At 37.8% G+C, this 144,179-nt stretch overlaps 2 protein-coding genes across 6 annotated transcripts in view; both read right to left on the bottom strand.

The window, feature by feature from the left end:
* The window catches only part of lamb1 (laminin subunit beta 1), a 40,145-nt gene extending 280 nt beyond the window's left edge, over positions 1-39,865 (bottom strand). The window contains exons 1-34 of the mRNA XM_002933094.4: positions 39,764-39,865; positions 39,586-39,674; positions 35,328-35,503; positions 34,682-34,817; positions 33,920-33,993; positions 33,093-33,281; positions 32,935-32,998; positions 32,048-32,250; positions 31,431-31,551; positions 30,487-30,675; positions 29,996-30,175; positions 29,806-29,918; positions 29,026-29,105; positions 28,481-28,616; positions 28,151-28,309; positions 27,646-27,773; positions 27,424-27,544; positions 26,510-26,714; positions 26,181-26,324; positions 25,562-25,793; positions 24,949-25,112; positions 23,321-23,545; positions 21,322-21,539; positions 20,690-20,786; positions 9,206-9,575; positions 8,868-9,043; positions 7,798-8,039; positions 5,539-5,742; positions 4,623-4,767; positions 3,750-3,957; positions 2,714-2,855; positions 2,298-2,474; positions 1,575-1,734; positions 1-272 (exon numbers count right to left, since the gene is read on the bottom strand). The exon at positions 1-272 is cut by the window's left edge and continues 280 nt beyond it. Of these exons, the coding sequence (XP_002933140.2) occupies positions 136-272; positions 1,575-1,734; positions 2,298-2,474; positions 2,714-2,855; positions 3,750-3,957; positions 4,623-4,767; positions 5,539-5,742; positions 7,798-8,039; positions 8,868-9,043; positions 9,206-9,575; positions 20,690-20,786; positions 21,322-21,539; positions 23,321-23,545; positions 24,949-25,112; positions 25,562-25,793; positions 26,181-26,324; positions 26,510-26,714; positions 27,424-27,544; positions 27,646-27,773; positions 28,151-28,309; positions 28,481-28,616; positions 29,026-29,105; positions 29,806-29,918; positions 29,996-30,175; positions 30,487-30,675; positions 31,431-31,551; positions 32,048-32,250; positions 32,935-32,998; positions 33,093-33,281; positions 33,920-33,993; positions 34,682-34,817; positions 35,328-35,503; positions 39,586-39,619 (5,349 nt within the window). The 5' untranslated portion in view covers positions 39,620-39,674; positions 39,764-39,865 and the 3' untranslated portion in view covers positions 1-135. The remainder of the gene's footprint in view (positions 273-1,574; positions 1,735-2,297; positions 2,475-2,713; positions 2,856-3,749; positions 3,958-4,622; positions 4,768-5,538; positions 5,743-7,797; positions 8,040-8,867; positions 9,044-9,205; positions 9,576-20,689; positions 20,787-21,321; positions 21,540-23,320; positions 23,546-24,948; positions 25,113-25,561; positions 25,794-26,180; positions 26,325-26,509; positions 26,715-27,423; positions 27,545-27,645; positions 27,774-28,150; positions 28,310-28,480; positions 28,617-29,025; positions 29,106-29,805; positions 29,919-29,995; positions 30,176-30,486; positions 30,676-31,430; positions 31,552-32,047; positions 32,251-32,934; positions 32,999-33,092; positions 33,282-33,919; positions 33,994-34,681; positions 34,818-35,327; positions 35,504-39,585; positions 39,675-39,763) is intronic.
* Positions 39,866-53,148: 13,283 nt separating this feature from the next.
* On the bottom strand, positions 53,149-126,071 carry lamb4 (laminin subunit beta 4). Of its 5 annotated transcripts, none has more exons than XM_031899007.1 (36): positions 126,006-126,069; positions 117,539-117,577; positions 116,630-116,784; positions 115,009-115,144; positions 114,413-114,486; positions 112,745-112,933; positions 109,983-110,046; positions 107,107-107,321; positions 105,050-105,170; positions 104,241-104,429; positions 101,712-101,891; positions 100,448-100,557; positions 99,774-99,853; positions 97,256-97,406; positions 96,031-96,162; positions 95,748-95,933; positions 90,457-90,578; positions 86,792-86,906; positions 86,104-86,281; positions 85,750-85,893; positions 85,352-85,583; positions 82,644-82,801; positions 81,672-81,896; positions 78,858-79,084; positions 78,044-78,140; positions 77,258-77,633; positions 74,171-74,334; positions 67,997-68,211; positions 66,071-66,274; positions 64,488-64,632; positions 60,510-60,581; positions 60,045-60,243; positions 59,563-59,701; positions 57,163-57,339; positions 54,808-54,961; positions 53,149-53,311 (listed from the first exon to the last, which is right to left on the bottom strand). In XM_031899007.1, exons 1-36 carry the CDS (start codon positions 126,052-126,054, stop codon positions 53,178-53,180), a joined length of 5,547 nt encoding a protein of 1,848 aa, XP_031754867.1. In that variant the 5' UTR covers positions 126,055-126,069; the 3' UTR covers positions 53,149-53,177. The 5 variants fall into 5 exon arrangements, with proteins under 5 accessions (XP_031754867.1, XP_031754868.1, XP_031754869.1 ...); XM_031899008.1 differs by lacking the exon at positions 126,006-126,069 and adding an exon at positions 121,127-121,150; XM_031899009.1 differs by lacking the exon at positions 60,510-60,581.
* Between the last annotated feature and the right edge of the window lie 18,108 nt (positions 126,072-144,179).

Genomic DNA, 144,179 nt, shown 5'->3' with positions numbered 1-144,179 from the left:
TGAAAGTATTGCAGTAACAATAGATGGTAGGCCATATTTTATTTAGGAAAAGTTGCCACAAAGGTTCTTCATTTGAGATTTACTTTTAAGCCAATAAATAACATTTGGTCCTGACTGTATGCTTGCTGCATCTTTTTAGAAGCATGTGCTATACACTGCTGCTTTCTGGCTGATGGCTTGAAGAAGAGCTCGGACTGTTTCTTCCAGTTGCACTAGCTGTTTTGCTTTTTCTTCTAGAATCCTTTCGTTACCTTCATATGTCTTTTCTAAATCTGAAAACAGGCAAACACTGTTAGCACTTACACATATACAAAATCAAAATTATGCTTGTCAGATAATATAGATATAAACATTCAGCTGTCTGGACCCAGGGCATTGTGTATAAAGAATATATTATCTAACCTGTAGTTGCAGCGGTGTGATAAATAGCCTCTGGAATTATATAGAAATGTGATCTCTTACTAGAGCAGCGGTTCTCAACCTCTGGGTCGGGACTCATTTGGAGGTCGAACGACTCTTTCACAGGGGCCACCTAAGACCATCGGAAAAAACATATTTCCGATGGTCTTAGGAATTATTTTATGGTTGGGGGTCACCACAACATGAGGAACTGTGTTAAAGGATCGTGGCATTAGGAAGGTTGAGAACCACTGTACTAGAGAGTTCCACATGGGTTGGATGTTACTCCCAGTGGCCTCAAAGCAGGTGCTTAATTTTGAATTTCTGACTTGGAGGCAAGTTTTGGTTACATAAAAAAACAAGGTGTACTACCAAAGAAAACCTTGTGTATGCTGCTAGTCCACATAGGGACTACAAAATAGCCAATCATAGCCCCTATTTGGCACCACCAAATATTTACTTTTTTTCACACTTTTTACATTGAAATATGGCTCCCAGGTAAAGACGTTTGGGGGAGCCCTGGCCCAGATGAATAAAAATTGTATGAACAAGGCCTCATGAAATTATGTTATACTTGTCCAAGATACTACAAAGTGGTTTCTGAAAGGTATCGCCACCATAATACTGAAAGTTACATTTCAATGACTCCTCTCCCAATTATAATAAAATCGGGGGCTCTTCTAGAAAATTCAACTAGAAGGGTATTGTGTGCAATTTGTAATTGGAACAACCCACACTTCCATTTGTCCCAGTTGTTCACACCTTAGCTTAGATTGAGATATTATCATGCAAATTAATAAGGCTCTGCATTGTTGGCAGAAGGGATGACATACAGCCAATAATGATGCACTATACCTACATTTACATTTTTAAGGTTACACCATGGTAAAATTGCTTTGGCTAGCAACGTGTCTTTCTGGTAGTGTAACTAAACCTGAGGGACACCTGGTAGGGTTAAGTAGCTAAGTATAATTAGGATCAATTTGTAGATATATTTAAATGTGCACAGAATGATGTAATAGCGTTGCCTTCTTTTTCAAGGTTAGTTAAGTGGAAAAGCTATGAGCAATGATTTCTGTGTATATAAAATGTATATACAGGCAAAAACCTTAAACTTTATAATAAATTACATTTGGTTCCATTTTATTTTAGGTTTTTGATCCAGGTACACCTACCTTTGATTGTGTCTAGTTTTTTGTTTGCTTGTTCTAGCAACCCTTTGGCTTCCTTCTGTAGTTCTTGAGCTTTCCTTCTGGCTTCTTCAGAATCTTCTGCTTTCTTTGCTATCAAATCTTCAACTGTCTTATATTTATTGGTAAGTTCGCCATCAAGAACCTGCAAAATTGAAGTATTTCATCAACAGAGGGAGTTTAGATTTTAGGTTAGAAAAACAATATTTGTTTATTCTGAAACTTTGGATATGAAGACAGGTTTTGTGTGGTGACATGTTCTTTAAGGTTATGTTCAGGTTTTTGGTCAGTAGGGGGCAGTGCACTATAGGGAATGCCCTGTAGAAAGGCAGAAATTTTTCTGAGAGGATACAATGGGGTTGGAGATAACAAAGGCCTCTTTTGCTGAGGTATACAAGGGTGGAAAATGAGGCCAAGGGTCTAGCATTAAATAGTTATAACTAATATGTATATAACCGCTGTACTGGTTAAGCCTCAGTTAACACCATATATCATTACTTGCTTTGCTGAGAACATTTGATGCATTATTTTACAATTTGTCTAAAAAAAAAATTAGCAAGAAAACTGACATTTTGGCTTAAAGTTCTGTAACGAAAAGATTAGCAGTGTAAACCTAGTTTATTACCAATTTTATATGTATAAAATTAAGGCTATATGAGATAAGCCATAAAAGGACAGACTTTTTAAACACACCAATGCAGTACTTACCTTTTTAGCTCCATTAGCATTTGCTTTCACTTCATGTACCGATTTTTCAACCTGATTTGCTGTCTGAGAGTTGGCAGCTGACTTTTTCATTAGATCGTCGATGTTGTTTTCTAGTTGAACGAGCCGTTTCGTGGCGTTATTTAAAGTCTCTTCAGACACAGCTGCTTCAGATTCAATCTATAAAAGATTCCATAAATATATTGCATATCCATAATTAGTGTGATTACACTTACATATTTTTAAATGTTTAAATTATAAAAAAAAAATCAATAAAAATAGAAAACCAGCTGATATGTTAATAAGAATAGGCCATTCTGTAACATACTAAAAGTTACCCAAAAGTTGAACTATCCTAGTGGTAAAAATAGCTGTAAAACTCATTTATTTATGAGCTTTGTTATACATTGTAAACTTACAGATGTGAGCAGATCATTGGTCCCTTTGATATCATCATCTGCTCTCTTAATGGCTTTTTCAGCAGCACTTTGAGCTTTGCCTGCTTCCATTAAAGCTTCCTTCACAGCATCAACTGTTGCTTTAATATCTGCAGCGCTTTTGCTGAAATCACAAAAATATTTTGAGGTAAAATGTTATGTTATTGTTCATTTAGTTATACCTACTAAACCAAAAGAGGAAGCAAAACAGACCAAAGCACATATTACCTCTCAAAAGTGGTTTTATAGTTTCTAACAATCTCCCAGCATGAAATATTTTATTTAGAAATATTCAACTCATTGTTGGTTTTGAGAGGGTTAACACCTTTCTAGGCTGCCACTGCATTTGTATGGTTTTTTTTTATCCTACTGTTTTCTTATTAAAGATTCCAGACCTAAATGCTGAATGTGCACACATGGGTCAATCCACAAGAATTACAGTCATTCGGAATGCAAAACATTCATTCTAGTGTCGAGATTTCATAAAAAGTGTTGTTTCTAATATTACCAATCTTTTTGAATAGTTCTTGATCACTCAAAATGATTGCACAATGTACCACAAACAGGGGTGAAAAAAATTAATGAACTTGCCCAAAGTATGTCGACAAGTGCACCCATATTTTAGGTTTGAATTTATGTGGAGGAACTCTGTAATAAAAGATGCAAAGTTTGCTACTGGTCTAGAAACCAATTAGCAGGTAGCATTTAATGATAACCTGTTTAAAAGCAAACATTAGTTGGTTGCTATGGACCAATTTTGTGCCTTTTATTACATTTGGGGGTATGTCTTTTTTACTACCACAACGAAAGATCTTGATTTACAGTTACTTTGCAGTGTATCCAACAGTTGTATCAGCAGTTGCCAATTCTAAACCCTATTTTATTAGCACGAATAAGCAGTAAGACCTTTACTGGCGCATTTACAATTTGGGGGAACACAAATTATATATTTATATATTATTCTGTTCACCATACAAAACGTGGCCTCTTTTACTGGCTAACAGAAAATGGAAAATACCTTGATTCTTTGGCTTCATCTAGGAGAGCCTCTGCTCTTGCAATATCCCCTGCACTCTGCTTGAGGATAGTGTCCACGCCAGAAAGGCTTTCTACCCGTTCGCGGATTTCTTCAGTCAATTTCTGTAGCTGTTCAGGGGTAGTGGGCATGTCCATTTTTAGTACTTCACTAGCAACTGCTTCGATACTATCCAGATCAGCGCCATCTTCTATAGAAATATAAATAAGCAAAGGAAGTAGTACTCACAAATGTTTGCTTAACTGCCACTATTTGTCCCAGAATCTTTTACGTTTTGCTGGATTTATAAGCGAAACCCATATTGAGAGACTTTGCACGATACTTAAAAACCTGTCTAATAAAATGTATTCTTTGTATATACTGTTGGGTTAGCTATTATCTTGAAATAGTTTTGTCATTACTTCTAACCTGATAGGAGGGCAGTAATAACAATTCTAAAGATAAAGGACAAATGTGTGAAATTAACAGTACATGTCTCTCCCTCTTGTTCCTTTTAAGTTATGCATATGCGGTCACAGCAAATGTTTATAACAAACAGTAGTGTTGACAACATTATTCATAAAATCACATTAGTTTAAAAATTGCAAATAAATTGTAAGCTCTACAATTAGCATGTATAAATTAGAACTTGCTTGGAGTTCTTCCAAACATTGCATTTCAATTTTGCTAATAGCAGGATGGCAGCTTGTGTCCTAATGCTGAATTGAGCATAAAAAATGAACTAAAATGCTTTGTGTATACATGCCTTTTAAGCATTAAGTTTTTACTTCATGAAATTGGTAGCTGCAATAAATATACAACTATTTAAGTTCCAAGAAAAGGAAACAAACCAGTTGGAATGTCTATTATACTCACGCATTAAAAACTCCCTTATCTGTTTGATGAGATTTCTTAAGTCTTCATTGCTTTGATTAACTTTTTCCTTGGTGGCATTTGCTTTGGTTAGGACATCCTGAGCACTTTGCTTAGCTTCTTCTGCCCTTAATTTTGACTCTGCCACCTAGAGGGAAAAGACAGTATTACATTTTGCATGTATTCCTCTTTGGACTGTGAGCATTACTACTGTAATTTGCTTCATTTTAACAACGCTCCAAATCAGGCGATTTAAATATAAGGATAAGTAACTTCCCATGCTTTGATCTGATCCATAAATGCCAAACTTCATTTAGACTGCTGACTGGCCAGTGTATACAGTATCTAGCAATATATATCTTGTTTACACAATAACTGTGCTGTAGAGGGAATGTTAAATCAAGGGATTGTCATTTCTACCATACCTCTTTAATATATGATAACTGCAGTAAAACAAAACTATCATTATTGCAAGTTGGAATCTGTGGCAAAAAAATGTAGTGATGGAAAAATTGTGATTTATTTAATGTTAAAGGAGTAGATGGCTGGCTAAAAAATTACTTTATCTGCAGCCTTTCAAACAGCAATATCATGGTCTGCTTTATAATTGAGTTTTGTGTGTATTTTAATGGAGCATTGGCACAAGCTTTAGTCTGAATCTGGTAATTTACAATGCTATGGCAAAAATGAATGTTAGTGACAATATAATCCCTTCTACCTACACCCCTCAATGATTTGGAACAAGCTGGAAATAAAAATAATAACTGATGGACATAGTAGAAATTGAGGTTTTTTCATTGGTTTACTAATTGTGTTAAGGGCTTTAGCTTACTAAATAAATACTGTTAATAGTAAATAATGTATGGGAAATAATTTTGTTTATTTTTGTTTTTACAATTATTCTTTGTAACAGATTTACCATTTTAGACAGTTCTTCTACTTCTGCAAGTGCATTCTGAATTTCTGTGTCAAAACTTGAGGCTGTTTTCCAGGCACTATGGGCTACAGTTACCAGACCCCCACATCCTGGACCACCACATTTTCTCTTTCCATCGTCTGTCTTGCAGTTAAGGCCTCCACATTCAGAATCTTCACAGAGCAAACCAGGAGAGTTGCCACAAGTCTGAAAATAGAAATGTACCAAAGTAAAGCTTTTGTACATAGACAGGATGTGTGCAGTGTATATATTAATAAGAATTAATGGCACAATTTCAAAAACAACCAGTTTTCATTATTATTCTTCTGCACTCTGCCCTGTTCCATTAGGGTAAATATGAAATCTGTTTTCCTATTTACTCCCCGTTTCAAGTATTAACCGCAGGACCTATTTACAAATTAAAAATTAATAAAATAGGCTATTTAATAAATACAAAGCAAATACATTCCCTCCATGTCACGGTGTGTGTTTCAGCAACCAGAAGTTGAATTTAACCCCTGTGCAAGTCAAGTGCCACCTATTAGGTTTTGTTCTTATTTAAGGGGAAAAATAACTATCAGCAGGGCAAGGAGCTATCCTTTTACTGCAGCAATAATGATAAGCTACGGTCCACTGGGTACAATTTTGAGGCAGTTTTGATGCATTGAGCTTAGATCCCACACCTCACATTTAACTTTAAGTGTCTTGACTAGAATTGAACCTAGTTCCCTAGAAATCTTGGTCCATGCTATATCTACCTGTTCAAGCTTGCACTCAAAATGTTATTTTGAAAGAGGCAAAACATTAGACCTATAATGAGGTAACCAATAAGCTCTTAAGTTTGCTTACCTCTAACCCATAGCAGCCAACCAGTGTTTGTGTTTTCAAAGAGTTGACCAGTAATATGACCTGCTTATTGGTTGCTATGAGTTACTAGAACAGTAGCAAACTTTATTCTGTTTATTACATTCTACCATATGCTTCCACATTTCCTTTATGATAAAGAAGAGGCATAATCCTTGTTGTCTCATACAGATGCTGTTGGGTATACTGCAGAATGTCTTTACTTTTAAAGGGATACTGTCATGATTTTTATGGTGTACTTTTTATTTCTAAATTACACTGTTTATATAGAAAATAATTCACTCTACCATATAAAATGTTATTCTTGAAGCAACAAATATATTTTTTAGTTGTAATATTGGTGTGTAGGCAGCCATCTCAGTGCATTGTGCCTGAGTCTGAGCTTTCAGAAGGAGCCAGTGCTACACATTAGAACTGCTTTCAGGTAACCTACTGTTTCTCCTACCCCCATGCACCTGGATGAGTCCCAAGCTAGACTTGGATTTCTTACTATTAAAGGGGTTGTTTACCTTTAAATTAACTTTTAGTATGATGTAGAGAGTGATATTCTGAGACAAATTGCAACTGGTTGTCATTTTTTATTATGGGTGGTTTTTGAATGATTTTGCTTTTTGTTCAGCAGCTCTCAAGTTTGGAACTTTAGCAGTTTTCTGGTTGCTAGGGTACAAATTACCCTTGCAACCAAGCAACGGTGTGAGTGAGACATTTGAATATGAATAGGAAAGAGCTCCAATAGAAATAAAAGTAATAAAATATAACAATAAAATTGTAGCCTCACAAAACAATAGTTTTTTGGCTTCTGAGGTCAGTTACCCCCACTTGAAAGCTGGAAAAGTCAAATAAAGGCAAATAATTCAGAAACTATTAAACAATGAAGACCAATTGAAAAGTTGCTAAGAAATGCCCTATAACATACTCAAATTTAATTTGAAGGTGAAGTACCCCTTTAAGTGCTATTCTGATATCTACTGGGAGCTGCTGTCTTGCTCCCTTCCCAATGTTCTGCTGATTGGCTGCTGGGAGAGGGGGGTGATATCACTCCAACCTGCAGCTCAGCAGTAAAGTTTATCACAGCACAGGTCAAATGGCTGTGGCACAGTGGGAAACGAAGGATATGGCTAGCCCCATGTGAAACGTCAAAAGAAAATATAAAAAATATGTTTGTGATTTTGAAAAACAGATTTCAATGCAGGATTCTGCTGGAGAAGCTCTATTACGGATTGTTTCGAATTTTTTTTTCCCATGACAGTATTCCTTGAATTATTATTCTTATCTAGGAAAAACTTTTTTTTAAATTGTTTTTGTGGGTGACAGGTTCAGGGCTGCACTTATCACATATAAAGTAGATGCAAAACATAATATGAATATTAATAGTTAATATTTTTCCCAACGCAGTACCTTTTCAGAAAGTGATGAGAGATCCAAACTTTGCCCATTGCCAGCAAGTTCATCCAGCAGTCGAGTCTGCTCCTCTTGCTCTTTCTTAAACTGGGACAAGTTTTCATTTATTAGATTTTCCACTTCCTGCCGGGTAGCAGCTGAATGTTCAATTATGCTATCTGGATTGGACACAGAGGCATTGACCATCTCTTCTGCCTCTAGAGACATCTGGAAATATTTGTTGATGCTGTCCATGGCGCCTAAAAAAAGCACAAAACGTATTTGAAAATAGCAATCCCAGTTTTACCCTTTGACCATGACAAATGCTCTCAGCCTTTTTATGCTTTAATATCACCAAATCCTCCACAAGCTGCAAGTACGTAGGAGTTTTGTTTTGATTCTTTAAAAAAAATTTTGGAGCTGTGCTGTACTAAAACAAAAATAATGCCAATTCAAATGTTGATTCTGGCCAACAGTGTACTGTAGATGCTCAAGGACAGAACCATAATTTTTAAAAGATTTGGCTCGAGAATGTGCAAGAATTAATGATAATGCTGCACAACATGGAAAAGATTGTTTTAGACTGTAAGGTCAAAGACACAAAAGGCATTTTCAAACAATTTACCCACCACATTAACTCCTTGTTAAAATAGTGGTATCATAAAATGCAAAAATTGTGTTTTCATTGCTCCCCATGGGAATTGTGTGCAAATTTTCGCACATGTTTTCTTGCAATTCTTTTGTGCTAATGATTGGAGGCTGCCATACTGAAAGCAAGGGGTTAAAAATCCCAAACTTGCCTTGTGCCACTGCCCTAAGCCAAGTATGACTAACCAGATGAACTAGGGTTATAGCTGATCTACAATTCTGGGGTGTCATTGGCAGCTAGAATTTGTAATTCAAAAATAGCTTTAGGACCTGCAATATCATCTGCAGTCTCTCACAAACAGGGCCCACAGTTAATACAGAATCACAATAAAGTTGCATGTTCCTATCCCAATATCACTCTGCAGTACGATTATATATATATATGTAAATAATATATAAAATGTATGCTTGTAAATTCTAACTTTAAAGAACCCACTTACCCTGCACATTAGATATTTTCATAAATTCTAACTGGTCTCCAAGTTCTTTCAATGCTTTTCCAAAGCTTTCAGCATCTGCCTGAAGAGCATCAAGCTTCTCTGTGTCATTTATTTTAATTTCTGCTAGTTTCATTTCCACTTCATCAACTTTTTGTGAAACTTCAGATTTCAGCTTCCTACAACATAACAGGAACAGCAAAGATTAGCCAATCCCACATTTACAAGAATTATACTGAATATTTCAGTGTTTTTCAAACAAATAGCTGGTTTAGGTTTTTCCTGCAGACAGCTCAAAATATTATTTGGTGCAATGAAGTGTCCTTTAATGCATTACTTACTCTGCTTCCTCAAATAGATTCTCAATATTTTTGAGTGGCTGTGCTGCTGGATTGTGAGCCAGAATGCTTCTGATTTCCTCTAACTTCTCTTGCACTTTGTCAACAGTCTGCTGGTAGGGTCCAATAACTCCAGAGATCTTCAGGTCATTGGCACGGTTTAGAAGCTGCTTTGTTCTGTTAGAAAGCTCCTGGATAATGATATCCCACAAAGCAAAGCATTTGTGACAAGGTGTGCAGTATGGGAATGCTCCAGAATATCCACGTGCACACTTGTCACAGCGAACTCCTTCAACTCCTTCTTTGCAAATACAATGCCCTGTAGCGCGATTACACTGTGATGTCTGGATGCCTCTAGAGTCACAATCACAAGCTAAAACGAAAAAAGTGTAATTTAAAAAAATATATATTAATTTCAAAACATTTAGTAGCAACTAAAATTTCAAGCCTAAAGGTGGCTATACATGCTACAATAACAACCTTTTCCATGACCATTGGTAGTAGATAATCATTCGTCTACTCTGCTTATGTTTAAAGCAGAATCTTTAGATATGCAGGTAAAAACAAAGGAATTTTTTACCCCTGTCTGAAAATTGTCTTACAATACTGTTGTCTAAAAGGTAATTTTAAAGTGAACTCACCTTTAAACAATTTTTTAAAGAATATAACTTAAATATAACTTGACAAATGTACTCTTTACACAAATTTTCCACATAATCTTGTGTCTTTGACTCAAACTTTAACTTATTGCAACTGTATTTATCTTGTATTTATCTGTTTTTATTGTTATACTTTGTATTTATCTATTATTATCTTAATAATCCCCCATTTGTATTAATGTATTCTACCGTACAGCGCTGCGTACATAAGTAGCGCTTTATAAATAAAGATATACATACATACAGTACATACTATAGATGTTTTATGGAGATCCTGAGCTTTGAGAGCTACATTTAGTATGAATAGCATACATATGTTTTGAAGCATGTAGTTAGTCTAAAGCATCACTTTTCCCATAGAATAGGCCTTTTATTCTCACAGCAAAGCTGAAAAGATCAGTATACAACACCCCAAGCAATTATAATCTCCAGCAGTGACTTTGTATAGTGAATATTCCCTCTTGCTAGCACAAAGAGCCTTGTGGAATGAGGGCCACTTAACTCTTTTCAGATAAGGATCAAGACTTGGAATGAGAAGACCATTAAGGCCATTAAGTAACACAAAGAATGGAATGCCAAGCCAAAATTAAACACGAGTAATCTTTGATCTTAAGAAGCCCCCTCAATTACCCTCAGCTATTTATCTAAGATGGTAGCCTGTAATTTTTGAACAAAGCAAATTTGCAATAAAGTCTATTTGTGCAGATATATGTGGCAAAAATCTTTCTAAATATAAAGTTTTCTAGATAGTAGAAGGTAATCAGAATAAAAATGTCTCCTTTTCTAAATCTTTATACTAGTTAACATTCTTCTAAAATGCTACCCTCCCACACATCAATGGTTGTAGCAAAATAGTCTTATTATTAAGATGAACAGTGAAGACTTTGTTTAGTTCTGGCATCTATCTATTCACAAATCATTTTTATAAAGCATGATCTGTTCACCAACGTGTAGGGTCCAAACAATGCACAATGAGTTCAATTGTAAGAGATAAAGTAATTACAAACAACTCTCTCTATGTTAATGGATTAGTTCAGAACTCTGAAACTACTCTAAATGCAGAAAAGCACATTTGGAAATACATAATTAGTAGACTAACAAAGATAAATATAACCATATATACAGTTCATCTATATCACAAGGTTTAACCCTTTAAGTGCCAGCCGAATTCGTCATTTCGGTTCCCCCCAGTGCCAGACGTTTTTTAAGCATTTTGTACTCATTCACTTTAACAATGTTTTTTGGTAGAAAAACCTCCATGAAACTAGGGAAATTATATATCGTTTTTTTCGTCACTAATTGGGCTTCGACATACATACCAAATTTTATAACTTTTCTGGAGATATGATGTGTATTTTGGGTGAAATATGTAAAAAAAAAAATAAAATTATGAAAAATTTCTGTATATTTTGAGTTTTTTTTCCATAGAAAAGTTAATTTTACACACTTTTTTTTGTTGTTTGTAAAAGCCCTGATACTCCCAAGTCCAACGATACCAAATATGTGGTGGTACCCCACAGTTCCTGTCCAGAAGTAACCCCCAAACTAAAGCAATACTTTGTACAATATCACACCAGAACAAAGCAGAAAAGCGCTTGTAACAGTTAATGCAGCATAACTTATATGTAAATCTAAAATATCCCCTCATGTTTGGTATCTTTAGAAACTACAGACCTTCAGGTTTCTAGGTGCAATGTAGTTTTCACTCAAAAGCCAAATACCTTTTGTCAGTGCATTGTGAAATTTGGAACTTTTTATGACATTTTTTTTTTTTTCTAAAACGTAAACTTGGACGCATGATCAAATGTGGATTTGACAAAAAAAAATCTCATAAAAATTTTCTAACAAAGGCATATTTGAAAGACAAACTTCTCCTGAATAAAATGATGCCCCATATGTATGGGTGCACATAAAGACATGGGCACCAAACACTCCAAAGCAGGGGCAATGCACAAGGGCAATTACAGCTAAAAATGTGGGGGCTGCGCTCTATATGCACTTCCTGCAGTTTTTCAGTGTTAACCCCCCTACCTGTGAAATAACCCCCACAAACTATATATTTCTGAAAAGTGCACACCTTCAGCTATTCAGAGACACCACTCTTCTCTTTCTACATGGAAAATTGTGGCCGCAGTCCCTTGCAGAAGTCAGCGCTTTGGTCAGAAATCAAGGAAAAACCAGATAAAAAACCTAGATTTCTCCCCAAAATCTCCATGGCAACTACCAAAAACTTACTAAACATCAATCTGCAAGTTCCCCTGAATAAAACGATACCCCATATGTATGGGTGCACATAAAGACGTGGCCACCAAATGCCCCAAAACAGGGGCAATGCATAAGGGCAATTTCAGTTGAAATTTTGGGGGCTGCGCTCTATGTGCACTACCTGCAGTTTTTCAGTGTTAACCCCCCCTAATTGTGAAATAACCCTCACAAACTATATATTTCTGAAAAGTGCACACCTTCAGCTATTCAGAGACGCCACTCTCTTCTTTCTACATGGAAAATTGTGGCCGTAGTTCCTTGCAGAAGTCAGCGCTTTGGTCAGAAATCAAGGAAAAAACAGATACAAACCTAGATTTCTCCCCAAAATCTCTATGGCAACTACCAAAAACTTACTAAACATTAATCTGCAAGTTCCCCTGAATAAAACGATACCCCATATGTATGGGTGCACATAAAGACGTGGCCACCAAATGCCCCAAAACAGAGGCAATGCAAAAGGGCAATTTCAGTAGAAATTTTGGGGGCTGCGCTCTATGTGCACTACCTGCAGTTTTTCAGTGTTAACCCCCCCTAATTGTGAAATAACCCTCACAAACTATATATTTCTGAAAAGTGCACACCTTCAGCTATTCAGAGACACCACTCTTCTCTTTCTACATGGAAAATTGTGGCCGCAGTCCCTTGCAGAAGTCAGTGCTTTGGTCAGAAATCAAGGAAAAACCAGATAAAAAACCTAGATTTCTCCCCAAAATCTCCATGGCAACTACCAAAAACTTACTAAACATCAATCTGCAAGTTCCCCTGAATAAAACGATACCCCATATGTATGGGTGCACATAAAGACGTGGCCACCAAATGCCCCAAAACAGGGGCAATGCATAAGGGCAATTTCAGTTGAAATTTTGGGGGCTGCGCTCTATGTGCACTACCTGCAGTTTTTCAGTGTTAACCCCCCCTAATTGTGAAATAACCCTCACAAACTATATATTTCTGAAAAGTGCACACCTTCAGCTATTCAGAGACGCCACTCTCCTCTTTCTACATGGAAAATTGTGGCCGTAGTTCCTTGCAGAAGTCAGCGCTTTGGTCAGAAATCAAGGAAAAAACAGATACAAACCTAGATTTCTCCCCAAAATCTCTATGGCAACTACCAAAAACTTACTAAACATCAATCTGCAAGTTCCCCTGAATAAAACGATACCCCATATGTATGGGTGCACATAAAGACGTGGCCACCAAATGCCCCAAAACAGAGGCAATGCAAAAGGGCAATTTCAGTAGAAATTTTGGGGGCTGCGCTCTATGTGCACTACCTGCAGTTTTTCAGTGTTAATCCCCCCTAATTGTGAAATAACCCTCACAAACTATATATTTCTGAAAAGTGCACACCTTCAGCTATTCAGAGACACCACTCTCCTCTTTCTACATGGAAAATTGTGGCCGTAGTTCCTTGCAGAAGTCAGCGCTTTGGTCAGAAATCAAGGAAAAAACAGATACAAACCTAGATTTCTCCCCAAAATCTCCATGGCAACTACCAAAAACTTACTAAACATCAATCTGCAAGTTCCCCTGAATAAAACGATACCCCCTATGTATGGGTGCACATAAAGACGTGGCCACCAAATGCCCCAAAACAGGGGCAATGCAAAAGGGCAATTTCAGTTGAAATTTTGGGGGCTGCGCTCTATGTGCACTTCCTGCAGTTTTTCAGTGTTAACCCCCCATACCTGTAAAAAAACCCCCACAAACTATATATTTCTGAAAAGTGCACACCATTAGCTATTCAGAGACGCCACTCTCCTCTTTCTACATGGAAAATTGCGGCCGCAGTCCCTTGCAGAAGTCAGCGCTTTGGTCAGAAATCAAGGAAAAAACAGATACAAACCTAGATTTCTCCCCAAAATCTCTATGGCAACTACCAAAAACTTACTAAACATCAATTTGCAAGTTCCCCTGAATAAAACGATACCCCATATGTATGGGTGCACATAAAGACGTGGCCACCAAATGCCCCAAAACAGGGGCAATGCAAAAGGGCAATTTCACTGAGCTCTATGTGCACTTCCTGCAGTTTTTCAGTGTTAACCCCCCATACCTGTAAAAAAACCCCCACAAACTATATATTTCTGAAAAGTGCACACCATCAGCTATTCAGAGACGCCACTCTCCTCTTTCTACATGGAAAATTGCGGCCGCAGTCCCTTGCAGAAGTCGGTGCTTTGGTCAGAAATCAAGGAAAAAACAGATACAAACCTAGATTTCTCCCCAAAATCTCTATAGCAACTACCAAAAACTTACTAAACATCAATCTGCAAGTTCCCCTGAATAAAACGATACCCCATATGTATGGGTGCACATAAAGACGTGGCCACCAAATGCCCCAAAACAGGGGCAATGCATAATAATGGGGCTGCAATTTATGTGCACATCTCAAAGTTTTTCAGACAAAATTGCCCCTTAACTGTAAAAAAAACCCATATAAACTATACATTGATTAAAAATAGACAACTTCAGCTATTTAGAGACACCATTCTTGGTCTGAAAAAAAATATAAAGTTAGATTTCTCCCCAAAATCTCAACGGCAACTATCAAAAAACTTGCTCAGTATCAATTAGCAAGTTACCCTGAATAAAATTACACCCCATATGTCTGGTTGCACATAAGTACATGGCCGCCAAACCTGAAAATGCACTCTATGCACCCCTTGCAGTTTTTTACTTTACCCCCCCCCCCCAAATAAACCCCTAAATTGTACTTTACTCACCTATTTCTGTTTTGTGGAGCATCTTTGATTTGAGTTCCATCTTTCCTGTGGTGTTATGATACCAGTTTTTTGCTTCTTCCTACACTACTTTAGAAATGACAAAATCTGCACCACATTTAGAAGGATATTTGCCAAAAAATCCATAGTAATTTGGCCCATAAATGATGCAAATGTCCTTAGAAGTTGCACTAAAGGTTAGGAATTTAGGTGCCAACAATAAAGCTTGGGGCATTAGCATCAGAGATAAAATTATGTGCACCATTACGTGCCGTGCAGCAGTCACCAGTGGCACACCAGTATTACGCAAAGTTTTTATATTTAGAGAGCCACTGCAACTTGTGTAACCTAACCAGAACATACAGTAGATATTCAATTTGTACTACAAGCACAAAAAACCATAATGTATCTGTCATCCTGTGCTCAAGAACCTTTGCAAAAAACTCAAGGCCTACACTTACAGTAGTTAAATGCTGCCCAGAAATGCAAAGTAATATACAAAACTATGCACAGATAACTGCGCTGACAGGCAAGCTTTTGAGGTGCCAGTAAAAGGACTTGTGGCATCAGCTTTAGAGATAAAAACATCTCATTGATTCATCACACACCACAAGTTTTATCATGCGCCCTGTCAGTCACCCAGCACCTCAGTTCGCTATACCAACAGCACAATATAAGTCCTACCCCATAACCAAAGAAACACTGCAACTAGCCTGAATAACCATAGCTCAAACACAAAAATCTGAATGCCCAAGAACAAGTCTAAACAACCACAAGCTACAAGCACACTTTGTTTTTCTGACAACCTGTGCAAAAAACAAAATCACACACCATAAATCCCTACTTTACTAAAAAAAAAACAACACTTTTGCCAATATGACACACCTTACCAAACTTTTCATCACATATATCTATAACCTAGTTATAAGTAAAGTACGGACCTGCCAGAATAGATAAACTCAATAAATAAAAAACAGCGTCACTTTGCCAGCACAGCTAAGTTTGGAGTCCTGAAACCTTGTGCATAAAAACCTAGAACATGCCAAGTTCACTATTCTGATATGCTAAATCCTTATTCCACCAACAAACCCAGAGAACCATAACCTACCTATAAAAACACAAAATTCAAGTCCTCTCATAGTGTACCACAGTATGGTACACTTCAAAACATGGGTGGAAACACAAAGCAGGCTTGCTAGGACACTTGGGACAATAATACCGGACATCTCGCCTAACACCCTTGGAACGGCAAACCTTACATTTTCTCTGGGCATATGTTTTTTTAGGTGTTGGTGGAATTTGTGCTATAAAATGCTTACCCACCATTCGGGCAACATTGTCATTACCTGGCATGTCAGGAACCTCCTCTACATCACCAAACAACAAGGAAGGGAGCAACTGCAGCAAATAATTGTAATAAGACAATCTGGGGCCTGGTACTGCCGCCTTGTAAACGACATAAGAATTATAAAGGGCCATTTGGATCATATAAATTGCTGCTTTTTTGTACCAGGCCCTGGTTTTTCGGGTGGCATTATAATAATGTTGTATTTGGTCGGATTTATCAACACCACCCATATGCTTACTATATTCTTTACTACACAGTGGCTTTGTTTTTGAGGGCCTACCGCCACTTCTGTGTTGGACAATCATGGTCTCATCGTGGATAGTAGTAAGCATAAAAACAACTTTGGTGTCTGAATATTTTATGGCCAAGAGCTCATTGCTTCTTAGAGCATGTACTTCTCCACGCTTCAGTTTCTTATCCAGCAATTCCCTGGGCAGTCCTTTGCGGTTACGGTTGACTGTGCCGCAGGCTGGGGTGTCCAAAGAATTTAGGGCTCTAAATAAAGGGATGCTTGTGTAAAAGTTATCCACGTATAAGTGGTAACCTCGGCCCAGCAGTGGAGTTATGAGCTCCCAAACAATTTTACCACTGGTAGTCAAGTCAGTGGGACAACTGGGGGGGTCCAAATTAGTGTCCTTTCCCTCATACAGCATGAAATAACTAGTGTAGCCCGTGCTGCTTTCACAGAGTTTGTAAAATTTCATCCCATAGCGAGAACGCTTACTTGGGATATATTGGCGAAATTTTAGGCGCCCTTTGAAGAGCAAAAGGGACTCATCAACACAGACATTTTGGGAGGGGGTGTAAACCTCTGCGAAGCGCTGAGACAGGCTATCTATAAGGGGCCTCAATTTATAAAGCCTGTCATAACCGGGCTCATTAGGGGCAACAGCCGTTGTGTTGTCGTTAAAGTGAAGAAACCGCAATAAAATTTGATAACGGTTTCTTGGCATAACGGCTGAAAAAAGAGGGATGGAAAGGACTGTATTGGTATCCCAGTAGGAAGCTAAAGAATTACGTTCTACGAGTCCCATTGCCAATGTAAGAGCCAGGAATCTTTTTATTTCGTTTATATTTGTGGGATACCATGCCTGGGCTCTTGAAAAACCCGGTAAAGGGTTGCTGGCAAGATACTGCTCAGCATACAAATTTGTGTAACGGACCATGTCCTGTAGGATGGCCTCTGTAATATAGAGATTAAAAAAATCTATAATTTCAAAATTAGTGGTGTCCACACTGAGGCCAGGGACTGCAGTGAAAGGGGGAATTTCAGGGACATAATTACAGGGAGGCCCCCACGCAGGCTCTCCAACTGCTGCATCAGTGCTACCCTCACCCTCTTCTACTTCCATGGGTACATCTTGGGCACTACCACCAGCCTCTGCCTCTTCAGCAGTAAGCGTGCCACCACTACTAACCTCTGCGCTAACCGTGTCACTATCGTCTATCTCTGATTCCTCAGTAGAGTGGTCAGATGGAACATACTCAGACCCAGAATCGCTAAATTCTTCTGAGCTGGAGTCCATGCAATACCTAGCAGCTTCCTCGGTGCTGTAAAACCGTTTGGCCATTGTGCCAGAAATATACCGACAACTGCAAATCTAGCAATCAGCAGGCAAAGTGAAAACAAGCAAGCAAAAAAAAAAAAAAAAAAAAAAAAGCAGCAAGCAAGACAGCACTTGTAATAGGAGAAGCTAGAAAAAAAAAACCTCACTGTAACCTTTTGATAAACTCAAGCCAGCAAGGGATGACCAGGAGTTAACCTTTGGCAATAGAAACTACTAGAACAATCTGAACTTAGCACCTCTGGATCTTTCTAGAACAACTGAAACCAAATGGAATAAAACCACTAAAAGCAATCAAAGAACAATAATTACAATGAAATCGGTGGTCAGAGCCCTGGATCCACCAATGTCACTGCAAAAGCAACCTTTTAGGGGCACTAAATACACAATAAAGAACAATGCAAAGATAAAACACCATAAAATCAGTAAATTCAAATAAAACCACCCAAACCAACAAAAGAACAATAATTGCAATGAAATCGGTGGTCAGAGCCCTGGATCCACCAATGTCACTGCAAAAGCAACCTTTTAGGGGCACTAAATACACAATAAAGAACAATGCAAAGATAAAACACCATAAAATCAGTAAATTCAAATAAAACCACCCAAACCTACAAAAGAACAATAATTGCAATGAAATCAGTGGTCAGAGCCCTGGATCCACCAATGTCACTGCAAAAGCAACCTTTTAGGGGCACTAAATACACAATAAAGAACAATGCAAAGATAAAACACCATAAAATCAGTAAATTCAAATAAAACCACCCAAACCTACAAAAGAACAATAATTGCAATGAAATCTGTGGTCAGAGCCCTGGATCCACCAATGTCACTGCAAAAGCAACCTTTTAGGGGCACTAAATACACAATAAAGAACAATGCAAAGATAAAACACCATAAAATCAGTAAATTCAAATAAAACCACTCAAACCAACAGAAGAACAATTATTGCAATGAAATCAGTGGCCAGAGCCCTGGATCCACCAACGTCACTGCAAAAGCAACCTTTTAGGGGCACTAAATACACAATAAAGAACAATGCAAAGATAAAACACCATAAAATCAGTAAATTCAAATAAAACCACTCAAACCAACAGAAGAACAATTATTGCAATGAAATCAGTGGCCAGAGCCCTGGATCCACCAACGTCACTGCAAATTCAGCACCCAATAGCAATAAAAAAGTTACAGTGCAATAGAATAATTCAAAAACAGAAATCAATTATGAAAATGCCAAAAAAACACTAAAATGCAACCAAATAAATCAGATAATTATAGAGCAAGATCAGAAATAAAGTTTTAGTAAAAAAAAAGACTGCCAAAGAAAGCAAAGAAAGAAAGAAAAGAAAAGAAAGAAAGATTTTTTTTTTTTTTTTTTTTCTAAGTGTAAGTGTGTGTGTAAGTGTCTGTGTGTGCTTGGGAAAGTTGTAAATAAGTGTGTATGTGTGTAAAAGTGTAATAATGACAAAGATAGAAGAAGAAATGGAAAAAAAAAATAAAAAAAATTTTTAGACAGTTGAGATAGAAATAAGCAAAATAAACAGTGGTTAGAGAGTTGTAGTTCAGCTCACACAATGCAGGCAGGCAATCAGGGCGACCAATCCAGCAGGAAGGCAGCAGGAAGGCAGCAGGGGGGCTCCAGCAGTCACATGTGCTCAGCAGGAGTGAAGAGGCGACGCGGGGGCGGCGACATTTAAAGGGACAGCAGTGGACACGTCATCAATGCGTGTCCACTGCTGTCATTGGCTGAGGGACCGGATCGGTGCGGCTGGGCGACCGGATCCGTGAGTATGTGTTCATTCGCTCGTTGCCTAGGGGGTTGTGCAGGCTTTACAAGCGCTGCGCTGCTTTAAAAGCGAGCGCAGCGCTTGTAAAGCCGACAGTGCCATTGGACGTAGATTCTACGTCCCATGGCACTTTGGTCCCTTGGTACCTGGGACGTAGAATCTACGTCCCTTGGCACTTAAAGGGTTAACACATACATACATGTTTATTAGCAAATCAAAACAAAATTTTTAGTTTGATTTTGAGGAGATACTTGCACACAAGAACTTTTGCATTTAATGAATTAGATCAGTGCTGTCCAACTGGCGCCCCGTGGCCCCCCATCTTCTGGCTGCTGTGACCTTTTTAAATGGTATCAGTGCTGAGATTAACTGGCCAACTGATTACTATCAGCAGAATAATATATGCATGATTCATAGGGGTGCTGTCACTATGGGAATGACTTAGCTGTAAAAGTTCAAATGTTCTGTATGTAAAACTACATTATCTCATTTTTATCTCTATTCTAACTTATTTAGAAAGATTTCACTGTGTTAAAGGGGCACAAATTCAAACAGTATGGGGACCTAAAAACTAACCTGGCCTATATGTTAAGAATGCTCTATCTAAGAACATAATATATTTTCCCTTTTTGACCCAAATAGCTTTAAATGGATCTTGCCTTAACCTCAAAGAAAATAATTTTAATATATTTATTACTTTTATATATATTTATAACTTATATTTGAGTTTACTTGCCAATGTTGTGTGTGGAGATCTCAATAAAATGTAAGATTCACAAGGACATTTGCTTACTATGTGTGCCATCTGTTATGCATTATATTTATAATTTGGAGCTTCTGAGCAACAGAGTATACATATTGCGCACCAGACTGTTTCATTGGTAAATTATAGCAAAAGATTTTTAATTATATTGAGAATGCTGGGGGTTACAGCTCAGTACCAGCTTAACAGCTTAAGAACATTTGAAACATTCCTGATTATGATATTCTCCTTTCCCCCTCAGATGGTGTCCCTGTTTTTTCTCTTTGCCAGATGCTCCCATTCACTAACTACTGTCTATTTATGTCTAATCAGTGCTTATAACACATCTGTAGCCCAGTGCATTCTTTCAAGAAAAATAACATAAATGTATTTGTTACCTCTGCACTCGATATCTGGATTTCCCCAGAAAAGTTCCTGGCATTCACTGCAATCTCGTCCCCCAAATCCAGGCATGCACTGGCACTGACCAGTGAACTGCAAAATAAAGCATGCCATTTTTTATTACATTAAATGAAATATGCTTTCTGAATGTCTGCTCCACTCTGTTTTTGTTTATAAAGGTATGGAAACTGTTATCCGAAATGCTTGGGATCTGCAGTTTCTTTCTGTCAATAGGAGCTTTAGTGGAAGGGGCCCGGGGCAGTTAGGGTTAGATATGCGAAGAAGGCTTATTTGGTCTCCTATATGTCCACCTGGAAGATCATTTAATGAGAAATTTCATTTGAACTCTCATTTACTATAAAAGATATTCTTTAAATCATGGATTAATGACTGATACCGCAGTTATTTCTTGTTGATGTAAGCTTGGTAAAGACAATAGTAAATAAGGGGGCTCTAACCAGTTGTTCACCCTGAAATAAGAACTTGAGCCAAAATAGTCTGATTAAAAGGCTACTGAAATGAGATAATAAAAAAATTGTAGTTTTTTTTATAGTACTGTGCAATATTTATAATACAGAAAAAGGTTAACAGTCAAAAATTTTATAAAAGAAGTTTCAAATAGAAATACCTCATTACAAGATAACCCTAGAGACCGATTGGTATCACATGCACATGGTTCACATCCAGTACCACTTGCTAAATTCCAGGTGTTTGCTGCACAACGATCACAACTCTGTCCAATTACATTGGGCAAGCATGGACACTGCCCATTTGTCCTATTGCAGTGACAGTCTATTTCTCCACTGCAGTTCTCCTGTTCTGTACCCAGATAATTGCAAACACACCCTGAAAGCAGAACAAAATGAAAATTACATTAAAATCATTATACTGGTAACAAACAACTATGAGTAATGTATTAGTGGAGGTGGTATAGCAGCTTTCTTCAGAAGGCAGCCATTCAGTCTAATATTAATTCATGAAGCTACTTCATGGTGAGTGGATGTGGAATCCCTCAGCACTCTCTCTATGGGCTATGGCATATGAAGCTTTTGCATTTTTATCACCCCTACATTTTGTGCGGTTAACAAGTGCAAATAGTTATCCAGCACCTATGATTATAACGTCAATAGAAAGTGGCCCTTGATTGGTGATGGAAATACATAGGAAGCAGACCCTGAACTATTTGGTGAACAGGGGCTATTAAGTTACGCCCTGTCCATGACTGTAAGCACAGTGCACATGATTCCTAATTGCAGTGTACAGTAGTGTGTATATAATATGCTTTAAAATCATTGTAGGGAGAAAAACTTTATGTATATATTGCATGTATTGTAACCCCCAACTGTTGTCGGCTGTTGTAAAATAGGAAAGAAGTGTCAATACAGCATTTTACTTCTTAATGGGTGTCTGTTGTCATCATTTTATTAGACAATGACCATGTTCAAGTAACTTTAAATAGGCAGGGATGTTATTTTCATCTGCAGATGTGTTGTTAGCTGACATGTAATTAATTGAAGGCTGCATGTGCTGTAGTTGTTAAACAACTTGCAGGAGACCACAGAATGGCATTTAAATGAGTAAAGCTTGCATCTGCAGATAACATAATTCCTCTAATATTTTAGAGTCTATGGGGCATATTTACTAAAATCCTTAATATGGTAAAAATTAAAATCACAATATGGTAAAAATTCGTAGTAACCACGAAAATTTCTGAAGTTCGAAAATGTCTTTAATCGTTCGTATGAATTGTGTCCGAAAGTCATGAAAATTAAGCCACAAAAACCTTTCTGGCTTTGATGCCTTCCATGTCTGGCTTTGAAAGCCTTCCATAGGACTCAATGGGACTCGATAGATCAAACCTGGCAAAAAGGTTTTAAAACTTTCCAGAGGAAAGTGTTAACCAAAGCTTTAAAGAATTCTGAAATGTTCGTAGTCTTTGCACAAAATATGATTTTGTTTGTAGTTTTGTAATGAAAACCACGAAAAACTTGTGGAATTTTAACATAAATTCCAAAATGTTCTATAAGTGAAAAAAAAAAGTTCGAAAAAATACAAAATTAACTCATACTTGTTTAGTAAATGGGCCCCCAAATATGGGTAAGGCAACATAGATACACTCTACTTATCAATAGTTTATATTTCTCATTATGACATGACAATTGATGGTGATAATTCATCACATTTTTTTAAAATTCTAAAAATGCAATGTCAAAATGACCAAAACCACCCTTCATTGCTTTATTCATAGTGTTCAGGCTGATGGTAATGGTCCAAAACTTTTTTCCTCAAAATAACTTAGGGCAATGGAATTCAGGGATGTTGTAAGCATTTTTTGCTAGCCCAAACACGTGGTGACTGAACATTCAAATATCCCTTCACTAGATTAAAAATCCTGAAATATCTTCTCCTGCTATTTCCCTATAGGCACAAAAATACAGATCTTGAATCTACTGAGTGTAATGAACAAAACAATGTAGGGAAAATAAAGAAAAGAAGTACATATTATAGCAGTAAGACAGGAAAGAGGGTAAAGGTTCATAACCACACATGTACTGCTAAAGTAAAATTCATAATATTGCTCTGTCTTCACTTTTGAACACACCAATACATTATTCTAAATATCTTACTTCTACAATCCTGTTGAATTGCATTCCCGTAATAACCTAGTTGGCACTCTTGGCAGTTTATCCCTTCGGTGTGATACAGACACTTCAAGCATAATCCTGACTGTTTATGACAGGCAAGTGAGTCAGACATATCTATATTGTTATTACAGTGGCATGGTTGACACACTCCACCAATCTCTTCAGGGTTTCCAAAATACCCAGAAGCACATCCATCACATCTTATTCCTAGAGCAAATAGAAGACAAAACACGTAAGCATATGAACATGTTGGTGCATAATAAGTCACAGCTAACTTAAGCTATATATGTATAAAGGCCCCCTAAGTGAATGTTGACTGAATGTTGACACAATTAAGTTTTTTAGCATTCTTCATAAAGTCCCATAAGTGTTATTTGTTGCATGAATTACTGCACCAGGGCAAAGACTAATGTATTGGTGGAACTTCGCAGTTTTTGAGAATACATTTTTTTTACACACTCATATATTTATATATCTTTATAAAGGTCTCAATGTAGATTGAAACATTGATCACAACAAAACCTCTGGAATACCTGATTTGTGTGTATATATATATATATATATATATATATATATATATATATATATAGTATCCAAATATCGGTACTCACCAAACCAATGGCCAATGTCCGGGTGCTAACCATAAATTCATATATAGTCTCTTAGAAAGTACTCACAGTAAAGTATAAAAATAAAACAATTTATTAAACAAAAATGTCTACGCGTTTCGATCCATATAGGATCGATATGGTCCTGATGACGATCCTATATGGATCGAAACGCGTAGACATTTTTGTTTAATAAATTGTTTTATTTTTATACTTTACCGTGAGTGCTTTCTAAGAGACTATATATATATATATATATATATATATATATATATATATATATATATATATATATAATATTAGCATATCATGATATGCTGAACACAAAGGCTACACACTCCCCACTGCCAATAGTGAGAAGTTTGTGTGTAGCTAATGACACCTAAAATGTTTTACAATGGCACAGCACAAGCTTCTTGTGGCACATGCCATTTGTGGTAAAGGGGACCAATCCATAGTTATTCTTGGTATTTTGACCACCTGTGTTCTGGAGGAAACAAATCAGCTATTTTTCCATACAAGGCTGCCATCAGGAAAAATATTTGGGTACGACAGGGCATGGTTAGTGAGTGGCCAGGTGTGTGTATGGGCCCTCATATATTTTGAAGGCAGCTGTGGTGCCATAGCTTTTATCCCTCAATTGTTTCCAAACTATATATTTGTTCAGTTCATGTGGGAACCTGTATTCAACTACATATTTTCTATTGCTGTTCTTCTTCTTTTTAGGTCATTTGTTTAAAGATAATTCCTTGTGTTCTTAAACAATAAAAATGGTAAAAAAAAATGTCAATTCAGGCACCTAATATAGTTCTAGACCTGCAAGCTCAACTGACAACTGTGTTAGGATTTACAAAACTGACATTGCTAAAAACTTGCTGTCAATAATAACTACTATACAACTGTTGATTATGACAACTGCAATATAGTAAGCAGTGTAGCTTATTTTAGACATGTAAAATAACTTAGACTTTGCCGACTAATCTTAGGAAGTGGAAAGCTTACCTGTATATCCCATATTACAAGAGCACACCACCTGCAAGGTTGTAGGATCTTTGTAACAACCACTTGCAAACTGGCGCTCACTTCCTGGACCATCAGGACATGGGCAGGGTCTGCAGTGATCCCCTGATCCAAGTCTGGGGTCCCCATAATAACCTGAAAGACACCTAAGAGCACATAAACATTCATGTTATTAATATCATATTACTTTTTAAAGTTAAGTTGATAGGTCAGGTTTTTTTATGACAGTGATGTCATAAATTCTTCTATCTGTCTGTCTATCTATCTATCTATCTATCTATCTATCTATCTCGATCTCTATGTACAATTACATATGAAACAAAATAAATTATTCCCAGAATGTAACCTTTGGCCACTTTTCTAATCAGTAAACTTTTAACACAAAACATAATTTGTTATTCATAGAGATAGCACCCATGCCTGCATATTTTACAGAATATTTACAAGTAAATTCATTTAGTAAATACAAAAACTATAAATGTTTAGTTTCTTAAACACATGCATTTTTAAACAAACAAAACATTTGTAAAACCAGAAATTTTATGTTAAAAACCAAATTAAATGATTAGAGAAATTATTAATGCAAGCTGATTACCGTTCACAGCTGTATCCTTCAGAATGATCCTTGCAGTTTGTGCACTCTCCAGTTAGTGCATTACAGTCTTCAGCATGTCCATTACACTGGCACTGCCTGCAGCTTGGGAACCCCCAGTAACCAGGTAAGCACACATCGCACTGACGCCCGAATGCTCCATGAATGCAGGGACATTGACCAGTCTCAGTGTGGCAAAAAGGATGAGAAGATCCTCTCACATCACACTCACATGCTGAAAGCAAATTGATACTTATATATTAAAAACAAATTCAAGTCCCTTCAAGAGTGTGGTTCTAAAAAGGAAAACACTGCATAACACCATAAGGAATGTTTCAGTAATTTTAGCTTTTAAATCTCTTAACAAGCCTTGTGTTAATCCTTTTGACTTTGGGCAAGTCACTTAACTCCCTGTATACCAGGCACCCAAACATATATTATAAACTCTGTTGGGCGGCTACATACTACCTCTTACTTATCACCCCTCTATAGTACAGCTGAAAATGAGAAACCTAAAAAAAACAATAATGAGAACTTTTATTTCACCACAAAAAAAAGCAGTTTTTCAGTTGTAGATTAAAAATTATTTTGATCTATTCATCTGTGGACTAAACTGACATACGTTTGCATCCATTAGGTCCAAAGCCAAAGGTTCCAGGGGCACACTTGTTGCAGTTTCTTCCAATGACGTTGGGACGACACTGGCATTGACCACCATTTGGATCGCATACAGAACTCAAAGATCCTTGTGGGTCACATTGACATTCTAGCCAAAAAAAAGCAATAAATAAGAAATTTATTTCAGTGCTCCCCATTTTGTCACATCAGTGAAGCACTTTAAAACCATAGATTTTACAATGATATGATTACGGTCTATCTGCTATTTTTTAAGTACAAGGAGAGGGGAGGGCATCAGACAGCTATAGTTCCACATCAAAGGATTAGACTTACCCAAAGCACTTTTGTGTAAAAGTGCAGAAATGGTGAAGAGAAAATTCTTGCAGACATCGGTGAGAGGAGTTTTCACAACGCTCTGACTGTTCTCAAGACATCTGTACCTCTGAAATGTTTGCCAGGCAGTGTTGGTGGTGACATCATCTCCTGAGCCTCCCATACTAAATATGTCAAGGGACTTGACATGGGGCAGCAAAACAATCTGCAGAAATGTTTGGAATTAGTCATTCACATAATATGCTTCCTTTGATAAAAAGCTGGAAATGTTTCAAAGCAAAATATTGCCCAGTGTCCATAGGCAAGTGCTGGACTTTAGCTAGACTAGTGAGAAAAATGCAAAGTGAGAGTTTGAGGTGCACTGAGCAAAGCTGGAATTTCAAACACTAAAATGCCCCTATTATTGCTGCTGTTTTCCATTTAATCACCAAGCCACTGCAATAAGAGGTTGGTAATCCTTCTCATTAACCACAAACCAACCACTTTCATAATTACTGTCTCCCTACAATACAAACTGGGAAATGGAAGTGCTCATTAATTTAATTCCTAGATTTAGGACCTGAGTTTGGTTCTTGGTAACAACAATTAGATCTGCTTCTTGCACTTTATCTCTCTGTGCTTCATCCAGCAAACCCTAATCAGCAAATCCTAATCTCTGTGAGTACTGCTTATAATTAGTGATACTTGCCTACAATTATTTGCAATAATTACTACATACATCAATACACGTCATAACTCACATGAAGTCTAGGCATATATGATTTACCAATTACATTTTTCTTATTCAGACAAATTTGTTTCAACTCTGCCTAGTTTTTGCTCAGCATGCTTATTTTTATAAGTCACAAATGTTGATTCCAACTCTTTATTTACTCTAACAATAACTGACACCCTGTTTTTTTTTTTTTACTTACAGAATCAATTAATGTGTATGGATTTTCCACATTGGAATTAACAGAATACCGAGGCAGCTCCAAACGTATTGTGTAATTCAGTCCCTTCTCAAAGCAAATAGGACGAGGAAGAGTGATATAACTGCAAATAAAGGTATGTCACTTTATTTATCTGGATAAATACGTAGATGATACAATTGAGTACATGTCGCTCATAACTGAATACAGTTTGCTGCTACTTACCGAGAACCGGGCGGTAATGCCACTGATTGATTATCATCACTTGGGACAGTGTTCCCACAACGGCTGCTAGTGGGAATCTTGCCTGGGCGGATTACTGTGATAACTGCCTCTTCCCACTGCTCTGGTAGCTGAAAACAAGAAAGAGATTTAGAAATTAGCATGTGTAAATAAAGTATACTTATATATAAATATATATATATAAAAATATACCATACTTTTATATTAAAGTAACATACTTTGTTGATGCATCTTGCACATGCAACCACATTCTTTTGCAAAATGTAAATGTGTGTGCAAGATGCATCAATAAAGTCTGTCCAAATGCTTCACATGTATAGCAGAAAGAGAGAGTGTTCAAGAGGTTAAAATAAACTATAACTAATTATAACTATCTATGTGCTTGCTTCTCTAAAGACATTTACCATAGAAACCATAGAAGTGCATATGTATACATTTCTCCTCATTTAGAACAGCAATTGTTTTATAACAAGATGAAATGACTTACTTGAGGCTCATAGCGAATTAAAAGATCATACTCCATGGAAGTTGGAATGTCATTAATGTGGAATTCTAAGTATGCTCCTTCTGGAACTCTTGCAAACCCAATACCAGTCCAGGAAGGGGTACGATCATGGGGAAGTGGTCTCTCAACAATTCGGACATCCTGTTGACAGTAATAAGAGTATTTTGTTTCTTGCATGTTCTTAATTTTCCCTCAAGTGTATAGTAGAGTACAGGGCATTATGTTGGAAATTAATATGTAAATAGTAGTTTACACATATTACATAAGGATACATACACTCATATTCAGAGCCTAAACAGGTAGCATACTTACAGGGCCAAAGTTTGCATACTCAGCTTCATAGGTGTAATGGTCTAAAGAAATAAAATAAAATCCTGACTCCACTTCATTGCACTGACGTCCAATCATGTGTGGTCTGCACCTGCACTGGCCAGATTCAGGGGAACAGCTGCAATATAAGCCAGAAAGAATTTCAGATTCATAATGTTTACTTTTTTTTTTAGTAATTTAGTAATCCAGAAACCCATTATCCAGAAAGCTCTGAGTTACAGGAGGGCCATTTCCCATAGACTGCATTTTAAAGGGACAGTAAACAACCCATAAGCTCAGTGAACATTTCTTGTGCTGAACATACTTTTTGAATATTGTTTTAATTAAGAAATCTCTATAGTTTCTGTTAATTCTGGCAATAAAGAACAATATGAAGCCAGTTTAACTTTAGTACTCACTTTAATAAATTCTGCATTGCATACCATTATACATACAAAAAATATGCGTAAGTTATCTATCAACACAAGTGTGTGTGAGCCTGGGATGGTACTCTGAATAACATGAGAGGCCATGAAAGTTCAACTTACTTATTGTCCTCTGATCCCCCATGATCACAGTCACAAGGTCGGCAGCCATCTAAGTCATTGCTCAAACCCCAGAATTCAGGCTGCAAAACAAGAAAGTTTTACTAAATCATTGTATTGCTGTGGTAACTGAATATACAGTATTTTCTAGAAAAAAACTATCATTTGAGACCAGTTTATAGTTTTGCCACATGCATAGAGCTGATGCTTTTATTTTAATCAAAAAGTTGCAATAAGGCTGACTGAAAATATGCCTTATACGATTCCACTACTACAGTTATGGAGAATAAATCTACGGACATTTAAAACCCCCTTAAAAGACCAGCGAAAACAAAAAATAACTAAAGGATTTTGCAAGCATTTTAGCATAAAGATAATGTACTGTTAACCCTTCAACACTGCACTGGTAAATTTTAGCGTTTGCTTCAGAAACTATATTTTATATAAATAATCTGCTTGAAGAGTGCAAAAAGGCACAATTTACATTGCAAATAACAAATAAAAATGTAAAATAAAATGGTCTTTCACAGTATGGTACCCAGGGGTCAGTTGCTATTCATGGCTCTTCACAGGACTAAAGGATACAAACTTACTAATATAATGGAGTTGTAAATGGGCCTCATATAATAACGTCACATCCTGAGAAATACCATACATGTCAACACAGTAATTCTCTTGTAATAAAATAATGTAGAGTGTTAAGTAGAATTAAAATTTCAGCATACAAATAACTATTAAAAATGTCATCAAATATTCATGATTTCTAACAAACATGATTATTACCGCGCACTGATCACATTTCCTTCCTGTTACAAAGCGTTTGCAAAAGCAGTTTCCATTTCTAGAGTCACAAGAGTTTCCACCAGGGATGGTTCCTAGGGGGTTACATCCGCAAACTACAAACAGAAAAAGAAAGTCAATATAGTGTAAGGATGTTGAATGTGTGAAGTTTTAGTGACTTCTTTATGCTTACACTGGCAGCCTTCTGGATCTTCTGCATTTAAGTCATAGAAGCCCTCTTTGCATTGATCACAGCGTTCTCCTTCAACATTTAACTTGCAACGACACTGTCCAGCAATAAGGCCCACGGAAAAATCTGAATAGCGGTCACATATTCCTCCATCCTGGGATCCAGCTGGGTCACAATTGCAGGCTAAACAAATATTGCATGGATTTAGTGCAACAACTTACAAAGCAAATCATACAGCAAAGCTTACTGAATATAATGCAGCAGGAAAGAGAGACCCTGCTGCAGACAAAAGTTCTATAGTACAGGTATTTAGCTCATATATAGTTGTATTATAATGCCAAAATCCTAAAACAAAAGAAAACAGATACATTCAGTTATCAGACTGTAGCATTTGAACAGGGTCTGTATGGCTAGGCAATGTTTATTTCTAATAATGTTAACTATAAAAGAAGGCTATTAGCCATAATGCTGGACCAGGTAGCTCTTTCACTTACGTTGACAGATGTTTGGATCACGTATGTCTTTATCTGGATGCTGGTAGAAAAATGGTTTGCACTGTTCACAATTCCGCCCCATTGTGTTGTGTTGGCAGTCATCACACACCCCTCCACTGGTATTCCCAGTAGACATATAAACAGCCATATCAAAATGACAGTGTGTGGAATGTTCGTTACAGTTACATTCTGCAAAGAAAGTTACTTGGTTAATACTGACAAAGAACCTGTAACTACTGGAAATAAATAAGTATGTCACAGATCTGTATGTATTGTGGTTTGTTTTTTGCAAGTTCAAAAAAAAAACCTCTGTCTCCCTGTCTTGCCCATAACTAGTTGTATATCCCCTAACAAATCATTTCTGTCCTGTAACCAACCCCTTTGCTAATAGGAGCTTTTAGAACTATCCTTCATCCTGTCTTGAACCCCAGGAACTCCATAAGCAATAGCCACAATCATTGAGATTTTAGATCTTCACAGATTTTTGTGTTCAGCAGTGTTATTTTTAGACTGGCAAATGGAGTGAGGGTATAAATTATAACTGATTCACTACATGGAAGGTGTTAGAAAGTAAATAGAATTGTGTAAAAACAAAGATTGAAAAAAAATCACCAAATAAATGTATAATGATTACATTAATGCACTGGAAAGCACTGATTCCTTAGCATTTCATATGACCTTACAGATACTGACAAACTTCAGGATTTCATAAAGGCCATTTGAATAAATAATAACACAATAAAATATTATTTGAGTAAATATTTCCAACCAGGCCTTCACCAGTGTTTTTAATTTCTTATTTCCCCTTTTTAAACCTTATTACCAAAGCTTTTTATTGTTTACCACATTTTGTCTACTTATTACTCTTTTACAAACACAATAATTAATGTAATTTGTAGGATTTACTGAGCACACACAGTGAAATTTACAATCTGGGAACTCACTTTTACAAGCATTGCTACTGCGACCTTCTGCTGGTCTCCAAGGCAAATCATGGTAGAAATCCAGACATTGCTCACAGTTTAAACCTTTTGTGTTGTGTCTGCAAACACATCGCCCATGCACCTTGAGCAAAGAAACACAGGAAAATAAAGTATATGCTGCTGCATGGTGGGAACAAAGAAGGCACTTTTTAAGACTATAATGGGGTTATGTAATATAAAAGCAAAGCTTGCTACAGATTTAGTCACCTATAGCAACCAATCAACAAGTAGCATGTACTGGTCACCTGATTAAAAGCATCTTATTGGTTCCTGTGGGCCACTGCACCTGAGCAAACATTGTGCCATTTATTACATATGGGGTAAGTTTCCTGTATGGCCTAAAGCAAAATTATTTACTCACTGCATTTTGAACAAACTGTGAATGGCCCACTGAATGGCAACAAGGAAATCTGAAATATATGTAGTCCATCCTTTATTTATTTATAGAGGCTCAGTGAGTTTACTTTGTTTTAAATTTATTTATAACAAACAGGGGTCTTAAAAACAGGATTATAGAGGGCTGCTCAAAAGAGCTTGCAGTTAGTAAGAATCAATGATACCCTAAAAAATATACTTACCATTCCCTCCACATTGTCAGAATATCCTTTTACTGGGGCACATTCACTTGCATGGCCGTAGCAAAAGCAGTTTCCGCGAACTACCATGTCATAAATTGCATAATAGTATTTTTCTTTTATTTCTACTCTAGAATCCAGCAGGTTGTCCCCCAATGTATGAAGCTTCAAAAACTTGATTCTCAGGTTTGTAATTCTCAGCATACCTTTTAAAAGAAACACTTATTTAGATTAAACCTATAAACCTACAAAAACGTATCTAAATTACCTAAAAAGCCTTACCCTAAGTAACATAAATCTGGAAAAGTTTATCTCATAAAATTGAATATGGCCCAATCAGAGGTGGGCCAAGCCCTAGGCAACCTGGCTAGCCACCTTGTTACTTCATGGGGGAAGGGGGGTGGGGAGCACACGGCAACAAGTAGCGGTGGGAGCAAGAAAGCTTGGATTAGAGGTGGGCAGAAGAATTACCTTCCCAGCGCCCCACCACTGTACCCCTAGTTCTGGTTTTGGACTCAATATTGGGACTGAAATGGGACAATGATGCCATGCTTACCATTACCTGCATTTTGATAGTGGTATTGAGTAATGAAAACACCTTTTCTGCCATAGCCTTAAGAAGCATACAGCTATTGATTGCCCCCCCATCTCTGCTTATATTGCCACAATTTTTTCCTACAAAATAAGACCCAACAGCTTCTTCTCCTAATTCCTGTAAAAATGTGATATTCCTATCTATTTTCTATGATTACAAAACTCATAGAATACAAAACCAGTTATTAAAAATTATAACATTTTACTTCAAAAGATTGGTAATAACAGACTTTAAAAAACAAATAAACATGTTATTTAGTAGCAATACAAATAAGAAATTAGAGAGTAAAGCTTACTTTTAATCCTAAGACTATATGGATCATCAATTCTGAAGGCAGGATCCAAAACACGATAAATTACCTAAAATGTAAATAATAAAATGTACTTAAGTAACAATTTAATAACAATACATTTTAAACATTAAAAGCAAAACCTCTCCTTCTGTTCTCCTTACCTCTCCTTCTGTTGAAGGCTCGATGTCTGAATATCGAGAATCACAAATTATATCATCCACTTTCTTCATCGGTCCAGTGGAAATGCCAGGAAAGGAGGTCTCACAGTCGTATGCAAAATATCTATATATTTTCCAGGTTTTTCCAAAATCAGATGACCTTTCAATTAGCATTGCAGCAGGTCGAAATGTCTAGTTAAAGAATAATAGTAACATTTATGCAATATAAACTTCTGGTGTAAAAAGCAACAATGCTCATTAGCCATGTGGCAAAAAAAATATTGTCTTTGGCACGAAAAAGGTGTATTGCATATTTTGGGTTTGAAACAGTAAATGACCACATTTGAAATACCTTTGAACCTATATGCCCTCTTCACTTTATATTCCCTCCATTGTGGAGGTAATTGAACCCTCCCTTTTTTCTAGAGGTTCTAGAGGTTTTGTTTATAGCAATGACTATACTCATGGCTGGTGGGATATGGAAAAAAAACTGTCGGCTAGTGGGTTAGTAAGGTAAAAAAAACTGACCCCACTGTAAGTGGGGTCTTTGTCTTAAAGTTTGTAGAGATTTGTATGCACATGTATGAGTGTTGGTCCTTTTTTGTATTTGATTATATACATACATATTTTTCAGCTATTTATGCTTATTCAACATGCCTAACCCAACAGATTCTTTACTACAAATCATTTGCGTTCTGTGTGCAACATTCAAAATGTGTTTTTTTTTTCAGTATAACATATTCCCCAAATGGCAAACAATGCCTCATTTCATTATAGAGCTACACACTGGCTGTAATTGTATGTTTAACCAAACGTTACGGATTCCTTACCTTAAAGGTCATGATGAGATGAGTGAAGTGGAATTCCGCTTCAAGGTCCAGCTGGATTGTAACATTTTCCAGTCCTTTCACATGTCAAAGACAGATTATAGGTAACCAGCTACACTCTTTGTTTTTAAGATGAATACATTTCTTTTAGTTACTCATTAATCCCTAGAAACACAGAAAACTCCCCATCTCTTTCAGGCTGAGCAGGGCCATCTTTTGTTGTGATACACCCTGGGACAAACTAGACTTTGTGGGGCCCTGTTGTTTATATAAGGTAGTTCTGTCTAACTATGGTTCTTCAGAAATTTTTTATATACTACTCCTAGCATCACCTAAAAGCCATCAATTACATTCCTACTTGTATGGGCCAAGAACTAATAAAGTCAAGTAAATATTTTATTTCACACAAATATGATAAACTTGAAAATATGTGATTATAAGGAAACAATAATAAAAAAAATAATTGTGGATACAGCAATTAAAAAGGTCAAATACATTAAATCTAAAAAGGTAATAATAATAATGAGTCTTCAATGTTCTTCAAGTTGCAATGTTTGCACCAGGTCTAGTTACCAATAGCAAGCAATCAGCAAGTAGCATTTATTATTCACCCATCTGAAATCAAACATCTGATTGGTCGCTGTGGGTTACTAGACCTAGCACAAAACATGTGACCTTTAGTATATGGTAAAATGCTGTAAATAATCACTTGCCATTAGTTGCAAAAGCCAGCCATTAAGTTAATTAAAGAAAAAATATAGTTACCATTTTCTGATTGCCACCATAAATTAAGTCGATTTGGTGCAAATGTGGTGACTACATTTTCAATGCGGTGACTTTCTGTGTTATTTTGTTCATTGTAAGGATCCAGGGAATCACATATAAAGCATTTCTTTTCCTCCTGGAAATGAGGAAAATGTGGAGTTACAATGCAAAAGACAACATTAAACCCAACTTAAACATTTTTTTTGTATTATATTTATTTTTATGTTCTGTTAAATGCTTGAAAGCAAGATAATGGGTAACTGACACTGTTAAAATATACATTTAAAATACATATTTCCACAAAAAGCCTATTTTAATGAGAACATGTCACTTTATTACTTGGGCCTATTTAGCATTTAAAGGGTTAGCTAATTCAATCTGTAGGCAATATAAACAACCGGAAAGACTAACAGATGCAACTGTTTAAACAATGCCTGTGTGAATAGCATTACGACAGCCTCCTGCCAGATGTTTTCTGTTAAACCGGGAATGCAGAGAGGGGAGGCTTCATCCATGCCTGAGAAAAATTTGCAGATCCCCCCCCTTAGGAGATGGTGTGTCCATTCACAGGGGATCACATTTCATGAGAAATTCTCAGCAGTTACATAGGCGTAACAAGAGCAATATCAGTGTATTTAAGTTATACCTGAAGATGGCTAACAATACAAAATGACTCTGGTTTCTGGATGCCACATGTGGATGATGCAGTGAGTTGATCTGATCGACCAATCAATAGATCTCCTGTGGCTGGGTAGCAGCTTCCTTCTGCGCAGCCATGGCTGAAGTCTGGACTCTGGGCATAGGCAGCTCCCAACATCAATACTAAGATACAACAAAGAACAGATTTTGGTAATAAGCACAGAATGTAATATTTAAACTGAAAAATTGATGGGCTAGTTAATCACTATGAACACATTTTAATTACATTACATTATTTTTATATGTGGCTTTACAAATTAGCAGTAAATATTAATACTTGAGCTGGACATTCCCAGTAGCTCCACAGTTTTCACAGTAGCATGCATCAACAGACACAGTGTACCTGCACAGATATGGGCACAAATAATCATTTTGAAGCTGAGCACTGAAAGATTTTCAGAACAATTGTATTTGTTTCACACTGAAGTGAACATTCAGTTGCATGTGTTTTAATGTATCAGTCACAATCAAGCCAGGCACATTGTCACCACTATTACACTGAAATTGTAATGCTTCACTGTAAGTAAAAAATATGTCAATGTGTGCTCGAAATCGCATACTTGAGTTTTTAAATATCATGAGTGCCATTAGCCTTAAAGGGGTTGTTCACCTTTGAGTTAACTTTTAGTATGATGTAGAGTGTAATATTCTGAGACAATTTGCAATTAATCTTCATTTTTATTTTCTGTAGTTTGATAGTTATTTCACTTTTTGTTCAGCAGCTCTCTAGTTTATAATTTCAGCAGCTATCTGGTTGCTAGAGTCTAAATTAAGTTAGCAACCAGGGAGTGGTTTGAATGAGAGACTGGTATATGAATAGGGGGAGGACCTAAATAGAAAAATAATTTATAAAATTTAACAATAATACTGTAGCCTCACAGAGCAATAGTGTTTTGGCTATTGGGGTCAGTGACCCCCATTCGAAAGCTGCAACGAGTTAGAATAGGCAAATATTTCAAAAACTATAAAAAATAAATAAGGAAGACCAAATGAAAAGTTGATTAGAATTGCCCATTCTATAACATACTAAAAGTTAACCTAAAGGTGACCCACACTTTTAAACACTGCAGTAATTTTGCAGTGCCTTTCAATAGAAAGTAGTTCCTTGGAGTACTTAAGTTGAACAGGAGCAAAACCAAACATGCAAATAACTTTATCACTGGAGACCAGATATTATTGCTCTATAGGGCTGGTTACATTCTGTTGTGAATAGGAAATGTGTACAGGAAGTAAAAGACTGCACAGACCTCTATCAACAGGTCATTTGTGCAATGCCCTAGGCAATAAAGACCATTTAAAGCAGCCATTTACACCTTTAATTGTAGGTTACCACTAATTGTTCTTAAGGTATACCTTTACAATTGGTAGCTAGCAGGCAGGGAAACTTCAGTGACTGTGGGAACAATGCAACACACAGGCAGGAAACACTGTTACTACAAACAAAGAACTAATGGAAGAAAATATATTAGGCCAATGTCCCACAGGGAGGTTAGTTGCCCATGATAAATCAGTGCTACTGCGGGTGACTATTCTCCCCAAAAAGCCTTTCCACCGGCAATAAAGGGCCTACACATTGCTTCAGGTTTCAGAAGTAGCGTGGTTTCCTCCTCCATAGCTGTTCTATAGGTTGTGAAATCCAATAAAAAATGCCTTAAATACTGTTTTGTGCCATCTTACAGACTAGTGTTTTCCTAAGGTTGCAATATGAGCTTTCTCACTACATTTAATTTCTTAATAAACACATTCCAAAACTGTGTGGCTGGTCCCCTAGGTGGGCCCAAAGCACTGGGATGTATAGTGTCAGCCTGAGGGCTAATTAGGTTGGGATATTATCAGCATTTATTAATATAGTGCAAAATATGGGGAGAAGATAGTTTGGTAGCTGCAATGTTCTCATTAATAACAATAGCAGTGAAACTGAATAGTCACAATATTCATGTTTTTTGCTATATTATAGGATAGGGTAAAATCTAAGCATTTATATCTTTCCTTTTGTCTATAGCATTTTGGGTACTGCATAGTGTTTATTTGCTGCATGTAAAAGAACAAACATTTAGTTAAGTAAAAAATAAAGACTAGTTACAAATATCTTAGAATACACTATTATTCACAGAAATATTTTATTCCAAGATGACCTATACCTTTGATAAACAATTACTCAAAAAATTAAAACCCTACATTCTTTCCACACGATTGCATTAAAGGAGTACTCATGGTTCCATTAGAAATTTCTAAATTTCTAAACATCTGTGCAAGCTCATTCCTTGGTGCAAGATTAGACACTCAGGGAAGGGTATTTTGGTGCAAATTGACTTAGCCCCAGGGAATTATTTAAAGAGTTTGAGAATTTATGACCTGGCAAACAGCCCTAGGAAATGCAAAGTAAAGACATAAGCATAATGGCCACTGAACAATGCTGGAGAGCAACACGTTTGCACCAACCTGTGTTATTACCCTTACCTACATTTTCAGAGCAACTGTAGTGTGATCCCATCAATCACTGAGAACCAAAAATCTGATAACTTTTGGTAGCCACATGCTTGGAGTAAGTAGCTCAAGCTAGAGTAGGATGGAACAAGCATGTATAGTACAAAAGGTAACCCTCTTATGTAATAAATGCCACTAAGTTTACCCCAGTGCAATAACCCATAGCAACCAATAAGATGCTTGCTTTCAACACAGGTGGCCAGTGAATGCTACATGTTGGTTGCTATGAGATACTGCACCAAGGTAAATGTAGTGTTTTTTATTACATAACCCTAATTTTCTCAAGTTTTTCCATTAGTCTAAGCTAGACTGTTCGCCTGAAATCATGCTTCCCAATAGTGATATATATCAACAATGAGAAAATGAGAAATGTGAGACATTTCATTTATGGGCCACGGTCTTCTCTAATTTAAGAGCTAATTATGTTAAATTTAAAATAAAGGTGTAATAGGACTTCATATCTTAAGAAGTCTCCTTGATGACTAAACTTACATTACACGTACAGTGTTCTTTAAATATCTGAAATTCTCTAAAATAAATAACAGAATACCTTTATATCTATATTAATACAAAAAATACCCCCAGGGTTTGACGGGAGTCTTTATAGAGCTTGTAGAGTTGTATTTTACCAGGATTCTTTATCAGTGACTGGCTCATGTAAAACCAAATCTTTGTGCATTGTCTTTAGGGTAATGGCACATCAGGTGATTTGCAGTGATTTGCACCCTAGCTTTTTGTAGATCTGTGGGCAGGGGGCAAAATATCTGGTTGGAAAGACAGCCAATACTGCACCAGTTCATGAATGTGGTACCTAGACAGCACTTTAGTACAGGTCCCCTTTTACCTGACTGCCCTCTGAGGCTCAGAATGTACAGGCAGCTTTTCTAGCAAATAATAATCATTAGATATCTAAAAATGCTTTGTTATCCTAAAACTGTGTTCAAATTCTCAATGGTTAAAAAATATCCATGCAACTGACCATAAATTGACCTTAACTGGAATACAGTAAACTAAAATATTTGATCATATATACATTTATTTTAAAAATATTTTACCACTGAGCAAATTGTGGGGAAAATAAAAAAATAAGTGAAAATATTTTCCATGCCTAATAATTGCTATGGTAAAAGAATTTTCAACTCAAAGCAGGATGTCTTGTGTAAGAGTGTGAGCCAGGAAGTTTTATCCAGGCAGCTCACAGAGATAATCCATTAGTTATCTTGCATGGCAGTGGGGGATGCATGTAGTGCAGCTTTTATTCACAGACCCACCCAAGCGAATCATGGTACAGAAGGTACGGAAATTCCCAGTAACAACCACCTCTAACAGGGACCTGGGAAAGACCATTTAAAACATAGAATGTGTTTCTTAAAAGAAAAAAAGAAACACAATTTCAGAGAAACACTGTATCCAGCATTGTACATGGTTTTAGAAAAGTGCAAATAATGATGAAAGCATTTGTGTTTGGGGAAGTAAGTCTATGGCAGGGCTTTAAGGGTTAATCTATTAATGTAAGCACCTATCCAGCAGCAGTCAGCACATAATCATGCACTGGTAAGCACGCCAAGGTCACATTTTCAAGTAACAATAGCTAAAGGTAACCACATGAGTCCTGCACGTATGTCTGAAAATAATTCAAACAAAGGCTGACTGATTTTAGTGAAAGCATACCATCAGTTATTGCCGTTAGATATAAAAAAAAGCCTTAGTGTAATTACCTAGAAAATATCCTGGCATCTGAAACAGCCCCATTGTCCTCCTGGGCTGGGGACTGACTGGGAATAAACCTCTTAGATTCTGCTTCTTTCTGCAAATAAAAGAATACAACAAAATGAATATATACTAACAAACAACTGAATGATTTCACACCCAAAATAAAACAGAGAGGACACTTGCCTTGTGCAGTGTTTCCTTCCAGTGCCCCTTAGATCACTGAGGAATTTCTTCCTTTCCAGACCCAAAAAAGTTTAACTTGGAAGTTTCATGCGCATGCACAGTGGGAGCTCTCCATCCCCCCAGCCCCCTCCCTCTTTTAACAGACTAATGCTGCACACCCCTGCCTGTCAGTGATGCTGAATGCCTAGAGGAAAGTTAGACTAGAGAGTGTGCATTATGTATAAGAATTTATTTTTTTTACTTCATACTTGTTGTATTTAGCAAGAATAAGAATAAAGATGAAACTATAATACAGCTGTCTTTGTTTTATCTTTTAAATGGGGAAAGAGCCAGAGTAAGTGCCAACACATTTTTCAGGGAATTCTGTATTTCCCAAATGAAAGTCCCTTGTAAACTGTTTATTGCTGACTATGGATGTGCATTGTTAGCCAGTATAAGCAGAGATGGAAATTGGACACAACGGCAATTATGAAGTTGCAGTCGATGAGTGGCTTCCCATAGTGCCAGCAAAGATATTGCTTGGTATGGCTTCCTCTGGCCACCCTAAATGTTATATGTACTGTATGTATATTTGTATTTATATAGTGCTGCTTAGATATGCAGAGCTGTACAGCAGAACAATAAATTAATACAACAAACGGGGTCATTACAATAATAGATAAATACTGAGTACAATAATGGATACAAATAAATAAAAAGTACAGTTGCAAATAAAAAGTAAAGTTTGACATAAAACAAATATTATTCATTATTAAATGTAGCTATCAACATAAGATATGGCTAAACTCAACAAGCTTGATAAAGAGCCAATTAGGCTTGAAACGTTGCTGCTGCCGATATTGTGACAATAAAGGCTTTTTAATAAACTATGAGTGCTGCCTATAGTCGTTTGGATGGCCAAACTCAACAAACAATATTATTATCTTCAATTTATATAATGCCAACATTAGCAGCGTAACTAGCGTGTTTCCCCCCTGCAAATAAATCTTGGGGCCTGGCACACAGCTCTCCAAACCTGATCTGCCCACTTCCTGTCCGTGTTCGGCCACTTCCTGTCACTGTTGCCGACACAGTCACATCTTCCACCCGCCTTCATCCCCCTCCCCACCAGCAGGAGAGTAGCTAGGGGGGGGGCACTTTTTTTCAGCTACAGAGGAAGCAGAACCCATGTTCCTGCCCCCCCCCCGACCACAGGGTCTGCTTCCATTGGCTATTGGCCAACATAATACATAGCACTGCAGAGATTCCTTCCCCATTAAAATGTAATCACATAACTCACACACACACAAGGGTCAATTTTATTGGGAACCAGTTAACCTACCAGTATGTTTTTATCATTGCAGTCAGTATTATTAACACATATTTTTAAAGCACCAACAAATTCCGCAGCACTGTATAATAAATGGGTGAATACATCAAACATACAGTTTACATTAAAAACCACACCCAATAAAAGAGGGCCCTAAAGAGCTCACATGTAGAATCAGAGGAAACCAAAATCAAATCCATATGCAATAATACTTGACTCTCAGTAAAAATAAATTGAAAGGATAGCTTACCAAATGTAAAACATGAGGTACACCAGCCCCAAACCATCAGCAACGGGATCGGAAAATTGTATGTACCAATTAAGAGGTAGGCGCTGAGAACAACCACATAGGTCACAAAAAAAGTAAATTAATAACTAAAATCTCAACCACCTTTCATACTCCAGGAGATTTAGCTAAATATGGTTAACAGGAAGTGGCTATTTAAACAGACAACTATCAACAGGAACACAGAACACATTTTTTAAAAAATGGTGAGGGTGGTTCTCCAAAATATGATTTTAAGGTCACAATTTAATGGCAAGGTTAACTCTATATTCCAGAGCATATTTCCATTTCTTATGCACAAGTTATATCAAATTGAAAAGTGATTTTCTCTTGTGTCTGTGGAGACAGCGGTTAATTGCTACATAGAAGGTAAGGTGCAATATACCACTGTTTTTAACTGCCTACCACTCTAAATAAATTGTTGCAGGATTTTACAGCCAATGCTGTATTCGTTATGGCAGCTGCAGGTCTCTGCACTCCATTTCAGAGCAAGGGACCTGTGGCAATTCAATTACTGAGATCTGTGGGAATTCAATTAGCACAAAAGGTAAGGGACAAAGTGCTAAAAATGGCAGATTGCTCCCTCTTTGCACACTTTGCACCCCGCCGTCATGTCAAAAATGACCCCTATTAACTTGTAAATGTCTCTTTATAAAACTTGCTGCTACAATAATTTGATCTTTTAATAATTGTGAGCATGCAAGCTCTTTTGGGCAGGGCCGCCTTTACATTTTGAATGGTTATTGGTTGTTTATAGTAATAATAATAACAATATCGAGAAGTAACAGAGTGGTTACACTTGGGCGGCTTCAACTTCCTTGGGAATTAATCCCTGCTGGGAAGTTTCCCTAGAGTAATGTTAGCTTAAGCCCTCCTATGTAAGGCATAGAGGTAAATCGTAAAAGAATATTGCTTTTAATAACATGCACTATCATTCATGCTCTGTGTTTGGTGCTCACAAATATTTGTCTTACCCACTCTGCTAAAGGAAAAAAACAACATGGACATGTCATATACCGTGTTTCCCCGAAAATAAGACACTGTCTTATATTTTTTTAAGCTCCAAAATATGCACTAGGTCTTATTTTCAGGGGATGTCTTATTTTTCCATGAGGAAGAATACAGTACACATTTATTCCATCGTATAGGTGGGTGTCTTATTTTCGGGGGGTGCCTTATTTTCCGAGGGGGGTGAAAAATCGGGGGGGTGCCTTACTTTCGGAGGATGTCCTATTTTCGGGGAAACAGGGTACCTATACTGTTCTCTAAAATATTTCACAACTGGAGTAACTGTAATTTTGTGTAAGTTACTGTATTTTTTGAGGAGGAAAAAGTGCATTTTTACCTCAGTTAAAGTTAAGCTTAAATAGAAAAAGTTATTTCCTGGTATTCCTGGTATATAGCTAACTTAATTTTCTTTCCTTTCTCATAGAGAACAGAGGTCCTGTCTCACTTATGGAAAGAACTCCATAAGCCACTGTTCTAGAAGGCAATGTAAGAATAAGGGCAAGGGCACAAGGGGCAGATAAGCACAGGCTGGCAATCCCTAAGCTTGAAAAATCTTCTAGTCACCCGGAAGCATGGAATCTGCCTGGCTGCAGGCACACACAACTGATTTCTGCCAACAACAATCCCAGCGGATTCAGTGCTTCCAGGTGCAGAAACAACTAAAAAAAAAATTAAGCGTAGGGGCTGATTGTCAGCCTGTGCTTATCCTGAGACTGACAATCCGCATCTGCTGCTTAGAATGACTGTGGCTGATTTAACAATGAGGCTATGGCCACACCAGACTGCAATCAGCCAAACCCTGTGAGTGCACCCCGAGCCACTGCATCAGCCCAGGTGCAGGTGGACAGAGTGGATTTTGGTGCTGAAATCCACTCTGTGTGCCTGCCTGTGGGTGATTTTCAGCCTGCATTATTTAGCCTGGTGTAGCCATAGACTTCAAGTGAAAAACAGATAAGGAGGCTAAGGGCAGGGGCACACGTAGTACTTTCCTCTGTCTGGATTTTGTGCACAGGTGAGGAAAGTATATCTGCTTTTATGTGCTCCTTTGTGTAGCACCATTGACACGCATGGTATCAGCCTGTGTGGAGCTACACGGAGCAGATATCAGTGTGAAATTGCATATTTCCGTGTTTTCACTCTAATATCTGCTTTGTTTAACTCCACACAGGTCCACACCGGATCCGCTACATGTTACTTCCACTGCACTCCTTATTTCCTCCTTTTTCCTATAGGTCTATAATTGTTTATCTGGTGCATTGGCATGAGCATTAGGTCTCCCATTCTTAAAGATGAATAAAATTTTGGGATAATGCAAAGCTTGTCTGTGTAACACACCCAGGTGCCGAATGCAAGAGGAACACATGCTCCAGCTGCATTTGGTGCCTGAATGCACCTGTGTCAGTACAAGCCAATAATAAAGAATGGGCTGTGATTCGTCAAGTGATTACTTGCGGTGGAATGCAGTCCACATTAGGAAAAGCAGGGCGAAATGCTCACATGTATAAGCCTTATATATATATATCTTCCCTATAAATGTATCTTTAGTGGTCTAATTAGAACACTTTCCCCTATTATTTTTATTTCAGTTTTGATATGGCAAAGGGATATGGGAGATAGCAGAAGCTCAAAAAGGTAAAAAGGTATACAGTGCCAAAAAGTAAAGTGTTAAATAAATTTGCATCTCTAAGAGAATACTCTTAAAGTAATATGCACATAGAAACTCACATTTCTGTTCTTGATACTGGAGAGAACATTTTTCCATCAGTGTGGGCACATATAAAAGAATTTAAGATATCTCTTGTGCTTTTGTTTACTTTTGCACTCCAATAGTAACCCTATCACTCTGAGATTCATCACAAATAAAAATGGAAGTTAACCTTTTTCTTGGGAGAGCTGCATGATGTTACTCACTGTTCTTAAACTTTTAGGTAAAAGAATTTCATTTAACCATCTATTAATACAGATGATCTTCCATCAGGTGAGGGATGTAGAAATACATCTGGCAACACTATTCATGCATTGTTACTATATGGTCTCACACCCTTTCACCTTATTATTTAAGATTTTTTTCCATGTTAATAAGTGGAAGCCAGAAGAATTGGCACAGGAACATATATGACTAAAAACTGTAAATCTTTAATACTCTTATTAACATTTATTTATAAAGCACCAACATATTCCGCAGAGCTGTACAATACGTTCAACCCAATATTTTAGCAATTCTTTTGTATGTTTGTTTTCATTTATTTAACTCATCACTGATCACTGGCTGGAATCCAGCCATACATTTTTATTTAGAGAGGGATAAATGTGCCCCTGAAACTCAGTTATTTTCTGTTTAAACTTAGCTTTATGATTGGAATGTGTATGTAGGATCAGCTTGCTGAAATTTAACACGTAAGTGCTCTGCTGCTCAGACACTGTTAATTCAAGCATGTCCACATTGAAGTAAATATTCAAACACTCAAATTCTGCTTTCCTTAGTAAGAACACATTCCTGGTGGAACTAACATTATAGCTGAACCTGATTTGTATGTTTTTGTAAACTAGGGCTTATGGCCACTATGGGCCAGATTTATAAAAGTCCGAATTTCGGATCTTAGAAAGTATGTTTATGAAAAATTTGAGTTAAATGCGGAAATTTTTGATTCACATCGTGGTCGTACGAAAATATTGTGGTACGATCCAAAAGTTCTGAAATTTTCGTATTCGAATGATTGTAAAATTGTAAAAGCTTTCTGACTTGAACCTTCAGTGCATGTTTTTGGAAGCCTCCTATTGGACTAAATGGCACTCTGCAGCTCCAACCTGGCCAAAGGAAAGTCGTGATATCGAAGCTTGAATGAATAACAAAACTTTCGTACTCATCACGACAAATATGATTTTGTCGCACAAATTGACGCAAAGTACGAAAAAGTCACCGAAATTAACGAAAAAAATCGCTGAAAATACGCCGAGTTCTAAAAGTTAAAAAAAAAAAAAACAATTTTTTTCTATTCGGACCAATTAATACATTGATGAATGTGCTCCTATGTGTTTTGATTAATACAAATGATGCTGTGCTGCTCTCAGTTACTGAGCTTAGGAACCAACTCACAATATAATGTATATATAGAATAGAAATTTCACAAAAATGACCTCCTATCGGCTAAAACCAAAAAACACTACTCGCTACTAATACTTCTCGATCTCTCTGCTGCTTTTGACACTGTGGATCACCCTCTTCTCCTCCAGTCTCTCCGCTCTCTTGGCCTTCGTGACACTGCCTTATCCTGGTTTTCATCTTATCTCTCAGATCTCAGATCAGATATTCAAAACCTAGCAAACCTTGTTTGCATTACCTGCATCTAGGGCTCCAATATTTTTGTATATGAAATATGTTACAGTCATTGTACACAGTACTAGATGCAGCTCATGCCTTGAAAGCTTGCTTGTTTTACACTGCATCACAAAGAATTTTGGCTTAGCTTGGATTCCAGAACAGCTAAAGAAAAGATGTCTAGACCATTTCCTGGACAGTGTTACTTCCCTTTATTTAAAACAGTTCAGTTCTTGTGAGGTAATCATTACTTTCTTAATAGCAAAATATTGCTACTGCTACATACACATAGTATTTTATTGCCCCAACTAGTTTGTAATTATATATGAAAGTATTTATTATATATCGAGATCTCGTCAAAATTGCAACTTTTCTCATTTTTTTTTCTATTTGCAGAAATGAGGGCACATATACATCTGCAAGTGCAGTGAACAAAGTGCAATTTTAAGTGCAGTTTCCATGTTTTTTCCCACAATGCAGCGTTTTCCCTAGGTTTCAAACATCATTGAGGTCACAATGCAAAGAGCTTGGTGCAATTGCTCTTCCCCTAAAGCAACTACATTTGAAATTAATGGAATGTCACACATTTTATTATACACAGATACCCCCCTTACAGAGGCAGACAGCAAGTTTTTACATTTTGTCTCACCATGTCCAAACACCATTTAAGTGTTAAATCCTTCCTAGATGGTGCTAAAGTGCAAAACACAATAGAAAAGGCCACAGACCATGCACCATCTGGTGGTGAATTGTGAACATTTTTTCCCCCCTGAGTTAACTGGAAGAGAAATAATGCAACAAAATGGTAAATGAACTTGTCTTCATCTTTATGTATCTGTATTATTATAAAAAAAAAAGAGAGATCAGCTTTGTGGTAAAGCAGGGCAGGAATTGCTTACAGCAATGCTAAACGGGACATGGGCAATGTATGTATGCATATTGTGTCCTTAATAAGCCAGAGTACAGAAGTACATCTGTTGTAGTGGCAAATGGAAAAGAGAGAACTTTAAACCTGAATGAACAGACTGGAATAAATATGGGGTTATTACACTATTTTCTGAGAATTATTTGTCTTCTGTTGGCTGCCAGAATTCCATTACAGTCCAGGAAGAGTTTATTGTTTTGCTGCCAGGGCACTGTGAAATGATTTGGATGGCTGTCTATCCTTTGTCTGTGGCAGCTGTGGTGGATAAATGTATAATAGCCAAATTAAAAGTTGTCTCCTCCTCTTATAATCCTCCCCCTTACATCAATGTGTGTTCACAGTAAAGAATGACACTCTGCTGAGCCTTACTTCCAATATAAACCCATTGTGCTAGTAATATGGTGTTCTGTAATTATAGCAGAAATTGATTTTTTCCTGTGTTATTTAAAAGCACTGATCTACAAATCTGATCACTGCTCAAAATATCTTGCAAGCGGGACGTTGAGAGGTTGCCACCAATGTGCTGGGCCAAATCAGATAATACAGGGGGCCAAGGAAGACATCAGTGCACTAATGCCCTCCTCTTTCACAGAATTTTTAATCATGCCCAATTGGGATAGAATCAGCAACTTTTAGCGGTTTGTGTATGGCAACATGCTTCTCGATAACTAGAAGATTTTAGTATAAAGAAGCCCACCAGCTCAAGTATGCACATTTAAACATAGAGTTACTGAGCTACCAGTTCGGTCTCGTGACTGGTAGCTTAGAAATACTTATAATAATTCAGTGTCAAAAATCTGAAACCTCTAAAGTTTTGTGGCAAATGAAGGATCTTTCTGGAAAGGGAAGGGACATTGACTTCTACAGGATCTCATCAGGTTTTAGCTGTTTGGATGCATAGTAAATCTCTAAAAAGTCACACTTTTTTCCCTGCGTCTTTTAGTGCTAAGCAGTTAGTAAATGGCCCTCTTGGTGTCTGACATTGAATGGACTGATGTTTGCAATTATTAAGCTTTACATGAACTTTCTTTATGCACGTGGTACAGGTATGGGACCCATTGTCCAGAATGCTCGGGACCTGGGGTTTTCTGGATAAGGGATCTTTCGTTTTTACCTTAAAGGTGGCCATACACGCACCGATATTATCGTACGAAACCTCGTTTCGTACGATAATCGGTGCGTGTATGGCATGTCGGCGAGTCGACCGATATCGCAGGAAGCTGCCGATATCGGACGACTCGCCGATCGGACAAGTTTGAAAATTTTGATCGGGCGCCATAGAAGGCGCCTGACCAAAATTCTCCCTTCAGAGCTGAATCGGCAGAAGGAGGTAGAAATCCTATTGTTTCTACCTTCTTACCTGCCGATTCAGCCCTGAATGGTGTGTGGCGGATCTTACGATGTTTCGTGTGACCGATGGTCGTACGAAACATCGTCGGATCGCCACGTGTATGGCCACCTTTAGTCTACTAAAAAAAAATTATATTATATTATAAACAGTAATTAAACCCAATAGGATTGTTTTGGCTCCAATAAGGATTAATTATATCTTAGTTGAGATCAAGTAGAAGGTACTGTTTTATTATTACAGAGAAAAAGGAAACCATTTTTATAAATGTGAATTATTTGATTAAAATGGAGTCTATGGGAGATGGCCTTTCTGTAATTTGGAATTTTCTGGATAATGGGTTTCCGGATAATGTATACAATACCTGTATACATTTACTTTGTTTTTTATAAAATTTTTACAATATGTAAAACATAGTTACATAGTTACATAGGGTTGAAAAAAGACCATCACCAAGACTTGAGTCCATCAAGTTCAACCCTTTCAAGTAAACCCAGCACACACAACCCACACCTACCAATCTATACTATATCACATACATAAACTATATATACAACCACTAATACTAACTGTAGATATTAGTATCACAATAGCCTTGGATATTATGCTTGTTTAAGAACTCATCCAGGCCCCTCTTAAAGGCATTAACAGAATCTGCCATTACTGCATCACAGATATACATTAGAACCCCCATTTTATGTTTATCATGGAACCAGGAAATAATTGTGTAAAATCTGGGAAAAGCGTTAAAGAAACTTACTCTTCAAGTACTCAAAGTATAAAAGCACAGAAGTCAATTTTACTTTGAAATATAATGGCCCAGATTCAATTCAGTGAGAAAAAAGTTAATCATGTGAAAACTAATGGGCAAGATTCAATTTGAGATGGAGCCAGAAAATATATCTCACAGTTTATCATGTGAAAAGTCTATTGAAGTCTATTGGAAAAAACTGGAATTGAATTAGGGATAAAGATTTTTCTTCTTCAGTTAAATTTCATCAGTTTTCTTGTGATAAACCTTTTTCTCACTTACTTGAATCTGGCCCAATATTTACTGGGTTACACAGTGCAGCATTAATGTTACACTATGGGACAGCAAGACCTCCTGGACAGTCAGATGCACTACATAAAACAGTAAATGGTTTGTGTATGACTGTTATGAGGTGCAGAGTCATTGGAATGGACTATTTAAAGACAGAACAATGGCAAAATATGCATCTGGTTAGTATTTAAAAGCTATTCATTTCACTAATAACATTCAAAGAGGAACATCAGAACAAAATGTTGGTGTAAAACTCCGGAAAACTATGGAAAATTAGGGAAAAGAACCCACTGAAATGCATTATAAATTGTAAAAAAATATGTAGCTAATTAGATCCCACAGATATTTCAGCAGGAGGATTATCTTTTCAATATTCACAATCACAATCACTTGTATAAACCAAGCTTAATAAGATTAATATAAAAAATGTTAACAAAACTATATAATATATATATACATTTTTGCTGCCATAAAAGACAGACTTTGCAAGCATTTCAATTTAAATTATAGCTGAAAATGCTTCCGTATTCTATTTTACCATAGGTTTTAAACAAAATCTTTTCCAAATTGTAATTTTCCCACACATTTAAAATGTAATGTTTGCTTTGTTCAATAATTGTAGGTTTACACCTTAAATAAATATCAAGGAATAATTGGAGGTCTTCTAAAGATCAAAGATTGTCGCTCATGTTTAATTTTGTCTCCACATTCCTTTGTTTTTGTCATTCTATTTGCTGACTCACATCCTTCTTGATCATTATCTCTAAAGAGTTAAGAGGCCTTCATTCCAAGAGGATCTTTGATGTCTGCATGAAGGACTACTCCCCCATACAAAATCACTATTAGAAATTATAAGCTCTTCTGCATTTTCTACTTCTAAGGCTGAATCCACACAGGGTGGAATCATCTTAATACTGTACTTTCAGACAACTGGTGAGAAAGTCTCTTTCCGATGAGGCAGGGAACTAGCAAAGCTGTTATATCTGTCATATATACATTTACATTAAAGCTAACTATGCAAAAGTTTTGGATGTCTGTTGCATCATGCTAGTCAAATGGATGGTCAGATTGCTGGCTGTTTGGCTCTTGGTTGGTCAGGTTACTGTGGGGAGGTACTGTATAATGTCATACAATTGTATGTTGCCAAACAATCACATATATGTGTCAATAATGATATGTTTGGCTGGGCTTGATTTTTAGTCTTGGAGACTCATCCTTGCTGCATTTGAACCAGAAATTAACTGTCCAAATATCTCATAAATAAAAGCTCACACATGGACATCAGTTTAGTTGGAAAAAAATTAACTAATCTGTGTTTTACCAGCTTTAGGCCTGATTAATGTAAGTGACAAACACTGCATGCTATGAAAATTGGTGACGGCGTGACTAATAGATGGACTGTAGATGGTAAAACTATGGTATAGATACTAAAGCTATTAAGGATTTGAGAAGAGTAACCAAGAGGATCTTTGGGGTGGAGCCCTTCTCCCCCCCCCCCAAAAAAACCTTGCAACAAATGGGAGAACAATAGAAATGAATGAAAACACAAAAATGTCAGTTACAATATTTATTTCACTATATAAAAAAATTGAAAATACATTTATGGCAGAAACTACACAATGACAAAACCAAACCTTACAAAAAGAGAGTTTCTATTGTCAGCCTTTCTGTGTCTTCCTTTACAGTTTTTCCCTTAATTTAGACATGTGCTTATGGTGTCAAATTTGTAGTGTAAACGTGGCAGGCCATAAAGTGGCTGTCTAAGTAGTGATGGGAGAAATAATTTTGCAGGCATGGAATTTCATGAAATGGGTGACAAAATTTGGCATGGGAAGATTCGCCCCATGACAAATAATTGTGACCCGTGTCAAAAAAACGGACGTGCGCGACATTTTATAGTGAATTTTTCACCATTCACTCATCACTACTGACTCTATGCTTAAAGGGGCCTGTCACGCTAAAAAATAACTCCAAATTATTTTTATATTCGTTAGTTGAGCAAAATAAACTTTACTAACTCTTTCTAAATAATATAAATCTTGTTTCCTGCCGTCTGGGAATTACCCAATCAAAGCAAGCAGGCTGACGCCATTTTGTGGACACTGTTATGAAGCCAAGCTTTGTATCATGCCAAAATGTTGTGTATGTGCCAGAATGAGGGACCAGATGCCCATGCCCTTGCACTGGCTACACAATTAGATGATGAGGAGGGAGGGGAAAAGTGAGATGTGCAGTGACATATAGGTAGTGCTGATGTGATGTGTGATTGACAGCTGGGATTTTTAATTACCTTTATAATGGGTTTGGAAGTGTTAATATAAAAATGAATTTGGGTTTCATGTTTAATTTGAAAAGGACTTTTATTATCCATCTTTTTATGTCTGGGTGACAGGTCCTCTTTAATTTCACATCATCTGCTGATGCACTGTGAACTAGTTGACTAGTTGTATTAGCAGATATCACCTACTCTATAATTTTTAGTTTCAAACAAAAATAAGCCTAAATGATGGCAACAGAGAAGCTAGAATCAAAGTAAGATGCTTAAAATTATTCTGTCATGATTTTTATGGTGTAGTTTTTATTACTAAATTAAACTGTATTGCAAATACTTTATTCTACCATATAAAATTGTTATTCTTGAACCAATGAATATATGTTTTTAGTTGTAATATTTGTGTGTAGGCAGCCATCTCAGTGCATTTTGCCTGATTCTGAGCTTTCAGAAAAAGCAAGTACTTCATGACGCAACAGCTTTCAGATTGTCTCTCCTACTCAATGTAACTGAAGGAGTCATAGCCAGACTTTTTGTTTTGCTATGGAGTGCTATTTTTATATCTCATAGCAACAACTAGGTGAGGCATGGGATCTTTAGGAAGTATGTCAGAAGTTGACCACTGGACTGTGGGGTGTGTTAGTAATTTTACAAAACTGAAGGGATGTGGAATTCTTTAAAGTGATACCAACATAATACTAAAAATTTTAATAACAAGTAAATGTTTGAATCTGGAAAACACTTTATAGGCCAGATTCAACTTGATGAGAAAAGCTTATCTCCTAATTTCATTCTAGATTATCCCACAGAGCCAGATGAAATAAAATGATAAAACAACTAATCTTGCTGTTTATCACATGAAAATTTTGCAAAATCTGTGGGAAAAAAATTGGACCTGAATTAGGAGATAGGTCTTAATATTTTATCATGAAATTAATCTGGCCCTATATCAGGGGTCTCAAACTCGTGGCCCGCGGGCCATTTGCAATACAATATTTTGTGGCCCGCACCAACGCCGAATGAATGGATCGCGATTTTTATTGCGATTCAAGGGATAATGCAAGGCACGGCGGGCGGGAGCTGCTGATTGCGGAAATGACATTATGCCATCATAACAGTTATTATGGGAAGACGTAAGGAGCTAATTGTGCACACAGAACGTCTTCCCATAACAACTGTTATGATGGAGTGACGTCATTTCCGCAATCAGCAGCTCCCGACTTTTTTTTGTGAAATCCCTTATGCGGCCTCATCCTGACTTTGCCTCCTGCGGCCCCCAGGTAAATTGAGTTTGAGCCCCCTGCCCTATATACAGTATACTGAAAAATTACCAGAAGGGGTGCAAATTCTGATCATCCATTGTTGTTATGACTAATTTAAAAGTCCATTTGGCCTAATTTACTGCAGAGTATATAGTGCAAAAACCAGGTTTTGCCCCCTGCACTGTGTGTTGTGCAGTTATTTATTTATTTTTTCCCTGTTTTTTATATAGCCCCTAAATGTTTCTTCAGTGCTTTAGAAATTATTCATCATTCCCTGCCCCAGTGGAGTTTACAACCTAAGGTCCCTGTCACATTCACTATAGTCAATTTAGTGGAAACCCACAAAGACACTGGGAGAACATACAAACTCCTTGCAGACAGCCCCTGGCTGGGACTGAACTCAGGTCCCAAACACTGCAAGTCCATTACATGGACTGGTTGATGTTTCTGCATTGTGTTGCTTTTAGTATCTTCTGTATATTATGTCATGACTTTACTTCCCTTAATAAATGATTTCCTGGATCTCTCTAAATAAATTTACAGCAGCTTTAATGAGCATGGCCCTCCAATGCTACTGTTAGTGAAATATAAACAGATGGAGATGCAAAAAGAAATTTCATTGGATCATAAGACTATTTTATGCTTAACAAGTAGAATATGTAGTCTCTACATGAACAATGTCATTTTTCAGCTTTATGGCTTGATTCTCTAGTCCTTTTAATTGATTAGCCTTTTCTTGATTTGTTTTATTCAGTTCATCAATCTTCTGTTCCAAGTCTGCAAAATACAAAAAATAATATGCTTCTGTGTTCTGAACAGGTGCCAACATAGCTTAGTGCTGTAAAATAGCTCTAGGGTTTTAACAACAATACAAACACAGTACATAAAACTACAGCTCAATAAAAATTGTAAAGAAGACCCTGCACACTAAAGCATTATTTTACAGCTAAAGATGGGATGGGGTAAATATGTGTCACTAAGAGAAAAGATGGGTCATTTATAAAGGCACCTGGCACATGTATGTCAAGGAACTATAAGGGATTTGCTCAATTAAAAGCCACAGAAGACTGTTTGAGTAAAATATTGGGTCTTGCCATTCATGTAAAAGGAAACAATCAAAACAATAATGAAGAATACACTAAAAGAACCTACTAACCCCCCCCCCCCAAACAGTAGTGTAATTATAGTGGCAGCAGACTCCGGGGGAACAGGGGGGGCCAGACCGTGGGGCCTGCCTCCTCCATGGCAATAAAACACTTTCTCCTCCCCAACCGATCTCCTGAATTTTAAACGGGGAAGAAAGACACAGGCAGGTGGAAAATGCTGGCAGGAGGCAGGGAGTAGGTGGTCGGGGGGGGGGGGCTGGTAGGGATCTCTGTGCAACAGGCCCCTCCAATGATATTTTTGCTGGGGGACACGGCACACACTAGTTATACCACTGCCCCCAAACTAACTTTATGACCATGTGCACACTTACCCATATACCTCAGCATCAAAGACAAACTTAACCTATGCACTAAAAGTAGGTGTCTATCATACATTTCACTGTTCATGACTGCACATATTTCCGATATAGCCAAAGGGAAAAGGGAAATGCCACCATAAAATTCACCTTTAGTTTCATAGATACAGAGATATTCTGACACATTTGAATTAGGTTGTACTTATTTTTTTCTTAAAAGTCTATAATTCTATAACAGTTCAAAAATATGTGTATAGGTCAAAATTTGTAATAAAATTGACCCTAGTGTGAAGCAATAATGTATCACTCAAGTGGACACAAGAAAAGAACTTCCGTATTGAGAAGTAATTACGACATTCTTATGACAAAAGTTAAAAGAATATACACAGGGGCGCATTTATCAAAGTACAATTGTTTCCGATTACAAAAAATAAGTTTTCGCACTGTGCGTATTTTTTGCCACTTTTTCGCGTACTTTGCGACAATTTGCGCATCAAAATCGTATTTGTCGTGCCGAGAACTAAAATTTCGGATTCATTAAAGCTTTGTTAGGGTGACTTTCCTTGTGCCACGTTGGAGCTACAGAGTGCCATTGAGTCCTATGGGAGGCTTCAAAAAACATGCATAGAAGGATCAATGTCTTCCCACCATTTACGATTATTTGGATTCGAAAATTTTGTGACTTTTGGATCGCCAATACTATATTATCCTTACTATTACGACTTTTTCGTAAGCATTATCGTGAAATTTTCGATCATCAGAAATTATCGCATCTATTATCGTACTTTGATGAATCTGCCCCATAGGTTACCTGATATACTTTGAAATTTGTTATCAATTTCTTTAGATAAATCTTCAGCTTGTTTTTTCAACTGTTGCAGTCTTTCTAATATTTCTGGGGGAATTTCTTTTTTCTTCAGCTTCTCTTTGAGAAATGCATATTTCTGTTTAAGATTATTAAGATTCTAAAACAACATTAAATTAAAAAAAGTAAATTATCAACAAGCATTAACCAGGACACATAGCTATACAAAATGCATAACACACCAGGAAAATTTGTTGGAGATGTAACAAAGAAATAGGAGATATATTACACATATGGTAGTCCTGTTCTATCAGCCAATCCTTCTGGACTTCAGCATTTTCTCTGATGTCGAATTATATTTCACAAGATTTTGTTTTATCTCTAGAACTGGTGTTATTAAACATTTATGACAAAATTCCAAACAAAGCTCTGGAAATAGTCATTTTTCAATTATCAAATACAGTCAGACTTTTAATTGTCAGGAATTTGAAAAAACAGGAGGTTCCAAACATTTCCAAGCTTATGGGAGAAGGTAGCAGTAATATAGAATATGAAATGGCAGTTCCAAGAAATATTTTGGAAAGAAGATTCATACAGGAAGCTCAAAATATATGGAAGAACATTTCTCGTCTTGATAATTTGTAGTTATGTTTGATGTTAATAAAAAGTAAGTTGAAAAAAAAGTAAACATTAAGTGGTGCCATAGATCCCAGAAACATATTTATTTTGAGTTTGTAGGTTGGCTCACTAAAAAAAACCCATACAAGGGATTCTTTTTGCATGCTATTGTTTTTTTAGGCTATTTACATGGATGGGCAAATCACTTTAATCTGTGAAGCGGAACAGCTTATTTAAACTGCTGCAGCCATGTTCCTCTCACTTTCATATTGTCCCACAGGAAAGAGGAGATGATTATGTAGTTGCCATGAACCTCAAGTCTCAAAAACCAACAATCTTCTTTTGACACATTAGTGCTGAAACACCTGCATATCAGAAGCGTTCTGTGCAAAAATTGTATGATTTAAAATTCTAGTCTTTAATGGTGGCTTGGGACTGTGAAGAGCAAGTAGTATTTGGTTGTAACCATAATCTTTTGGTGTACTGATTAATAAGGATCAGTATGGACACCATGCCAAGACTTTTTACCCACCCAATATTCTGTTGAATTTGATGTATTGATTTTAAAATGAATGCAACACATACTTATTTAATAAGCAGCTTCTAGAACAGGGGTCGGGAACCTTTTTGGCTGAGAGAGCCATAAACACCACATATTTTAAAATGTAATTCCGTGAGAGCCATACAATATGTTTGGCCTCGGATGCGGCGGGGCAAGGTAGGGCGGGTCCCAAGGAAGCCGGATGCGGATGCGATGCAGAGGAGGGCATGGCCCTCGTTATTTTTTTTTTATTAAAGATTTGGCAGCGAGCCAGATACAGCCATCAAAAGAGCCACATCTGGCTCCCGAGCCACAGGTTCCCTACCCCTGTTCTAGAAGCTAGTGTGATTGCAACGCTTTATAGGCATTCATAAGGATCATCTAGATCAGGGGGCTCAAACTCAGTTTACCTGGGGGCCGCAGGAGGCAAAGTCAGGATGAGGCTGGGCCGCATAAGGGATTTCACAAAAAATTGGCTTTCAAGGGATAATGCAAGGCACGGCAGGCGGGAGCTGCTGATTGCGGAAATGACGTTATGCCATCATAACAGTTATTATGGGAAGACGTTCTGTGTGCACAATTAGCTCCTTAGCAGCTAATTGTGCACACAGAACGTCTTCCCATAATAACTGTTATGATGGCATAACGTCATTTCCGCAATCAGCAGCTCCCGCCCGCTGTGCCTTGCATTATCCCTTGAATCGCAATGAAAATCGTGATCCATTCATTGCTTTTGAGAAGGCGTTGGTGCGGGCCACAAAATATTGTACCAAGGGCCGCAAATGGCCCCCGGGCCGTGAGTTTGAGACCCCTGATCTAGATTTCTCTGGTTTTTGCTCTGCTTTTCAGGTGCCTCAGCATAAGGTGTTAATTATCCAAACCCAGCAAGTTATCTCTATGGCTAAAATGAATTAACAGAAGGAATCCCCTGTTTAATACATATAACCCTTACCCTTACCCGTGCAGACTTCATCACAAAACATACCCAATCCTTTTAATGAAATTAACTATGTACTAATGTTACCTAAACACTTCTGTATTTAAATCATTTTAATTTTGTATAAACATCATTTAACCAATTTTGTTTGCTTGTATTGCACTAATCATTCTCTTTCTTCTATTTTTAAATGATGCGTTGAGAACAGAACGTATTGTAAAACAAACATTGTGAAAGACTCTGCTTTACCTAAAATCTATGTTACCTTTTCACTTTCTATTGCTTCCTGCAATGCAGCCTTGGCTTCATTCTCTGCTTTTGCAGCACTGTTTCTATTTTTCAGCATCTTATCCTGTAGCTCTGCTATCTTTGTTTCTAGCTGAGTATAGAGATCATTAATAACCTCCATTCTATCCTCTGTCAAATCCGCCTGGGATTTAGCCTGAAAACAAAATCACAGTAAAATACATTTAAAATATGAACACAATCGGTCTCATTTCTCATTTTTTTAATAATGCAACAACTTTACCTAAAGCGTCTTAAACTACACATTTACACTGTGAACAAAGTAGCAGACCTAATTTACAGTAAAACATTGGGCATATGTAATCATCATGGGCAAATAGGTTAGGTCCCCTGAAATACTCTTTTTAAAGTGGGGGGAGCAGGGCTCCGGTGCCCCACAAAAACATTACAAATCCCGCAGTGTGCTTTGCATTGCATCCACCAGTACCACTGCAGTAGATGTATGGCATCACATTGAGTCTGTATTGTTTCTGCACCAATATTTTATATTTTTGCTATTTTATTGTTACATTTTATTATTTATATTTCTATTCAAGTCCTCTCCTGTTCATATTCTAATCTATCATTCAAACCACTGCCTGTTTACTGTGGTAAAACTCTGGCAACCAGATAGCGGCGCTGAAGTCCTTAACTAAAAATAAACAGTAAGGACAAACTGCTAAACCATACTAGAATTTAATCGAAAGGTGAACTACCTCTTTAATGGCAAATAAACCAGTCCTTTAACCAACCGTGAGCAATAGCCTACAAGATCCAATACTACCAGCCGCTTCGCATTTTCTTGTTTGCTAAAATGGCACCAACTGCCTTTGCAAAGCCATCAACTTTTTCTAAGCCCATTTTCTTTGTTAAATATATTGCACAGATTTACCACATTCAGAATTAATCCCTTGCTCAGATGAATAAAGATTCTTTTTGCATGGAAGCTCGATAGGTTTATGAGTAGTGATCATATCCACTTACATTCTCTTCTCTAGTGTAAGAGCTCTGGTACACGGGGAGATTAGTCGCCCGCGGCAAAACTCCCTGCTCGCGGGCGACTAATCTCCCCGAGATGCCTTCCCCCTGCCATCCCACCGGCGAACATGTAAGTCGCCGGCGGGATGGCAGACGCGGCGGGGCGATTTCGGGAAATCGCGAAATTGCGTCGCCGCGTCTGCCATCCCGCCGGCGACTTACATGTTCGCCGGTGGGATGGCAGGGGGAAGGCAACTCGGGGAGATTAGTCGCCCGCGAGTAGGGAGTTTTGCCGCGGGCGACTAATCTCCCCGTGTACCAGAGCCCTAAGAGAAGAAATTTGTGGATGGCCTCTCTGTAGTTAAGACCTTGTTTTTCTTTAGTAATGTTATTATCCCTAAATTCTTTTCTGCATGTGACAGATGCTCAGCAGAATAGTTAGGGGCAGAGAACCAGAATCAGATAAACAGAAAAAATGTTTAGACTTTTGTAGAGGAACATGACTTGACTCCAATAAATATTCTGTTACGAGCTGAGATAATGAGTAGATAGATAGATTAGAATTTTGTTGGGGGGGGGCAGAAATGCACATAAAGAAAGGATCCATAGAGAGTAAGTAAATGGAAATTAATGAAAAGACCAATGGAAACAACAAATAAAGACAAAATTCTTAATGCAGATGACCCTTTTTTTTTACCTTGCCTACTTTACCTACTTTAAGGCTAATGGAAAGTGACCTTAAAGTAGGTGGGTTGGAACAGAGGGGAGCGCATAGCTAGAGAGAAGCTGAGCGCTTCTCTCTATCTATGCACTCCTCTCTGCCATGTCTGTGCATTGACAAGTATGGGGTCAAGCTATGTGCAGATATAGGGAGTAGATATCACTGACAAAATACACAGTTTTGCATTTCCTATACACAGACAGTCTCTACTGTGCTCTAAACCTGATGACCAGTGTAAGCTTGTGCATAATCTCTATATCTGACTACAAACAGTTAAAGCTACCCGTACAGGTACCAATAATATCGCATGAAATGAAGTTTTGCACAAATTAATGGTCAAAGGTTGGAAAATTTAATCTGCTAATGTACCATGTTGACCAGTTTATGGTGCATCAGCAAATAAGCTGAGGCTCCTTTTCACTTGTTAAAATCGTTCGCAGGCTCCACATGGATGTTCAGTAGCCAAACCATGCCTTTTACCTCTATGTCTCCTCTATGCCCTCTGCCCATTAGGTCTGTGGGCCGATTGGGTGAAGAGGGTTCATCTTTGCCTCAGGGCTCTGTATGGAGTTCTACTGGAAGTCAACCATTGGCCAGAAATCTGAACAATCAAATTAACCTGCTCTTGGGTGATCTATCCAAGCTGCAGATTGCAAACTCAAGTGAATATTCTTGTCATACCTCTAAAAGCTTATTTCTGATATCCTGAAGATCATTATTTATACTTTTCAGGACAGATGAAGTTTTTTTCTGAGAGTCTTCTGCCATTTTTAAAGTATTCCATATCTCATCAGTGTTTGGGAGAGTTTCAGCTAGGTTTCTAAACAGAAGAAACATACATAAATTCAATATTCCATACATTTAAATGTTATTACTTCACAGTTCATTACTCAGATTTTTTGTCATATTGGTTTAATAGGTCAGTTAAACAGCAATTTAATGTGTGAGCAAACATTTATGGTTTTTTTATTTGATTTTATTTATATTTTTCATTTTTATTTTCAGTTCAGCATTGTTAGGTATCTTGTATTGTATGTCTGCCCGGCACTTTAGTACATGGAGGATAAACAGTGCTTTGTTTTCTTCCTTCCTTTTCCTGTTTTACTTTGGTGGGTTGCAAGCTGAAAGGCACCAATTTGCTCCTCCATAAAAGAAACGTTTACCTAGCTTCCTTTGCTCTTTGGTTAAGTTTTGTAACCTCTTCTAGTTGGTTTTGCAAACTCTTCTTATTTTCCTGGTAGCTATCACAATATTTCTTGATCTTACTTAGCATGTCAATTAAATCATATGGAGCCGCAGGCAGCTTAATGGCAAGAATTTGGTTCACTACGTTTTCTATATCTTCAGGAGATATTGTAGCATCTAAAAAAAGGGAAACAGGATATGATGTTAAGAACTAAAAGTGTCCACTATAATATATTCCATGAACAATTGTCTTGCAATCATTTTTTTAGTCATTTCTAAATTAAAACTAGCAGGCTGCAATAGCACTAGAATTATTAGTGGCTTAAAAATATACTAAACAAACTGTTATATTTATAAAATAGATTTTTGATGGATAATCTAAGAAAAAAGCAAAGCACAAATAGCAAAACAGTTAATAAACATATTAGAGAGTTGAGCCTTACCTACTTCCTGTGGTGTCTTAGGGATACTTCCTCCCTGTAGACTTCTGTGGCAAGGGTACACAGGTATGCTGTCTACAGGTAAATGAACAGTATAACAACAAGCAGTCCTTACAAAGGAATGCATATTTAACTACCTGGTGTGACTAAATAATATTATGCAAGATTCAAAATAATGTTCTTTTTTTGTTTTTAAAGAACTTAAAACAGGCTTTGTCATATATCCATACCTCCCAACATTTAGAATTTTTGACCACGCCTATATTTGCAACCACACCCCCTAAATGCCACTCCCAATTGACTAAATGTCTCAGGTTATTTAAAGTTTGAACACATTTCTGGGGTTTTGGGGTCTTGTTTTATGTGTTATTATAATTTTGCTGAAATTGCCCTTAAAGCTGCAAGTCTCAGTTCCCCCAAGAGACCTGTTTTGTTTATTAGTTACAATTGTATCTCAGTGCAGGTGTGGCTTGTCAACTTTCTGGGCTCTCTGCCAAAAGCTACTTATTTAATTAAATGTGAGAAACAATGTTTCTAAGTGCAGGTGGAGCTTGTTCAACTTTCTGGGCTCTCTGCCAAAAGCTACTTTTTAATTAAATGTGTATCTGTTCTAGCGTTCAGTGCAGGAGATCAATGGGAAATGGGGGACTTTTTAGTAAGAATCCGGGGCTGCAGGTCGACCTATCAAAAGGGGGACTGTCCCGTGAAAATTGGGACAGTTGGGCGCTATGATATATCCAGTAGTTGTAAGTCTAAAGCAACTGGATATACCAAGTAGTTTCACCATTTGGATGAGTACTAAAAAGTTTTCCTAATTACTCAGCAAGTTCGGTTGCTTTAGACTTCTAGATATATCATGTCCTTTGGTGTAACATCTGCTTTGTCTGTGTAGTAACTGATATGTTGCGTGAGGAAAACTCTCTACAACAATACAAAAATACAAAAATATTATTTAAACCATCTTCTTATTAAAATTACTAAAAGAAAAAATGTTGGTGCAATGAATGGATTAATCAAATGGGAATTACCCTTTGGGAGTCCAAATGTTAGATGAAAATATTTCATGTACCCAGTGTTTCAAGGGATATTTGTATATGGAAATACCATACAAATTACTAGGTTCACTCGAAAACTTGCTAGTTTAACTGACAGTGGAAGACACCTCTCAGCAAAAATACTGAACAATTAGCAATATTCTGCTGACCATAGAAAGTGTGCAATTCTGTGACCAGTGCTGGAATTAGAAAGGGATGCCATTCCGCTACTTCTTTATTCCTGTGAAATAGCATACCCTCAGTGGGATGCAGCAGTTTCGAATCCCACAACTTTTTTTTTTTGTAATTCCTGAGCTTTCTTTTGCTACTGACCACTTCAAAAATTAAAAAATCCATACCCTGCAGCAATAACATTTTCTACAGCTTAATGGGTCATCTATTTTATCAAACTGTAAGTCCTGGTACAGCCACACAGGGATTGGATGGGCTGGGTGAGTGAACTTTGGACCTCCCTCCAGCTTATCCAAAACCCAAGTGGCTGTATTGGAGAAAAAAAAAATCCTCCCCAGATGCCACCTGTCACTCCCCATTCATCCAGTGTTATAATTAAACATTTACCCATATCTGTTATTGTTATACAAAGTGGATTAGAACTGTATGATTTCTTACTGTAATATAGAATAAACTGGGGTTGTGTCCAGAAAATGACTTTTCTGTTTGCAGAAAATGACTTGCCAGCCAAGAAAAGTCATATGCACTATTTTCACACAGGCCACATACTTTGGTAAATGAATGCATATTGGATATCAAACTGTACAGTAGAAGGGAAAAAACAAAACAAAAATAGCAAAATGGCTCTGGGTGAAACCAGAAAGTGTTGAGTGTGTGAGGTGAATTATAAATGTGGGTGTACCTTATAATTTTGGATGGGGCTTAATTTTGGCATAGCATGCTATGTGCGGTACACTTTTTTTCACCCCCATTTCAAGTGTTGACTGTGGCAATAAGATGCATGTCTAAAAGAGGGTTAGTATCTTTAGGTGTGCCTGACATTCATGTTTCCATATTCATTTCATAAATGAGTATAAGAAACATAACATTTCTCAGACTGTGATGTAGCTGGATATTATTTGTTTATTTGTTTTCATTTTACTGCAGATTTTTCTTTTTCATGTTGGGGTCAGATAAAAGACTTCCATGTGACAAATCACATCACACAGCTGTACAACTGCCAGAATGAATGTTATCAGTGACACTTGCTATATAAATCTGCTGGCAACATTGTACCTTGCAGTAAGTTTGTAAGGGCTCTGGTACAGGGCTCTGTAAATAAACAAATAACACTTTTGTATTAACATTGATCGCTTATCACATTCACACAGTCACACTTATTAATCATACACATTTCTCATCCTATTTGCATCATCATTTTCCACCTCTTAAGGGCTCTGGTACACGGGGAGATTAGTCTCCCGCGACAAATCTCCCTTGTGGCAGGCGACTAATCTCCCCGATATGACATCCCACCGGTGAAAATAAAAATCGACGATGGGATGGTATACGCGGCAACTTCAGTGATTTTCGCAAATCGCGTCACAGAGTATGCCATCCCACCGGCAATTTACATTTTTGCCGGTGGGATGTCATATTGGGGAAATTAGTCGCCCGCAACAAGGGAGATTTGTCGCAGGTGACTAATCTCCCCGTGTACCAGAGCCCTTAGAGGTTGAAGATGATGATGCAAGTAGGATGAGAAATGTGTATGATTAATAAGTGTGACTGTGTGAATGTGATAAGCGATCGATGTTAATACAAAAGTGTTATTTGTTTATTTGCCCACTAGTAGAGTACTTTTGGTATAGTTAAAATAGTTTAAGTGTAATTCATATCACAGCCAGCCAGTGCAGACAAGGAGTTATAAAAGGAGCAGGCACCATGACAGGAGGGAATGGCTGGGTCACCATCTACCGACAGAAGGTGAGTCAGGACCCATCACCTGTAGGATAGGAATAGCTAGAATAGACTAGTGGGGTAAGACTGTGAGCACTAGCTGCAACGAGGCAGGTTAGATAGAATGGGCAGCCTCCACCCCATCAAGGAAAAAGGGGCTCCAGGTTTCAAAGGCTCCCCAGTTATACTGTGAATCCAGCATAACTCCAGAACCCGTTAGAGAAAATGGCTATCTGGGGAAAAGTTGAGAAGTATTACTAAAGAGTACTGGACCACTACAGAGAGTGGAGGGGTACCAGTGTGGAATACTGGACCACTAGAGCAGATGCATGGGCACAGAGTTCCATGGTAACAAAGGTAGGAAAAGAATTTGCCTAGCTGAAGTAACTGGTCTGGGAGATTTGTTTGAAGAGAACAATGGAATTTCATGCGTGAAATCATTTGTACAGTCTGCCTGAATATTGGAATGTTTTCTCCTGGTGTGCCTGCTTGGTTATTCCAAAGTGGAGACAGGGTATATCATGGCAACAAAATAATTATCACACCAGCAGTATTGTCACTTTAAAATCTGCCTGCCTATCCTAAAAGCTTACCATTGGTCAGCACCATAAACAGGTGTTTGCACAGTGATACTTTATGGTGCAGTCACTCACCTACCAATGAAGTCAGTAATGACCTTTCTGAAACTAACCTCTGCTTTCTGTCCTCAGTGGAAGCCATACATTAGATGGGAGACCTATTTGCCTTTGCAATCATATTGTGAGTTGCTGAAAAATTGTACTCTCTTTATGTCCTTTCTTTAGCACAAATAAAACTACGATCAGATGAGCATACCCCTTTGTAATGAGGTCAGTCACACATGCAGACAAACAGTTTTAACCTTCTTTGCAGCTGCGACACAAAGCCACAAATATAAATCTGACATTAGCGTTTCAGTATTTCTAAAGAAAGGAATGTTTTACATTGAAATGCTGCTTGTAACCACCTAAACCAGATTCAAATTCTATGATTGACGATGCTAAATAAATAAACTTACCTAACAGAAAATCTTTAACATTTTTAATTAGCTCTTTTGCCCGCATTTTATCTGCTTCCAATCGATTCATGGCTTTGCTTAGTTTTTTATCCAGTTGTGATGCTTTCATCTTCGTATCTTCTGCTAGATATCTTATACTGTTAATCTTAAGTGAAAACATGAAAATTTGTTTGATTCTCCTTTTTAGAAAACTGTGCCAAATCTGTATTGTTAACACATTTACTACATTTTCATAGACAAAAGAAAAAGATAATTAGATGATCTGTTGAAGGGGTCATATATAACCTCAATTGTGGTGAGCTAAGTGCAATGTAAGACACAATCACCATAGTTTCTACCCTCAATGTAACCCTTTTTTTTTTTTACTTAATTTCAGATCATTGTAATTACTTGGGGAATTTGTGCCTGACCCAATTAAAGGAAAACTGTGAACAAAGTTGGTCTCTATAAAAAATCTATTACATAAAACAGTTCATAAGTAAAACACTGCTTCATCTAAATAAAACATTTTCAAGAGCTGTCAACTTGACAGTTATGCCCCTAGGGGGAACCGTGGCAAACGTCAGTGCACTGCCAAATTTTTTTTCCCATACCTGTGCATGCATGAACTGAAGCGGAAAAATTCTCTCTGTGCATGCTTACTGTGCTTGCATGACAAAATCCACCTCAGGACTTTGCGGGACTTCTGCAAAATCGGTAGAATGCTGCTGGGGGACAGGAGAAAGGGGGAGTGCCTTCAAAATCAGGTAACTCCAGATAAAATAGGGGGGTTGACACCTCTGATTTTCATAAAAATATACTTAGTATTATGTGCCAATGTGCAATCCTAAATAAAAAATTGCCATCTTAAGCATTAAGAGCCAACTCCTGGGATCATGCAATTCATGATGCACACAAACACACCAAGGGCACACATACAGCCTAGGCCACATCAGCCAATGAATGGACAAAGTTCTGACTTTTGCTTCCACACTTCTTCCTGTTACAGTAAGAGCTGCATTATTTCCTGTCAGGTGATCTCTCTATATATACATATACTACATATATATATATATATTCCAGTTTGCTAGGATTATAAATACATAAACTGTTATTTAAGTATTCAAGGTATTCATTTTGAAGGTATAGTTTTGCACAACTGCACTTCAGCAATTGATGCAGGTTTTGAGGTGGACCTATCTCCAGGGTTTTTCTGTATTAATGGGTCACAAAATCTGAAACAGGAGGCAGGAGGAGGCAGCATCAGAGTGACAGAGTGAAAGCAACTATATGAAACTGCAAGGAGCACATATTGTTGCAAGCAGCTTTAGGGTACTGGCACAGAGGAAAATTCTCCCACAATGCCTTCAACTTCTGTGCAGTAAATTAACTCCTCCAAATTCAAATGTGTTATTGGTCTTCCTGCTTTTCCCAAGATGAAACTTGGCTGCATGAAAGTGTTGAAAACCCAGATGTTATGCATAATCTGCATATTGGCTTTCCTTTAACTTGAGACAAAAAACTTTGGAGTGGAACAGACTTTTATTATTTTATGATTAGTTTTTCATTCAGATGGCAGATTGTTTAAACACTGTGAATTTTACCTGTTTCTCAGCCTCAAGGAAATGAACTGACAAATTTCGTAGCTTCAAATCTGTGTCATTTGCAGTTTTCAGTGCATCTTTGGCTAGAGGCAAAGCTCCATTGCAGTTTGGCCCACCACATTTTCTCTTTCCTGACTTGTCCCGACAGAGTGCTCCTCCACAAGGTGCAATATCACAGGGAAAATCCCAAACCGCTCCACAAACCTGGCCAAAGAAAAAGCCTTTATCTTAGTTATTTAATCACTGATGTTTCTTTCTTCTTATGTTTAGTTTAGCTTTTAAAATATGATTCATAATGTTATATATAGTGTAAGATACAGCTGAAAAGAAATATGATTTTTCATTTTCAGGGTTTGTTCTTTTTGCTTAACAAACAATGTCTATGTACAGATTTTTATAAACAGTTTTATGTAGTAACCTGGCATAAATTCAAGTTAAAAAAAAACCTTGTTTCGCATTGTATTTGTTTTAACTGATAGGTGTTAAAAATTTAACAATTTAGTAATCTGTAAAGCAAAGCTTCCAAAGATATCTAGCTTTTGGACATAGTCTAATATGAAACTACTGATCTAGTCTAATATGGAAGTACACCATAAAAACCATCATATTGTTTTAGTCAAGTTTTTATAAAAATCATAAAAATAAATTATCAGGGCTCATTTACAATACGCGATTCTTATTTTTGCAAAAATTGGCAAAAAAATTTGCTGTCTTCTATCCACAGTAGTGGATATAGTGTTTTTGACACATAATTGCTGGTGCCCACTAAGTAACTCCTCAAGCAATTTGCATTTAATGTACTAGTTGTAAATTGTGCTTAAGCTGCAGCATGCAGTTTTACAGTGGGGATAGCTTTATTTCCACAACATCCATAATGGCATTAGGTTGCTTGGTGCAAATCGATTGTGTACATGAATGCAACCCAGTAGAGGAACCATGTCCAGGCTAGCAGTAGTTGTTAGATTCCCTAGCATCTATGATTTCAATTCATCAGAGCATTATTCATTTCACAATTTTCTTTTTGCATATAACTTTGTGAATAGCTTCAAAATGAGCTCAGTTTTGTGTCCATTCTGGTGCTTTACACTTGGATTTATAAGTGAGACCTTATTAATATTCTACTTTACTATAAGATTCTATCTTTAAAGAGATAATAAGGACCAAAAATTATAAATTGCCTGTATATAAGGACACAATAAGGGCTATTTTGAATGTATGGAAGTAGTAACATTTGCTACCATGATTGGCTTTGCTAAAAGGGTCAGACTGGGCGGTAAAGCATCAGGAATGTATAGTCGCACCACACCTTCAACACTTTCATTTTTTTTTTTTGAGAACTGAAATTCTACATACCGAGCTCTATAACAAACTATTTTTTTTAAGCTGCGAAAAAGATTTGCCATATGCACCAACCTCCAGATGGGTAAGGAAAATTACATAAGGTATGTGTACAGGTGAATTTATGGAGTTCAATAATCCAAAAAGAGGGAAAGACATCTTGAGCATTCTATGCTGTTGCACAATTCACTTTAGTATCCAAGCAAACTGAGAAATTCAATAAATTAATTTTGAATAAATTGACTGGATTCTTCTGTATACTGTACCACCAAGGTTGAAAATTTAACCTTATAGAATATTGTTTTTGAATCCTTTTTGATGGTGAAAATTATAGTGCACTACACCTTCAGTTCAAGATGTTATTATTGGGGATTCCCTAATTTATTAATTATACTTTATCTGCTTTGAAAATGTATCATATGATATCTCCTTTTCCTCATTTGTACCAGAGCACACTGGCAGGTGATTCTATACTGTTATGTCACTTCAACATTTCAACATAATGAGCAACTCTGGGACACCTTATAGGAAAGGCTGAAAAACTGCAAAATGTGTAAATGAAGCAATATATATTTTCAGAAATCTTACCATTTCATTCATTTTGCTTATATCCAGAGATTTCATTTTCTTTAACATCTCTGCATTTTGTTTGTGTTTTGCTTCTTGGTTATCTAATATAGTAAGAATGTGTTTTCTAGTTTTGGTAACTGCCTGGGTGGTGCGGGTAGCATTGCGTAATTTCTCTCCAGCCAAAACTGATGTTGAATAATGTTCGCTGATCTTATCAAAAGCAGCTATAAAAACTGTTGGGACAGAAATTTAGACATGCAAAAATATAACTAAAAATATGAGAAGAGAACCAAAACATCTGTTCTAGCAAGGTGCTTCTTTAACATAGAAAGAAAATATTGTATATTGTGTGGGGTTTCTCTTGACACCCAGCGTATGTTATACAAAAACAAATCACCAATATTTTCAGTTGTATGAATTTGAAAACAAACACTGTTTGTTTTCAGTTCATACAAAAGTAATAGAATTGCTATGTAGTGAATGAACATTTTCAGTGGTAACTTACACCAGAACTCGTGTACTAGAATGTAATTTTTGCAACCTATAGCAACTCATAAGCAGGTAGTATTTTCTGGTCTGGTGTCTGGATCCTGACACAACAGCCTGTAAGCATACAGGCCCAGATTTGTGGAGAGGTGACAAAGGCCCATGCCTAGGGCGGCACAAATTTGGGGGGCGGCATGACGCCCATATGGGAGCAATGAGGACCTCTCCCCACTGCTCCGTATGCAAGTGTAGATTTCCGCACATGTGCGCACGGTGCTGCTGTTCGCACATGCGCACTCTCGCGGGGAGGGGGGCGATGAACGGGGGTGGTGTGGAGGCGCTGTCAGCATATACGGATAGGGATTCTTATCTAAGAGGTTTAAAATTATTTTTTTTTCAGACAGATCATTAATATCCTTCACAGCACAAAGAATGGAGCAGGGTAAAAAGCTTTTTGAAACAGTGCAGTACATCATTTAGGGAGGGTGAGTAGGGAAACAAGGGCCATGCTATAGAAAACAGATGTAAATTAGAGAAAGATGACCCCTTGATTAAGAATCACTCTAACCAACAAACTTCTACTGTTCACTTTAATTACAATACTAATCAGGAATTATTTGATCCAGGATAGTGACTAGTGCACATTAAATAAAAAGTGCATGTATTTCAAAGCGCTCAATTTTTCAAACTATCCCTTAGTAGAAACAGCCTCTTAAGGAAACAATGCAATAATGTGCCTGTGCTATATAAATTTTATATCCATATTGATTCAATCAGAGTCATCGATGCATTAAAAAGTGCCAGTGCTGAAAAATCAATCAGATATTGCCAATTAATCAATCTTGTTATTAAAAATGCGGGTGTTTAAAAATCAAGTTTTAGATCAATAAATAAAATAATAAATTACATCAGTTGTCCTCCAGATCCAGATCATTAATAAACAAATCACCTTGATTAGATATGTAAGAAGAAAAGGAAAAAAAGAGTGTGGCGATATCACAAATTTGCTTCACTGTCTCAATTTAACTGACTAAACAAATGGGATAAGGCAGGTACCAAGCAGCTGCAGTCTCAACATTTACCTTGCCTTATACTTCTATGAAGGCCAAATTATCCTGCAAAACCGCAAACCTCAAGGACCTTATTGGGAAAACAGTTGTAAGATAAAGTATCAAGGAGAAAGAAAATTATTAACAGTTAAAAAACAAGGTCAGCTGAAGCTGCACCCATAAGAAGAGAAACTGGATCACTCCACTAGATGCCCACTCAACCCCAAGTATCAGTTTGGCATCTTAATTATCAATCTAGTAAAAAATTATTTATATATTAAAAGAGAGAAAGATCATGTATTAAAAAAACAGCTCCACAAAAAGGCTTTGTGGAGCTGGGTTTTTAATACATGATCTTGCTCTCTTTTAATACATAAATAATTTTTACTAGATTGACAATTAATAGATGCTCTCTTTGTGGGTAACACCTAGAAATGTTGCTTTCTTCTAGGAAAGGGAGTTGGTGCTCGGTACAACCTGGTTCCACAGACACTTCAGAAGACATGCTCTCCATTTCTGTTGGACTGCGGTTGTTACCTCAGGTGATGACACAGTTTGGGACTTAAGAGGTACCACTTTGGTAAAGGGAAGTCCAACAAGGCTTTGAGTATGGTTTTGCTCAATGGTAACTGCAGTATTATGTAGCTGGTCAATATGAGGATGCCAGAATTGATTGTCTGCCACTTTAACTGTATAACTGCATGGACCTCTTTGAGCAGTGACAATTGCTGATAGCCATTTATTAGGCTCTCGCTAATTCCTTGCCATTACAGTTTGCCCAATACCAAGCTGCTGCAAGATTCTTCTCTCATCTCCCCTTATATTAAACTGGTGGTTTCTCACGTGACAACTGAGATCTGGTTTAAGCAAGTCTAAGCAAGACTTCAGATTATGGCCCATGAATAACATTAAAGGCGTGCATTAACACATGACCTGAATTCCAATAAGATAACAAAAGCCTTTGTTTGTGCTGCAGTGATCCACTGTTGTTTGCCATTGACCGCAGTGACTGTTTCATAGTTTGAACAAATCTTTCATCTTACTGATGTGTTGTGGCATGGTATGGATTTGAAGTAGTATGTTTAATTCTATTTTGCTTCATTCCCAGAAATAGTCCAGCAAAATCAATGTGTACACATAGCTAAGGTGCAGAGGGCCATTCCCACAGGTGAACTGGTTTCTTGCTCAATCATTTTACAGATTAGAGAAATACAAATCAATCTAATGTACATGTAATGGCAGATGTGACAGTCCATCTGCATTTGCATGTGAAGCTGTCCACTCGAACTCAATATCATAGTCATAACCAGCAAGAAACAAAGCCCAACATTACATACATGCAGCAGCTGTTGAAAAAACTCCTTTCTTTTGGTGCAGTCTCACAAACAATGGTTGATGGTCCGTTACGAGTATGAACTTCTGGCCATATAAGAATTGATTAGATCTTTTTCACTCCCCAGATGAGGCTAAGTACTTCTTTGTCTATCTCTGCATAGTTGCATTCTGCACTTGTGAGTGTGAGTGAGTGAGGCATATGTTTCTGTGTTATCTCGTAGCCCATATTCCTCCAGCCATGTCAGAACTATCTTTCAATTTTCCAAATGTTCTGCATCATCTGTGCCTGTTACAATTAATCACCCTTGTAGAACTTGATCCATGGCTCTTTGCCATATGGCAAGTGCCAGGGCCACACCAAATCCTAATCTGTTGTACCAGTATAGCTTTGTGAAATTTTGGCTGTGCATTTTCCTCAAGGCATTCTTTGAATACTTTTGAGGCTTTTTATTTGCATTGCCATTGGTTTGGTGTTGTCAGCAAACACTGAATGTAGAATTTTAGTAGATTTCCAGTCAATAGGTATTTTGCTAAACCACTATCAGCCCCATAATGCAGGACCACCTGTCTCTACCACATATAAGTCAAGCTGGCATTTGGAATTATTGTAGTCTAATTTAAACAACTTTTTTTAAATTCTGAGTGTGTTATAGTTGAAACAGAAGACTCAGTGTCTAACTCCATCTTAACAGGAAACCAGGCTATTTTTGGTGGATAAAAAATATTTTTGCCAGATAAAAGACCTGTCACAAGTATCAGCGTGGTAAACATTAATACTTGCAAGTTCTGAATCAGTGTTATCAGCCAAACAAGGATTGTCAGCATCAACTATTTGGCTGTTTCGGAACAGAAAAACTCCTTTTGTCACATAGACATACTGCTTGGATATGCTTGAATATTTTTTTATTACATATCCTGCAGTAAACACCTTTGAATTTGCAGGTTGCAGTATTATGGAATACTTTGGCCTGAGCCCACTATGTGCACTTCAGTTGCTGCTTTCTCTAATGTCTCTGCTTTGCTTCTGTTCTGTAATTTGAATGTGTCCTAAGCAGCTGTCTCCATTGCTACTGCAATTTCTATAGCCCGTTTAAAAGCAATGTTACCCTCTGCACCTGTTGTGCATCATTCAGTCCATCTTTAAAATCAGTGTTCTGCCAGTTTCCTTAACTTTGCTGCATACACAGAAATTGCCTCACCCTCCTGCTGGTTCCTTTTATAAAACTGATTTTTCTGCTATGACCAGAGCCTTAGGGAGCATGTGTTCCTGAACAATTTGCACTATTTCTTTAAAGATTTGGAAGATGGCTTGGTGCTGTTAGGTTGAACACTAGAGCTGTATGTTTTCCCCCCCATTACATTGAGTAAGGCTGCCACATGTTTCTCTGGGGGTATGTAATTTACTCCAACATACAGTTCCAGTCTCTCTGTATATGTGTTCAAGTCCTCTACTGTGCCGTCAAATGCTTCCACTTTGCCAATATATCCAGCCATATTTCCAGATAGCACCCAGCTCTCTGCAGAGACTTACTGATTTCTCTGGCTTTTTTTTTTAAATTGCAGCTTTCGTCTTAGATTTACCAGATCTTTTCTAAAATCTCATCCTTGAAGCCAATCTGTTGTATCCATAGAGAAACACATACTAGAAACACATACAAGAAGGTGCTAGAGTAATTGCTGCAATGCTCTACAGAAAGGAAGCTCCATAACAGATAAAGTAGCAGAGAAAACAGAACAACAGATTCAACATAAAGCCTCATACAGCAGGCTCTTGTAACTAGAACAGCATTAGCAGGTTCAACAGAAAATATGCGCACTATTACTCTATCATAATAGAACAGTACATTTTTTAAATAATTACATTTTGTTTCATTTTGCAAAACAGTTTTTGAGTAGACATAATCTTTAATAATCTACTGCAGTGCTGTCCAACTGGCGGCCCGCGACCCCCCTCTGTGTGGCCCCCCACCTGTCTGGCTGCTTTGATGGCTTACTCTTGTGTAATCTTTAAATGGTATCAGTACTGAGATTAACTGCCCCCCCCGCATGGTTCTCACCTCAGATTCAGGCTGTAATCAGGCTGTATTGTTTAAATATGTAATCCCCTGTGTTGTTCACACCTTTTAATCTCTGCATTGTTCACCCCCTGCAGTGTTCACACCTCAGGCTCAGGCTGTAATCACCCATATTGTTCCCCTGTTCACACCTCAGGAGCAGTAGAAACCCACAAATAATCCCTGCACACTACAAAAAGAACATATACTGAGGTGGTACTGCAATTAAAAAGTTTTTTAATATATAGTTATTGTGCAGACTGTAGGAGCATTGCCAGCATTGTGTCACTGTAGGCTGCCTGTGTGTGCCATACACACAGGCATCATAAGGCAAGCAGAGTATGGCACACACAGGCAGGGTAGGGAAGGCAGAGTATGGCACACACAGGCAGAGTATGGCACACACAGGCCAAGTATGGCACAAACCAGCCAAGAATGGCACACAGTGAAAGTATGGCAGGGTAGGGAAGGCAGAGTATGGCACACACAGGCAGGGTAGGGAAGGCAGAGTATGGCACACACAGGCAGGGTAGGGCAGGCAGAGTATGGCAGGTTTTTGCTGTACTATAACCATTAATATGGGTATGGTCATGTGATAACATGGGTGTGGTTTCAAGTGGGTGCGGTTTCAAAAAGGGGAGTGGTCAAAACTGGCTTCCATTATCGGCCCTCCACCACGTAGGTCGGAAAAATTCCGGCCCTCGGTACAACAGAAGTTGGACAGCACTGATCTACTGTATGCTCTGACAATTAAAATTTACATTTAACAGATCAGGCTTACAGAGCTGTCAACTTTTAAGATAATTTAATGCAGTGCGCGCCAGCAGATATTTTTTTGCAAAATTTTAGCAAAATCCAGAAGCGGTGTCACGTATGTCAAGCACACTTCCTGAAGTGATGTCCTGTTCACGCTCAAAATTGCAGCTGAAGCCAAAGAATAATACCCGCACATGCGCAAATCCATCAAATGACATCAAACACTTATTGTGCATATGAGCCCGGAATTCGTAGCAGGACATCAGGGGATTTCGCAAAAATCAGGAGAATACTGCTGGGAAACAGGAGACCGGCGCAGAGCCACCAAAATCAGGTAACTCCGAACAACTAGGAGGGGGGGTTGACAGCTCTGGGCTCAACTGTTTGTAGAAAATTGTGTAGTAATTTATAAAATGGCATTTAGAAAACTTGCAAATGAAGCACAAAATGTTAGTGTACTTGGCATTACAGTAGTTCAGCCTTTTTATGATTTAATGAAAATAACCTCTTACCTTTCCTCTTAATTGTTGTTTCTCCCTCTTTAATCTTCTTTATTCTTTCCAGCTCCTTAAACAAATCATTAACCTCTTTTTCCACAATGCTTATAGTTTTGTTAAGTCTGGGAATCTTGCTGAATGGTTCAACATCAGAAATGAGGACTTTCCTAACCTTTTGTCTGAAAAGCATTTATATAGCATCTGTCAAATAAGTATTATTTAATAGTGATATTATTTCTAAGTAGCATTTAAAAAATATTAGTCATATACCAGTACAGGTATGGGATCCCTTATCCGGAAACCCGGTGTCCAGAAAATTTACGGAAAGCCTGTCTCCCATAGACTCCATTTTAATCAAATAATTCAGAATTTTAAAACTGATTTCCTATTTCTCTGTAGTAATAAAACAGTACCTTGTAAATGATCCCAACTAAGATATAAATAATTGTTATTGGATGAAAACAATCCTTTTGGGTTTAATTAATGTTTTATTGATTTTTTAGGAGACTTAAGGTATGGAGATCCAAATTACGGAAAGACCCTTATCCGGAATACCCTTAGTCCCGAGCATTCTGGATAATGGGTCCTATACCTGTAGTAAATGTAATAATTTCCTGACTGAAAATCCTTTACTAACAGTAAGGGAAGTGTTATTTAATAAACTATTAGTTTGAACTGCTGGAATACCTCGTGATTCACTAATCTGATGTTTAATGAATCTGTTACTTAATCTAACTAATAAAGAGCATCATCATAAATGCATTTGCTCCTGCTTTGATCACTTGTCTACGTGGCGTAACACTCTGCAGAAGGTGCTTTCCCTGCAGTACACCGCTCCCAAGACAAAGGGTAGAGAGTGGACAGCCAGCCAGTGTGAGCAGGCAGAACTAGGATCAAGCTTGTCTGTAATGAAGAGGAAGGATTTATCAGCAACAAGAATGGCCCTCATTCCATATCAGTGATTACCAGGTAAATTGGGGCAAGGCTAGTAAACTGTGTAAAGAGTTTACTATGGGTTTACTGGCCCTGACAGGTGCTGAACATACTCTAAATCTTAAGTTTATTCTAATTACTCAAAACCATTAAAAATAAACACAAATTTACATAAATTTTTGAGCCCTGAGAGCACTCTCTAGAATACTCAACAATTCTAGTAAACAATCCCATATATATATATATATATATATATATTTATATTTATTATCAATCCTAATAGTGTCTGCACTCCAGGGCTCAATATTCTGCGGGGTGCACAGCCAAAATTTAAGTATTTAACAAAAAAATAATCCGTGGCCGGCACACCCTTCAAATGTTATCAAAAATTTATTGAAAACATATTGTTTGTATTGTATTAGCTTTGCATACCAATATTAAGTGTATATCCATTCAAAAAATCATCATATCATAAAATGAGTGATCACATCGTAAAAATTAACATCCCATCTAAGATTTTATGGGATGTTAATTTTTACAATGTGATCACTCATTTTATGATATGATGATTTTTTGAATGGATATACACTTAATATTGGTATGCACAGCTAATGGCCAAACATTGGCCTGTTTAAATTTGTACACATATAATAGCATTGGTTATAATAATATATAATAATAATATAATATAATAGCATTGTTTTCAATACATTTTTGATAAAATTTGAAGGGTGTGCCGGCCACGGATTATTTTTTTGTTATATATATATATCTACACACACACACAAAGGATGGCACACCGCTACATACCATGCCTCAGGTGGCTCAGAAAAGGGTTCCAATACTGTAAAAAAGACCAGCAACACCGAGATCTCTTGTGAAAAAAAATGTGTATTTAAAACAGCATAAACAGCCAACGTTACATTTTTAGTCCACATCTTGCCTTGAGAAAGGTCCCGATGTGGACCGAAACGTAACGTTGGCTGTTTTAAATACATGTGTTTTTGCACAAGAGATCTCAGTTTTGCTGGTCTTTTCTACAGTACATATATATAATATTAGTACAGTATTAGTTCCGGGTACGGACCAAAACGTCGATCCAAATAAAAGGAGTATCTTTTTTTGATAACATTTTCCTGGTGTGCATCAGCATTTTTTTAACTTAAACCAACTCTCTTGCCCTTTCTCTTTATGTGTGTGTATACTGCAGCTAAGTCCCAAATCCCTTCTCAAAAATATTGATATCCTGCACTTTACTTATTTCTGGGTGAAAAGCTAGTTCCTGTGTGATGTAAGTTAGCAACAAACCCTAGGGGCTGATTTACTAAGACACGAATTAAGTTAGCAACAACCCCTAGGGGCTGATTTACTAAGACACGAATTCGAATCCGAATTGGAAAAATTCCGATTGGAAAACGAACATTTTGCGTCTTTTTCGTATTTTTTGCGATTTTTTCGGCGCCTTTACGACTTTTCGGAAATTGTCGCGACTTTTTCGTTACCAATACGATTTTCGCGAAAAAACGCGAGTTTTTCATAGCCATTACGATTCGCTCGTATCTTGTCGCGACTTTTTCGTATTGAGCGCTCGTAAGCGGCGGCCAAAACTTTCAGACTTAGCATGATTTTGGAAGCCTCCCATAGGACTCAATGGCACCCTGCAGCTCCAACCTGGCCCAAGAAAAGCTTGAATGAATCCGAACGCTATGAAAAAATCGCAACATTTTGCGCAACTTTCGGAATGGCTATGAAAAAGGCGTGAAAAGTTTTAACGATACGAAAAAATCGGCAGATTTTACGCAACATTCGGATGGCAACGAAAAAGTCGCGATAATATTCCGAAAAAATCGCCAAATACCGATCATTACGAAAAAAACGCAATCGGACGCATTCGGCCGGTTCGTGAGTAAGTAAATGGGCCCCCTAGAGTTAGAATCTTTGTTTTCCATATACTGTGTGTGCTTTGCAAACTTTAGCTGATTACTTTCATAATCAAAGCCATAATTTAATATGATCTGCATAAGCAAGAATGAATGTTAATTTGATCATCATGCATTTACACACAGAAAAGGAGTTTTTAGAACTCATATAGATATTATCTAATTAGTACACACAAAATAACAAAGTGGAAGTACAACAGAAAAAAATAAACAAAGAAAATGTAATTACCGAATGGTGTCGTAATAACTTTTCACCTGTGAGTATTTCTGAGGTGAAATAATGGGACTCTTGAAAGCATTCTCTATGATAGAAAGTTTGTTTTGAAGTATGCTCATTTGTATATCACACCCAAGTTGGGAAGGTCTCTTGGGGCCTATGTTTGCAGCAAGTCGAATAAGGCCATGGATGGCTTCAGAAAGAGATGTTACTTCTGAGTCCCATGGTTCAAAGCACATATGACATTGAGGACATTCTGGAAACTGTTGCTGGAATTTAGGAGCACACTGGTCACAATATCTTCCAGTGACTCCAGGCCTACAAATGCATGAGCCAGTGACTTTATCACACATTGGCCGGATGGTACCCTCCAAGTTACACTTGCAAGCTAGAGTAAGAGAAAAACATAAATTACAGAAAACCTACAGGTGTGATTTGCTCCTCACGAGCCGGGCCTCTGTTCCAGATTACTCTGTACACTGGACCCACTGGAAACCCAAAGTCTTCAAGAAGGCCCATGGTAGATAGATAGAGGTAGATTACTGGACATTTAATACATATTTTTTCCTTTAAATACAAACACATCATACCTACCAACATATAAATTAAAAAAAAACAGAGCAAATTAACTTGACTTTATTCATTCCTAATTAATTTTCAATGAGGAACAATAAACTCCAGATAGGAGACTGTTTAAAAGTAACCACATTTTTGTAGCAAAAACCCAATGATAACTAACTAATCAACATATATTAATATATAATACATTAATTCACCCTAACACCATTTTGTACTCACGTAAGCATTGGTATTTGGCATCTCCAAAGTGATTTTCTTCACATTCATTACACTTTTTCCCTGTATGTTTTGGCTTGCATAAACATTGACCTGTAAACTGGAGGTGCACCACAGTTAGTACAAATCCTTTGAAACTGCAGCCAGTGGTGTAGATTTACATAAGGCAAGATAATAAATTTCAGGTGGCACCAAAATCTACTAGCATAATAAAATACTTCTGCAATTAATTTCTTTAATATGTAATTTTGAATAGACACTATCATGAACAAGTTTACATCCAGTTGCATAAGCAGAATGACTGTGTGCGCTCTCTAACCAATCATACTGTAAGCTAAATACACGGTGTAAGGGCATACACACTATGGCTAATTTTCTATTGTTTTGAACAATGTTCCCAAATGATCTGTGGCTCCACTTCACTTCCTCATCTGCCCATACACCATGCACTGTTCAAATTGTTGAACTGGTAGATTACATTTCCAACTTGCCAAGTCCGTAAACTGACCGATATCCATAGTACATAGATAATGATCAAGATTGGTAGACCTTCAAAGGTGCACAGAAAATCGTGGAAAACTTTTATACAATTTTATATGTGCATGTATGGCCAGATTTAGAGACCTACTAGGTAGTGATTTCATGTGATACACTGGTAAAAAAAAAATTCTTTTAAATTACAATAATGCATAAAACCATATTAAAGTACTTTAAAGTTGGCCTTTGGCAAGGTACCGACCTTGCACTTATATTATGGGTATTTTTATAATATGTACGTTATGCATCAAGCAACTGATATATGAAATAAGTACCTTACCTGATTGCACTGGATTCCAAATGAGTTGTTTAAGTAACAATCACAAGGTTGACATCCATTTCCATTGGACATCCCCCAGTATCCAGATGCACACTTGTCACAGTTTGTTCCAATCACATTAGGCAAGCATGGGCATTGGCCTGTAGTCTTATTACATACACATTCACCAATCTCCTCATACACTGAACAGTTCTCTACATTGGTCCCCACAGGATTACATATACATTCTTACAAAGAAAGAAAGAAAAAAACATGTTAAATTAGTCTTGTTTTTTGCCTTTTTCTTCCCCAAATCAAATAGTTATGCTATTGACAAAAACTAGACTGATATGTTATAAAAAGCATTCCTGTTGTTAAAGGTGGCCATACACAGATTGACCTTAATGTTTCCAAAGGATATATTTATATAAATATGTATATTTATTCTCATATACATATGTGCATAAATATACCTTGTTAAAAGAGTTATTTAATAAAAGAGAGAAAATATACATTTATTAACAAAATCTATAGACACACAGCTATAGTACAGGTATGGGATCCCTTATCCGGAAACCCGGTATCCAGAAAGCTCAGAATTACGGAAAGCCCTTCTCATGTAGACCATTTATTCAAATAATTCAGAATTTTAAAACTGATTTCCATTTTCTCTGTAATAATAAAACAGTGCCTTGTAATTGATCCCAACTAAGATATAAATAATCCTTATTGGATGCAAAACAATCCTATTGGGTTTAATTGATGTTTTATTGATTTTTTAGTAGACTTAAGGTAGGAGATCCAAATTACAGAAAGACCTCTTATCCAGAATACCCTTGGTCCCGAGCATTCTGGATAATGGGTCCTATACCTATAATAACAAAAATGAAAAATACAAAACAACACTAAATCTAAATAAAATACAGTATATACAGATATTTGCAAAGATAATAACACATGTCGTTATGCGACATCTTAATTCAATGCCTTCTTTAACTGAACCTTTTTTCTCACGAGCCACACACAGATGGTGGGAAGCTACATAAGCATGAAATTTTTTTGGGGGAAGACAAATAAGGACTGCAATTGGCTATTTAGTATCCTCATGTGGACTGCTAGCCCGCAGGAGGCTCTGATTGTAGTAAAATGGTATCTCTATGCTTCCAGAACTTGCTTCCAAACCAGAAATGTAAAAATGGGCACCTACTTTGTGGCCACTGGGACCAATATCAAAAGGGGCGGTAAGCAACATGTTGTGGATCACTGCTTAAACTAATCCTTCCAGTGGATCTGGCATCTGTGTCCTCACTGCAGAAACATCTACCTAACTAAAACTTAATTCATGCTATTAACCAGGGGTGGGCCAAGTCAATCGGGCACCCTAGGCAACCCAGCCAGTTACCTCCCCCCCCATGGGGTGGAGATTGCAATGACAAGTATCAACAGCTGGGGGCAAGAGAGCCAGGAATATGGGTAGGCAGAAGTGGCACCTGCCTAGCACCCCCCACTATTGTGCCCTAGGCAGGTGCCTCTTCTGCCTAACTCTAGTTTTAGCCCTGCTATTAAATTAGAGACTGAACTTAGGTTCGCGTGTCAAGTTTTGATTGGTCAGTGACCATAAAGTTAATCTTAGAGAGTTGGGCATGGATTCCTGAGGCAGCCCATTCAAGAATCATGAAATGGAAGGTGAGAAATGCAAATTGGAGACAGAAGGGTTTGCATTTACAACTACCTTAGGTCATAGGGGAGGGGACTTAGCTAAATAGGATGCGTTTTAAACTTGCATCTGTTATATCCTGATGTTATCTAATATGAAAATTGCACAACATCCATAAATACACAAATCATCATGTATATTTAAAAGACACACATATTACATATAATAAAAATATGGCACAAGAAAGTCTCCCTGAGGTAACATTAAAGGTATCAAATGATTTGCCCACAGGCTGAAAAAAAATGCACATCCATGCATACACATGGATAGCCACTTGGCATTTTATTGTTTGTGTGGGCTGATGAAATGAACAACCGGATCTAAATGGAAATGAAGATGAACTGTGGCTCACTTCCAGCCACTCTCCTCTGATTTCAAAAGGACAATTTTATATGTTTATATCTTATGAAGTTATCTTTAATAGGTTAAAGGTTAGGGTTCTGCCAAACTGTACAGTTTTATCACCACTACAGCTCTTGCTGATCAAAACATCTGGCACTCAGCACATAGTGTATACAAACTCTGAGTTGCAGTAAACTATTTGCTGTATATACAGTATATTTCTGAAACATAGGCTATTTTGCCATCATAATACCCATCTCTGGCTAAAGCTGCTTTTGGTTGGTGATTAGGGATGCACCAAATCCAGGATTCAGTTCAGGATTTTGCCAAGATTCGGCTTTTTTTGGCAGGATTCAGATTTGGCTGAATCCACGCTCCTGGCCAAACTGATTCCGTATCCTAAAAATCTTGTGACTTTTTGTCACGTAAACATAGAAGTTGAAAATGTAACCCTTCCGTATCCTAATTAGTATATGAAAATGAAGATGTAACCCTTCTGTAATCTAATTAGCATATGCTAATTAGGATTTGGATTCGGTTTAGTGTTCGGCCATGCTTTATGCTCAAGCAATATCCATCTCCCAGTATTACTGAGCACCATAGACAATGATCTCCCATTCAAGTGACTTTGAAGCAGTTATCAGAGGGACAGGCATTTAAATAATAATGTCTATGTGTCACAGCCCTAAGATGTGTGTTTGAGAATGTTTAAAATTTCTATGTATAAATCAAAGCAATTTAGATGTAACAAACAGATAAATATGTTTTCTACTTACTTCTACAGTTCTGAAGCAGAGGAGAACCAAAGTAGCCAGGTAAACATGACTCACAGTTCGCTCCATAAGTGTTGTATAAACATTCCAAACATTCTCCAGTGACTTTATCACAGGACTCAGGATTAGTTACATCAATATTGTTGTTACATTGACAGGGTAAGCAGCGCCCGCCAAATTCTTCCATATTACCATAAAATCCAGGGGGACATGCTTCACAGTTATTTCCTGGAAAATAAAATGGCATTGTTGCGAAGATCTAAAAAGATCTAAAAAAGGGAAATACAAAAATAAACCCCCCAAAACAGACATTTGAGTCATCAGAAACTTGTCTCCTAAAAATAAATTCATAATTGTATTGTTTTATCCTTATTTCAACTCTATTTAAACAAAAGTGAGTGTGTGTGGCTTGCCGTTCTTTCTGGGTGAATATTTAAAGGATAAATTAGGAACATGCTAAAATTCGTAAATAGTAAAGCCTCTTAGAGTTTACAAGCAAATGAATTATTCCATAACATGGCAAAGTAAATTGTGCCTACAGATGTCTAAATATTTGGCTTCTCCAAATAATCAACCATAGAATATCTGTTTTGCAAATACAGCAACCTTTCCACAGTAACATCTAAACCTTTACTATAAATACAGAGGCCATAAGTATATTACCATAAACATATTGCTACTGCTTTCTCCATTTAGTTTAATGAGATGTGTTGTGGGGTCCCCCTGAACCCATGGTTGGTTGGGTACATTCAAATATTGTTGCTTTGTACCCACTAATTATGGATGTTCGTATTGAGGTCAGTGTAATGAGTGTCAGCTGAGCAATGGGATAAAAGATTTTTTTGGTCATCTCTATAGATGAAAAATTATAAAAGGCTAGATGTATTTTTGTATTAGACAGTTATAACATCTGGATTAGACTATTACATGGCAATGCAAGACTGTTAATGTGAGTTTGAAAACCATATTACGAACCTGTGTAACCACTCAAGCAACTACACACCATTTCCGCACTATCAGGGTCTTGGTGGCAGGAATGTGCAAAATACCGGTTACTATTAGGAGAATCTGGACACATACATGGACGACAAGACTGTCCCAGAACAGGATTTCCATAGTAATTATTCTGGCATCTGCATGATTGAATTTTAAGAAAAAATGAGTGTGTGTATATATCACATATACTGTACATGCACACAAACATAATATTACCAAAAGTATGACACTTGTTTACATTTAAAGGAAAATAAAAGCTACAAAATTAAAGGAATCTTTATGCCATCCTGAAATGCTATACTCATTTCCCTAAAAAAATGTTAAGATACAGCAGTGCCATCACATTTAACTTCTCTTTATCATATCATTGCTGCCATGTTTTGCTGGATTCAGCCTTGGGGATAGAGTGATCCCTGAGCTTGGTGAAGTGCGCTGGGAATGAGGAAAGGAATGAGAGAGTGCTTACATCACTCTTCATTAAATGAACAGTAACATCAAAAAATAAAACTGTTTTAAAGTAATTATAATATAATATACTGTTGCGCTACACCTGTAGAAGCTGTGTGTTTGCTACAGAAAGAGTACTATCGTTTTTATAAACAAGCTGCGGTGTAGCCACTGAGGCTGCCATTCATGCTGGAAAAAGGGAGAAAAGGCGCAGGTTTTATAGCATATTACAGATAAGCTCTGTAGAACACAGTGGTGTTTATCTGTTATTTGCCATGTAACACAATCCTTTTCTCCTTCATATAGCTGCCCCCATGGCTAAACAGCAGCTTTTTTTATATAAACTATAGTAGTCTTTCTGAGGCAAAAACACCAGGTGTACTAGAGCAGGGCAACAGTGTATTATAATTAAATTACTTTTATACAAATTCATTATTTGGTGTTACTTTACAACAAAACTAACTTTTGTCCCTAACAAAAACAAAATTAAGGTGCGCTGCCCTACAAGACAAAGGAAATAATCTTAGAAGAATCTTAGAAGAACTATATCCCCGGGCTATAAAAGCCCCCTTAACTAGCGCTGCCTTGACCCCCCTCACCTCTCCCTTGTTGCATAGTTACTAACTTTATAAACTGTCCCTATCGCTAACCCCAAAGTAAAAAAGAGCAGAGTAGCGCAGCTGCATACTTGGCCAACATTTTCCCTGCAAGTGAACAGACTTCAGGTCTCACAGCCGACATGGACCCTGCTTGCGCATGCGCAGATTAAGCAGATTGCCTGTACCACCAACTGCACACCAACTCCTTCTGGCAAGCACAATAACTGTTTTTGCGTGTATACTTTCACCTTTTTTAGTTGACCATTTGTCCCTCCCCTTAATTCTTCATTATTGGGAGGATTGATTTTTGAGATTGGGTTTTGTCGTGATTGTCAACCCCTTCAGGTACTGTCACACGTGGTGGAGACAGAGCATCCTTCTGTCAGTGTTTATACTGGGTATATTGTAAGGCTCAAAAGAGTGCAAGGTTGCATTTTTTGGTCAAAGTTAATCCTATTTAAGTACTGACAAATGTATTCAGTGTCTTTTATTGGTTACTGAACAGGATGGGGACCTTAGCAGCACAATCATAAGGCTAACAATCTACCTGGCAGCAGAGGTATGTGTTAAGGTGCATTTGTGGGTGAGGGTGGAAGGTTGCAATTTCAATGACCTGGCATAAATAAAATGCAAGGAAGTTGTCTTGGCTACTTATACTACTATGGTTTGGTAGTGAGTTGGAATATTATAGTATGATCTTTCTTGAAATATTTGCAGAAGGGGTCATAAACCAGGCAGGTAACAAGTCAGTCAAGGATGGTAAGATTTTGGAGCACAGCAATAGTTAAATAACTGCTCTATGCCTCAGCAATGCCCTTCCATCATGACCACATGGCACTTATATATATATATATACATATATGTATTTATTGTATTTATTTATTATATCACTCGTCCTCCCTGTGTGTAATTTTGTATTCTCTAAGACTGTACAGCGCTGCGTACCCTTGTGGCGCTTTATAAATAAAGTTATACATACATACAAGTGATGGGAAGAGTGTGCTTAGGGGGGTGGTGAACATTTTGTTTTGGCATGGCAACCATAGAAAACCATAGAAAGCTTTACATTTAGTGCTATCGTTTAGGTTAAAAATGGGTTTTAAGTAGTTTTTAATTCAGCACTAGGGTAATAAAAGTGAATATTGCAACATTTTGTTTCTCACTTCTGGATCTGCATTTTTTAGCTTTTGGATAAACCAGTTTTTGCCAGTAATGAATCTGCTTCATTTATTCTATGCTTTCAGGCACAAATACAAACTTAAGGCTAATGCCAGACGAGGCGTAGGGCGGATATTTTCAGCAAGCGGAAAAGCGCTTGCTGAAAATACTGCCCTATGCCTTCTACATGTGAATGCACCCAAAAAAATGCGATACGCTCGGGTGCAGGCACATGTAGCCGAAATACCCATAAACACGAGAGAGGATGCAAAGTCTCACAATTTTAGGCATATTTCGGCTACATGTGCCTTCACCTGAGCGTATTCCATTAATTCGGGTGCAGGCACATGTAGGAGGTTTAGGGTGGTATTTTCAGCAAGCGCTTTTCTGCTTGCCGAAAATATCCGCCCTACGTCTCGTCTGCCATCAGCCTTAATTCTTTAGTGCCATTTCTAAGTTAACATCCATTCATACCAGTAATACCTTTCACAGTTTGTTCCATTTGTAAATCCTTTGCAATCTAGACAGGCTCCAGTAACTAGATCGCAAATCTCTGAATTGCCATTACATTGGCAGGGCTGGCAATTTGGAAATCCATAATATCCAGGTAGGCAGCTGTCACATTGGCGGCCATGTATCTCACCTCGACAAACACACTGACCAGTCACTTGATCGCATAAAGGGCTTACTGAACCTTTAGTATCACAATTGCACTCTAGAAAATAAGCAAACACAAATGCATTTAATTATTTTGATATACAGTAGTTGATATGACTGTTTCCCTTGAAACTTGAATAATCAAGAAAATAGAGGATGCCTTGACATCTCCATCTCCTGAGTTAGGGACCAAAATGCTGTTTAGCTGGACTAGAAGATCATACCTTTGCAACCATCTGAATCAAAGCCAAAGCTGCCCACAGCACACCTGTCACAACACCGGCCAGCAACATTAGGCTTGCAGTTACAGTGACCTCCAAATTTGCTACAGATAGGGCTTAAAGAACCATCAATATTACAGCTACATTCTAAAAAAAAAAAAAGACAGCAACATTTTTAGGAAAATGCTCAGTTTGTTTAAATTTATGGCACCTGTATATTTAGGCTAAAAAGTTTTAATGCAAGCATTCATTGTTATTCAGTACACATTTTATTTTATCTCTCAAAGATCATATTAGGTGTACATATGGATAATGTTGTTATTATTTAGTAGGAAGATGAAAGAAAGAGACACTTACTGACAGCCCCATTATGTATGCGTGCAGACATGCTTACAATGAGCCTCTCACACACGTTAGGAAGTATTTCTGTTCCTATTTCAGATGCCATTTCAATGCAGTTGTACTTGTCGTACTCATCCAGTTCTGCTTGGTTACACAGCTTTTTTATCGAGTTAATTTGGGGTATCAGTCCAAGCTTTGAAGGCAAAGATAAAAGTTATTATTTTGTATCAATAATATAGCTAATATCTGCTACTTTGTGTCTTATAGTGGAAAAACCCTCCTCCTGGAGACAACCTATTTTTGTAGGCAATATTTTTTATAAAGTAGAACATAAAAATTAAACATGTAAGGCCCGAATTCCAGAAAGCTTCAAAATACAGGAAGGCCATCTCCCCTAAAGGGTTAACTTAAAGCAAATAATTTTCTTTTATGATTTCCCTTTTATCCAAAACAAAAAAAAAAGAGAACCTTGTACTTGATGGCAGCTATGCTATCAAAAACACATTAGTGGTAAAACAATCCTATTAAGCGTTTAAAGATTTTTAGTAGACTTAGCTACGGTGATCCAAATAACAGAAATACAGAAACTTTAGGCCCCAAGTATTCCAGATAATAGATCTCATAGTTATTTACAAAGTATGGTTAAAAAAATCAACTCCAATATAACTCCAATATAAATATTTATTGAAACAATTTGTCTTACCGAATCAATTAATATATAGCTATTTGAGTCAGAATTTGATTCCTGAGTTAAATAAACATCTACTGAATATTCAGTCTCTGGAGTCAGACATACTGAGGTGTTCAGCAAGGCTAATCTGTAATTAAAATTAAAGTTACAATAATTAAAGTGAAACATTACAAACTAATGTTATTGTGAGACATATTCATGATATAATATACCAGTGCCTATCTCTCCAAATAATGTTTTGCACTAAATAATTTCCAAAAGACATGCCTCTTAGGCTAATGCCACACAGGGAAATTAGTCATCCGCGGTTAAACCTAATCTCCCCGAAATGCACCAGCAGTAAAGTGAATCGGTGGAAAGGCATAAGCGTTGCTTGGTTTTTCAGAACTAGTGCAAGGTTTCCTCCTGTAGGCAACTTCACGCAACCACGGAAAAGGAAGTAACACGTATGCCTTTCCACCGGCAAAATACAACCCAGGAAACATATTTAATGGAAGCCTTATGGCAAACATAACAGTTCTTCATTGAAACATTTTTGTAACCATGCCTATCTTTATTGCTCATGACTCCAGATTGTAGCTCAGAAAGGTACATTTGTTCTTTTTCCTAAAATTCTTGTCCATTCATGACAATATAGGTGGCACAGAGGGGTATTGGTCACTAAAATTTAAGTGTGGTATTACCATAATAGTATAAATGAACAAACACCTCTCCAACCGCTCCACCTCTGCCATGCCACTCTCTGCACTGGCTTCCCCTACCATCCAGGATAAAATTCAATTACTTAGAGAAGCTTACCCTAATCTAGTTTAACATAACCTCAGTGTGCTGCTAAAAGCAATATCATGCCCATTCCCACATCTTGGGGCAGATTTATTAAGACACGAATTTGAATCCTGAATGGGAAAAATTCTGATTGGATACGATAATTTCTGAAGATCGCAAATATCACGAATATGCTTACGAAAAAATCGTATTAGTCATGATAATATCGTATTGGCGATCCGAAAGTCACAAAATTTTCGTATCCGAACAATCGTAAAATTCAGGAAAACCTTTCCGAATTTGATCCTTCTGTGCACGATTTTGGAAGCCTCCCATAGGAATCAATGGCACTCTGTAGCTCCAACCTGGCCCAAGGAAAGTCACAATAACGAAGCTTGAATGAATCCGAAACTTTCGTACTCGTTGGGACAATATGATTTTGTTGCGGTTTTTTTTACGCACATTATGAAAAAGTTGCGTTAAAATGCGAAAAAGTCGCAGAAAACACGAACGGTCCAATCTAACAAACGATCGGACCGTTCGTGGATTGATAAATCTCCACCCTTGTGTCTCAGCCCTTTCTCCTTGTAGATTGTAAGCTCTTTTGGGCAGGGCTCTCTTCACCTCTTGTATCGGTTATTGATTGCTTTATATGTTACTCTGTATGTCCAATGCATGAAACCCACTTATTGTACAGCGCTGCGGAATATGTTGGTGCTTTATAAATAAATGTTAATAATAATAATAATAATAATAATAATAAAAAACTATAGTTTAGGTAAATCAGTAATCAGTGTTTTTTGCTATCCAGTACTGGATCTTTGTATATGTAGGCAGGATACATTTAAAGCTTTATACTACCCTTATGCTTTAAGATTTATAGGCAAGATGCAAAAAAAAAAAAAGAATTCTAATGAATTTTGAATTAAATGGTCATGCAAATTCCAGATTTAAAAAAACAAATTTCTTTAAATGCAATTATGTTTCTGTTACTATAGAACTTGTATATCTTGTAACTGTATATATGTATCTTTATATACAGCATGGATACCGTAAAGACGGCACACTAACTAATGGATCACTCAATACAGAATACATTCTCCTGTGATTCATTAAGTGTGATTTCTCTTGAAGCTCCACTTCAGGGATATACTTTGGCGGGGCCATTTTAATAAATGGGTTTAATAAATGGGCAAAAGGGTTTTTTTCAGGACCCACCAGCCCACCAGGACAGGGGGTCCACCTTTGGACATTTAATCTCGTATAACTATTGAAAGAAGCATCTCCCACATATGGCATCCCTATGCTCATTTTAATCATCTGAAAGAGCTCTACAGCATGGACATTTTCATGTCTTTATGTTTTTGTTTTTTTGTTTTTTTAAATAAGAAACATTCTAAAGATAATTTAGTAAAAATGCTGTATAACTGAAATATTTATAATATAAGTGATAAATATAAGTGACCATATCTCAGGAACTCATAAGTCTACACACAGTTTTGAGTCAAAGGGGGTTATATTGATACATTGATACATATTAACACATAGATAACAATGTGTTACCGCTAACACACTGCCTTGGCAAAGGAGCACAAACCAATATATTTCACCTGTCATGCCAAATCTAATTCCAAATTTTGCATGAACTCTCAGACTGCAGAGAAAGGGACAGTTAGGCATTATGGGGTCGTTTCAGTAAATTTAATATTTAGAAAGTTCATTTCCATAAGGTGAAGCTCATATAAATTTTTATTTCAATGGTTCTTATTTAAACACCGATCATTTCTTCATTGCTTGCCTTGTTATATTGAAGATTACCTGCTTACGGGTAGTTCTATCACAATTTTAGGGGAAAAATTGGGGGCCCACCAATGAGATATTTGCCCTGAGACCAATGGCACATTGTAGCAGCCCTGTATTTTGGGATAACATAACACTTGAAAAAAACAATAAGAAGGCCACATTTATAGTTATACAGGAAAATAGAATTTCCACTGGGTGCAAATTTCAGTCGTATCAGCCACAGGCATAGTGACCTCAGAGTAACTGAACTAATGTGGAACTTGAAATCAGAGATGGACAGAAAGGTGTGGGAATATACTGTATTCTGTTTGTTAAAATATTTGAAACCTTTAAGCATTCTAGGGACCTTTTTCTGAAAGAGCCAAACTGTAGGGCATGGACACATGGACAAGGCCTAACAGCATAAAATGGCAATTTAACAAATAGCAACCTTACATATTCCAGCTAAATATTCACTGTACATGTGGTGCCAAAGTGCTGGAATCAGGGCTAATAACAATTATAAATCACATCCTACTTACTTTAAAGGAAAACTATACCCCCAGACAATGTAGATCTCTATAAAAAATATATTGCATTAACAAGCTTATATGTAAAACCCTGTTTCATCTTAGTAAACCAGTTTCATAAAAATATACTTTTTTAGTAGTATGTGCTATTGGGTACTCCTAAATAGAAAATTCCAATTTTCAGAATTAAGGGCCACTCCCTAGGCCACATCAGCCAATTAATGGACAGAACTCTGTCTTTTGTTTCCACACTACTTCCTGTTACAGTTAGAGTTGCATTATTTCTAGTCATGTGATCTCTGAGGGAGCACATAGCCCATCACTGCTGGTTAAAGGAAAAGTATGTTAAAGGGCAATATTTACTGATATATATTCCAGTTTGGCAAAATTCTTTAATAGGTCACTGAAAATAATATAAATTATCTGTTGGTTAAGTATTCATTTTGGGGAATTCCCAGAGGGACTGGGCATTCTGCCTGTCAATTCAAGGAGCAGAGGAAGCCATTGACAAAGCAACTGAGAGAATGAGTGTTTGAGAAACTGAGAGGAACGCTAAATCAATAATGGAAATATTAAGTGTGCTCTGTTGTCTGGCCATACCTAGATGTGGCACTCAGAAGTAATGAATCTCTGCCGTCAAGAGGCTTGCTATTTCTGCAGTGTTCGCTTGCTTCTCCTTTTGGCGAGTTTACCACAATTCTGGCAGTCCAGTCTTCCAGAATCTGATGAGTGGAGAAACAATATTTAAAGAAAAACACTGAGGAATATTAGCCTAGAACATAATATTTGTAATTGAATAGAGAACTGACTGAAGGATAGATTACAAAGAGTAGTGGTAAATGGAACATTTTCTAATTGGACCAGTGTGGTTAGTGGAGTACCGCAGGGGTCAGTCCTTGGTCCTTTGCTTTTTAACTTGTTTATTAATGACCTGGAGGTGGGCATAGAGAGTACTGTTTCTATTTTTGCTGATGACACTAAATTGTGCAAAACTATAAGTTCCATGCAGGATGCTGCCGCTTTGCAGAGCGATTTGACAAAATTGGGAAACTGGGCAGCAAACTGGAAAATGAGGTTCAGTGCTTACAAGTGCAAAGTTATGCATTTTGGTAGAAATAATATAAACGCTAAATGGTAGCATGTTGGGGGTATGCTTAATTTAGAAGGATCTGGGGAATTTTGTAGATAACAAGCAGTGATGGGCAAAATTTTTCGCCAGGCATGGATTTGTGGGGAATTTCTGTGTTTCGCTGCCGACATTTTTTTTCATTGTAATTCTGTGGTTTCTAAAGCAAATAAAGTGCTGTCTTGTATAAAAAAAAAAGTGCTTTGACTCAAGGGATGAAAACATAATTTTGCCCCTTTATAGGTCCCTAGTAAGGCTTCACCTTGAGTATGCAGTGCAGTTTTGGGCTCCAGTCCTTAAGAAAGATATTAATGAGCTGGAGAGAGTGCAGAGACGTGCAACTAAACTGGTAAAGGGGATGGAACAAGGAGTGGTTCACCTTTAAGTTAACATTTAGAATGTTATAAAATGGCCAGTTCTAAGCAACTTTTCTACTGGTCTTCATTATTTATAGTTTATAGTTTTTTAATTATTTGCATTCTTCTTCTAATTCTTAGAAGCTTTTAATTGGGGGTTACTGACCTGAGACAAAAATGATTGCTCTGTGAGGCTACAGTTAAATTGTTATTGTTACTTTATATAACATATTTTTCTATTCAGGTCCTCTCCTATAAATATATATATATATATCACAGGTTGCTAAGGTAATTTGGACCTAGCAACCAGATACCTGCTGAAACTCCAACCTGGAGAGCTTCTGAACAAAAATTGAAGTAATAAAAAACTACAAATAATAAAAAATGAAGACCAATTAGAAATTGTCTCAGAATATTACTCAATATTACTCATGGCTGTCAAGGTTGGGGTTGTTTTCTCTGGGGAAAAGGTGCTTGCGAGGGGACATGATTACTCTGTACAAGTACATTAAAGGGGATTATAGGAAGATAGGGGGTGTTCTTTTTTCCCATAAAAATGTCCAGCAACCAGAGGTCACCCCTTTAGATTAGAGGAATGGAGCTTCCATTTGAAGCTGCGTAGGTGGTTTTTCACAGTTTTTCCTAGTGATGTTGTAATGGCAGATTCTGGGCTTGTATGATTTCTTGAACAATCAGAATATCCAAGGCTATTGTGATACTAAAATCTACAATTAGTATTGATGTTGATATATATAGTTTATGTATATGAGTGTATATATATAGGTCAGTATAGTTTTGTGTGTGCTAAGTTTATTTGGAAGAGTTAAACTTGGACTATTGCATACCTCATAGAATCAGGTAGGGAGGGTAGAGCTGTAGTGCCTGCATCTTGTTTCCGCTTACACAGCTTTTTAGACCACTTGACTTACATACATAGTAACATAGTAACATAGTAAGTTGGGTTGAAAAAAAGACATACGTCCATCACATTCAACCATAATACCTATATATAACCTGCCTAACTTCTAGTTGATCCAGAGGAAGGCAAAAAAACCCCATCTGAAGTCTCTCTAATTTGCCGGAGAGGGGAAAAATTCCTTCCTGACTCCAAGATGGCAATCGGACCAGTCCCTGGATCAACTTGTACTAAGAACCTCCCTTCTTCTAAACGGAGTGGGTGCCCTCGTGTCCATTGGAAGGACCTACTGGTAAATAAAGCATTAGAGAGGTTATTATTTGATCCCCTTATATATTTATACATAGTTATCATGTCACCTCTTAAGCGCCTCTTCTCTAGTGTAAACAGACCCAACTTGGCCGGTCTTTCTTCATAACTGAGACTTTCCATACCCTTTACCAGCTTAGTTGCCCTTCTCTGGACCCTCTCTAAATCTAGGCCAGAACTGAACAGCATATCCTAGATGGGGCCTTACCAGCGCTCTGTAAAGGGGAATCTATACCCCTTTTAATACAGCTCAAAACCTTGTTTGCCCTTGCAGCTGCTGCCTGGCATTGCTTGCTACAGCCAAGTTTATTATCTACAAGAACTCCAAGGTCCTTCTCCATTATGGATTTGCCTTGTGCAGTCCCATTAAGGGTATAAGTGGCTTGCAATGCTTTGGCAAAATCCAAATAGATTATATCTGCTGCATCCCCACTGTCCAGCTTCTTACTTACCTCATCATAAAAAGCAATTAAATTGGTCTGACATGACCTGTCCTTCATAAAGCCATGCTGATTACTGCTCATAATGGTATTCTCCAGTACATAATTTTGTATGTGATCCCTTAACAAGCATTCAAATAACTTGCCCACCACGGATGTCAGACTTACAGGCCTATAATTGCCAGGCTGAGATCTTACTCCCTTTTTAAATCTAGGAATGACATTCGCCTTCTTCCAATCCCTAGGTACCATACCTGATGAAAGCGAGTCTGAGAATATCAGAAACAAAGGCCACTGCAATTCTGCCCCTAGCTCTCTCAGTACCCGAGGGTGTATTCCATCTGGCCCAGGTGCCTTGTTTACATTTATCTTGTGTAACCCTTTAAGCACCATATCCTGTGCCAACCACTGTGTAGTTGGAGCTGAGGCAACAGTGCAGCTATTGGGTGGGACTTGGCCCACTGGCTCCTCTACTGTATACACAGAAGAAAAGAACTGGTTAAGCACATCTGCCTCTTCTGTATCTGCTGTAACCATATTGTTACTATAACTCAATGGGGCCACACCCTCAACCTGCATCTTTTTACTATTAATATACTTAAAAAACTTTTTGGGGTTAGTCTTGGCCTCTGCCGCAATGCGCTCCTCATTTTCTATCTTTGCGTTCCGGATTGCTGTTTTACAACACTTGTTATAGTGTTTATAATCATTAAACACAGCTACTGTCCCCTCTGACTTATATTTCTTAAAAGCTTTCCTTTTTTTCCCTATTAACTTCTTTACCTCAGAGTTAAGCCACATAGGGTGATTCTTAACACTTCTACTTTTTCTTATTAATGGAATAAATTGAGAACAGTAATTATTTATTATCATTTTAAATGACAACCATTTCTGCTCTGTGTTTTTATCAGAAAACATAATGCCCCAATCTATGCCCTGAAGCGCTGCCCTTAAGGAGCTAAAATTTGCTTTTCTAAAATTCAGTGTCTTTGTTGCCCCCGTGTAAATTAGTTTCCTGCACCAAACATCAAATGAAATAACATTATGATCACTATTACCCAGGGGTTCAACCACTTGCACATTTGCTATACGTTCTGGGTCATTAGAGATCACTAGATCCAATATAGCATGGTTCCTGGTTGGCTCCTCAACAACTTGTGACATAAAGTTGTCATGCAGCAAGTTTATAAACTTGTTCCCATTTACTGTCCTGGCAGTACTATGGCTCCAGTCAATATCAGGATAATTAAAATCCCCCATTATTATCACTTGCCCCAAACTAGCAGCCTTTTCTATTTGCAACAGGAGCTGGGCCTCCTCCTCTTTGCTTACATTAGGGGGTCTATAGCATACCCCTACAATTAATTTGGTAGATTCTTTACTATCTGTGAGAAGCTCAACCCATAAGGATTCAGCTCCCTCTGTTACCCCCATCACTTCCTCTTTAATATTTGCTTTTAATTCCCACTTAATGACACACTCCTCCTCCTTTTCTATTGCCCCTGTCCCTCCGAAACAATGTATAACCCCCAATATTAACAGCCCAATCATGCAACTCGTTCAACCAAGTTTCAGCAATGCCAATCATATCATATTTCCGCTCCAACGTCAGTTCCTCCAGCTCTCCCATTTTACCAGTCAGACTCCTTGCATTGGTAAACATACAGTTCATTTAATACTGGTACCAGCATGAGAATGACATGTAAACAACTTATGGGCCTCCCTGCCATTATCAGTATCCCAAAGCAAGTCTCCTCCCCCATTTTCCCTTACTATGCCCACTACCTCATCTATCCTGTCTACCACAGAATTACCTGCTGTACCCTCCCCCCCACTCCTAGTTTAAAATCTCCTCCAACCCTCTAGCCATCCTTTCCCCCAAAGCAGCTGCCCCATCATCATTGAGGTGCAGCCCATCCCTGGCAAAGAGCCTGTAGCCAACTGAGAAATCAGACCAGTTCTCCAGAAACTCCAAAGCCCTCCTCCCTGCACCAATCTCTCAGCCACACATTAACCTCCCTAAGCTCCCGCTGCCCGTGGCACAGGTAATATCTCTGAGAAAATTACCTTGGAAGTCCTCACCCTCAACTTCTCGCCTAGCTTTTTAAAATCGTTCTTGAGAACTTCCCCCCCCTCCTCTAACTTTGTCATTGGTACCTATGTGTACCAAGACCACCAGGTCTTCCCCAGCCCCTCCCAACAATTTCTCCACTCGTTCCACCACATGCCGAACCCTAGCACCAGGCAAGCAACACACAGTTCGGCATGTAGGGTCTTTGCGACAAATTACCCTATCCACCTTTCTAATAATTGAATCCCCTACAACTATAGCCTGCCTTCCCTTCCTAGCACTATTCCCCCGACCTGTATTAGAGGTGCCGGCTCCCAGGGTGCTCTGAGAGTCAGCCTGCTCCATACATGCTAGCTCAGAGCTGTCTTCCCCAGCATCGTCACCTAAAGCGTGTTATCTATTATATTCAGTTATTATACTGGCTTGTCTGGGGTTTATATGCTCCCTATCTATTTTCCATAGTAATTATGCTGGCATGTCTGGGGTATGTTTTGGAAAAATGTATGCGGTATTTAAGAGTGTTTTCACAAAGTCCAACCCAGCTGTTTGCCTATGGAAAAACTTTAATTGTCTTTCAGAAATTGAGGATATTTGTAATGTTCATGATAAACCAAGTATGTAAATGTATAAGAAGTAGTTCAGTAAAGGAGGCAATTGGGGGTAATAGATTTACCTCAGGTTCATAGCGTATCGCAATTACAAATTCCATTGGGTAGGGAATGTTGTTCACAGTAAACCTCAATCCAGCCCCATTAAGGACACGTGCAAAACCAGGGCCTGTCCAAGTTATATCACTTCTGGGAGTAGGCTGTCGAAGCACCACCTCTGCAAAGCCATTAGTAGAAAAGGGAAAAATCTCCTACAAGATAAAATTTCATATTGTTTTTTAATGGTTGTTCATGCAGCAGGTTGCAAATGTTAGTGAGTAACATTAACACATAGTGAGCACACATTACCTTTATGTATGTCCTCTCAGTTAAACTTTGCTTAGTCATGTTTGTTAGTATTATTCTGCCATTCTCAAACCTGAAGTCAATTCCTTGTTTTTCAAAATAATCTTTGCATTTTGGTATTGGAGTTGAACTAACCTAAGAACAAAAGTCAACAGAAATAATAGCGTTATTAATATAAATGAATCAAAATTCAGTGTTTCAGTGTTATATGATATATAGTATATGCAATATGTGATCTATATGGAAGCTTAAGTAAAATGTCTGATGGGAAAATAGTATTTTTTTTTTTAATCAAAGATATCTCATTTTTGTAGTATGGCAACAGAATTGACAAAGTAAACCGGAAGTGGGGGGGCAGGATAGGATATCTGTTAAAAGGAAATATAATGTTACACTTTACTGCTGAGCTGCAAGTTGGAGTGATATCACCCCCCTCCCTTTCCCCCAGTAGCTGATCAGCTGAACAATGGGAAGGTAGGTAGCAACTCCCAGTAGATATCAGAATAACACTCAATAGTAAAAATCCAAGTCTGGCTTGGGACTCCTCCAGTTACATGGGAGTAGGAGAAAAAATAGCATGTTTGAAAGCAGTTCTGTGTGTAGCGCTGGCTCCTTCTGAAAGCTCAGGCTCAGACACAATGCACTGAGATGGATGCCTACACACCAATATCACAAATGAAAAAATATATATTTGTTGGTTCAAGAATGAAATTTGTAGAGTGAATTATTTGCAATCAAAAATTATAATTTAGAAATAAAAAGAACACCATAAAATCATGACAGAATCCTTTTAAAGAACATAACATTTTTTCAGTACACCTCATTTCTCCCCGACTGACCTTTTGATTAAGCTTTCAAGGATATCTTTGATAGCAAATATACATTATCACAAAATCTCACAGTAATTGTCAGAATGAGCCCAACAAGTAGTTCTCCTCTGATCATGGGCTTCATTTCTTTGTGTGTGCAATGTCTGGCGCAAACAAGTGCAAATAAAAATTCCATTAGATAATTCAGTAATATTTTTTGTTGTACCATTTTACTTGTAACCAGTGTTCAGTGATACAAGAGATACTTTTACTTTACCCCTGACATTCATAGCACACTGGCACTTTGTTTTTACACTAAGCCCTTGTTCACGTCTACTATTGTGTTAGTAAAATTATTTTAAAACCTTATGATTGTAGTATCCATGTAACACATTAGCAAGAAGAGTTACACAACTTACTATGTTTTCAGGTTTGGCGAGAAGCAGTGCATTTTCTGCTTCATAGAAGTAGTAATCAAGTGGTATAATATAGTAACCTGGTTTAGGCTGATTACAATGGCGGCCATTCATGTTAGGGCGACAGTCACATTGACCATTACTCTGGGAGCATCTGAAATAAAGTGAATTTTAAAAAACATGTGATTAACAGATGAGTGAACTAACATATAGAGATTTATAGACTAACTTGTATCTCACTTATTTGAAACAAGAACACATCATTCAAAAAGTCTGCCTTTGTGTTATAAACAAAAAGGTTGAACCACTTTTACCTCTGTTTCTATAAATATGTCCTTAACTGGGCCCTATTCATTACAAAGGAACCACCCATAAGGGCAAGCAAAGTGACAAAATGTAATAATCAGTAAAGGTGCCAGAAAAAAAGAGGAGGTTGGAGTATAGTAGCATGTTGAAATCAATGACTTCTACAGTACAGACAAAACAAAGAACTTAGAATCATAGAAGAGCTGTTAGCGTGAAGACACACTGAGCTACTTTGTAGCAGCTACTTGTCATGGCTTCTAAATGTCAGAAAATACCCTGCCATAGACAATATTGAGAATTGCTTCTGCTAAAACACATGTAGAGACAATTATCAGGAAATGATCAGCATTGTCTATTTTTGTAGCAGTGACAAGTAGCTGCTACTACCCTTACCACCAGAATGCATGATCCAGCTATAATAGCCTTACTTAGAGAAAAACTAGATCTAGATCACGTGACAACAATATAAAATGAAGAGACAAAGGCAAATTAGGAAGCTGGTAACTGGCAGGATAGACTGAGATCAATCAAGAAACAGGCCAGTGACTGATATAAGGAGTCACAATATAAGACAAAAGGATAATGCAATATAGAAAAGTTTGGAACACAGCACTCTGCTGCAACCCAATATACAATGACCTATAACAAAATGACTAACGGTGAAGACACATGGAACTACTTAGTAGCAGCTACTTGTCCCAGCTACATAAAGCCAGAAAATACCCTGCCATAGACAGTAAGAATTGCTTCTGATAAAAATCACATGTAGAGACAATTATCTTAGCTCTGTGTGCCTTCACCTCAGTTGCTTAAAGGGGTAGTTCACCTTCAAGCATTTTTCACTTTCTTTGTTATCTAATGGTTCACAAGAAATAATGATGTTTTTCAGTTGCTTTTTTACTGTTTACTTACATTAAAGTAAAATTTTTCACCTTCTCATGTCTCCCTAAGGGCTCTGGCACACGGGGAGATTAGTCGCCCGTGACAAATCTCCCTGTTCGCGGGCGACTAATCTCCCCGAAATGCCATCCCACCGGCGAAAATATAAATCGCCGGTGGGATGGCATACGCAGCGGCGCGATTTCCCTGAAATTGCGGAAGTTTCCTTAAGAGGAAAGATTTTCAGGGAGATTAGTCGCCAGCAAACAGGGAGATTTGTCGTGGGTGACTAATCTCCCCATGTGCCAGAGCCCTAAAGCAGCTCTGTGAGGGCAGTGTCACTAACTCTGTAAACAGTTTTGATACATTAGTTGATGCATTTCTTAACTTTAACCCTACTGACAATAATCCCTGAATTTCATTTAAGTTGTGTAAGGGCTAAAGGGCAGCTTTTTTTGTATTGTCTTATAAATGACAAAAAAACACAAAAACCTCTAAAACCACAAAGCAAAAAAAAAAAAAATCTTCCAGTTATAAAAGAGACATCTGCCATTGACATCTACATGATCTTGACAGGTTTTAGATGGCGGTTTAGTTGCATAATAGATCCCAAAATCATTGAACAAAGTGTTGCAGTATTACAATGTCATGATTAGAAGAATCTGGCTCAAAAAAGAAATCAAAATGCCTGAATCTAGGGACAGATGCTTTCTATAATAATTTGGGTTTTGTTTGTCCTAGGCCAAAAATGTTTGGCATCCACAGTACTCATGATTCCTGTAACGTATGGCTATGTTTTCCATGAGAAGCTTGACCTGATCAAAATTCCTGCTGTGGCATAATGTTAGCCTTTAGTGTTAGGGTACTATCTCTTTAATTTTTGCGAAATAAGTATAAAAGCATGTAAAAATATCCAGATATTTGAATCAATAATGGCTTCCAGAAAATATTATGGAGATTTAAACCATGGCAAACATATTATATATGGAAAGTCACATGTGAAGTCAGAAGACAGATCATTTCTACTGAACACAACAGTAGGCAATATACGTTAATAGTTAATAGGTTAATTGTTAACAATATGGTTTATAGAGGCAACAAGAGCAAGTAATTAGGGCCTAAAACAACTCTGCCTAGTTATAGCACAAATGTATATCCTTTGGCTAATTAAAAAAAAAATCAGTTTTTTTTTAATTTGCAATATTTCATTTGAAGATTTGATGTTGATGAAGGATTAATTTTTTTGCAGAGCTAAATCAAGTTTTGAGTATATATTCCTATAAATGACATTTATCACTCAAACTTTTAAAAAAATTAAAAGAAAGGTAGTCCTTACAAATCACTGCGTGCTCCACCAATATCACAGTTACATGGTGTACAGGAATGTAGGCTATTTCCAAGCCCCCAGTAACCAGGCTAAAAAACAAGGGATTAAATAGTACAGATTATTTTACATGACATACATTTAAATAAATGTGCATTGTACATACAGATAAAGTTGAATATGGCTAACCCTTTCAGAGCAATGACCCATTTCTGCAAAGTTGTCCATAGCAATCTCCATCTTTTAAATGTTTGTTTTTAGTGACAGGTGGTTTTCATGCAATCCTGTCCTTACATACATTGGGTGGGTGCAGGACTAATAAAAATCATTAGATTGTCTCTGTGAGCCTAGATATGGTAAAGGCCTTTTGTACACATGAACAGCAAGGCATACTCTGCCAAATTAATTTTGAAAAATTTAAATATTTGAAAAATTTACATAGAGAACAATAAAAAACATGAGAATGAAAGCAATAGAGCACCAGACTAATGCAGTCAGCCAGTGGAAAGCAAGAGCCCTGGATTTGTGGTGAGGCAACAAAGGCCCGGGCCTAGGGTGGCACAAACTAGCATGTCACCCCGCCCGCAACCACACCCCGCCCCCACTGCTCCGTATTGGAGTTTAAATGTGCTTGCGGCCGCGCGGGGGGAGAAGGAAGATTTACAGAAGTGAATAATAATACTTACAATACATTCTTCACAGTATCGACCTGTTGCAAATTGTTGACATTGACATTCACCGGTAACTGTATCACAGACTGAGAACTTTAGGCTTCCGAATGGATTGCAGTTGCAGTCTGAAACATTTCATAGATTAGATTTTGCCAAATTACTAGAATATAAATCTATCTATCTTTGTACTGCAGGTATATATTCAAAAGCTTGGCACTCAGCAGGATTTTTTATATGATGTGATATATTTTTACCACGCACCTGGGTATTTAATTAAAGTGGTGTGCCACCCTTCTGGTAATATATATATATATATGTAAAACAAATGGTTGTAACGCACTCCCAATATAAGGGAGAATGGCCCAGGTGCTTCCAAGTGAAATGAATATCAACATGAAAAAATGGAGCACTTGTGGGACTTACGAATGAGTGAAAAAGATTTTATTAGTTTGTCAAAGTTTCGATCCTGGTAAGAAGACTTTTGTCAAGACATCCCAAACACACACTAAATTGGCATCCAACCCTCTCGTATATCTTCAGCACCCATAGGAAAAAGCATCAGCACTCATAGGATTTTTATAAAAGCAAAAAATTTAAATCATTCAAATTATGCTAGTGTACTGATCAAAATGTGAGTTTACATAATGTGAGTAATACATAAAAACACCCAAATTCTATTCATTCCTAGAGTTTGCTATTTGACAAATACATTCCTAAAAATCCCATAGGAATAAAAAAATGTTAATTAAGATCTAAATTTAGATTTTGATAAATCTTCCCTAATACTATCCTAAAACTCTGGCTAGTTAATGGGTATAAGAGAGCTCTTAATGAAATTCATAATGCTGAATTGAATATAAAGAAAAAGCAAGTACAGGTATAGGACCCATTATCCAGAATTCTCGTGACCAAGGGTATTCCAGATAAGGGGTCTTTTCATAATTTGGATCTCCTACCTTAAGTCTACTAAAAAATCAATAAAACATTAATTAAACCCAATAGGATTGTTTTGCATCCAATAAGGATTATTTATATCTTAGTTTGGATCAATTACAAGGCACTGTTTTATTACCACAGAGAATAAGGAAATCAGTTTTAAAATTCTAAATAATTTGATTAAAATGGAGTCTATGGGAGATGGGCTTTCCGTAATTCTGAGCTTAACAGGTTTACGAATAAGGGATCCCATACCTGTATTATAAAATAATTTAGTCTCCATATTTAATAGTGAGATAAAATTCTGAGTTTTTTTGAGAAAAAACACGATAGCATTACTCACACTGACAGCCCAATGGATCATTGGCACTCAGCCCAAAGTAACCAGATTTACACTGGTCACAGCGGATGCCCTCCACATTTTCCTTGCACAAGCATGCACCAGCCAGGGTTCCAGTTCTGTGATTTGTTTGACTTTGACATAATCCATTACCCTGGCTTCCATTTTCATCACAATCACAGGCTATATGGGACAAACACAACTAATTATTTAATTAGCAAATGAAAACATCACAAACATGCTTACTAAATTATTAGGGCCACCATATGTAGTTTACCTTGATGTGCTTTGGTGGCTTACCAATGTTATGATTATAACTTTGCAACTAAAACCCCCTATGTGCACTTGCACATATACTATATTACTAATGAAATAGGGCACTGCATTGATCAATTTCTCTTGTATGCTTATATCTGAAAGATGTATCATTTTGTACCAACCATGGTTCCCATAAACTCTCAGTGATGCATTCTGCTGACATATTTTAATTTTTTACAGTTTTATCATGTAAAATATGGACATTGTTTATTCTAAATCTTTTATGAACTACTTTCTTTGGTCCACCCCAATAGCCCACAACAGCATCAGCATTCTTGTTCTTTTCAAACCGTTTCCCCCTTTTGCTGCAATGAACTATGGGATGTGAACTGATTTGCAGCATTGCCACTAGATTGGTGGGGGCAATATAAGCAGCAGTCATCGCTTTACTAACTAGCAGGGCTAGGGTTATTCTTGCTCAAGATGTGCAGCTTAAAAGGTGACAATAAGTGCTCCTCAGTTTAGCATATAATGACTTGTGAGAATTGGTGTTGACTGTTCCCTCCTCATACTTTTGTGATTTTTTTGTTTCTAATGTTTATTCATATCTTTGCTATTGGGCTATGTGATTGTCTAATGTAAGCATATATACCTGACTTGTTCATTTTGTCTTTTTAATTCTGTAATAATTAATTGTTGAGATGATTGAGAAGTACAGTTCAGGCATGCCTAAATAAATAGATTCAACACATGACAATTAGATGCCCATTTATCAACATTCTCGTGATTTTAGAGGTTTTTGAAGGCACGAATAAACTCATTTTCTCTAAAACTACGAACACCAAGAAAATGTGGAAAAACATAAAAATAACAGCATCAAAATACCCCAAAACCCACTACTAGTTGCAAGAAGGACACCTGCCAATTGTTTTTCTACACGAAACTGACAGCTTTTAGATGATGTTGTTTTACTTTTGGATTTGTTGCAGTTTTGACACATAAAAAATATTACCTTTAGTAAATGCCCCCCTTTAGCACAATACTAGGCATTTATTTATGTCTCATTTATAATTTAAAGGGATTCTGTCATAAGTGTTATGGTGTAGTTTTTATTATTAAATTACACTGTGTACAATAAAAATAACTTATTCTCCTATGTAATATTATAACCAGAAAAATTTAATTTTTGTGTAGATAGCCTCCTCAGTGCATTGTGCCTGATTCTGAGCTTTCACAATGAGCCAGCGCTACACATTAGAACTGCTTTCAGATAAGCTATTGTTTCTCCTACTCAGTGTAAATGGAGTCATGGCTTGGATTTTAATATTGAGTGCTGTTATCACATCAACCATTAGGTGGAGCATGTATTTAGCAATACAGGTGTCAGGGAGCTGTTATCTAGCAGGTAGGGAAGGGTATTCCATTGTTCTGCTGATCGCCTGCTGGGGGAAGGGGGCGGGGTGATATCACTCCAACTTGCAGCACAGCAGTAAAGTGTGACTGAAGTTTATCAAAGCCTATGATTAAGTGTCGTATGGACATGAAGCGCGTCTGGCTTTTTGAGATGAGTATATAATAAAGCTTTTTTTTAACTATTGAAATGGCCTGTTTTTAGATTACCAGAGTGCCCTTCCCCCGTCCATTTATGTTTTGATGTTTAGCAGTTTATCCATTCCCTGGAGCTGGGGGTTTGAGCACCTGGATCATTTGGTTCACTTTGGTCAGATTTTTACAGGCCACAGGTACATGGCTGTGGGCACCTGACAAACTAAGGGCAAAGACACAAGGAGCTACTCAGTAGCAGTTATTTGTCACGGCTTCTAAACGCCAGAAAATAACCTGCCATAGACAATACTGAGAACTGCCTGTGCTAAAACAAATATTGAGACAATTATCGTTAAATGATCAGCATAGTCTATTTCTGTAGCCTTGACAATTGGCTGCTACAAGTAGCTCTGTGTGTCTTCACCCTAAGACATATCTAGTCTAGTCACAGTTCAAAATTAAATAAATTTTTTTTAAAAAAAACTGTTTGCTCTTTTGAAAAATGGATATCAATGCAAGGTTCTGCTGGAGGAGTGCTATGAACTTGCGCTTTGTAAAAACCTTTGTAAATTCCTTCAAACAAACATAAATGCAGTGCTATCAAATAAAGTGTTATCTGGCTTTTTAATTGTGCATTGTTTTGTAACAGCAATTTGATGTAAACAGAACAAAGGGTTCCAACATTATACATGTAATTTTCCCATGCTTACTGAAAAGAAAATGACTTACGGATGCAAGCATATGGGTCGGCTACATCATGGACAGGATTCCGGTAAAAGTATGGTTTACACAGTTCACATTGATTTCCCATGGTATTGTCTTGGCAGTCTTCACAAACTCCACCACTGGCTCTGTTATTTGCTAGATATACAGCCATGTCAAAATGACATTTTTCTGAATGCCCATTGCAGTTACACTCTGTAAAAATAAGTTGTATTTTAAGAGACATCTTACCTTTTAAAATACTTAGAGCAGTGCAATATATGAAACAATAATCAGCTGGTCACAGCTAGATAGGCTGATTTACCAAAGTAGTAGCTAAATGGCTCCTGTACAGTTGCATATAACAACCAACCAGTAATTAGTTTGCATCAGGCTAATGCTGGCCACAGAAAGCCAGTGCTGATCGTTTGGCAAGGTAACCAAATAAGCGGAACTGAAACTGATTTGGCCATCCACTTGATGAGCAAAATCAGCTTTTTCTGTGTGTTGATCCTAGAGCTGATGATAAAATCAACCAGTGGGGCCAACGAAGACTCGCTGGATGCAGACTCCATCAGCATTCAAATGTACTCCTTGTCTGATGGTGTTTTCAAAGCTTTCTGATGCCTATTAACACCAGATCGGTTGGTCAGGAAATGGCATAACTTGACAGGAAACTATAAGATTAAAAGCTACCCTGTAATTATGATTTATGTGTCTAAAACTTATATATCTTTTTTATATAGATGTATGCAAATAAAAGAAAGACCAAGATAAATATAAGATATGGTATGGCTAAAGAAACAGCTTAAAACACAGCTGTGTAAAATACTTACTCCGGCAGGCGTTATCGTTAAAGGCAACAGCTGGAGCCCATGGAGTATCATTATAAAATTCTTTACATTTTTCACAGTTTACGCCATCTGTGTTATGCTGACAGACACATCTCCCATGAACCTATAAAAAAATGTGTTCTTCAGTACAAAAATAAATTATTGTCTAGTAAAATAAGTAACACAAAATAAAGATAATTGGGCCAGATTCAAGTCAATGAGAAAATCTTATTATCAACTATCAACAAATGGGCAAGTTCCAATTATAGAAGAAAAAAAATTCTCCTAGAGAAGTTCCCACCTTTTTCCATATACTTTAAAATAGTTTTCATGCAATAAAGGGTAAGATACGTTTTTTCTCATTTAATTAATTCTGGCTCTATGACATAATCTGGAACAGAATTAGAAAATAAGCTTTCCTCATCAAATTGAATCTGGCCCATATCTTTCGGCTTATACAGTGTCAAGCTGACAATATCAGGCAAATATTGCTTGCCAGCTCAGCCAGTGTTTACTGTATAAAAGTGACATTTGTTGGCCTGTGTAACCTGAGTGAGACTTGGTCAGATATTGGTTGTGCTGGCTGACAGATCCACAGGCTGACAATTTGCTCTGTGTGCCCTTGCCCTAAAGCAGTGTTTTTCAACCTTTTTTGGGCCAAGGCACACTTGTTTCATGAAAAAAATCACGAGGCACACCACCATTAGAAAATGTTAAAAAATTTAACTCTGTGCCCAGCAGCAGTGCCCCCCTAGTACATTGGTGCCAAGAGCAGTGCCCCCCTAGTACATTGGTGCCCAGCAGCAGTGCCCCCCTAGTACATTGGTGCCAAGAGCAGTGCCCCCCTAGTACATTGGTGCCAAGAGCAGTGCCCCCCTAGTACATTGGTGCCCAGCAGCAGTGCCCCCCAGTACATTGGTGCCAAGAGCCAGCCCCCCTAGTACATTGGTGCCCAGCAGCAGTGCCCCCATAAGTCAGTGTGCCCCGTGGCCCCCCCTAATACATTGGTGCCCAGCAGCATTTTACTTCTGCTCTTCGGCGGCTTCTCCGGTGGCTTCAGCAGCATCTTCGTATCCCTCAGGCGCGCCGCCTCTTCACTTCTGCCTACACGCGACCGCACACAGGCCCTTTTATAACGTTGCGCCCCGTGCGTACTGACGTCACCTGTACACACGGGGCGCAACCAATGACAGGGCCCGGATTTTATTAAAGGGGGCCCGAGCTACTAAGAAAAACTGTAGCATCGCCGGGCCCCCTTTGAAAGTAAAAATTGCGGCCCTGCCTACGGCACACCAGTCAGCATCTCAGAACAGCGGTTGAAAAACGCTGCCCTAAAGGATATCCCTCCCAGTCAATATCTTTCATATCTATCAGAACTATTAACCCAGATATCTGGAATAAGTGTCACGCATGGTATCCCAAACCCAGAACAAAAGCTAAGATCCCGGTCTGAGCTCACTATTCTGCCTATAACAGCCACCTTTCACTTCGGGGGGAGCCCTCCCCTTATCGCGTGCTGCCAGGACTTATTGTGAAGAGAACCAGGGCAAATGTCATGGTCAGGCTAGGGAACCTAGCGTTAAAGCGAAGTTAGGGAGAGGAGACGAAGGTGGAACAGGCTGGGGTCAAATCCATGCAAGGTACAGAGTTGAGATCTGGGCGTAATCAGTAAACAGGCAAGGGTCAAAACACGAAGAACTAACCAGAATAGACAATATCAGGAACTAGGAAGCTAAACCAAAGTTGGGCAACGAAATTATGCGCAGGTGCCTTTAAATATTTGAATTTCGCACCTTGTGGGATGACGTTATGTGTCGCGCTGGTTTAAAAGGATGTTCGCACACTTCCGCGCACCAGAAGTGCGCAAGGCGAAGAGGCGGGCGTCCCCGTCGCCCCATTAGACCACCAGGTACTGTTACAATAAGTAGCTGCATTTTGTTCACAGGCCACAAGTAGTGGAGATCAAATGCAATCTGTGCCATGGCCTTTACAAGAAAATTCACTGGAACATTTGTAAATCCATTGTCTGCATTGTAAATTCTCAAATGACAAGTACTTACCATTTCAGGATAACTGGCCACATCTGCTTGCATATTTTGTAGAGGAACACATTGACGTGCATGACCATTGCAGAAGCAATTTCCTCTAACAATCATCTCATAGATTGCATAGTAATATTTTTCTTCTATTTCATCTTGCCACTCGTTGCTTATTGCATCACCAAGGGTGTGAAGTTTAGTAAAATTTATTCTAAGGTTTGTTATTGTAATTAGATCTAAAAAAAGAAGTACAATACTTTGCATATGTCAGAAACACAGTGAATACAGATTGTATTTCTAAGTAATACATGTTTGCATGTATATCTTTGCTCATATAGCATTGCTTGTTTATGCGGCACAATGCATTTTCACAGCACCTAGGTACAGTCAGGGGGGAATAAATAAAGAAGAACTGTCATAAACATGCACTCATACTCTCATGTTAGTTAATTGATTATATTTCAAAAATAGGTTGTATTGCTTTATTTAAAGTTTTTGAGATATAGGTATGGGACCTGTTATCCAGAATGTTTGGGACCTGGGGTTTTCTGGATAAGGAATCTTTCCATAATTTGCCTCTCCATACCTTAAATCTTCTAAAATGTCATTTAACAATTAAATAAACCAAACAGGATTGTTTTTCCTCCAATATGGATTCATTATATCTTAGATGGGATCAAGTGTAAGGTATTGTTTTTATTTGTCAAAATTAGAATTATTTCTTTATAATGGAGTCTATGGGAGATGGCCTTTTGGTATTTTGGAACTTTCTGGATAACGGGTTTCAGGATAATGGATCCCATACCTGTACTTTACTAGTGCAATCCCCAAACAGCAGCTGGAATCAGTTTGTTAGACCTGGTTAAATGGTCCAGTAAATTATAGCATGAATTAAAATGTTATCATGAGAAACTCACAAATATGTAATTTAATACAGGTATGGGATCCGTTATCCGGAAACCCATTATCAAGAAACTCCAAATTATGGGAAGGCCATCTCCCATAGACTCCATTATAAGCAAATAATTCTAAAACAGTACCTTGTACTTGATCCCAACTAAGATATAATTAATCTTTATTGGAAGCAAAACAATCCTATTGGGTTTATTTAATTGTTTAATCTTTTAGTAGACTTAAGGTAGGAGATCCAAATTACAGAAAGATCCCTTATCCGGAAAACCCCAGGTCCTGAGCATTCCGGATAATGGGTACCATACCTGTATTTAAAATATTTAGGATAATATAATTAAGACTATTTGTAAAATAGATTTATTTTTCCAATATTATTTTTACAGATTTGTTATCACATTGAGTTTCCCTTAAAATTATCATTTACTAAAAAAAATATTGTGTATTGGGGATTTCTGAATGCTTTTCCTGATGGCTTTGTATTTAATTAGGCCAGGTATATTTCAAATTATGAAAGAAATGTCTGATCATCATACATGATTACATGTTTACTGAGCTGTAATTTGTACGATACCAAATTGTTTTTTTGACACTTTTTGACACTTTTATCTTGAATGTCTGGCCTTTGCTGTGCAACATACAAATTTTAAATAGCTTTCCTAAAATATATCTTTTCACATTAAGCATGTGGGCGGGCCCAAAAAGCTTTTACTAAGTTTCCTCATTGGAACTGCTTTTTCTTAGGGCATGAGCTTATTAGTAACACAAATTGGGTCAGATTCAGTCCATGAGAAAACATTATTTTATGGCTCATACGTAAAAACTTGGGTAAGATTCAATCTGAGGAGAGAAAACTTTTCTCCTAATATAGTTAATGTTTCCCCCCCCCCAAACAAAACATATTGTTCATTATTGGCCCATAGGTATGACCTCTTCATGTCCCACTTTAATATGGTGTTTGGCAGGTGGTGGATCTTCCTCTTTGGCCTGCATCTGTTGAACCAGGTGGATGTTCCACTGAGTTTGGTATCAACCAGTAAACATCTTGCCCCAGAAGGACCATTACCTTTGGAAAAGTCAGGGAGCAGGGCCCCTGTGAATGAGGATCTAGTAAGTGCAGGATATTGTGTGTAACAGCGTTAGTTAGTAAGAACAGCTTCCTGGCTCCAAACAGGAGAGAGAGCTGGGAGTACTCTCCTTTACAGGCTCAGCTGCCTTTGTGTAAGGACCACAGTACTGACAAGGGTATCAGGCATATGCTTCTCCCTGATCCATGTCTGCGGCTCATGAATAAGAAAGGTTGGGGACCATTGCTCTAACCTATTATAGCCAAAAAGGGGTTATGTAAGTTTTTCTCACCCAAATAGCATCAGGCTATATGGGACAACCTGGAATTAAATTAGGAGACAAGCTTTGTTCATCAAATTGAATCTGGTGTTAATTTTAAGTGTTTGTGAATCATGCGTTAGTATTATTTCTGCGCAAGAATAAACGCAATGCGGTAAAATTAACGCATTCGGTTGTGCGCTATTTATCGCACGCGATATGCGGCTTAATGCATGTGATAATACTTTAGCGAATCGTGGTTTTTTTGTGTGTCAATTTTAAACCAAAAAAACATGTGATAACGCTTATCACACTTTAGTGAATCAACCCTAAAGTGGGTAAAATAGTCCCATTAGAACAGAATGCTTCATGTACCAATTTTTTTTTTACTGGCTTGAATGCAACTTAAACTGGAAACAAGTTCACCACTTTACCTTTAAAATGGTCTGAATGCTATAAGACAGTTTTCCATATTCATATGGTCCCATTTATCCCAAATTAATAGACTTATATATGGGGCTTGACTAGGCAAGAGGGGTATTATCTTTGGTAAGCTTTTAGTTGGAGGGAAGGCAGATAATGATTTTATTTGCCATTCATTGCATTACCTATCATTTGCCCTATACCAACTTATTGTACACTGTATTTCATAGATTTCATACCTTGGATGTATGGGTCATAAGGATCTTCAATGAGAAAGCTGGGATCCAATGCTTTTAAAACCACCTACAAAATTAAGTGAACTACAGGTCATTTACCAAAAATATCTATCTGTGCTAATTGCAATAAGTGTTATACACATGCAGAGTAAAAATCTATTTATTATATCGATTTTATTCTGACTCCAATTGCTCTCATAGTGGCTGAGTTTCCCCTGAGACCTCTCTGCTTGGCCTGAATGGAGCTGTTCACAACCTCTGCAGGCAATCTTTGCTGGATAGCATAACTCATCAGACACTTGGAATCCACAAAAGTTCTTTATTTTAGGTGGATAGACAAATGTTGGAGGTCAAAAATAATGTTTTCCTTCTTAATCTTTGGAGTAGCTTCTCACACATGGAAAGCAGGAACAAGAAAAGAATAGGGAGGGAGGAACTGCCATCACACATAAGGAAGAGGAATACAGACAAGGAAATACACACCTTTCAGTATAATTTTAGTCACTAGTTGGCAATGTAACAATATGTGTGCATATAAACGATTACACATATGAACTTTAAAAATAATATAAAGACTAACTGCTGGGGCATCACAATTTATATGAAATGGAAACAAAAAATGAGTATGAAAAAACTATATTGTAGCCTATCTAGTCTGTTAAACATGAAAGCAAAATTAACCTCATCTTAAATACTGAAATAGTACTCTAGTGCCAATAATACGGGCATCATGGGCTAATTCAGTATAGGCTTGGCACAACAAGCTGTACTTTATTCCAAAGGGTGAACAAATGCTATAGGGCTGGGCAAAGCGTTATGGCCCTGTTATGTAGTGCTCCAAAATTAGGTGTTTGAACAAGAGAACTCTAAAAATGAATTCCTTTATCAGCTCTGCTGTGTGGAGGTTTGGAAGCTGAAATTCTTAAAATGCAGGGGGCAGAATGATGCTGTTTGGTAGGATTTTGCATCAGTTACCTAAAGATGCAGGATGCTTATGAATTTTGACAGTATTTAGTTTGGTTTCAGCTCATACATTATTGAATGACAAAGACACATCTGAGCTGCTAATATCAGTATTGAAATATAAGGTTGTCATCATGCTTTCAGTAATTATGTTTATTGGATAAATATGTTGCACAAAATGCTATATTTTGTGTAAATATATTAATTTATACAAATACTTCATATCAAGAGGTTCTGTATGACAAGGGCATCTTTTTCTGACTTTTGCAGTCAGTGGTGAATATAGTAACTTGTACATACCTCACTTCAAAACAGTGAAAGTGCATCCCACAATGTTACATAAGCAATTAAACAGGCAATTGATTATCTCTGTATCTGGGCCGGAACTAGGGGTAGGCAGAAGAGGCAACTGCCTAGGGTGCAATGATTGGGGGGTGCCACTGCTGCCTACCCCTAGTCTGCGCCCATTTGTCAATGCCCCCTCCGCTTGTCATTACAGGGTAGGTGCAATGACCCATCACATTGTGCACCCCCCCCCCCTCGAACTGCGCATGCGCTCCAAAGCACATTTTTTGACTCAGTTGGTGTTTTTTCGCTGCATTATGCATTGGTGTGAATGGGCAATTTTAACATTTTTTTCAATAGATGCTTTAATTCTGTATTTATTTTTAAGGTCAGTAACCTTGTTTTCTTGCACCAAAATGCATTGTGTTTGGCATCTTTTCACTGTAAAATTGTGGTGTGGTTTCATGGAAAAATTTGGCAAACACGAAATGCAGAATTTCTCTGCAAATCCTGATTAAAAATTGTACTCATCACTATCCATAACCCATAACCAAAGACAATTTTATTGATCAACCTGCACTTGAATAAGGCTATTTGTTCACTGTTTGCTACAAGTTAATATTGCATAAGTTTATAATCTGCAGTGGAAGCACATACACACAAATAGTGTAGACAGAAAAAGAAAATCCACTTTTACCAATGTGAATAATTATGCTTGTTGAACTTAGACTCTCAACACATTTCCCACAACATCCAAAGCACATGCAGTGATTACTGAATGAGTAATATATAAAGGGGGTAGCAACCCCTTAGGATTCAATGCACACACACTGTCTGCTAATCCAGGCTTATCATTATGGATGTGGGGATCATTCAAAAGTCTCAGCATTTATAGAAAAGATGCATAAACATAAGAAAAAGAAAATAAAGCAAAAAACTCTCTATTATTAGTAGCATTTAAAAAGAAAATGCCAAATGGCTACTCCCAGTTGCAGTTGGTACATGTAGGCACTGATAATTTCATACCATACCCACTGAGCCAACATCTTCATTGTATAGGTATAAAAACCAATAATTATATAAATACACAGTTTTAAAGGTTTTTAAAACAAAAAAAAGATTGGAAGACTAAAAAACATGTAAGCATCAAAGGCCTGTTTACAGGAGCTCATTTTATTGTTTTAAAACAACAAGCGCTTTACATTAGTGAAAGTGAGTTTGTTACTCCTGTGGACTCTCATTATTGCAGTATTTGTGTGTATGTGCTTTCTCTGTAGATTATAAAGGTACAACCTAGACTCAACCTGGAACCAAGAGTACTCCACCAGAGACATTTTATTACATTCAAGCATGGACCAGCACTACACAGAAATTGCTACTTCCCAATTCATCTTTGTAACACACTTTCAAGGACAGTTTCAAATGGACATTCTTTAAACTTGGTGGATGCCTGTTTACATGGTATATTCTACACACTTTTATATAGCTAAGAAAGCGAAAGAAAGACATATTCATACCTCTCCTTCAGTAGATGGCTCTATATCAGAGTACCTTGTATCACAAATTACATCTCCCACTTCATCAGCATGGCCTTTCGGTATGCCAGGGAAAGCAGTATCACAGTTATGGGCAAAATACTTAAATACTTTCCATGTTTTCCCAAAATCTCTTGACCTTTCAACCAACATGGCAGATGGGCGGAAAGTCTGTCAGAAAAATAAACAGCAATATTATTTATAGTAAAGAAACGTAATATTTGTATTGAGAAACTTTAATTTGAATATTAAAGCCTCCTGACATTTTATTGTAGCACATTTTAGTAAATTACCTGAAAATATAATTTACTATAATTGTTTAAAATGTACTTGTCAGTAACTTCCTGATCTAAAACCAGTGCCCTGCCATTTACTGACCACTGCTTCTCTGGGTTGAGCCACAGAAGTCAGTGCAGCACTACAAGCTGCTGTCTCCGCCCAGCTGGATCAGTTTGTCAGGTTATTAGCCTGTGTATGGAGGTCTTTGAGACACTGTTCTATTGATATCTGGCCAAAAATTGTTTTAAAATACCATTGTATGAGGACCTCAATGGCAAATTGAGGATTGCAAAGACATACTACTCAAGCAACCAATAAGGAAAATATCTATTGTGCAGCTGTAAAAATCCTTTTGTATGGTGGGTGGCCTGTATTGTGATCAAATCCACCATGATTGGACCAGTGCAACTTTGCCCTGTGTGGGTGGCTAAATTGAGCTAATATTGCCAAAGTGTATGTCCAGCTGTAGTAAATGAGGTTTAATATGTTTGATGTATACACTCAAAAATTAAATTATAAGACTGTATAAGGCTATGTGTTTTCACAATGATAGCTGATGTTGGGCTCCCTAGGTTCAGTAAAGTAGGTTTATTTAACAAAAATTCAAAGAAAAATTAGTATGTTTGCTCCATGAACAGCACTATTTATGGGAGATCTGCCTTAATGAGCTCCATGGTGAAGCACACAAAACATTAAAGGAGACATATTGGATAAATAGGAAAACCCTAATTTTGTAGGCAATTATGAATAATATACGGTGCTGGTTTCCCTTTGTGCTAAACATTAATCCTATCTGTAACAATGGCCCCTTTACTGGAGCTCCCTATAGATCCTATCACTTCTCTGTCCGAGTTGGAAATGTAGAGTGGGCGTGTCCTAACAGTCCCTGCCAGAAGCACAGTAGGAGGGGGAGAGCCAATCACAGCCCTAGCAGTCACACAAGCACAGACAGGCGTCAGTTCCCTATCAGGTCAGCCTAGCTGCTGATTGGTTCCTATCCTACAGTGCAGGGTATGGAGGGCCGCCGGCTCCCCAGCTCATCCAGAGAATTCAGCCAGCAGGAAGTGGCACAGATGGGCAGGGCTAGTGGGGTTTTGGGGGGAATTTCTCAATAAATCAGTCCAAAACACAACTTTTTTAGCACAATCCTTCTATATCTAGAGGAGTATAATTCACTGGTACATTCATAATTTTTATAGGATATGTCTCCTTTAATACAGTATACTGAGCACTGCCATGGCACAGCTGTATTATAATTACACTTTCTCTGCATTTGCTGCACTTTTAGTTAGCGCTGGATTAGCCTTGGGAAATTCTCATTATGATTTGTGTGAATAATGAAAAATAATGAATAACGAAAAATATTAGTACCTTAAATGTCAAAACAAGGTGGCTGAACTGAAATAATGTCTCCAAGTCCAGTCTGACACTAACATGGTCAACACCTAAAAAGCAATATACAAGAAGATGTTACATACAAAATGCATGCATAAAATGATGGCATAGAAAAGCCAGTTCCGAATTATTAAAATAAACCACACTTCTACATATAAGGTTTTGCTGATACATAACAATATTCATAGTAGGTAATCCCTACCAATAATATACCTAACAGGTGGTTTAAGTGGAATATGATCAGTGCTTTATGATCAATGGTTCAACAATATAAAATAAAGCCAAATTTGCATAAGTAGTCGAGAGGGTGGGATAGAAGGAGAGAAGGCCAGAAGGAATATCAAGGTATCAGAACCCTTCAACATCAGGGTCACATAAAATAATAGGCCAGGCAACCTAGAATATCCTATTTATTATATATATCTTATAACCTGGCAATCTTCCGGATAATTATAACATCTAAAATATGAAAATAATAATAATATTACAGATCCTTTCAGAATGAATTGTTCAAATGAGTGCATGGCTTTTCTGGTCTAAAATCATAAGCAAGCGTTCTAAAACATTTTTACCATTTTCTGATTGCCACCATTTATTTTTCCATTCAGGTTCAAAAGTCGTTATCACATTCTCAATTAAATGACTACTGGGATTGTCATAAGGATCATATGAGCCTCTTGAATCACAATGAAAACATTTTTGATCATCCTAGAATGAAAAGACAAAATATCAAATGAGCAGATAAATGCCTTGGGTTCAGGGTTGCTAGCAATTTTTCAACAGATGTCATGATTTTGAGTATTAAACACATTTATAAATGAAATCTCAAAACAAAATGGGAACAGCATTGCTATGCAGTTGTACTGTCCTAGCAACAGTCCTCCATCTCATAGTACTGTATAAATACCATATAGGTGATTGAGTATAACTTTGTTTCTGTTTCATAAAAACTCAGATTACATCATTTCTAGCATGCAATCAATTGTTAAGTGCATTTGTAATTCTTCAAAATGTGAAATAGTTGCAAGGGCTATGCTGTATTCTGCTTTTAGGAGGTTGAAAATTTTCAAAAAAAAAACCTGTCTCTCTGTGACACTTGCTCTCTAAAGGAGGTGACCAAAACTTAATAACAAATGCAAAATTATTTACCAGTGACAATCCTGTTTACAGAACGGAATCAGCTTTCTTGCTGCTATTTAACTTATACTCTGCTGTGCACCCCAATATTACTCATTGGCTGATACTCTTGTATTTACTTGGCCCCTGGTTCTAAGATGTTGCTCAGTGGTCCTATACATAGTATCTGATGGCACCTGATTGCAGTTAACCCCTATTCTTGCTGAAACAAGTAGCCAGTCTGACGTAAAACAATTGTATAGTACAGTGCTGTCCAACTGGTGGCACATGCCCCCCCCTCTCTGTGGCCCCCCCACATGTCGGACTGTTGTGAATGCTTACCTTTATGTAAACTTTAACTGGTATCAGTACTGAGACTATCTGGCCCCCTGCATGGTTCACACCTTAGATTCACGCTGTAAGACCCTGTATTGTTTAAACATGTACTGTTCACACCTTTTAATCCCTGCATTGTTCACAATTTAGGCTCAGACTTTAACCCCCTACATTGTTCAACTGTTCACACCACAGACAGACTGTAGAAGCAGTGCCAGAATTGTGTCACTGTATGTACTGCCTGCCCTATGCTGCCTGTGTGTGCCATACTCTGCCTGCCTTATGCTGCCTGTGTGTGCTATACTCTGCCTTCCCTACCCTGCCTGTGTGTGCCATACTCTGCCTTCCCTATGATAGCATTTGGAAATTATATGGTCCCTAAGGTGTGTAACACTGCTCATTGGTAACTAGTAACAAAATATCAACTGAAATGACTCAGCAGCAAAAGCTTGCCAAAATCTTTAGGTTCAAACACTACACAAGGTTATCACTGATCCAAATAGCAGAGGTATAATAGCAAACAACAATAATTGTACCCTTACAGAGCAGTCGTTTTTAGCTGCTCTGCCAATAATCCAGTTTAAAAGCTGAAAACAGGCAGAATAGGAAGACAAATCATTGAAAAAAACTATAATAAAAAAAACCAACAAGGATCATTCGAAAAGCTACTAAGAATAAGACATTCTCTTAAACAGTAAAAGTGAACTTAAAGGTGAACTAAGCCTTTAAATTAGAACTTACCTCAAGATAGCTAATAATGCAGTATTTCTGAGGTCCATCTAGACCACATGTGGAAGAAGCAGAGAGTTGCTTACTCCGTCCCAGTAAGAGATCTCCAATTACAGGATGGCATGACCTATTTTCACAGTTTTCCTCAAGTTTTACTAGACTCAGCACTTTTTAGGAAAAAAGACAAGTCATTAATGCAGTATTTTTGCCACAAGAAATAATGTAGAAAGGCTTAAAACCTGTTAATTATCTAAAATTTGTAAAATGTTCCATACACAACACAGTAAAGTCCAATTTTATATTATTTTAAAGTTGGAAAAATACTTAAAAAAATGTTAAATGCTACTAGTTTCAAAGTGGACTTTAGTTGAGCATGCATTGCTCAAAACAATTGGTAAGGCATGTTGTATTATGTAGAAATGCATGAAAATTACTTTCCACCTGGAATCACAAAGCTTTTCTTTGCCTACAGGGCAGAACATTTTAAAGCAGGTTTGGACTTGTAATCATAAAACAAAGAGTTAAAGTTTTGCTTGCATTCTGATATTATGCATGGCAGAACCTGTTTTCTGAACCTCAGGCTGCAGAGACTGTTTGTAAAACAGAAGCAATAACATTTAATCAAAAGCCCTATACATTTGCATAATGCAAAAAAAGAAGAATTCACTCTGAGGAAAATATGGAACTTTTTAGACAATAAATTAATAAAAAAAAAAACCAAGTATAAGTCACATGAATTCTGCAGGGTGTCACATGGAAAACCAGAACTATTCAAACTGTGCTCCTAATTTCAAGAACAAACATTCATGTAAATATACTGTACACATCATACCCTTAATTATAGCTCCTCCAGTTAAATGAGGGTACAACTGAAATATTAGGTGTCTAGTATGTAACATGTTTTACATGGTTTTTACTTACCTGTTATGAAATGGATTAATTGCAAAAAGAACATTTCACCTGTAAAAATTAATAATTTGAGTTTAGTGGCTATTTTTTTTTATTTCATAAACATCCTAACCTAGACAATGGATCTCTTAGATGAGTCAAGAATTCTAAACTAAAAGACTTATCATTGAAATAAAATACATTTTATAATACTGCATAATATAGGTGAATATGTTATATAGTAGATTGTTTAAAATGTTTTAGTTTTTATCCCTGAAATCACAAGACACAAGTCTAGGGTAGTGGGTTAAATGACTAAGGTCTGAGTAAGAGAGACTTTGCAAATTTGCAATATGTAAATAGGAATCTTATAATCCGTTATCAAGGCAAGCTTTGTATCATCCCAAAATCTTGCATATGTGCTAGAATTGAGAACATGACCATGCACAGGCTACTAAATTATAGATAGTGAAGGGAAAGTGCAATGACATCTAGAAAGTGCAGAATGGAAATTGAAAGTGATTGATATACCAGTGGCATAGAGAGGGGTAGGCAACTGAGATGTTTAAATATGCTTATAACAGGTATGAATATTTAATCAAAAACAAGAATTTTGGTTTCATGTTTAATTTGAAAAGATTACAGATGCCCTTTAAGGCAGGGTGCTCCAAATTATAGGAAAACCCTATAAACCATAAAAACACACATTTTATTCCAGATTATCACCATCAGGACCTTGGGGGGTGGGGCAAGTGATCTCTGACCCCCTGGTTTAATTTCTTACCTATGATTAAGTACCTCATGGTACGAAACGCGTAAGGCTTCTTGTTTTTACATATGGATCAAATAAAATTTATACTTTTTTAATGTAAACTTCTTTTTTTGGCTGCCTTTTTCCACTCTTTGAAAAAATCCGGAGTACCTGCCTGTTTCTATTTTGATTTTCCCTTAATTTCTTACCACCCCGCCCCTAACCGTAAAATCTCTTTTGGCCCATCATTTAGATCATAGATTCCATACTTGTAAATTAATTATTTGACTTCAGACAATCTTTCAGGACCACTAAGAGCCCATGGTAAGAGTGCAAAGAAAGATATTTAGTAGTTTGTCACCCCAGTGATTTATTGTTCTGAGGGAGGGGGAGAAAATGCTACACATTTCTTTCAAACTCAATAGAAATCAGATATCTCGCCTTGTTCTGTCTAATGACAGGTGGGTATTGCTCAAAAACACCCTGCATTTTAAGCACTGCACACCTGTCAATAGACCTGACAAGGTGTGATTGTGGTGTTCCCTATACACTTTGATGTTTACAAGCTGAAGACTTCAAAACTACAAAAAAGATAATACCAAGAAGAAGAATCATAAGCAATAGCGCTGCTGTCATGAGGCAAGTTGAGAAATTCACCTCAGGCGGAAACTCCCCCAAAGTTACCAGTGGCTGCCACCTGATTATAAGGACTGGAATAATATAATCAAAGCAAATATAAAAAGTTGTTCTTAAATTGACTTTTACCCCACAGGATGTCTTTTGGAGACTCCAGTCATTGCATTGAAATAAAATGCAATGGATGCATTTCCAAATCGGGCACGGTTGCGCCAAAAACCAGGCACGGCTGTGTAAAAAAGCGTGGGCAACAAAAAAGACGGGGGCGACAAAAAAAAGTGCAACAAATGTGTTTTGCAAATTTTTTGCCGTTTTGCAAATTTTCTTGTCGTTTTGCGAATTTTATGGCGAAATGGGACAGATTTGCTCATCACTATAACTGATAACTAGTCACAAGCACCTACCATGCCTTCAAAACAAAAACAAAAAATCCACCACCACAGACATCTGTCAACCTTTCCAGCAAGGCCAGAGAGACCAAGATGGTTCCCAGCAAGGGAATTACGCAGATGATGAACCAAAAGGTAAACTACATCTTCAAGTACAATTTCAGGACATAGAAAGCATGGTAAAAGCATAACTAAGGAGCTAGCTGCAGAAACCTCTTTGGAAACTAGAATCGGAGAGTTAGAGCAATGCTTGGGTGACATTAGGAGTACATCCACAGGGTAGATAATAATATAACACCTATCTATTCACAATTTAAACGTATCAACTACTCTCAGGAGTATGCTGAAAATTGGTCCCACATGAATTATATTCAGTTTAGAGGCATCCCTGAGACTATAACACTTTTTGATAACTCTTCTTATGGAGCTGTTTCCTGAGTTTCAGTCTGACACGTCTGCAGAATGAACAGAGCTCCCCAGAGCCTAAACTATGTCTGGATGAATGGCTGAGAGTTGTAATGGCATAGACGCATTACTACAAAATCTGGAGGGACACAAAATATCCTAATTACCAGAGATCACTCCAGCACAGAGAAATTAAACCTTTTACTTAACTTCTGCATCAGAATAATATCCACTACAGATGGGGTTACAGCTTTCTTTAGTTATAGAATAATTTTTCTAATGACCATAGCTCCCCCATAGCTCCAGGGAGTCCTTCCACATATAGTGGTATTGGATCAGGGGTAAAAGAACACCCACAGTTCCACAGGAGCCAGTATGAGTCACTGTTCTTTTTTTCTGGCATCCCGTCAGCCAGTCTGACTCTGACTACAAATTGCAAGGTTTATATACAACAGTCAATAAATGCATGGTCTGCCATGTACTACTTACAGCTGTGGCATATAATTCTAATATAAACCCACAGAAATCAAGAGCCGAATTGGTGTAAAAATATAGACAGAAAATAAACACAAAAGATTAGGAATACTTCTTAAACATTGCCTCTTTTAGGGTTCTGGATCCCTGGAAAGATGTGTACTACTACTTATAGGCACCTTATTGAGCCCAACCACAACTGTAGAAGATATATATGGCCCAAATGACAAACAATCTGACTTTGTCAAAAAATGTGGACTCTTGAAATACAGTGAAATACAGCTGTGGTGTCAGATTGATGGGAAGTAGGTCGTCGGGGAGAGAATGCATCAACAGAAGTTTTTAACCTGCCTGATTTTCAGCTAGATATCAGTCAGGTAGGCCTTTCTGATGGCCCCATACATAGGCCTATAAGCTTGTTCTTTGGCAGCTTTTATCAGCCCATGTATGGCCATCTTATGTCTGATCACAATATTATGCTTTCTGCTTTTTTTATGTGAAACTAAGAGAAGAATAAAAGATAAACCAATCCTTCTAAACACAAACCAATGATTAGGGATTTGTTAATAAAACATCGTTTGCAAATTCACAAGCAAAAATCTGTTTTTAATAAGATAGAAATACTCTTGAAACCTCCCATAAATTAAATCATGATCCCCTATTTTTGACCAAAAGAATTTAACTAAAACATGTTTTATTAAAGCCAAAAAATCTCTTAAATATACTGACAGGCTTTATTATGAAAAGGGTAATAAAGTGAACACCCATCCTGCTAAATGTCTGGCAAAAAAAAATCTGATACAAGCAATCACATCCCCTCAAGGTGCTACCATTTATAATATCACTAAAGAACAGCAGGCACTCACAGATTCTGCACACAGACGAAGTAAAAGAAATGCAAGCTGTCTCCTTTGACAGCGTACCCTTCTACATTAAGACAATAATGAAACTGTGTGACTTCCCTACCTTATCCATGAAGAGTCCCAGGCACTATAAGCAGAATTTATTTTGATAAAAAAAAGCTGTGACAAACAGATGTAAACACCAAAAAAATACTGGCTCTGTTGGGTTTGCAATGTTGTATTATAAACATTTTACTAAGTGGTCCCTTACATGCAGTCTTTGTAAAAAAAAACAAAACAAAACAAAAACAAATTTAGCTTCCCCAGATATTCTTAACCCCCCAAAGGAGATCTCTCTTGCCAAAATTATTGTCTTATTTCACTACTTAATACAAATGTAAAAATGTACAAGTCCTAGAAGATAGGTTAGCTAGCGTTTTAGTAAAGCTTATCCACCCAGACCAGTCACAAGACTATAATAATAAATAATAAACTGATCAAATAAATCCAAAGTGTCCATCACCTCCACATGGCAGAACCATTAAATGTTGAATAATTAACAAGATATTACTATCCATTATTGTGGGTTTTATAACTTATACACTTAGGGGCATAGTCCTAATCAGTCATCATTTTGCTATCAGCAATAATAATAGGGTATAATGTCACAATTACTTTGAATGTGAAAATAAACAAAATTGAACAATGTAGGAATATAGGGCCAAGTACAGTACTGTTATGAATGTGGTTTCACTATATGTGTTATAAAACTTACATGGCTGCAAGGGAACCCATTGACTATGCTGTTACCCAAAAATATACTATGTTGTCTCATTGAGTATGGCTGCCTTTATAATAGCACTGTACTTGACTTACTTGTTCCTCACTGTATTTGTATGTAATGGATAGAATGTAAGGATTAGCATTTTTTTATTATTAATAGGCACAGTAACATATAGTAAACAATAACATATTTGCTATCATTATTCAAATGTAATTGCTGATGGGTTTCTATGCATTACTGCAGCGGGCAATTTATTCCTGTCTTAGACTGACCATGCACCTTGAGATCCCTTTACTTGGTGAGGTCGCCAGACAAGTGGATCTTTGCCCAATTTGGCCACCCATTGTGCTGGCCTTGACTGGGCTGATCTAATGACTGGTCCAAGGAGATCATACTGTGGGCCCATGAAAACATGTCAGAGGAGGACCAAATCTCCAATGTGGACCTTGCCTGGCAAGATTTCCAAACCTTCCGTAAATGTTTCTGGCTGATTTTTTAAATTTGATCCGCTGTTTTTGTATCAATGATCAAGAAGTAACTCTAGATCAAGAATGTAACACTAAAACAGTGATCCCCAACCAGTGGCTCATGAACAACATGTTGCTCACCACCTCCTTTAATGTTGCTCCCAATGGCCTCAAAGTAGGTGCCCACATTTTGGAAGGACAGAGACACAGTTTTACTCCAAGCCGAGCTTCCTGTCGGCTAACAGTTCACATGGGGCTACCAAATAGCCAATCAGAATCCTTTTTTTGGCATCCCCAAATAATTTTTTTCATGCTTGTGTGGCTTACCAACACTTTTTACGTCTGAGTGTGGCTCACAAGTGAAAAAGGTTGGGAATCTCTACTCTAAAGCAATATACAGTAGAACTCTCATTTTATATTTTTCAGGGGAAAACATTGTGCAAAATCCAGGAAAATGTAGTATATATTAAATATAAGTGGGACCACAGAAAAATGCAGGAAAACCTAAAATCAGGGTATGTAAAATTGGGGTTTCACTGTAATCAGATTTTTCATTCATTTTACTACTTTTTTGCATTAAATTCAAAAATGAGGTTTTTATTCTATTCTAGGAAATTTGTATTTTTGTTATTGGTGAAGTGTATTTGTCTTGATACATATTTATATCTAAGTGCTATTTATACATTATATGGGTGTAGTTATGTATAGAGATAAGCAAAATGATTTGTTGGTTATACAGGTGTAGGGATCTCCAAAAATTGGGCTCCCTAGGATGGTTCCCCTAGCACAGGCTCCCAAGGGTGGTTCGGTGGTAATTAGTTAACAGGGAGTATCCCTGCAGTTCGGGTTACAGCCACTGGGTGGTATATTAGAATATAAAAAGGGAAGGTTTCCTGGTTCAGCAGGTTTTTTAGCCCGGGACCTCCCTCTGTTCAGAGGTTTATAACGGGTTACCATTTAGATAGTAGTAGGGAGGTACTAGCTTGCTCTAGGAGTGAGAGGTAGGTAGTTCAGTATGGGCAGTCATCGCCCCTACAGGAGCCAGTGGGATTAAGTTCCCCCAGCACTACATCGCTGGAGTCAGGGTGTATAGTGTGCAGTTTAGGAGATTCCTAATCTAGTGGGTGCTCGGGCGTGAGTACCGAGGTGAGGTCTCAAAGGGGTGTCTGCTTGGCGGGAGTACCGGGGAGAACCCTAGAGAGGGTCTTCTGGCATGAGTACCGGAGGGAACCCCAAAGAAGGATCACTTGGCGGGAGTACCGCGAGTATCCCCAGGGAGAGAGGTTCTCCAAAGGGAAGTGTGTGTAGCCTGACATATAAGTGTGCTCCTGTATAACCTACCTGTCTGCAAGTAATAAACTACATTCTACTGGTTCGACATCATACCAGTGTCCTGGTCTCTTCATACAAGGAGGATCCTCACTGCCTGGTAAGCAGCTACCCCAAAGGGAAGGGGCAAGGTACCGGGAGTGCAGGAGGTCCCTGACCAAGGAGTACAGTACAGCATCAAGTTCCCAGGGGGGAGTTATAGTTTCACCTATACCTACCCTGGGTGGAGGCATGCCATTAAGTAAAGTAACATCGGTTCACCCAAGTAAACGGGGGCTCAGGACTCCTGTAGCGCCAAAAGTATCAACAGGTAGCAGCACTGTCACAAAAGTGAGCTACACAGGTAAATAAAAATCCAGAACAGGTACTGACAAAATCTATTTTTTTACTTTTTTGACTCAACACTAAGGGGCCAATTCATTAAAACACGAGTTCGAATCCCGAATGGGAAAAATTTGGATTGGATAAGATAATTTCTAAAGATCGCAAATATCATGAAATATCATGAATATCATTTTTTTCGTCTGTCTTGGATTCGCTGCAAAATTTGTGGTTTCACAAGGGAAATCTGTGCATTTTGTGAGGAAAAATTAATGTTTCTTGCATGGGGAAACAAACACGAGAAAAAAAAACTGTCTATCCATTTCAATGCATTTGGGGTGAGAAAAAAACATGAGAAAAAAAAAACACATTGACTTCAGTGCATTTGGAATGTGAAAAATATGACCCAAAAAAGGACCGTTGACTCCAATGTATTTGAAGAAGTTTAGTTAAAATTTTGATATTTCAGGAATTTTTCTGCAGATTAGTGAATTCTCTTGCAAGGCAAAATGGGGAAGTTTTGCTCATCACTAATTAACACACAATAACACATACGTGAAACACTGGGGAAGGTGCTTCTAGAGTCATAAAGGCAAAAAAAGTAGATATATGGGGAAAGTTAAAGGAAATGTGAAAACAGGGTGAGAAAGAGTTTAGATGCAAGGGACAGAAATAGGGGGAAACACTTGCATTTACCTTCAGAAAGAGGCATTGATAGCATTTAAGGGAAAAATAACTCCCCATTTTGACATGTGCTCTATCAATTGGGCGTATGTAAAAAAAGGTAGATATACACTATCTGAACCGTGATTTTTTTTTTTTTTATAAATTGAAGAAAATGATGACTTGTAGGAACCACTTTCCAAGTAACTGAACTCTTTCCTCACCTAGTTCCATTGTGAAATTATGGATTCTGGGCATAAAGTCCCTCTACTTTCAGTAGTTTGTGGCACACAGATTGTTTGAGAATCCATCAGCTTACAATGGAAAACGGTAAGGGAGTGTTGAATGACAATGCAAAGGGTAGTTTCCTCTGTCTGAAGCATCATGCATGTGTAAAAAAAAATGTGCATCTGGAAGTTCAGATAGTGTTTATGCACCTTTTATAAGTCTAACTAAGCTTATATCAAACATCAAAAAGGGAGGCATTTTTCCTATAAAAGTTATAGAATGTAAAGCCTGTATTACATTGTTTTCATGAAGCTATGGATTATGTTTCTTTACCCTTAAATCATGGGTGAACTGAGTTGCTGTTGAACATTGTACATATTATGTTTGTCATTTAACTAAATATAATTGTGAATGTAATTACTCATATTTGTGTGGCTTTGGTAAACTCAAATATCAAAAAGCTTTAGAATACATTTGAATATTAATGGACTCCAAACTGGACAGAATTGGCTATTATCAATTCAAGTTAAAATCTAATAAGAAAAGAAAATCTTTTTTCTGCCTTCAGGTCTAACAAATACCCATTGTTACTGTAATTTTTTTTTTTAAAGAGTTTTGAGATAACATCAATCTCTATTAAATAAAACTAATCAACAAATAATAAAAGTAGCCCTTGTTTTTTGTTTACAGAACCTATTTGAGTCGGTTTGTATTTCATATCCTTATAATTCAGTCAAGGACATTGCAAATCTTATTGTTTTTGAACTTCATGTAAAGAAAACAACAGTTTTTTGTTTAATCCTCATGTGTTTGGTCACAAATTGATTACAATGTGAAATCTCTTAGCAGAAGTTTTCTTTCTAAAAGAATAGGCAACCTGGCAAAACAAAACAGCTTAATTCAAAAGCGCATGCACTTGATCTAACTGAAAGCCACGTGACAATATATGTATTATTAGAGATCTTGACTCTGTATCTGAAGACTAGTTAAAAGCATTATTGTTATAACAACTTGCTTTTCAAAACTGCTTTTTTTCACGCAGTCATTTGTGTCTTTTTAATTTGCTAATGATAATCAGGTCTTACATTAACTATGGCATCACTTTCTGTGTAACTGCACGAAGTGAGAATAATTACACTTACTGAGTGTAATTAATTAATTTTTCACTGTATACAATATACACATAGATAGTTATATATGGAAACACTTACCTGAATTCTGAAGTTTGCTGTCCGAAAAACACAGGGCAAGTAAAAACATAGCTGTGCAACCTACCAGTAAAAAAGAAAGTGTTTCCCCTCAGGCACTTTGTCATAGAAACAAATAGCAAGGACGTTTAAGCTTGTTTGAAAGTTTAAAAAAAAAAAATGAAGATGTTTTTCAGCTATTACCCAGAGGCCAAATACGAAATATTAGAAATCTGTATACTGCAATATATAGTTTCTTCCCCCACCCCCCACATAATATCTAAATACTAAATTAATAAGTATTTAAATAAAAACACACTCACTTGTTTGAATATAATTGTTTAAGCTAATTATATATTTATTTTAATTATATTGTTTCATATTTCTAAGGTTTCAATAGTTTATATGTTTAAACATGGAGATGGTAAATTTAGGGGGGGATTTATTAACATTTGGATTTTCGTGGTTTTGTATTTTTTTTTTTTAAACCACAACTAAACTTATTTCCACAAATGAATGTCATGCATCAAATAATCTGAATTTAAAAAACCCAGAAAAACGCTACTTAATTTGTTGCACAAAAACAAATTTTCGTTGTGTCATACAAAAGCCAATGGAAAACCTCTAAAACCACAAAGCAAAGAAAGATCTTACCATTGACTTCTACATGATCTTGACGATTTTAGATGGCATATTTCTGCATTCGGAATTGTTGTGGTTTTGTTGTATAATAAATCACAACAAAATACTTTTTTTTAAAAAAAAAAAACCTGGCCTGAAAAAATTGAGAAGTAGTAAATGCCCCTTAATTGTTGAATTATTGAAAATAATAATGAAAATAATTAAAATACACATTTTTAACCAAACCTTTAGCGTAATCCCTGTAAATACGTGGGTCATTTCTAAAGACCAATTTGCACCTGGGCAGTTGCTTATGTCAACCAATTAGGTATTTGCTTTCACTGATCAACCTGTCTTTATAAACGACCCTTTTGAAATTGCCCTCACTACCACAATGATTTATCAATACTACAACTTCCACACTTCTTTCATTCAGATCATGTAGGAATAGTATCTGGAAGATTCTGATGCTGTAATTAGGTGAAATACACAAAATTAGAAGGACGATAATGTTTTAAAGGAGGACAAACCAAGAGTAATCAGAAATTAAAGGGCTAGATCCAATTTAATGATAAAAACTTACCCCTAATGCAATTCCCCATAGATTTAAACAGAGTTGTGATGTGACTGACCTCAGTTCTGACCTGGGTGCTATCTGCAAACATACTGCAGCCAATAATGCATAATTAAAAAATTAACCCTGAAAGTTTTTCTGATCAAAATGAACTGGTCTTAAATCTCTAAAATCTTTCAGGAATACCAGTAATAGAGGATGGTATGTTGACAATTTAAAATATATAATTTACAGTCTTTCATTTAGGGTATGAGTTGAAACATTTCTTTTTTCAAAATTAGGGTTACATAAAATACAAGAAACAATTTTAAGAAATCAACATAAAAAACAGTTAATTTTAAGATACAAAAGAAAATGCACCCTCCTTAAAAGCTCATTCTTAAGATAACAGATGAACTGAATTGAACATTGTTTAAATTCTTGCAGAGTCTCACAAGAGTATTACCTCAGGGCACTGTAATATTAAAAAAAAATGAAGAGACATTTGCTTGTCTCTTTCTTATATTCTGTACTTACCAGAAAAGAAAATATAATGTATAAAACTTTAAAAGAATGACTAAAAATATTTTGTTTCAAACCATTTATAATTTGCCCTTTTCACATTCCGACCATAGTCATAGTGTGAAATAAACGGTGGTAATTGTGCTGTCTCTTTGGGCTCTGGCACATTGGAAAAATTCTGTCATTTTACTGCCTGTGTAATTGCCAGCTTGGCAGGCAGCCTGCATAACTTTTGAATTTGCCTCTTCATAGAATTCCATGGTAATCTCTCTGACCCTGCCAGTGCAACCTTTAGACTTGGTGATCATCACTCAACAGTTTTTCAGTGGGTGCAACAGGAAGGTCACAGTGAGCAAAATAAAAGTTTATAGCAGACTAACCAAGCTAAAAAACCACGTGGTGGCTAAGTGCTTCAATTCAACCTGTGTGCCATAGCCCTTAAGCAAAGAGGCAATTTACCCTGCTTATGGAATGGTTTCCTGTCATTGCTTCACAGGGCAGCCATCAGTAGCCATGGGGCCCCTGATCCACCCCAGCCACTCCTCAATTATGCCAAACTCCGTCCATGATCAAGTCAGAATTGGAAGTCACTGTACCATTATTTACAATTGCATAGTGTGTGTATATAAATATTATATACTGTATATATATATATATATGTACAAACCGTGTAACTAAACGTGTCTCTTTTTACTAAAATGCAGACATTTTTCCTTCAGTGTGTGCAAAATTGGTTTTTAATTTTCTCTTGAAGCTTTATAATGGAGTGCTGGGGTAATGTGTATAGTATATAATACAAGCCACTCACCTACGTGCACCCAATTAGTTTTGATTGATTCATGGGATAGAGCTGTATTTTTGTATATATTTATATATATATATATATATATATATAGGTATTGATATCTGTATTTTCATACAAAAAATACTTCTTACCATTGTAAGAAGTAGGGTAAATGTTTATTTGCATTCCCACACCTTGTGTCTCAACCCTTTCTCCTTGTAGATTGTAAGCTCTTTTGGGCAGGGCCCTCTTCACCTCTTGTATCGGTTATTGATTGCTTTATATGTTACTCTGTATGTCCAGTGTATGAAACCCACTTATTGTACAGCACTGCGGAATATGTTGGTACTTTATAAATAAATGTTAATAATAATAATAATACACCTGGAAACACGACAGGCAAAGGATACGCTCTGAAGGGGGACTGTTGAGGCAGATACCATCTGGGCGACCAGGACGCCAAGCTGGGAGAACTTGGAGATGGCAGGATAGAACCCCAGGCACTACAAGTAGCGAAGATGAATTAGTGCGAGACTCACAAAGTACCCCATTACCATCTTCTTTTTTAGGAAGCCAGTACATAGAGGGAAAAGGCATCGAAGGAAGAAGGAGGCATATAAATCCCAGAGCACCAACTTTTAGTGCTTAATAAAGGACTTGGCTTTGTTCCGGCTCATAAAACTAGTTTTGAGGTATGGGAAGTGGACTTCTTGAAGTTTACTAGGAAATTAAAACTGAAAGTGTGTTTCTCTGATTCTAAAGAACAAACGGTACCAAATCCCTTTAAATTGCCAAGTAAATATATGCCTGGTATTTCTAAGAGTGCTGTTGAGACATTTGAGAAGGTAGTTGTAAATGAAGCTAGAAAGTTATGGGAAAATATTTGTGATATACCCCCCAAGAACTTGGGTAGGAGAGAGAAAATAGCATGACAATCCCTGACGGATAATAATGACATCATTATTTGTACACTATGCCGTAGTAGGCTATGATCCCACATGGGAAGTTAAGAAAATTATAGATGCTATGGTACAGGAAGCCCATCTAAGTTCGATTATTGAACAAGTTGAACAAGATTTTTTCAACGACTCCACATCCATGGGTCCCTGTGATGTATTTATTACCTAAAGTTTATAAGACCTTACAAAATCCACCAGGGTGACCCATTGTATTTGGAAATGGTTCTGTGTTAGAACCCCTTGAAATTTGTAGATTATCATCTGTAACCTGTAGTGAAGGAAATAAGAGAGTGTTTATATGACACCACTGATTTATTGAATAGATTGAAGTCCCTGGGAGAGTTACCAGAAGGTGTGATTATGTGTGGCAATAATATTTGGTGAGGCCCTGTAGATCAGTTACATCTAATGATGCAGAAGGCCAATGGAAGTCATCCTACAATAAAATTCACATACGAGTGGTCAGATAGCGTAATGTGTTTCCTGGATGTGAAGATCACGCTGGAAGCGGGGAAACTGTATACTGATTTGTATAGGAAGACTGTTGAACACAATAAACTGTTACATGCTGGGAGATTTCATAGTAAAAATATCCTTAAAGGTATACCAAAGGGGCAGTTTATGCATGCTAAAAGGATTGCTTCAACCTCTGAGAGCCACCAGCATGCTAGAAAATAATTGATTGGTAGATTTTTGGAATGGGGCTATAAAGCCAGAGATATAGAAAGGGCTTCACAGAGCACAAATGAGATACCCAGAGATGAGCTACTTTCAAAAAAGGTGATTCAGTTGGCATTATCTAGACAAACATTTGTGTCTCAGTATAATATCGTGAGCTCTAATAGAGAAGATTGTGTTGAAATACTGGCCTGTAATGCAGAGTGATAAACAATTTGCGACCCCTCCACTATTTAGTTACAAAAGGGAACGTACACTTAAAGGAGAAGGAAAGGTAAAAACTAAGTAAGATTTATCAGAAAGGTCTATGTAAATACAGCCATAAGCACTCACAGAAATGCTGCACTGTCACTGTTCTCTACTCTTTCCTGCTCACCACCCCCCTTAGGAATGTGGATCTCAGCCAATCAGCAGGAAGCTGACTCATAAGGGTTGATTCACTAAAAACGAGTGCTATTTATAGCATGCGTTAAAATTTTTAGCGCGTCTTATTTTTCGCGACTTAACGCACGATTCACTAAAAGGATATTTGCGTTAATTTAGATGTGATGCTGTTTACACAAAGGGCCTGATTCACTAAAGTGCAATAAAAATTATCGCACATTTTTTTGCGGTAAAAAAGACGCGATAATTTGCACGCGATTCACCATAGTATTATCGCGTGCGATAATTCACCATTTTCGTATGCGGTATTTCTCGTGCTAGTTTTACCGCATGCGTTAATTTCCGCGCTGAAAAGAATATGATCGCATGATTCACTATAACTTTTGCGCATTCAGCTATGCGAAAATTAACACCTACTACAGGCAGGCGAAAAATTATACAAAAGTACAGTAAATGAGTTTTTGCCAATAAAATATGGACTTACAGTGTTATTTATTCAAGTATGTGTCTTTTTACTCAATTTTACTAAAGTCTTGGCATGTATGGAATTTCGCTACTAATATACAGTACTATAGCGGTGAATATGTTGTCGCCAAAATATACTGTACTGTAGCGGCGAATATTTTTTTCGCGCAAAATACATTACTATGTATATTTTGGCGATTTTTTTTTTCCGCAATTTTGTAATCTCGCGAATTGCGGACATTTTGTGGCGATTTTGTAATCGCACAATTTTGTAATCTTGACATGTGTGACTTGGGGCCATTTTGTGTCATTGAGCCTGGAGCCACCAAACTGAGAGGATCATGCCTGGGGTTTCCGACTTGCTACCAGGGGAGAGGCGCTATATTATCAGCGTGCTCCTGCGTGCAGGATATGACCACCCACCGCCGGGGGACTTAGGGGTCCACGAGAGGAAGAGGGCAATCCTGGACGAGCTAAGACAAGGTTTGCTCGCCAGGTTTGCCCTTGATGTGGGCCCCCGCCAGTTCCAGCGTCTGTGGTCCGACCTTAAGCGCAGGAGCCCAGAACTGGTCGCTGAAATTGCGGAAGTTGTACTTTATTATGCTTTTACAGTATAAGTTCAGTAAAAGATTTAGCAAGTAATTTGAACTAAAGGTACAAATGTAAGAAATGTCAGGGATGATGAAAGTAACATAGTAACATAGTAAGTTGGGTTGAAAAAAGACATATGTCCATCACGTTCAACCATAATGCCAGTGAGGAACTGAAACGTTGGTCACAATAAACCTCTGAATATTATTTCACATCTTTGTGACTCCTTGTCAAAATCCTGTGTGTGCTGTCACCCCATGCCTGTCTAGATTTTGTTTTGCCACAGGCACCCAGGTGTTATTGTTCCTTATGGTGTGCAGCTTCCCAGCACTTCCTATTGTATATATATATATATATATATATATATAGATACAGATATATATATATATATATACACATCTATATGCATATATGCATATATGCATAAATAAGTTTAACCCTTTAAGTGCCAAGGGACGTAGATTCTACGTCCTAGGTACCAAGGGACCAAAGTGCCATGGGACGTAGAATCTATTGTTCCTTATGGTGTGCAGCTTCCCAGCACTTCCTATTGTATATATATATATATATATATATATATATAGATACAGATATATATATATATATACACATCTACATGCATATATGCATATATGCATAAATAAGTTTAACCCTTTAAGTGCCAAGGGACGTAGATTCTACGTCCTAGGTACCAAGGGACCAAAGTGCCATGGGACGTAGAATCTACGTCCAATGGCACTGTCGGGTTTACAAGCGCTGCGCTCGCTTTTAAAGCAGCGCAGCGCTTGTAAACCCCTCAGATCCCCCTAGGCAACGAGCAGAGAAACACATACTTACGGATCCGGTCCCCCAGCGCCGGCGATCGGGTCCTCCAGCCAATGACAGCAGTGGGCACGCGTTGATGACGTGTCCACTGCTGTCCCTTTAAATATCGCCGCCTACTGTCGGCTCCCTCACTCCTGCTGCGCACATTGGACCGGATGGAGCTCCCCTGCTGCCTTCCTGCTGGATTTATCGCCCCTGATCGCCTCTGATCGCCTGCCTGCCTTGGGTAAGCTGAACTACAACTCTCTACCACTGTTTATTTTGCTTATTTCTATCTCAACTGTCTAAAAAATTTTTTTTTTTTTTCAATTTTTTCTTCTATCTTTGTCATTATTACACTTTTGTACACATACACACTTATTTACAACTTTCCCAAGCACACACAGACACTTACACACACACTTACACTTACACTTTTTTTTTTCTTTCTTTCTTTTCTTTTCTTTCTTTCTTTGCTTTCTTTGGCAGTCTTTTTTTTTTACTAAAACTTTATTTCTGATCTTGCTCTATAATTATCTGATTTATTTGGTTGCATTTTAGTGTTTTTTTGGCATTTTCATAATTGATTTCTGTTTTTGAATTATTCTATTGCACTGTAACTTTTTTATTGCTATTGGGTGCTGAATTTGCAGTGACGTTGGTGGATCCAGGGCTCTGACCACCGATTTCATTGCAATTATTGTTCTTCTGTTGGTTTAGGTGGTTTTATTGGATTTTACTGATTTTATGGTGTTTTATCTTTGCATTGTTCTTTGTGTGTTTAGTGCCCCCAAAAAGGTTGCTTTTGCAGTGACATTGGTGGATCCAGGGCTCTTACCGATTTCATTGCAACTATTGTTCTTTGATTGCTTTTAGTGGTTTTATTCCATTTTAACTTCATTTGATTTCAGTTGTTCTAGAAAGGTCCAGAGGTGCTAAGATTGTTCTGGTAGTTTCTATTGCCAAGGGTTAGGCTGATGCCACACATGGCGTAGGGCTGATTTTTTCAGCAAGTGGAAAAACGCTTGCCGAAAATTCAGCCCTACGCTTGCTACTTGTGCCTGCACCCGAATGAATGGGATACGCTCGGGTGCAGGCACATGTAGCCGATATACGCATGAAAACGCGAGACTTTGCATTCTCACGCGTTTTCATGCGTATATCGGCTACATGTGCCTGCACCCGAGCGTATTCCATTCATTCGGGTGCAGGCAAAAAAAAAGGGGTGCATAGAGTGCAGCCCCAATATTATGCATTTTCAGGTTTGGTGGCCATGTACTTATGCGCAACCAGACATAGGTATCGTTTTATTCAGGGGAACTTGCAGATTGATGGTTAGTAAGTTTTTGGTAGTTGCCATGGAGATTTTGGGGAGAAATCTAGGTTTTTTTATCTGGTTTTTCCTTGATTTCTGACCAAAATCTAGGGTTGTATCTGGTTTTTCCTTGATTTCTGACCAAAGCGCTGACTTCTGCAAGGGACTGCGGCCACAATTTTCCATGTAGAAAGAGAAGAATAGTGTCTCTGAATAGCTGAAGGTGTGCACTTTTCGTAAATATATAGATTGTGGGGGTTATCTCACAGGTAGGGGGGGTTAACACTGAAAAACTGCAGGTAGTGCACATAGAGCGCAGCCCCCAAAATTTCAACTGAAATTGCCCTTATGCATTGCCCCTGTTTTGGGGCATTTGGTGGCCACGTCTTTATGTGCACCCATACATATGGGGTATCGTTTTATTCAGGGGAACTTGCAAATTGAGGTTTAGTAAGTTTTTGGTAGTTGCCATGGAGATTTTGGGGAGAAATCTAGGTTTTTTATCTGGTTTTTCCTTGATTTCTGACCAAAGCGCTGACTTCTGCAAGGGACTGGGGCCACAATTTTTCATGTAGAAAGAGGAGAGTGGCATCTCTGAATAGCTGAAGGTGTGCACTTTTCATAAATATATAGTTTGTGGGGGTTATTTCACAGGTATGGGGGTGTTTAGACTAAATAACTGCAGATAGAGCACAGCCCCCCCTTATGCATTGCCCCGGTTTGGGGGCATTTGGTGGCCACGTCTTTATGTGTACCCATACATATGGGGTATCGTTTTATTCAGGGGAACTTGCAGATTGAGGTTTAGTAAGTTTTTGGTAGTTGCCATGGAGATTTTGGGGAGAAATCTAGGTTTGTATCTGGTTTTTCCTTGATTTCTGACCAAAGCGCTGACTTCTGCAAGGGACTGCGGCCACAATTTTCCATGTAGAAAGAGGAGAGTGGCGTCTCTGAATAGCTGAAGGTGTGCACTTTTCAGAAATATATAGTTTGCGGGGGTTATTTCACAGGTATGGGGGTGTTTAGACTAAATAACTGCAGGTAGAGCACATAGAGCACAGCCCCCCCTTATGCATTGCCCCTGTTTGGGGGCATTTGGTGGCCACGTCTTTATGTGTACCCATACATATGGGGTATCGTTTTATTCAGGGGAACTTGCAGATTGAGGTTTAGTAAGTTTTTGGTAGTTGCCATGGAGATTTTGGGGAGAAATCTAGGTTTTTATCTGGTTTTTCCTTGATTTCTGACCAAAATCTAGGGTTGTATCTGGTTTTTCCTTGATTTCTGACCAAAGCGCTGACTTCTGCAAGGGACTGCGGCCACAATTTTCCATGTAGAAAGAGAAGAGTGGTGTCTCTGAATAGCTGAAGGTGTGCACTTTTCGGAAATATATAGATTGTGGGGGTTATCTCACAGGTAGGGGTGGTTAACACTGAAAAACTGCAGGTAGTGCACATAGAGCGCAGCCCCCAAAATTTCAACTGAAATTGCCCTTATGCATTGCCCCTGTTTTGGGGCATTTGGTGGCCACGTCTTTACGTGCACCCATACATATGGGGTATCATTTTATTCAGGGGAACTTGCAAATTGAGGTTTAGTAAGTTTTTGGTAGTTGCCATGGAGATTTTGGGGAGAAATCTAGGTTTGTATCTGGTTTTTCCTTGATTTCTGACCAAAGCGCTGACTTCTGCAAGGCACTGCGGCCACAATTTTCCATGTAGAAAGAGGAGAGTGGCGTCTCTGAATAGCTGAAGGTGTGCACTTTTCAGAAATATATAGTTTGCGGGGGTTATTTCACAGGTATGGGGGTGTTTAGACTAAATAACTGCAGGTAGAGCACATAGAGCACAGCCCCCCCTTATGCATTGCCCCTGTTTGGGGGCATTTGGTGGCCACGTCTTTATGTGTACCCATACATATGGGGTATCGTTTTATTCAGGGGAACTTGCAGATTGAGGTTTAGTAAGTTTTTGGTAGTTGCCATGGAGATTTTGGGGAGAAATCTAGGTTTTTATCTGGTTTTTCCTTGATTTCTGACCAAAATCTAGGGTTGTATCTGGTTTTTCCTTGATTTCTGACCAAAGCGCTGACTTCTGCAAGGCACTGCGGCCACAATTTTCCATGTAGAAAGAGGAGAGTGGCGTCTCTGAATAGCTGAAGGTGTGCACTTTTCAGAAATATATAGTTTGCGGGGGTTATTTCACAGGTATGGGGGTGTTTAGACTAAATAACTGCAGGTAGAGCACATAGAGCACAGCCCCCCCTTATGCATTGCCCCTGTTTGGGGGCATTTGGTGGCCACGTCTTTATGTGTACCCATACATATGGGGTATCGTTTTATTCAGGGGAACTTGCAGATTGAGGTTTAGTAAGTTTTTGGTAGTTGCCATGGAGATTTTGGGGAGAAATCTAGGTTTTTATCTGGTTTTTCCTTGATTTCTGACCAAAGCGCTGACTTCTGCAAGGGACTGCGGCCACAATTGTCCATGTAGAAAGAGAAGAGTGGTGTCTCTGAATAGCTGAAGGTGTGCACTTTTCGTAAATATATAGATTGTGGGGGTTATCTCACAGGTAGGGGGGGTTATCAATGAAAAACTGCAGGTAGTGCACATAGAGCGCAGCCCCCAAAATTTCAACTGAAATTGCCCTTATGCATTGCCCCTGTTTTGGGGCATTTGGTGGCCACGTCTTTATGTGCACCCATACATATGGGGTATCGTTTTATTCAGGGGAACTTGCAGATTGAGGTTTAGTAAGTTTTTGGTAGTTGCCATGGAGATTTTGGGGAGAAATCTAGGTTTTTATCTGGTTTTTCCTTGATTTCTGACCAAAATCTAGGGTTGTATCTGGTTTTTCCTTGATTTTCTGACCAAAGCGCTGACTTCTGCAAGGGACTGCGGCCACAATTTTCCATGTAGAAAGAGAAGAATGGTGTCTCTGAATAGCTGAAGGTGTGCACTTTTTGTAAATATATAGATTGTGGGGGTTATCTCACAGGTAGGGGGGGTTATCACTGAAAAACTGCAGGTAGCGCACATAGAGCGCAGCCTCCAAAATTTCAACTGAAATTGCCCTTATGCATTGCCCCTGTTTTGGGGCATTTGGTGGCCACGTCTTTATGTGCACCCATACATATGGGGTATCGTTTTATTCAGGGGAACTTGCAGATTGATGGTTAGTAAGTTTTTGGTAGTTGCCATGGAGATTTTGGGGAGAAATCTAGGTTTGTATCTAGTTTTTCCTTGATTTCTGACCAAAGTGCTAACTTCTGCAAGGGACTGCGGCCACAATTTTCCATGTAGAAAGAGAAGAGTGGTGTCTCTGAATAGCTGAAGGTGTGCACTTTTCGTAAATATATAGATTGTGGGGGTTATCTCACAGGTAGGGGGGGTTAACACTGAAAAACTGCAGGTAGTGCACATAGAGCGCAGCCCCCAAAATTTCAACTGAAATTGCCCTTATGCATTGCCCCTGTTTTGGGGCATTTGGTGGCCACGTCTTTACGTGCACCCATACATATGGGGTATCGTTTTATTCAGGGGAACTTGCAGATTGATGTTTAGTAAGTTTTTGGTAGTTGCCATGGAGATTTTGGGGAGAAATCTAGGTTTTTATCTGGTTTTTCCTTGATTTCTAACCAAAGCGCTGACTTCTGCAAGGGACTGCGGCCACAATTGTCCATGTAGAAAGAGAAGAGTGGTGTCTCTGAATAGCTGAAGGTGTGCACTTTTCGGAAATATATAGATTGTGGGGGTTATCTCACAGGTAGGGGGGGTTATCAATGAAAAACTGCAGGTAGTGCACATAGAGCGCAGCCCCCAAAATTTCAACTGAAATTGCCCTTATGCATTGCCCCTGTTTTGGGGCATTTGGTGGCCACGTCTTTATGTGCACCCATACATATGGGGTATCGTTTTATTCAGGGGAACTTGCAGATCGATGTTTAGTACATTTTTGGTAGTTGCCATGGAGATTTTGGGGAGAAATCTAGGTTTTTTATCTGGTTTTTCCTTGATTTCTGACCAAAGCGCTTACTTCTGCAAGGGACTGCGGCCACAATTTTCCATGTAGAAAGAGAAGAGTGGTGTCTCTGAATAGCTGAAGGTGTGCACTTTTCAGAAATATATAGTTTGTGGGGGTTATTTCACAGGTAGGGGGGGTTAACACTGAAAAACTGCAGGAAGTGCACATAGAGCGCAGCCCCCACATTTTTAGCTGTAATTGCCCTTGTGCATTGCCCCTGCTTTGGAGTGTTTGGTGCCCATGTCTTTATGTGCACCCATACATATGGGGCATCATTTTATTCAGGAGGAGTTTGTCTTTCAAATATGCCTTTGTTAGAAAATTTTTATGAGATTTTTTTTTGTCAAATCCACATTTGATCATGCGTCCAAGTTTACGTTTTAGAAAAAAAAAAAATGTCATAAAAAGTTCCAAATTTCACAATGCACTGACAAAAGGTATTTGGCTTTTGAGTGAAATCTACATTGCACCTAGAAACCTGAAGGTCTGTAGTTTCTAAAGATACCAAACATGAGGGGATATTTTAGATTTACATATAAGTTATGCTGCATTAACTGTTACAAGCGCTTTTCTGCTTTGTTCTGGTGTGATATTGTACTAAGTATTGCTTTAGTTTGGGGGTTACTTCTGGACAGGAACTGTGGGGTACCACCACATATTTGGTATCGTTGGAATTGGGAGTATCAGGGCTTTTACAAACAATAAAAAAAAGTGAGTAAAATTAACTTTTCTATGGAAAAAAACCTCAAAATATACAGAAATTTTTCATAATTTTATTTTTTTTTTACATATTTCACCCAAAATACACATCATATCTCCAGAAAAGTTATAAAATTTGGTATGTATGTCGAAGCCCAATTAGTGACGAAAAAAACGATATATAATTTCCCTAGTTTCGTGGAGGTTTTCCTACCAAAAAACATTGTTAAAGTGAATGAGTACAAAATGCTTAAAAAACGTCTGGCACTGGGGGGAACCGAAATGACGAATTCGGCTGGCACTTAAAGGGTTAAAGCAGGGGGGAAGCAGCAAGGAGCGGCCCATAGTGTGAGTCATTTGGGGAAGGGCCACGAATGTTTTAGGGGGCCCTGGCTAACAATGTCTGTGTGTCCTTTGTATTGATGTGAGGGTTCACAGGGGGAGGGGCCATTGGGGGCGTGGGAGGAGGGGAGCCCAAAAAATGTTGTTGTGAGGGGCCCCGTTATTTATGATGGTGTATGAATGTATATATATATAATATATTACACAAAATAACATCTTGCAATACTATTTCACAGAACTTCAGCTGGCGCCTCCTCCCCAGGCCCAACCCCAGGCCCTCCAGGCTCTACCGGCCCCAGCGGCCCAACCTCCTGCGGCCCATCCACCTGCCCCCGCGGCCCGACCTGCGGCCCCAGAGACCCAAGAACTGGCCCCAGAGGCCCCAGGACCATTGGCTGAAGAGCCAGAAGAGGCCTCCGAGGCCGAATATGCCCCCGAGGCCCCAGGGTCCCCCGAGGCCCCAGAACCCCCCCCTTCTTTCCTCCCCCAGTTTCCCCTCAGTTTCCCCCCAGGCCCTTGGGTTCTCCCCCCAGGCCCCGGACTCCCCCCAGGCCAAGCGCTGGGTGCCAGGTTCTCCTGCGGGACCATCAGTGCAGGAGGACCTGGCCAACATGAAAGCTGAGCTGGCCCAGCTCCGGGGGGAGGTGGATCAACTCCAGAGGGACATGCGAGAACTCAAGGGCAGCAAGCCCTAAGTTTTTTTCCCCCCCTTTTTTATTTTATTATTTTAAGTAAAAGTTTTTATTTTTCTACTTTTGAACTGAGTAATGTGTCATTATTTTTCCTTCCTTGATATGTTATTCTATACTTTCATGTAGTTTCTCCTACACTCTTACATTTATCAGTAACAGCATCAATATGCTATATGGTTTAAATGTTTGCAAATATTCTGCCAACAATTTTGCCTTTAGCCCATTTTGCTGAATAGTAAAACTTGCGTTAATTAGTACGTAGCGTATTTTCTGGCGAGTGTGATAACTGCCAATCCAATGTTTTGTTGCCAGAATAATTGCAATATTATATTTGTCCCCGTTTAATAAAGTGCCCATAACATATTTGCCATTTATTCTGTGTCTAAAATCTCCCACTTAATTTAAGCCACTTTAGCAAACGGACCCCTAAGTATTTGGCTAAATATTCTTAAATTCCCCCCCCCCCCCCATTTTATTATCTCTAGCACTTCTTTTTTTTTCTTACTTAGATTTTTATAATTTTGGGGGGGGGTTTTTTTGCAAATAAACTTTTATACAGCACCTCTTTAGCACTCTGTGCTCTCCCAGGGCAAAATGTCGCCATTTTTATGCTGCCGATTGTCACGTATTTCATGCGATAGGTTTGTCGCGACAATTAGCGCATGCGATAAATAGAGTGCATGCGGAAAATACCGCGCACGCTATTTATCGCGACAAACTTATCGCATGAAATACCGCGCGTAAAAAAGCGCGAGTATGCTTATAGTGAATTGTGCGAAAAATCACCAAAATTAAGACGCGGTAAAAATTTTAACGCACGCTATAAATAGCGCAGGTTTTATCGCACTTTAGTGAATCAGGCCCAAAGACTATTTTCGTGCAGTATTTGATGCAACGGGCCTGATTCACTAAAGGGCGATAAAACGTGCGCTATTCTTATTGTGCGCTAAAATTTTTGGTGAAAAATCACCAAAATTAAGATGCGGTAAAAATTTTAACGCACGCTATAAATAGCGCACGTTTTATCGCACTTTAGTGAATCAGGCCCAAAGACTATTTTCGTGCGGTATTTGATGCAACGGGCCTGATTCACTAAAGGGCGATAAAACGTGCGCTATTCTTATTGTGCGCTAAAATTTTTACCGCCGCTTAATTTTGGCGATTTTTCGCACAATTCACTATAAGCATACTCGCGCTTTTTTACGCGCGATATTGCAAGCGTTATTTAACTCGCAAAAGACTATTTCAATGCGGTATTTGCCTGTACATGCGCTAAATTACGCGAATAATCGCCGAATATGAATGGTAGCATAGAAATAGTGTATAAAAATTGTCGAAGCATATAAATGGTGTATATAAATATTAGCCACATATAAATAGTAGATGCTTATAAATAGTAGCCACTAGTGATGAGCAAATGTGTTCTGGTTTCTTTAGTGAAAAATTAGCAAATCTTTCGAAAGATCCCCGAAACGGCAAAAATGTTGTGCGGGCAAAAAAATTGTTGCCCGTGACTATTATTTTTTGACACTTGTATCAATTTGTGGATGTGCGGTGAATTTTTGCGTGGCAAATTTTTTCATGCGTTTTGCCATTGGCGGATTGTTTTGCGAAACGCATGAAAAAATCCGCCGCGAAAATATTCAACGCACGTCCAAAAATTCGCTGCGAATCCATGCCTGGCGAAACATTTCATCACTTGTAGCCAAATAGAAATAGTTGCGCAAATGAACGCACGCCATGTTAGCCATACACGCCAATACTTGCGGAAAATTACTGTATTAAAAATGAACATTTCGCTGCAAACTGGCGGCTGCGTCACTCTGGGGGAAACACAGACTTGAATAAATAACACTGTAAGTCCATATTTTATTGCAAAAAATCATTTACTGTACTTTTGTATAATTTTTCGCCTGCCTGTAGTAGGTGTTAATTTTCGTATAGCCGAATTCGATATTTAGCGCGCAAAAGTTATAGTGAATCATGCGATCGTATTCTTTTCAGCGCGTAAATTAACGCAAAACGGTAAAACTAGTGCGAGAAATACCCCATGCGATAATACTATGGTGAATCGCGCGCAAGTTATTTTGCGTTTTTTAACGCGAAAAAGCGTGCGATAATTTTTATCGCCCTTTAGTGAATCAGGCCCAACGCACGCTAATTAACGTGTGTGCTACTTTTCGCGCGTGTGCTAATTAACGCACATGCGCTACTTGTCCCGTGCGCACTGATTTACGCATGCACGCTAATTGACGCACGCGGTACCACATAACTGCGCCATTTTGGGCATTTGCACTGGGAGAGCGCGGAAGGTGGCGGTGCACAATTGGAAGAGCAACATCTAAAGTGATGGAGAGCAGTGTGGGAGCCAGCAGAGGAAATGGTCAGGTCATGATACAGTCATGATACATTATCTAGTAGAATTAAGTCTAACAACTGGACTTTTTTTACTTGGGTGTTAATCTTTCAAAGTACATGACTGGTAGTGTGAATTGTTGTGAAACCGCCGGAGTAAAGATGTCAAAGCAGCATTGTAAGTGGTGTCACAGGCCCCCATCTCTGTTAAGGGATTGTTTTTCCAGTCTGTCATAAATGGCCTCTTTCACACCATCTGTCTTCTTGGTCTAAAATAAGAATGTTGCTGTTCTCAAAAGAGTGTTCCTTTTCCTAAAGATTTAGATAGACTGCTGAGTCTTGTCCTGAGGAGTTAACCCCCCTATGTTCTCTTACAGAGTAGTTGCTTTGTCTCCCCAGTGTATACATCTAAGGACTCTTCACTACACTGAACAACACAGACCACATTACTTTTCATGTGCTTTGGTGTTGGGTCTTTAGAGTGCACCAACTTCTGTCTCAGAGTGTTGCTGGGTTTGAAAAACACATGGGATAGTTGTTGAAAATTCTCCTACATTTTCCTGCTGTTCCAGTAACATATGGCATGACTATCTTGCTGTGCCTGCTATGTTCCTCCTTTCTGTGTGTTGGTCTGGTCTTTTTGCTTGACTTTGATTTTGTTTTAATATCATCCTTAAGACATCCTTACTCCGTTGGTTTCACAACAACTCACACTTCCAGTCATGTACTTTGAAAGATTAGCACCTGCATCAATGAGATTTTGTGGTACCATTGTGGTCCACTTTCTTACAAAAATTATGTTTTCATCCCTTGAGAATTAGACAACTTGTTATCTACAAATATCCCAAGATCCTTCTCAATTAAGGATGTCCCCAACACACTACCATTTAGTGTATAACTCGCATTTATATTATTTCTACAAAAGTGCATAACTTTGTACTTGTCAACATTGAACCATATCATGCCAGAGCAGCATTGCTCTGTGGCATTACAAGGGTTAACCATGGCAGCATTTGGCTTTGGGTCCACAAGGGGCCCTCAATTACATATTCCAGCAAGAGGCTGTGGAAAAGGTGTGGACCTAGAGCTGCAGGGGGGGGCAGCTAGGAGAAAAATATGGATTATAGAAACGGATCCATGTCTCCACTGCTATAGGGTTCACATCCTCATAAATCACGTATTGGTTATGAGGAGGTCACATGTTTCCTAATGATACCAAACAGGGCTAGCCTATACCCACCACTTTGGAGGGATAGTTTCTGGGGGATTGGAACACGAGACACCCCTCATGTTTGGATCATAATATTGGGTACTAGCAAGTGCCAATATTATATGAAAGAAATAGCCTGAAAATTGCAGCAGTGTTAAGTGACAAATGACAAATTCCTGGGCACTCCCACCTTATGCATATTGTAATAAAGAAAGGTTCCAGCAGGGAATAAAAGGGCAAAAGACCCATTAACTATAGCTCATACCTGAGGATCCAATTTTGTTGGGGGTATGTACCCAGGTTTCCAACTCTTGCCTCAGGAGGACACAAAGGAATTACTTGGTAACTTACATAGGGCTTCTCTGTGTTTTGCATGTGTATGTTGTTCTTTGTAATATCATTTTTTTCTTTTGTATATGCACTGGTTATTTTTTGTAATATTAAATATAAAATAGGCTTTGTCCTTTGCTCTAAAACAAACTCACATAGCCTGTATGAATGGGCCTACATGTATTAACTTCTTGTCTGTGTGTAGCGAGAAAGTCTGTGTACATGCTAATTAACTAGTTGACTGCTTGCAGGAGAGAGTGTTTGACTGTAATTTAACCCTTTGGCTGTTAGAGTACTTGTTGAATTAGAAGCTAACACTAACTACAGTGAGAGGGAGTGTGTGATACATTTGTGTATTGGGAAATATTACCTGTTGTAGAGAACTGGGAGATATTCAGATTAGGTTTCTATCAGTGGCAGTGAACAGATTTTCTGGATGACAATGTGTTTGGGGGCATCTGATGTTAGTCTAACCTGCGTGTAAGGGGATTGAGTGTAACCCCATGTTTCCCCGTCCCAGAGTCACGTGCGTCTGAGAGTGTTGTGATTGTGACAAATCTGATTTTCCATTTTGTCAATTTGCTCCGCAAAGTGGCACAGCATCCTGCATCGAACTTATAGTTTTGCACAATTTTGTATGATCAGCAAAAACAGAAACAGTACTTTCTATGTCCACCTCCAGGTCATTAATAAGTTAAAAAACAAAGGATCAAGGACAGACTTCTGTGGTACTCCATTGATCCAATTAAAAAATGTTTCATTTACCACCACTCTTTGTAATCTATCCTTCAGCCAGTTCTCTATCCAAGTACAAATATTATGTTCCAAGCCAATATTCCTCAATTTAATCATTAACTTTCTGTGAGGTACT

This window comes from Xenopus tropicalis, chromosome 3 (genome assembly GCF_000004195.4).
Source record: "Xenopus tropicalis strain Nigerian chromosome 3, UCB_Xtro_10.0, whole genome shotgun sequence".
Lineage (NCBI taxonomy): Eukaryota > Metazoa > Chordata > Amphibia > Anura > Pipidae > Xenopus > Xenopus tropicalis.
Note: the sequence above shows the minus strand (reverse complement) of the source record. Positions and strands in the feature narration are given on the sequence as shown.

Bases quoted from the DNA above. Each gene is read 5' to 3' on its own strand.
- lamb4 (XM_031899007.1), bottom strand. From the start codon at position 126,054: ATGTTTTTACTTGCCCTGTGTTTTTCGGACAGCAAACTTCAGAATTCA. The intron at 115,145-116,629 runs GTAAGTTCTAAT...TTTTCATTCTAG, and splicing joins GCATTATTAGCTATCTTGAG to GATGATCAAAAATGTTTTCA. The intron at 100,558-101,711 runs GTGAGTAATGCT...GAAATGTTTCAG, and splicing joins TGATCCATTGGGCTGTCAGT to ACTGCAACTGCAATCCATTC.